The 130,911-nt window shown below is 35.2% G+C and overlaps 9 protein-coding genes, 2 long non-coding RNA genes and 5 pseudogenes across 12 annotated transcripts; 12 read left to right on the top strand and 4 right to left on the bottom strand.

The window, feature by feature from the left end:
- The first annotated feature begins 2,534 nt into the window (after window positions 1-2,534).
- Window positions 2,535-6,620, top strand: LOC111500239 (subtilisin-like protease SBT5.3). The gene is made up of 11 exons (XM_023151940.1): window positions 2,535-2,629; window positions 2,715-2,824; window positions 2,914-3,011; window positions 3,222-3,386; window positions 3,481-3,583; window positions 3,768-4,308; window positions 4,503-4,600; window positions 4,998-5,240; window positions 5,425-5,539; window positions 5,645-5,858; window positions 6,002-6,620. Exons 1-11 carry the CDS (start codon window positions 2,546-2,548, stop codon window positions 6,547-6,549), a joined length of 2,319 nt encoding a protein of 772 aa, XP_023007708.1. The 5' UTR covers window positions 2,535-2,545; the 3' UTR covers window positions 6,550-6,620.
- A 1,674-nt stretch (window positions 6,621-8,294) lies between these two features.
- LOC111500176 lies at window positions 8,295-21,352 on the top strand (annotated as a pseudogene).
- A 5,048-nt stretch (window positions 21,353-26,400) lies between these two features.
- On the top strand, window positions 26,401-30,320 carry LOC111500243 (subtilisin-like protease SBT5.3). Its single transcript, XM_023151944.1, has 10 exons — window positions 26,401-26,491; window positions 26,567-26,676; window positions 26,749-26,846; window positions 26,921-27,085; window positions 27,804-28,441; window positions 28,515-28,612; window positions 28,783-29,028; window positions 29,163-29,277; window positions 29,383-29,596; window positions 29,772-30,320. Exons 1-10 carry the CDS (start codon window positions 26,408-26,410, stop codon window positions 30,308-30,310), a joined length of 2,307 nt encoding a protein of 768 aa, XP_023007712.1. The 5' UTR covers window positions 26,401-26,407; the 3' UTR covers window positions 30,311-30,320.
- Window positions 30,321-31,974: 1,654 nt separating this feature from the next.
- On the top strand, window positions 31,975-36,448 carry LOC111500175 (annotated as a pseudogene).
- Window positions 36,449-38,507: 2,059 nt separating this feature from the next.
- LOC111465059 lies at window positions 38,508-41,385 on the top strand (annotated as a pseudogene).
- Window positions 41,386-46,139: 4,754 nt separating this feature from the next.
- On the top strand, window positions 46,140-50,239 carry LOC111500241 (subtilisin-like protease SBT5.4). Its single transcript, XM_023151942.1, has 11 exons — window positions 46,140-46,229; window positions 46,321-46,430; window positions 46,520-46,617; window positions 46,768-46,932; window positions 47,027-47,129; window positions 47,422-47,956; window positions 48,207-48,304; window positions 48,403-48,648; window positions 48,994-49,108; window positions 49,217-49,430; window positions 49,584-50,239. Exons 1-11 carry the CDS (start codon window positions 46,146-46,148, stop codon window positions 50,123-50,125), a joined length of 2,310 nt encoding a protein of 769 aa, XP_023007710.1. The 5' UTR covers window positions 46,140-46,145; the 3' UTR covers window positions 50,126-50,239.
- Window positions 50,240-54,575: 4,336 nt separating this feature from the next.
- On the top strand, window positions 54,576-63,645 carry LOC111465153 (annotated as a pseudogene).
- Window positions 56,041-56,719, bottom strand: LOC111465155. Its single transcript, XR_002714153.1, has 3 exons — window positions 56,544-56,719; window positions 56,288-56,402; window positions 56,041-56,195 (listed from the first exon to the last, which is right to left on the bottom strand). It is a non-coding gene; the product is annotated as an uncharacterized LOC111465155 (long non-coding RNA).
- LOC111465156 lies at window positions 57,262-57,660 on the bottom strand. The gene is made up of 2 exons (XR_002714154.1): window positions 57,521-57,660; window positions 57,262-57,307 (listed from the first exon to the last, which is right to left on the bottom strand). It is a non-coding gene; the product is annotated as an uncharacterized LOC111465156 (long non-coding RNA).
- An 870-nt stretch (window positions 63,646-64,515) lies between the features above and the next one.
- Window positions 64,516-67,112, bottom strand: LOC111500174 (annotated as a pseudogene).
- Window positions 67,113-69,071: 1,959 nt separating this feature from the next.
- Window positions 69,072-81,206, top strand: LOC111500276 (gamma-tubulin complex component 2-like). Its single transcript, XM_023151991.1, has 21 exons — window positions 69,072-69,399; window positions 69,715-69,764; window positions 69,879-69,927; window positions 70,007-70,141; window positions 70,398-70,529; window positions 73,593-73,676; window positions 73,752-73,850; window positions 75,721-75,812; window positions 76,662-76,734; window positions 76,808-76,960; window positions 77,079-77,198; window positions 77,331-77,384; window positions 77,823-77,906; window positions 78,005-78,079; window positions 78,165-78,296; window positions 79,141-79,276; window positions 79,349-79,461; window positions 79,686-79,748; window positions 79,850-79,924; window positions 80,602-80,801; window positions 80,885-81,206. The coding sequence occupies exons 1-21, from the start codon at window positions 69,331-69,333 to the stop codon at window positions 81,015-81,017; spliced, it is 2,121 nt and encodes a 706-aa protein (XP_023007759.1). The 5' UTR covers window positions 69,072-69,330; the 3' UTR covers window positions 81,018-81,206.
- Window positions 81,207-81,866: 660 nt separating this feature from the next.
- LOC111465109 (RNA-binding protein pno1-like) lies at window positions 81,867-83,279 on the top strand. The gene is made up of 2 exons (XM_023109406.1): window positions 81,867-82,017; window positions 82,340-83,279. The coding sequence occupies exon 2, from the start codon at window positions 82,365-82,367 to the stop codon at window positions 83,037-83,039; it is 675 nt and encodes a 224-aa protein (XP_022965174.1). The 5' UTR covers window positions 81,867-82,017; window positions 82,340-82,364; the 3' UTR covers window positions 83,040-83,279.
- A 925-nt stretch (window positions 83,280-84,204) lies between these two features.
- LOC111465152 (subtilisin-like protease SBT5.3) lies at window positions 84,205-87,603 on the top strand. The gene is made up of 11 exons (XM_023109472.1): window positions 84,205-84,288; window positions 84,364-84,473; window positions 84,557-84,654; window positions 84,740-84,904; window positions 85,065-85,173; window positions 85,260-85,779; window positions 85,871-85,968; window positions 86,071-86,316; window positions 86,394-86,508; window positions 86,615-86,828; window positions 86,928-87,603. The coding sequence occupies exons 1-11, from the start codon at window positions 84,205-84,207 to the stop codon at window positions 87,467-87,469; spliced, it is 2,301 nt and encodes a 766-aa protein (XP_022965240.1). The 3' UTR covers window positions 87,470-87,603.
- Window positions 87,604-95,347: 7,744 nt separating this feature from the next.
- LOC111500222 (enhancer of mRNA-decapping protein 4) lies at window positions 95,348-104,231 on the top strand. Its single transcript, XM_023151902.1, has 12 exons — window positions 95,348-96,431; window positions 98,282-98,331; window positions 98,507-98,666; window positions 98,797-99,015; window positions 99,438-99,566; window positions 99,679-101,283; window positions 101,528-101,887; window positions 101,966-102,085; window positions 102,194-102,364; window positions 102,955-103,119; window positions 103,195-103,320; window positions 103,720-104,231. Exons 1-12 carry the CDS (start codon window positions 95,601-95,603, stop codon window positions 104,023-104,025), a joined length of 4,242 nt encoding a protein of 1,413 aa, XP_023007670.1. The 5' UTR covers window positions 95,348-95,600; the 3' UTR covers window positions 104,026-104,231.
- A 687-nt stretch (window positions 104,232-104,918) lies between these two features.
- On the top strand, window positions 104,919-113,218 carry LOC111465072 (transcription factor MYB80-like). Of its 2 annotated transcripts, XM_023109341.1 has the most exons (8): window positions 104,919-105,211; window positions 106,453-106,655; window positions 106,727-106,815; window positions 109,930-110,289; window positions 110,356-110,409; window positions 110,738-111,765; window positions 111,839-111,968; window positions 112,494-113,218. In XM_023109341.1, the coding sequence occupies exons 6-8, from the start codon at window positions 111,633-111,635 to the stop codon at window positions 113,185-113,187; spliced, it is 957 nt and encodes a 318-aa protein (XP_022965109.1). In that variant the 5' UTR covers window positions 104,919-105,211; window positions 106,453-106,655; window positions 106,727-106,815; window positions 109,930-110,289; window positions 110,356-110,409; window positions 110,738-111,632; the 3' UTR covers window positions 113,188-113,218. The 2 variants fall into 2 exon arrangements, with proteins under 2 accessions (XP_022965109.1, XP_022965110.1); XM_023109342.1 differs by lacking the exon at window positions 109,930-110,289.
- A 648-nt stretch (window positions 113,219-113,866) lies between these two features.
- On the bottom strand, window positions 113,867-127,875 carry LOC111500220 (proteasome activator subunit 4). Its single transcript, XM_023151898.1, has 35 exons — window positions 127,444-127,875; window positions 126,670-126,772; window positions 126,486-126,598; window positions 126,074-126,196; window positions 125,489-125,590; window positions 125,235-125,400; window positions 124,840-124,956; window positions 124,691-124,758; window positions 124,492-124,590; window positions 124,198-124,414; window positions 123,534-123,767; window positions 123,323-123,450; window positions 123,116-123,233; window positions 122,528-122,728; window positions 122,299-122,454; window positions 122,142-122,218; window positions 121,828-122,039; window positions 121,381-121,594; window positions 121,221-121,300; window positions 121,001-121,118; window positions 120,735-120,905; window positions 120,001-120,169; window positions 119,878-119,921; window positions 119,758-119,800; window positions 119,520-119,665; window positions 119,303-119,394; window positions 118,324-119,222; window positions 117,276-117,542; window positions 117,108-117,203; window positions 116,691-116,869; window positions 115,798-115,879; window positions 115,474-115,598; window positions 115,172-115,264; window positions 114,234-114,387; window positions 113,867-114,158 (listed from the first exon to the last, which is right to left on the bottom strand). Exons 1-35 carry the CDS (start codon window positions 127,602-127,604, stop codon window positions 114,117-114,119), a joined length of 5,409 nt encoding a protein of 1,802 aa, XP_023007666.1. The 5' UTR covers window positions 127,605-127,875; the 3' UTR covers window positions 113,867-114,116.
- Between the last annotated feature and the right edge of the window lie 3,036 nt (window positions 127,876-130,911).

The following is a 130,911-nucleotide window of genomic DNA, read 5'->3' as shown; positions in this document are numbered from 1 at the left end:
TTTAATTTTGGTCTGGTATGACTTTATTTCAATTTAAATTTTATCTTTTATTTAATTTTACCTTTTATTTTTTTTATTTATTTATTTCATCTTTTAAGTCACATCAAGTCTCCAAAAATTACTATTTTATCCTTGTAAAATAATTCCCTTACTAATTTTCCAATACAATATTAATTTTATCATAATCCTTCCCCAGCATGAAAAAACCTTATTTAGTCGACAAATTTCCTCTTCAATTTTTTTTTAACATACAACTATGTTTGTACTTTTTTTAGAAAGTTCATTATAAGCAAAAAAATCAAATTTCTATTTTTTAATACATGATAATTAAAATCCAAAATTATCGAAAAATTTCCATTCACGAAGTTGTTTTTTATTTTATTTTATTATTATTATTATTTTCACACTTGGAGATCGTACACAAAAATTTCATAAATTTTGGAGCTCCTAACATGTAAAAAGGCTAGCTCGAGAAAGTATTCGTCATCTAAGTAAGTAACCATATGAATTTTAGAAAGTAATATTTCTAAGAATCGCTGGGTAACACATACATGCTACTAAAACCAAATTTTAGGTAGATAGATTTGGTATGACCTAAGTCTACAACGATTGGATAAGCATGAGAATATTCACTCTGGTTAGTCTGAGAATATTCACTCTGGTTAGTCGCATAACTAAACTGTTTTTCTATTGCTGGTACATAATTGTACTAAACCAGAGGATGAAAATTTGTATATCTTCCCTTCGAGTAATTGATAGATGTTTTCATCCTATAGAGCATCTGTGACTATATGCATGCTTTACAGTACAATAACTACAAGTGATTGAATGTGTGATTCTGTGATTCTCCCTATCGTAAATAGCGGAAATAGAATAAGAATAAGGTGTGAGGGTTAGTTTGGTTAGACAATACTTTGGATGGAATGCCTCCGGTAGTCCAAGCACATTAGAGAACCATGAGAGACGATCATAGGGTGTAGCCCTCGTGCTCTTGACATGCTTCCGACCGAACAAGACTCAAGTAGTCAGAAATGAGAAACCTAGAGACATGAATCCATGTCAAGCCCTCTAAACTACTCTAGGAGACCTAAAAGACCATCATGACAATCTCGAAACAAATGTAGCCACCTAGGCCCATAGAAGTTGGTACAATGTCTGTAGAACTTCTACTTCCCATTTCACTTTGGTACGATATTGTTGAGTTAGGCGTAAGGTTGGTAAGAGTCGTGTAACTGGATAGTTCGCTTGGATTAGCTTGCATGATGGATTTTTCCTATGGGTAGGCATTGATCATGCGGGTCGTTAGTGACCTAACACGTATTGGGGGTCGCTCCCCCTAACCTTGAGCGACTACATGACCAGACAGGTTTGCCAGCTAACCTCCCATGGATGACGAGTAGGCTAGCACTCACCATGTTGTCCCCACCTAATAGAGAGAGTTATTTAAGGTAGCACCTAAACCACAGATACAGAGTACTGCGTAGGCTAAACTAGTTATGCAAGTCTGTGAACAACAAGAGCTCTTCATCTAGAGCTAAGAGTAAAGCTTGTGGTCCCCTATTAGGTCAAGGATGCGAAGAGCCTATGAATAAGTTGCTTATTGGGTATATTTTTATACACACCCTCTTTCTCCTTCCTTTTCCAAGTGTTCGCAACTTACAAATCAATGGAAGAGTATTCGAGAGCTATGCAGTCACAGAGAGGAACATTTCAGTGCGTCAGTCCATCTTTGTGTTTGAGTTTTTTGTTTTTTTTTAAGTGTATCTCAATCTCATTTTCCTCATTTGTCATAAATTTGAATACTACCTTCTTATACTATATAATTTAGTATTTTAATGGAGTGCTCTTTTTCTTAATTTGATTTTAATTTTATTGTTTTAATTTAATTTTATTATATTCTTATTTATTTTCGCTTTCATCATTTTAGTCTAGATTTGGGTTTCATAACCTTAAAATTCGAGTTAAAATTCGAGTTGTGACAAGTATTCGAGTTGTAGGAAGATCATTTTGGAAAGGAAGTTCCTTCAAACAATTTAAAAACCCTTTAAGGATTTATCAAGCCAAGATGCCTAGAGCCGCACAATAAATTGTTTCTAACCGCACAAGAGGCTCGACTAAGAATCTCATTACGGTGGTGTATCTTGCTTGCACGGGTCAAATTGAAGGTATGGGAAATTGAGTATCCATAGAAGGTCGAGAAGAGTTTCGACCTCCTAGGTTAATTGAATTGGTATAACAACTATATCATCTTAATTTTCTAAAGTCTAATATATTTCTTACTTGGATTCTACCTTTTTGGTGCAGGGTGTGTTATTAAATCATTTTCATTTCCTTACCAAACTAATTTCTTTAAAGTACCATGAATTTCTCCCATTTTGAGTTATAATCTTCTCTGTTATCTTCAAATGGAAGATTTCTTCATCACTTTCTATACATAAAAATGAAACCCAATCATAAAACATCGATCAACATTATAAAAAGGCACTAAGGAAGTGAGAGTATAACATAACATTTTAACAAAACAATTATTTTGAGAGAAAAAGAAATGGAGGCCTTCAATCTTCCTCCTTTACTTCTCCCCTTCTTTCTTTTTGCTCTCTTACAAACATCTACCATTGCAGCCAAGAAGGTTACTCAATCATCACTTATAAATGTTTTTTAATGTTTATATCACTGGGATTTAGACGTTGAAATGTTTTGTTTATGTTGTGCAGTCTTATATTGTTTACTTGGGATCACATTCACATGGCTTCAATCCTTCTGCTCTTGATCTCCAACTTGCAACACAAACTCACTATAATCTACTTGGATCCGTGTTAGGAAGGTGAAGCTTTTACTTTCAAATAATGTAGTTCGGATTTGTTGAACTCTCACTCTTCATTTACACTCTTATGTTTTTGTTTCCAAGTACAGCAATGAAGCAGCTAAAGAAGCAATCTTTTACTCATACAATAGAAATATCAATGGCTTTGCCGCTGTTCTTGATCAAAAAGTTGCAGAAGTTGTAGCAAGTAAAATGATTCATCCATATCTTTGACGATGGCTATCATATTATTTGATAATGATTATCTTTCTTAATAAATCATACTAGATATTTAGTTTCCAAAACTTTGTCAGTGGAAAGTAAGCAGTAATCCCAAGCTTAATTTTGAGAAGTCAAATTGTTATAAAGCCAGCCTAGTTTAATAATATAGTGTTTTCTCCTTTTTTTTTTTTTTTAGAGCATCCTGATGTGATATCAGTATATGAAAACAAAGGACTAAAACTGCACACAACACGATCATGGAACTTTCTTGGAGTTGAGAATGATGGTGGAGTTCCTTCAAACTCACTTTGGAACCTTTCAAGTTTTGGTGAATCTACAATCATTGGCAACATTGATACAGGTTGGACTTCTTTCCCTCTCATAAGTTCTTGGACATTTGGCAACTTTTGTAATAATTTGGGTACCTCTTCTTATTGTAATTGGAATCAATACAGGCGTTTGGCCAGAATCAAAGAGTTTTAGTGATGAAGGATATGGACCTATCCCAAAAAGATGGAAGGGAAGTTGTGAAGGTGGCTCCAACTTTCGTTGCAACAGGTCCCACCATCAAATCTCTTATTTCCAAGCATACAAATGCATAAACTCGTCTACTTCTAAATTTTCTTATATAAAAATGATAATAGATCTGTCCTTGTCCTGTTTGCGTTCTAGCTATTCATTGAATCAAATGCTTGTATTGATACTTGTAACATAGATGTAAAATTGAAGATTTGAAATGCAGGAAGCTGATTGGAGCACGATATTTCAACAAAGGATATATATCCGTGGTGGAACCTAAACCTCTCAACTCAAGCTATGAAACAACAAGGGACGATGATGGGCATGGAACACACACCTTATCCACAGCTGGAGGCAATTTCGTTGATGGAGTAAGCTTTTTTGGGAATGGTAATGGCACTGCAAAAGGGGGTTCCCCTAAAGCCCGTGTTGCTGCCTATAAAGTATGTTGGCCTCCAGCGTTGTATGGTTCGTGTTTTATGGCTGATATTGTAGCTGGCTTTGAAGCTGCCATTAGTGACGGAGTTGATGTTCTATCGGTTTCACTCGGTGGACTTCCTATGGAATTTTCTGACGATCTAATGGCTGTAGTGTCCTTCCATGCCGTGAAGAATGGCATCACTGTTGTTTGTTCTGGTGGAAATTTTGGACCAGTTGAAAAAAGTGTCTCAAATATCGCACCATGGATGATAACTGTGGGAGCTAGCACAATTGACAGGCTTTTTACTACTTACGTGGTGTTGGGAAACAAGATGCGCTTAAAGGTACTTTATCCACACTTGTTAGTACTATATAATCATGTTCTCGATCCTATTTATACAAATATTGAGGTAAGAATCAAACCATTTTTAAACATAGTTAATTGCATTGGGCATACGAGTCTCTATATTTGTTGATTGAGTTTATTTCTATGTACTACGTTTATGTTGTCTTAAATAATTTTTCATTGTCAATACAGGGTGAAAGTCTTTCTAATCAAATATTGCCAGCTAAGAAGTTCTATCCGCTTATCCGTTCTTTAGATGCAAAATTCAACAATACCCTTCCTAACGACGCGTGAGTTTATTTTTATTTAAATTATACAAAATAAATTGTGGATATATTTCAATCATTTCCTAATTTTTAAAATTAACACTTAGATTTTTGAGAAATTTTCTATTCAAACCATCTATTGTAAATTTGTAAATTATGTTAGCAATATGTTTTGAGTTGAAATAAACCATAAAAATTAATTATGTTTTTTTAAGTTAAAAATGATGTTATGTTATATTCTCCAATTTTTACATTGACAATTTTTTAGGAAGGTTAAAATAAAACTTTTAAAGATGTAAGAACATTATTTAAATATATTTTAAAATTTAAGATTGTTTTATATAATTTAATCCGTACATTTCTGCCCAACAAATTAACCGTCGCCATATAATATTAACAAAAATTTATTGTGATCTTGTAGCCAAACATGTGCAAAAGGGTCTCTCGATCCTAAAAAGGTCAAAGGAAAAATTGTAATCTGCGTTAATTTGGGCGACGCTATGGAGAAAAGTCATGTGGTTGCTCAAGCAGGTGCTGTTGGGATAATTCTTGTTAATTATGAGGATATTGGGGATGGACTTTTGCCAGCTGCACACTTAATTCCTGCGGCACATATAAGCTACACCGATAGAAAATCAATCGACCAATACATCCAGTCTACTAAGTAATTACTCCATCTTATTCTATATACTTCCACGTTTATTCTCGAACTCTTTTAAACTTTATGATCTTATAAACATAAACTTAGAAACTTTTGAATTAGGAATCTATTAAACGTATTTTTTAAGTTAAAAATTTATTATACTTAAAAGTTGTAACTTATATGTCAAGTTTTGTGGTGGAATCAGAAGTCCAATGGCTTACATGACTCGTGTGAAGACTGAATTGGGAATCAAACCAGCACCAATTATGGCTTCATTCTCATCAAGAGGTCCCAGCCTAATTGAGCCCTTAATACTCAAGGTTCGTTAGAATATGTGTTGAGTAATTTTATAGTATAAAGTTCAATGTGTCTACTGCTAATGGTCGCAAAATTTGAAGTATTGCATTTTTCTTTTTAATTTTCAGCCTGATATAACAGCACCAGGTGTGAATATACTAGCGGCTTTCTCTGATGAAGTATCACCAACGGGTTCACCTTTTGATAAACGTCGGGTTCAATATAATGTATTATCAGGCACTTCTATGTCATGCCCCCATATTTCTGGCATCGTTGGCCAACTCAAAACCCTTTATCCAAAATGGAGTCCAGCAGCTCTTAGATCTGCAATCATGACCACAGGTTCGTTATGCAAAATTCTTCAATCATTTTAAAAGTTCAAGGACTAATTAAACTAGTAATTTCTCAAATGAATAGTAAGATATATTATTTATGAGATTTTCATTTTGACTTAAATCTCGTAAGCTAATTGTTTTGTTTTGCAGCTGAAACCAAAGCCAATGACTTAAATCCAATACTAAACCCAGAAAAGGAGAAAGTAGACCCCTTGGCATATGGTGCCGGCCATGTCCAACCAAACAAAGCAGCAGATCCTGGCCTTGTTTACGACCTCTCCACCCAAGACTATTTGAACTTCCTATGTGCCCGTGGCTACAATAAAACACTAATGAAACTATTCACTAATGATACTTCATTCGTTTGTTTAAAGTCATTCAAAGTAACAGATTTAAACTATCCATCAATCTCGATGAATTATCTGAAATCAGAGGCGGTAGAGGTCAAAAGAAGAGTAACAAATGTGGGAAGTCCAGGTACGTATGTTGCCCAAATCGAAGCACCGCCAGAAGTTTCGATTTCGGTAGACCCAAGTACTTTGAAGTTCACCAAAACTGGTGAAGAGAAGGATTTCAAAGTTGTGTTGAAGAAGGTGTCAAATAATCAAACTGATGGGTATGTGTTTGGAAAACTTGTGTGGTCTGACGGGAAGCATAGTGTTAGCAGTCCAATTTTTGTGTCATTAACCAAGAAGTGAAAGAAGCACATGAGTTGGATTGAGTTTAGCTTGTTTTAGCTCAATAATTGAAATTTTATTTTCGTGTTCACAGTTAAATGATAATAGAGCTTAATTTTGATGACTTTTTATTGGGGAGAAAATACTAACAAATTTTCTAAACTTTCTAAGTTAAAACGGCTAACAATTCTCTTGAATAAATTACTAACGGTTGTCCAAAACTTGTTCTACTAACAATTCTCAATAACCACGAATCATTTTCTTAAACTTGCTCAGATTAATAACTATTTTTACTAAGTCAAACTTATTGACTCATATTATTCATCGTAAGCTTGATTTTACTCGAGGTTCTTCACTTAGAACGACTCCTGTATATCTGCAAAATTTAAAAATTATTGAGACCTAATAAAATAAATGCATTATACTTCAAAACTTATAAAAAATAACTTTGTATGTTTGAAAATATAATTTTTAACTTTTAAAAGTTTCATAAACGATCATATTGTTTATGCAATAAATTTCGAAACTAATAAAACAACTTCATCTTCATGATCTTACATGTTCTACACATAATAACACATAATAATGAAATGTAAATAAAATTGAAATTGAAATAATTTAAAATTATGAAATGCAAGACAACCTATTCTAACTTAAATCTAGAAATTTAAATATGTTTCTATTACGTGTCATGATATCTACTTTGCGATGCCGCATGTCAACGGTACATGAACGGCTTGCCTTTACCTGAAAAATGATGTAGCACACCGCCTAAGTATTTAGAGGAATACTCTAAGTGACCCTAATATAGGGGTCATGCAAAAATGCAAACACATGGAACAATGCTCAAGGGACCTATCATTATCTTATCCTAGGGGTGGCCTCCCGTCTGAACTAACTTGGATGTGTAGTACTTCCCTACACACGACCCACACGTGCAAGTGTGAATCTCCAGGCGGTTCGCACCCCTCCTGAACCCATCATCGTCAAGCTAGTTGTCTGTAGCGACATTTGGAGGTCAGCGGACCCCCCGAGTGTCATGCTCTACATGATCACCGTCATCATCGTAACGTGCTCTTCTACACTCATCATCATAAAAGGGGAAGTATCTCAATACTTATGTACACACAAACATGCATGAGGTCCCTCTATTTTTCGTCTTTAAAATGTCTTCCTGACACAACTCTAGTCTCATCTCTATGTTAATATTAGTAATACATGCGCATTAGTTATTCATCTTAACATCATTATTCATGCTCTGTAGGGTTGTGTCCTCGGCGATTTCTCAACATGATACAACATGACATTCACAACATACAACGTGCTTAATATGGAAAAAATCGTCATATTAAAGTAGCAACATCATGCATCATAATCATCATACATCGTCATCATAATGCCATCAAATACATAATAGTCATCATACCACGTCATCAAGCATCATCATATAACTCATATACGACATCATAAGTCATAACTCATACGTTATACGTCATACAACAAACAAGTCTCTAGCCTATCCTATAGTAAGGTCACTTACTTGGTTGGCCTTAGCCAGCGTTCTTCTTAATTCAATAAATGTTAACTTCTGTTCCTCAAAAACTGCTCCAAACGTTGTCGAAGTTCGTTTCTATTAGATTGTTCGTCACCTTTCATTAGTATTTCACAATTAATAGTAATTCCAATTGACATAAGTGAAATGTGACATTAAAACAATCTCGATTACCTTAATTAGGGAAAAAAACAGGTTCGAGAGGATCGGAACGATGGGATTTAGGCTAAAACTAGGGTACTTGAGCCGAGCCTCGAAGCCGAGGGCTTCTTTTTGCTGTAGGTCGATAGGACTGGGCCATATTTTTGTTTACCACTTGGTTTGAGGCAGGGGTCGAGGCAGGGGTCGAGGCGCGGGTCACGGGTCACGGCCTGCAATCACAGGTTGCAAGCTGGGTTGCAATTTGGACCTCAGGTTCTCAGATTGCTGCAGGCACAACTACATATGGACTGGGTTGAGGCTTTCGAGTCATGGGTCGCATCCATTGGACACGACGCATTAATTTTATTGTTTAAAAAGTATCCATAAACTTTCAAAATTTTTAATAATACTCTAAGTCTAATAAACCAGAGTATTATTAGATTTTTTTTTTAAATTTAAGAATATTTTTCAAACTTTTATGGATATTTTTTTATTAATTTATATTTTCCATCAAATGTCTAGATATTTTTTTTTCATCTCATTAAAAACAGTAACTTCCATGTTTTAAGCAAAAAAATAAATAATAATAAATGGAAATAAATACTTCCTAAAATACACAACAGTTGAGAAATTAAAATGGGGAAGATTAATGGGAAGGGCAAAAGAGGAAAAGAATCCATTTTCCTTTTATGATTCATATAAAAAATAAACAAAATATAGCCCTAAAGTTGCTGCTGTTCTTGACCACAAAGTTGCACAAGATCTAACAAGTAAACCATTCGATCCAATTCTTAATATGAATCAATACTCATTTTGTTGCATAATCGGCTACCTATCATGGTAGGACATCCCACTGTGATATCGGTTCATGAGAACAAGATGAGAAAGCTGCACACAACAAGTTCATGGGAATTTCTTGAACTAGAGAATGGTGAAGGAACTCTTCCAAATTCCATTTGGAATGGTGCAAATTTTGGTGAATCTACCATTATTGCCAACCTTGACATGTTTGTCGTTATTACCACTACAAAAAATAATGAATACGATAGTTTATGAAAAATGCTATTATAGATTTTTTACAGTATTTTTCGTATGTCGTGACAACCTATGTTATTAAAAGTCTAGGACTTTTTATAGCATTTTTTTATAGCTATAATGGATGTTGTAATAGAGTATGAAACTATAGCTTATATATGTTTCTATGAAAACATTCATGTTATTAAAAGTCTGGAATTTTTTGTAGCGTTTTTTTTTATAGCTATAATGGATGCTATAATAGAGTATGAAACTACATTTTGTTGCTAAGAAAACATTCCTGTTATTAAAAGTCTGAGATTTTTTTAGTGTATTTTTATAGCTATAATAGATTATGAAACTATAGCTTATATATGTTGGTGTGAAAACATTCATGTTATTAAAAGTCTGGAATTGTTTATAGCATTATTTTATAGCTGTAATCGAAGCTATAATAGAGTATGAAACTATAGCTTATTTATATGTTGCTATGAAAACATTCATGTTATTAAAAGTATGGAATTTTTTGTAGCATTTTTTATAGCCATAATCGATGCTATACTCTATAAAACTATAACTTATATATATGTTGCTACGAAAACATTCATGTTATAGGATTTTTTATAGCACTTTTTTTTATAGATATGAATGCTAATAAAATATGAAACTATAACTTACCTACATTGCTACGAAAACATTCATGTTATTAAAAGTCTGAGATTTTTTATAGCGTTTTTTTTATAGCTATAATAGAGGATTAAATTATAGCTGATATATGTTGTTATGAAAACATTTTATAGTATTGTATTTCTAAGTTTTTGACCATTCTAAAATTTCTAGATTTTTCTTCTCAAATTCAGATTGGTATAGGCATTTGGCCAGAATCAAAGAGTTTCAGTGACGAATGATATGAAGCTATTCCGTCGAGGTGAGGGAAGTTGTGAGGGTGGCTCTAATTTTCATTGCAACAGGAAGCTAATTGGAGTACGGTACTTCAATAAAGGTTACACCGCCCTTGCGGGATCTCTTGATGGCAGCTTTGACACGGTAAGGGACCATGATGGGCATGGAACACACACTTTATCCACGGTGGGAGGCAATTTTGTTTCGGGAGCCAACGTTTTTGGGAATAGTAATGGCACTGCAAAAGGGGTTCGCCTAAAGCCTTTGTTGCTGCCTATAAAGTATGCTCGCCTACATTTCATGGTGGTTAGTGTTCGGATGCAGACATCCTAGCCGCCATAGAAGCTGCTATTACTGATGCTGTTGACGTTCTTTCACTTTCACTCGGTCGAAGTTCCATGGAGTTTTTCGATGATGTAACGGCGATTGAATCCTTCCATGCGGTTCAACAAGGGATAGTCGTCGTTTGCTCGAGTGGAAACTCAGGACCCGATCCACAGAGCGTAGAAAATGTGGCGCCTTGGCTTTTCACTGTGGCTGCTAGCACAATCACCGGACAATTTACTAGTTATGTGGCCCTTGGAAACAAGAAGCATATCACGGTACTCAATTTAGTCCTCTATTTTCTCATGTTTTTTTTCATCTTTAATGATCTTTAAACAATCAACACTAGGGAGCAAGTATTTCAGACAAAATATTGCCAGCTCGCAATTCTATCCATTGATCACTTCCGTAGATGTGAAAGCTATTAATATCTCTGTTGAAACTGCATGAGTATAGGTTTAAATATTATTTTGATCCATATACTGTTAACTTGGTTCATTTTCGTCTCGCTGTATTTAAAACGTCCATTTTAGTCCATGTACTTTAAAGTTCGACTAAAAAGGTCCCTTTTTAGGTAAGAACAATGATACTAGTCACACTCTAATGAGGAAATAGTGATGCATCCTTGCAGTAAATTATATGTGGAGGGGTCTGTTGATCCGAGAAAGGTGAAAGGGAAGATTATAGTTTGCGTTAGAGGAGGGGATAGTGCAAGAGTGGACAAGGGTTACGTGGCTGCTCAAGCAGGTGCTGTTGGGATGACTCTAGCCAATAGCGAGGAAGATGGGAATGAACTTATAGCCGATGCACACCTGCTTTCTGTCTCCCACATAAGCTATATCGATGGTGAAACAGTCTATGAATACATCAACTCCACTGTGTAATTACTTCATCTACTAAAATTGAATGACTTTTTAAGTGTTTAAAAAAGTGTTTTAATACAAGAAGAATTAAGAACTTAGAAAGTCCTTCCTAATAAACTCTTAGTCACGAAACTTATTGTTATACTTTAACCAGAACTCTATGGCTTACATGACTCATGTAAGGACAGAGATGGGAATCAAACCGGCACCCGTTATGGCTTCATTCTCATCTAGAGGTCCCAATTCAATCGAGGAGTCGATACTCAAGGTTTCCATGTTTACTCTCCTTTTCGTATACACTGTGTTTCTACTTTAGAATATTCAATGTTCAACTCAAAATATTAAGTGTGTGTATCTCTTTTTTTTTTTTTTTTTTTTTTNTGTTCAACTCAAAATATTAAGTGTGTGTATTTTTTTTTTTTTTTTTTTTTTACTTCTTCAGCCTGATATAACAGCACCAGGTGTTAATATAATTGCAGCCTATTTAGAAGATGCATCACCAAGTGGTTCACCATTTGATAGTCGAATTCCATTTAATGGAGTATCTGACACTTCCATGTCGCGTCCGCATATTTCTGGTATTGTTGCCCTTCTCAAGACCATTTATCCAAAATGGAGTCCAGCAGCTATCAAATCTGCAATCATGACTACAGGTACATTCAAATTATCAAATTATTACGTAAATATTTGGGGCTAAGATATAAAGGATTGACTGCATTAAAGTGTTCGATATAACCAAATTTAGTGTAACCAATTAGAGCTCCACAGTGATTCGAGAAGTTATTTGTGCTCATACCCATTGTAATAACATTTCCTTCACTTCTTCAGCTGAAACTAGAGCCAATGACTTGCATCCAATACTAGATTTCACCAAGCTTGTAGCCAACCCATTGGCGTACGGTGCGGGACATGTGCAACCCAACCGAGCAGCAAATCCTGGCCTTGTTTATGACCTTACCACCAATGACTATTTAAATTTTTTATGTGCTCGAGGCTACAATAAAGCACAACTCAGTAAATTCTCCAATACGTCATTCGTTTGTTCAAAGTCATTCAAACTAACAGATTTCAACTACCCATCAATCTCGATACCCAATATGAAATCAGGACCTGTGACAATCAAAAGAACAGTTAAGAATGTGGGAAGCCCAAGTACATATGTAGCTCGGGTGGAGGTACCCCCAGGAGTTTTAGTTTCAATTAAGCCAAGTACGTTGAAGTTTACTCGAACTGATGAAGAGAAGACTTTCGAAGTTGTATTCCAAAGTGTGGCAAACAACAAGCATCGAGGCTATGTATTTGGGTCTTTGAAATGGTTAGATGGTAAGCATCATGTAAGAAGCTCAATTGTAGTGAATTTGGGATGATTTAGGAGAAGAAACAACATGTGGTGGTGGTGGTGGATGAAAAAGTGTTCTCCTATCAAATTCTATGCTTTCTAAGCCATTACCCAATAAAATGCAAATAATTGGATCCACTAGTTCTCTTGTTTGCTATAGTTTGCTATAGCTTGAATCTATGATTGACTTCAAATCGATACTATTTAATTGGATCGTCTAATTGTCTTGTTTGCTATAGCCTAAATCCGCTATCAAAATATTTGAGATAAATATTAAAATCAAATAAATAGAAACAATGGGTGTTTTCAACTCATTTGAATCTATTTTAAATTTTAAACACATATTTTTCTTTAATATATCTAATATGGATTAATTTGGTTAATATTTGACTTAAAATATAGTAAAGTTAAAAGGATATTTTTTTTTTAGGCCGTTTAAATGTAAAATTCAAAAATATTTTTATTAAAGTGTATTTTGTATTTTATAGAGAGACTATAAATACCTATATAATTAGAATGTAAAAGATCATTATGTATAAAACAAATTGAGCTTTCAACTTGAAACTTTTGCCCTTACAAATTTGAGCATCATTTTTGTCATTTATGCACTTTATAAGATAGATTATATTCGAGCTATTCAATAAGTCTTGATCAAGTTTGATGATGGAGTGACTCAATTTAAGATAAAGTTCTAAATTTTACTTCTCGATCTATATCTGAAGATCAGTAATTTTACTAATCATGTGGAATTGAAGAATGTTGAGTAGTAAACTTAGAAATCAATTACAAACTTCTAAAAACTTATTTTGAAAAGGATTTTGTTGAGAAATTGGGGTCGCTGTTTTTTGGGCAAAACATCGTGGAGGAAGAAGGGGTAGAAGTAGCATATGGTAAAGATGATGAGGTCGAGTTATTGGAGAAGTTGTTATTGCAGGTGGATCGAACACGACAGATGCATAATTATTGATGAAAAGTTTGAGATTTCAACCACGATACAGAAGAAGAAATTTTGAAAATTTGAGAGCCACACAAGGCCTCGAAAGAAAAAGGGAAGTTTGAACACGTAGGGGGACTTCGTTCAAAATGCTATATTCAAAAGCTATTAAATTTTATAGGTTCGAAATTATATTTCTAACATTTTAAAATTTTTTTTTATAGAAAATTTATAAATATATTTGAAACTCCGTTAAATAGTAAATGATTCCCACACATGAAATTTGAAAAATAAAAAGAAAAGAAAATAATTATAATAATTAAGATCAAAATATAATTAATAAATTACAAAATAAACTTTTTATTTTTTTAATAACTCTTTAACTTATTTTCTTTTTTCAATTATATTATTTTATAATATATCTTATTTAATATAATTTATTCTACCATATACATATTTTATTTTCAACATAATTCATTTATTTAACAATAAATGTTAAGATTTATTACCAATTAAATTGAAAATCCTAAAATTTAAGGTACAAGAACAAAAATTAAATTAAATTTTAATGAATTAAAATTATTTTAATAATATGACTTTAAAAAAAATAAAATAGTCAATCAATTAATTATTTAAAATTAAATAATATAATAAAATAGTTGAAAACAGTTTATTTATATGAAATTTAGATAATATTTGTTGTGCAAAATCAATCACGATTCATTTTTTACTAGACATCATAAACAAAATTTTAAACGGCCAAACGGAGAAAGGTAAAATAATAATAATAATAATAATAATTAATAATAATTAGAGGTAAGAATAAATATGGTAATTTTACAAATTCATAAATATTTACCAAAAAATGTTAAAAAAATTAATAAATTATTAATGACTTTTTATTTGTCTATGATTTTTAAAAAAATTATTATTTATAAAATATTTGATAATCACAGTTTTAAATATCTCTCATTTTTTATAAATTTTATTTTAAAGTATTAATTTTGAATTGATTAGATGAAAATAAAGTATATTATGTAGGTAAGAAAAAATAAATATTATGAACTAAAAAAATGAAAATGATATTGTCAAAGCTTATATAGAAAAAGAAAAAAAAAATGTTATTTTAGGTTATGAAACATATTTCTTCTATTATTATTTTAATTCAAATAAAATAAAATGAAATTAATAATAAAATCAGATTATATATTGCACATCATTATTCTAAAATTTCAATTTTTAATTAATTAATTGAAAATAAATGAATTTGTGGAGTTGTAGCGTACCTAAATTTCTCTACTTAGCGTAAGGTCTTTACTATACATTTAATCTTATATTTAATGTGGAGTTGTATATTATTAATGCAAATACCATTCAACCTATTCTAACCTATGCATATGCTACATCATGGGATTTGCGATGCTTCCGCTTCTGTTGGCCTCATAAGAGCACCTTGCCTTTATCTTGAAAAATGTAATAGCAAGAGGCTTGAGTATTTTAAGAATGATGAGTAAATGACCCTACTATTGGGGTTAAATGTAAGAACATGTGAATGTTATTCTATGGTACTCTTCTAATGGGCAACTTGGATGTGTACCATATACTCTACACACAACCCATACGTGCGAGTATGGACTCACCAATTCGCACACTACTGGCCCCTTTCCTTGTCCGGCAAGCATATTTTGGGAGCTCCTTATGCCGGACACCCATTAAAAGTAGTAGCCGTCATGACAGCATTAGGCTAAATATAGTGATTTTTTTCTCGCCTCTCCGTCACAGCATTATGATAAATATAATGATCGATTTCTTACTTGATCATGGCAATATTGTGATAACTATAATGATCGTTTTCCTGCCTCGTAACGTACAGGTTCGTACTATCGTGAAGGATGAGTGGTCAGGAGAAAGAAGTGGGGAAGATTTTTTTTAATTATTTTTTTTATTTTCTCTAATATTTCAGCATTTCGGATTTAAACACGTACTACCATGACTGTGTTTTCAAGAGATAGAAGATGTTTTAAATGTTTTCGACATTTGTTTTCCGAAAGCATTTTGTATTTAACTGGGAGTAGAATTAAACTGCTCAAAAGAACTGGGAGTAGAATTAAACGACTCAAAAGAACTGAACTGCTTAAAAGAATTAGAATTAAAAAAAAAAAAAAAAACCTAGAAGAAGATTTCACGAAAGAAAAGAAAATTAGAATCCGTTGAAAATGGCTTCAAGTAATTTTCCATTAATTGCATAGACATTCTTGAGAAAAGAAAATTAGATTTGATTAAAAATGGCAAGTAGGATAGACAGTAGGATAGACCGAATTAAAATATACCCGAAAAGAGAAATAAAGTGAGAAGGAAAATGAAAGATATGAGAAATTATTATATTTTATAATATTAAATGTTGAATTGCAGCTCATGTAAGTTTTATTATCCAATACAATTTAGAAATAATGAAAAACATGGAATTTGATTTTTATTGAGGCTGTTTAGAGTCGTATTTCACATTGCTAGTTGGATTATTAATTAAGATGTGAAATATTAACAAAAGGTGACGAACGGTGCGATAGGAAGTAAACCTTGGCAACATTTGGAGTAGTTCTCGAAGAACGGGAGCTTACGTTAATTAAATTAGGGAATAATCTGGCTAAGGCCAACCATGCAAGTGACCTTACTATAGGATAGACTAAAAATTGTATGAATTATAATGATGTATGAGTTGTATTATATGATGCCATATGAGTATATGATGATGCATGAGTATATGAAGATGTATGAGTTATGATGCTATATGAATTATGATGCTTGATGATGTGCGTAGTATATATATATTTTGATAACTGACATACTTGATATGCTTGATGCACTTTATGACAATATGATGAGTATGATGATTGCGTGACGTTTACCTAATATGATGATGTTTTCCATATTGAGCAAGCTATATGATGATGAGTCATATTGCATCATGTCGTTAGATCGACATAGGACACAACCCTAAGAACATGAAAATGATATTAATATAAATATCTACGAGTATGTGTTACCCAGAGTAACAAAGAGATGAGACTAGAGGGTTGTGTCTGAAGAGATATTATGATGGATTTAGAGGGACCTCGTGCATATTGTATGTTCATAAGCATAGGGTTACTTCCCCCAGAGATGATGAGTGCGGACGCGCACAATATGATGATGAGTGCGAATGCACACAGATGAGAGTGTTCATGAGGCGCATGACACTATGGGGTTCCACGGGCCTCCAGACTTCGCTATAGATTAGCTTGACCAGAGGGTCCAGGGGGTGTGCGAGTGCCCTGGGGATTCACACTTGCACGTGTGAATCGTGTGTATGGAAGTACTACACATCCAATTTTTCCGAGGCTGGAGGCCACCCTTATGATGAATAGAGATAGGTCCCTAAATCATGATTGCATGTGTTTGCATTTGCATGGCCCCTTATAGTGAGGCCACTTACTGAGTATTCCTCGAAATACTCAGGCCGTGTGCCACATTTTTTTAGGTAAAGGCAAGGCGCACTTGTATGGAGGGTGGCGGCATCGCGAGCAGATACTGTGACACGTGCATAGGGTAGACTCATATGTAAATTTCTAGTATTAAGTTAGAATAGGTTCTTTTGCCTTTCATTGTTTTAAATTATTTTTTATTTTCAATAAATTTAAGTATTTCATATTTAAACATGTAATATCATGACTGTGTTTTCCAGTGAAGAAGTTGTTTTAAACATTTTTTGAAGTTTACATTATAGTTGATGTTCATGTTATTTCCGCATTATAGATGAGCATGAGACGTTAGTAGTGACTCTGAGTATGTGAAAATTTAGAGTCGTTACAATATCGTTTTTCATATCATTTCTCATATCGTTTATCATATCATTTCACATATCATTTATCATATCTTTCATGCATACGATGGGGTTGTATTTCATGCTAGTTCGTCGTTTTGTATGTCAATCATATTATATCATTCAAATTACATAAATATATCATATCATAACATTCCATACTTCCAGACATAATAATTTTTATCATATGCATATCATACCATAACTTCGTATCACAATATATTATATATATAAAAATACAAAGAAAAAAAATTATGAACTAAACTTTTCTAAGCATAATGCACAAACTCATCAAATTTTAAATTTTCTTATAAAAATGAAAATAGATCTATCCTTGTCATGTTTGTGTTCTAGCTAGTAATTATATCAAATGCTTATAAAAATGATCGATTTTATGTTTGTGTTCCAGACGTAACAATTTTTATCATAGACATATCATACCATAACATCGTATCACAATAATATTATATATATAAAAATACAAAAAAAAAAAAAAAATTATGAACTAAACTTATCATTTAACTTATGTTTCTAAGCTTACAAATTCATAAACTCATCAAGTTTTAGATTTTCTTATAAAAATGATAATAGATTTATCCTTGTCGGGTTTGTGTTCTAGCTAGTCATTTATCAAATGCTTGTATTGAAACGTGTGACGTAGATGTAAAATAGAAGATTTTAAATGCAGGAAGCTGATTGGAGCACGATATTTCAACAAAGGATATATATCTATTGTAGAACCTAAACCTCTCAACTCAAGCTATGAACCAGCAAGGGACGATGGTGGGCATGGAACACACACCTTATCCACATCTGGAGGCAATTTCGTTGAAGGAGTAAGCATTTTTGGGAATGGTTATGGCACTACAAAAGGGGTTCCCTTAAAGCCCTTGTTGCCACCTGTAGAGTATGTTAGCCTCAAACGTTGGATGGTGCGTGTTTTATCGCCGATATTGTAGCTGGCTTTGAAGCTGCCATTAGTGACGGAGTTGATGTTCTATCGGTTTCACTCGGTGGAGATGCTAATGAATTTTCTAACGATCTAATGGCTATAATGTCCTTCCATGCCGTGAAGAATGACATCACTGTTGTTTGTTCGGCTGGAAATTCAGGACCAACTGGAAGCATGGTCTCAAATGTCGCACCATGGATGATAAATGTGGGAGTTAGCACAATTGACAGGCTTTTTACCACTTATGTGGTGTTGGGAGACAAGAGGCGCTTGAAGATACTCTATCCGACACTTATTAGTACTATATAGTCATGTTCTCGATCCTATTTATACAAATATTTAGGTAAGTATCGAACCATTTTTAAACATAGTTAATTGCATTGGACATATAAAAAAATTTCGTATACGTGTTCTTATATTTGTCGATTGAGTTTCTTTCTATATAATACATTTATGTTGTCTTAAATAATTTTTCATTGTCAATATCAGAGTGAAAGTCTTTCTAATCAAATATGGCTAGCTAAGATGTTCTATCCGTTGATCCATGCTATAGATGCAAAATCCAACGTCTCTGGTCAAGATGCGTGAGTATATTTTTATTTAAATTATACAAAATATCTTTAAATTTTGGATACATTTCAATTATGCCGTCTTTAAAATTAACACTTGAATTTGGGCACTGATGATCTTGTAGCCAAACATGTATGGAAGGGTCTCTTGATCCTAAAAAGGTTAAAGGAAAAATTGTAGTTTTGAGTTAATTTGGGCGCGGATGTGAACAAAGGTTAAGTGGCTTCTCAAGCAAGTGCTATTGGGATAATTCTTCTTCATTACAAGAAAATTGGGGGTGGACTTTTGCCTACTGCACACTTCCTGTTGCACATATAAGCTAAGGGAATCAATCAACCAATACGTCTAGTCTACTAATTAATTACTCCATCTTATTCCATAAACTTCCATGTTTATTCTCGAACTCTTTTAAACTTTATGATCTAATAAACAACGTTATGTGGTTGAATTAGACGTCCAATAGCTAAAATAACTCACGTGAAGACTGAGTTTGTGAATCAAACCAGCATCAATTATGGCTTCATTTTCGTCAAGAGGTCCAACGCAGTTGAGCCCTCAATACTCAAGGTTGGTGAGATATATGTGTGGAGTAATTTTGTAGTATAAAGTTTAATGTGTCAACGGCTAACCATCACAAAATTTGAAATATTGCATTTTTCTTTTTAATTTCCAGCCTGATATAACAGCACCAGGTGTGAAGATACTAGCGGTTTTCTCTGACGAAGCATCATCAACTAGTTCATCTTTTGATAAACGTCGAGTTCCATATAACGTATTATAGGCACTTCTATGTCATGCCCCCATCTCAAAACCCTTTATCCAGAATGGAGTCCAACAGCTATCAGTTCTGCAATCATGATCACAGGTTCATTATGAAAAAAAAATTCAATCTAGTAATTTTTGAAATGTATTTCCAAACAATAAATAGTATAATACATTATTTATGAGATTTTCATTTTGACTTAAATCTCGCAAGCTAATGGTTTTGTTTTGGAAACCAAAAGCCAAAGACTTAAATTTCATACTAAGCTCAAAAAAGGAGAAATCAAACCCATTGGCATATGGTGCCGGCCATGTCCAACCAAACAAAGTGGTAAATCCTAGGCTTGCTTACGACCTCTCCACCCAAGACTACTTGAACTTCCTATGTGTTCATGGCTACAATAAAACACAAATGAAACTATTCTTAAATAAAGTATCATTTGTTTGTTCAAACTCATTCAAACTAACTTATTTGAACTACCCATCAATCTCGATAAATAATTTGAAATCAGAGACAGTAGGGATCAAAAGAAGAGTAAAAAATGTTGGAAGTCCAGGTATGTATGTTTCCTAAGTCGAGGCACCGCCAGGAGTTTCGGTTTCGGTAGACCCAAATACTTCGAAGTTCACCAAAACTAATGAAGAGAAGGATTTCAAAGTTGTATTGAGGAAAGTGTCAAATAATCAAACTAATGGGTATGTGTTTGGAAAACTTGTGTGGTTTGATGGGAAGCATCGTGTTAGCAGTCTAATTTTTGTGACATTAAGGAGGCCGTGAAAGAAACACATGAGTTGAGTTGAGTCGAGTTTGTTTTAGCTCAATAATTGAAATTTTATTTTCGTGTTCACATTTCTATGATAATAGATTTTTTTTTGTTGCTTTTTCTAAAAAGAATTAATTTATTAAAGTTTCCTATGTTGAATGGTTTCAAAAGAGTAAGGTTGGTTTTGACCCATGATCGAGATATACTAAAAAAATGAATCAGAAATAACAACATGAGGGGAGAGTTTCGTGGACTCTCACGGTCTTAACCGTGGTGAATATAGCATAAATCTGATGAGTATTTATTGGGGAGAAAACCCGAACAAATTTTCTAAACTTTCTCTTCTCCTCGTTAAAACAGCTAACAATTCTCCTAAATAAATTACTAACTATTGTCCAAAACTTATTACAAGGTTGGGTGGTGGCTTATCAACTTTGCCTTCTAGGTAAGAAATTTTAATTTCGTATAATTTCTTTAGCTTCTATCTTCTACATTGGAATTTCATCATGTTGTAAGATACTCCCCTGTCTTTCAACCTTGTTAGTGTTGGATTCTTGTTTCTTTTTAAGTTTTCCTCCAGGCCTCTTTGGTTGAGATTGTAAGTCCGATGAAGCACAATGACTTGTAGCTTATTTTTTCTTAACTGAAGTGGTCTCCGATTTATTCTTAGCTTTGTTCTTAGGTTCCTTCTTCTCCTGACTCACTGATTCTTCTTCTCTTTCTTGCTTCCAATGCTAAGGTCGGGAAGATACTGAAGGTCTTTCATTAGTACCTTATACTGGCGGTTTTGTGACCATTTTACCTTTATCGACAGGGCTCCATTTCTATCGAATATCTTGATAAATGAGCATAATAATATTGCTCTGCAAACTCAGGATGTAATATACATTGGTCACATTGATCGTTGTTCTTACACTTGAACAAAATAGAACATTTGCCTTGGATCGGTACAATTGTTGGTTTTGACCCACGATCGGAATATATCGAAACAAATAAATGAAGTAGAAATAACAGCTTTAGGGGAGAGTTTCTCGGACTCAGAGCCTTAAGCACTATGTTTTTTAATTCTATAATATTGTTATGAATAGAATATACATCTAATGAGCAATTATTCTGTAACGACCCTAAAATTTACCTATTTAATCTAAAGTCATTACTATACATTGGAATGCGGAATTACATTAAATGGGTCCTGATTATAAATGCGACTTACACTCGTCTTTTATTACCTTGCGAAAGAGAAAGCGAATACAAGGGAAAGAAAGGAAAAAAAAAAACAATATTGAAAAAAAAAATGAACAAAATTGAAATGAATGTCTTATACTACCCTATGGTTTATTATGCAAATACAATTCAACCTATACTAATCTATACTAATGATACAAACCGAATTCAACCTAGACTATGAAATGGAAAAACAACTACCCTATGCATGTGCCACAGTCCCGGGGTGTACGATGCCGCCATCGATGTCACATGGGTGCCTTGCCCTTATCTGAAAAAGTAAAGTAGCACGAGGCTTGAGTATTTCTAGAATTCTCAGTAAGTGACCCCCTATCGGGGTTATGCAACAATCACATGCAATGAAATGATGAGACCTATCTTTCCTTTCATTTTGTTTCGTTTTTTCTACGGTGCTATCCTAACGGGTAATTTTGGACGTGTACCATATACTTTACACACAGCCCATACGTGTGAGTATGGGCTCACCAGCTAGTTCGCACACCGCTGGGCCACTTTCCTTATTCGTTGGGCATACTCTGGGAGCCCCTTATGCCGGGACCCGTTAGAATTAGTAGCCGTTACGGCAACTCTATGCAAAGCATAACGATCGTTGTCCTGCCATTGGATGTACGCGTCCGTACCCTCGTGATGGGATAGAGGTATCCCCCAAATGCATGAACACACATAATGCATGAGGTCCCCACTATTTCTACATTTATCATTAATGAACATAACCCCCTTGTCACGTTCCATGCTTCAAGTCATTCTCATTTTCAATTTACGTTTCATACATATTCCTATCGGGGTTATGATTCCAGGCAGTTTACCATATTTCATGTCATACAATTCATGCTGTTTACATTCAAACATTCCATACAATCATGTCATAACCATTCAAGAACAACATATCGTTACATGCATTACATATCACATCAGACTAAACAACATACATAGTATAAATTCTCACATGATGACGTACTTAAGCATAATAATCTAGCATACAATTTAATGACACGTGTAAATCCACGGGCACGTGCCAACATACAACAAATAACGCGTAACCTACGACGGGTGAGCCACTTACTTGGTAGGCCTTAGCCGAAGTACTCCCTAAAATATGAGCGTAAGCTCATGGCTCCTCGTGAACGTTCTACGCTTCCATTAGTGGTTGGTTCCTATTAGATCATTCGTCACCTTCGGTAGTATTTCACAAACATAATTAATTACCAACTTGAATTTGTGAAATACGACCTTAAAATGATTTATTTTACATTAAACGGGACCGAAACTAAGTCCAGGAGGGTCGGAACGGTGTTGTAGGGTGGATTTGTTGAACTCTAACTCTTGATTTACACTCTTATATTTCTGTTTCTAATTACAACAATGAAGTAGTTAAGGAAGTAATATTTTAATCATACAATAGAAATATCAATTGTTCTTGATCAATAAGTTAGAACAAGATATAGCTAGTAAAATAATTCATCCCTTTCTAGGCTAGAGCTATCATTTTGTTGGAAAATGATTTCCTTTCTTAATAAAATAAAATCATACTAGTTTGTTCATAATTTATTGGGTTTATATTTTTATAGAAACATTGGAATTCTCGCAGGAAAATTTTCAAAAATAAAATCTATTTTTTTAAGTTTCCAAAAGAAGGTAGATTGAAAGTAATATTCACCAGCTTAATTTTCGAAGGTCAAATAATTATCCAACCAACCTCGTTTTTCTAATTTAATAATATGGTGTCTTTCTCCTTGTCTTTTTTTAGAGCGTCATGATGTGATGTGATATCAATATATACAAACAACTTGACCATGGAACCTTTCAAAATTTGGTTAATCTACAACATTGGCAACTTTGACACAGGTTAGTCTTGTTTTGCTCTAATAAATTCTTGGACATTGTACCGCTTTTGTAATAATTTGGGGTGTGCGAGTGTTCTCTTTTATGTGATCTATGTATCCCGACAATAGAGGAGCTAAGGAAAGAGAGATTAATAGAGGCACACAACTCGAAATTTTCCATGCACTCAGGAGGTGCTAAGATGTACCAAGGTTTAAAACAACACCTCTGGTGGAGGAGCATGAAGAGAGACGTAGCCGAGCTTGTGACCTAAACAAATGAACAAACAGAGTGTCTAAACCAAATCTTAGAGGACCATGCTACGCACTTGCAATGTTAGACTTGGGAAGTTGGGATTCCAAACCATTATTGGAATGACACCATTTGAGGCCCCGTATGGGAAACGGTGCAAGTCCCTGCTAGGTTGGGACAAAGTAGGCGAGAGAGAGCTAGTAAGACCCGAGCTTGTTCGAGTCACCAATGAGGTTGTCCAGAAAATATGAGCAAGGATGTGTACCACTCAAAGTAGACATAAGAACTACGCCGATGTAAGACGTAGAAGCTTAGAGGTTGAGATAAGGGACCTAGTATTACTAAAGGTGGCACCCATGGATGATGTCTTGAGGTTTGAACGTAAGGGCAAGCTAAGTCCCAGATTCAGTAGACCATTCGAGATTCTCGAGCGAATCGATCTAGTAGCATATAGTTAGCCCTACCTCCCTCCCTCTTAGGAGTACGCGATGTATTTCACGTGTCGATACTGAGGAAATACATAATGGACCGTATCCATGTAGTAGACTATGAACCCCTCCAAGTCAACGAAGATTTGAGTTACAAGAAAAAAAAAAACTATAAGAATCTTAGCTTGGGAAGTGAAAGCGCTAAGCAACACGGACATTGTTTTCGTTAAGGTGCTGTGGCGAAATGATAGATTTTGGGAAGATAAAAATAGGAAAAAGAAACAAAGAAAAAATGGAAGATTTTTGGGGAGAGAAAAATATGGAAATGGCCTTCATGCAGATTGGAAAGATGAGAGAGATAGAAAAATTATGGGTAACTTGGATCTTTTATCTTTTGCAAATGGATAGAAAAGTTTATATCTTTTGTCTATAGGGTCGTGCAAACACATGCAACAATGCTTTAGGGACTTATCACTATTTCATCCTAAGGCTGACCTCTGGTCTGAACTAATTTGGATGTATAGTACTTCCTTACACACGACCCACACGTACGAGTGTGAATCCCCAGACGGTTCGCACCCCTCCTAGACCCATCATTATTGAGCTAGCTGTCCGTAGCGACATTTGGAGGTCAGCAAACCTCCGAGTGTCATGCTCTACATGATCACTATCATCATCGTAATGTGTGCGTCCGTACTCATCATCATAAAAATGGAAGTATCCCAATGCTTATGTACACACAAACATGCATGTGGTTCCTCTATTTTTCGTCTTTAAAATGTCTTCCTGACACAACCCTAGTTTCATACATGCGCTTTAGCTATTCATCTTAACATCGTTATTCATACTCTGTAGGGTTGTGTCATAGGCCAATTTTTAGACATGATGCAACATGGTATTCACAACATACATCATGCTTAATATGAAAAACATCGTCATATTAAAGTAGCAACATCATGCATCATAATCATCATACATCGTCATCATAATGTCATCAAATACATAATAGTCATCATAGCATGTCATCAAGCATCATCATACATCATACGTCGTACAACAAACAAGTCTCTAGCCTATACTATAGTAAGGTCACTTATTTAGTTGACCTTTGCCAGCGTTCTCCTTAATTCAATAAACGTTAACTTCCGTTCCTCAAAAGATGCTCCAAACGTTTCTGAAGTTGTTTTTCATATTATTCCTTAAAAAAAAAAAGTTTTTAAAATACTTACTAATTAGTTTTTGATAAAACCATTAATAATTTATAATTACTTTTAAACCATTAATAAAACCATTAATAATTACTTTTTTAAATTCTCAAAAATACACTGACCATTAGTATCACATCTACATGAACCTCAACATCTCTCCAATGAAGCACTTACATGGAAATATATACTTCCTAAAATACACATAACAGTTAGAGAAATTAAAATGGGGGAAGATTAATGGAAAGGGCAAAAGAGGAAAAAAAAAATCTATTTTCCTTAATTAATTTGTGGTTAAATATATCCTTAATTCAATGCCACCGTTTAAATTAGGGTAATTATAAATTATATAAACTTATTAACTTTCCTTCCTATAAATACACAATCCCTTCATTTTTTTTCCTTTTTTGTTTCATATAAAAAACAAACAAAATACAGCTAGGATAAAAGTAATCATTATAAAATAATAATAATAATTTTCATTTCGGAAGAAAAAAAATTCAATAAGATTAATAGAGGTCATGGACTGTACCCGAGGTATTCAAGATTATTGGTCGGGTTAACATTTTCTTGGTCGGGCCAACCTGACCCGCCCAAAAATAAGGTTGCAACTCAATCTTAGTTTTAAGATTAAGATTAAAGTGTTAGCGGAATTTTAATTATTAATATACCACCAACAACAGGAGGAAAATAGAAGAAAATAGAGAGTTGCAGTGAGGTCTGATCTTTATTCAAATTGTTTAAGTTACTGACTAAACCAACCTAAAATTTAGAGTTGGTCCAAAAAATTTTAAGTTGTTTTTCATTTCCTTTCGAAAATTGCACCAATTCATTTAAAAACTTTCTTTAAATAAAAAGAAAGTCAAATGAACATAGGCCATTTAGGTTTGTTATTATAAAGCTGAAAAGAATGGGAGGAGTTGCTCATTCATAAGCTTCAAGAACAAAGCTATGGAGGGTTTCAATCTATCTTCATTGATTCTTCTCTTCTTTTTTTTCCCTCTGTTGCAAACATCCACCATTGCCACCCAAAAGGCAAGCCAATGATCAACCATTATTTTGATTTTTTTCTTTCTTCGATCCTATTTCTCATTTGTTCACCTCGTGCAGTCTTACATTGTTTACTTGGGATCACATTCGCACGGCTTGAATCCGTCATCAGCCGATCTCCAAGTCGCAACGGAATCTCATTACAGTTTGCTCGGGTCATTGTTAGGAAGGTGAAACTTCTAGTCTATATCATTAAATTATATTTTTCAATTTGCTTAATCTTCTTATGTTTTCAAGTATAGCAATGAGATGGCCAAGGAAGCAATCTTCTACTCCTACAACAAATATATCAATGGCTTTGCTGCCGTTCTTGACCATAAAGTTATGCAAGATCTAGCAAGTAAACCATTCGATCCAATACATAATATGAATCGAAACTCATTTTGCTGCCTAATTGGCTACATATCATGGTAGGACATCCCGCTGTCGTATCGATTCATGAGAACAAGCTGAGAAAGCTGCACACAACAAATTCATGGGAATTTCTTGAGCTAGAGAATGGTGAAGGAACTCCTCCAAATTCCATTTGGAATGCTTCAAATTTTGGTGAATCTACCATCATTGCCAACCTTGACACAGGTTAGTCCTGATTATCACTATAAGAAATAATGAATACGATAGCTTACGAAAAATACTATTATAGACTTTTTATAGCATTTTTTGTACGTCGTGACAACCCATGTTATTAAAAGTCTTGAATTTCTTAAAGCAATTTTTTATACCTATAATAGACGGTAATAGAGTATGAAATTATAGCTTATATATGTTGCTATGAAAACATTCATGTAATTAAAAGTCTAGAATTTTTATAGCGTGTTTTTTATAGCTATAACGGATGTTATAATAGAGTATGAAGCTATAACTTATTTATGTTGCTAGGAAAACATTCATGCTATTAAAAGTCTGAGATTTTTATAGTGTTTTCTTATAGTTATAACAGAATATGAAACTATAAATAAATGAAATATTTATATTATTAAAAGTCTGGAAATTTTTAAAGTATTTTTTTTATAGCTATAATAGAGTATGAAACTATAACTTATATATGTTGCTATGTTATTAAAAGTTTGAAATTTTTTAGAGCTATAATAAAGTATGAAACTATAACTTATATATGTTGTTATGAAAAGATTTATGTCTGAGATTTTTTATAACATTTTTTAATAGCTATAATGGATAGGAAACTATAACTTATATATGTTTCTATGAAAACATTACTTATACAGGTTGCTATGAAAACATTTTATAGGGTTTTATTTCTAAGTTTTTGACCATTCTAAAATTTGGATTGGTATAGGCGTTTGGCCAGAATCAAAGAGTTTCAGTGACGAAGGATATGAGGCTATTCCCTCGAGGTGGAGGGGAAGTTGCGAGGGTGGCTCTAATTTTCATTGCAACAAGAAGCTAATTGGAGCACGGTATTTCAATAAAGGTTATGTCGCCCTTGCGGGATCCCTTGATGTTAGCTTTGACACAGCAAGGGACCAAGAAGGGCATGGAACACACACTTTATCCACGGCTGGAGGCAGTTTTGTTTCGGGAGCTAACGTTTTTGGTTATGGTAATGGTACTGCAAAAGGGGGTTCGCCTAAAGCCCGTGTTGCTGCCTATAAAGTATGTTGGCTTACATTTCGTGGTGGTCAGTGTTCGGATGCAGACATCCTAGCCGCCATAGAAGCTGCTATTACTGATGGTGTTGATGTTCTCTCACTTTCACTCGGTCGAGGTTCCATGGAGTTTTTCGACGACGTAATAGCGATTGGAGCCTTCCATGCGGTTCAACAAGGGATGGTCGTCGTCTGCGCAGGTGGAAACTCAGGACCCGATCTACAGAGCGTAGAAAACGTGGCGCCTTGGCTTTTCACTGTGGCTGCTAGCACAATCAACAGACAATTTACTAGTTATGTGGCCCTTGGAAACGAGAAGAATATCTCGGTACTCATTTTAATCCTCTATTTTCTCATGTTTTTTTTGCCATCTTTAATGATCTTCAAACTATCAACCCTAGGGAGCAAGTCTTTCGGACAAAATATTGTCAGCTCAACAATTCTATCCATTGATCACTTCCGCAGATGCGAAAGCTATCAATGTCTCCGTTGAAATCGCGTAAGTATAGGTTTAAACATTATTTTGATCCATATACTATTTATATTGGTTCATTTTCATCCGTATATATTTGAAACGTCCATTTTGGTCCATATACTTTTAAAGTTGGACTAAAATGGTCACTTTTTAGGTAAAAACACTAATGCGGAAATTGTGATGCATCCTTGCAGTAAACTATGTGTGGAGGGGTCTCTTGATCCGAGAAAGGTGAAAGGGAAGATTATAGTTTGCGTTAGAGGGGACGATGCAAGAGTGAACAAGGGTTTTGTGGCTGCTAAAGCAGGTGCTGTTGGAATGATTCTAGCCAACAACGAGGAATATGGGAATGATGTTGTAGCCGATGCACACATCCTTCCTGTCTCCCACATAAGTTATGTCGATGGCGAAACCGTCTACGAATACATCAACTCCACCAAGTAATTACTTCATCTATTGAAATTGAACGACTTTTTAAGTGTTTGAAAAAGTGTTTTTAATAAATTAAGCACTTAGAAAGTCTTTCCTAACAAACTCTTAGTCACAAAACTTATCGTTATACTTTAACAACTAGAACTCCAGTGGCTTACATGACTCATGTAAGGACAGAGATGGGAATCAAACCTGCACCTGTTATGGCTTCATTCTCATCTAGAGGTCCCAGTTCAATTGAGGAGTCGATACTCAAGGTTTCCATGTCTGCTCTCCTTTTTTTTACATTGTGTTTCTACCGTAGAATATTCAATGCTCAACTCGAAATCTTAAGTGTGTATCTCACTTTTTCTTTTCTTCAGCCTGATATAACAGCACCGGGCATCAATATAATTGCAGCCTATTCAAAAGATGCATCACCAAGTGGTTCACCATTTGATAACCGTCGAATTCCATTTAATCTAGTATCTGGCACTTCCATGTCATGTCCGCATATTTCTGGTATTGTTGCCCTTCTCAAGACCATTTATCCAAAATGGAGTCCAGCAGCTATCAAATCTGCAATCATGACCACAGGTACATTCAAATTATCAAATTATTACGTAAATAGTTGGGGCTAAGATATAAAGGATTGGCTGCATTAAAGTGTTCGATATAATCAAATTTAGTGTAACCAATTAGAGCTCCATAGTGATTCGAGAAGTTATTTGTGCTCATACCCATTGTAATAACATTTCCTTCACTTCTTCAGCTGAAACTAGAGCCAATGACTTGCATCCAATACTAGATTTCACCAAGCTTGTAGCCAACCCATTGGCGTACGGTGCGGGACATGTGCAACCCAACCGAGCAGCAAATCCTGGCCTTGTTTATGACCTTACCACCAATGACTATTTAAATTTTTTATGTGCTCGAGGCTACAATAAAGCACAACTCAGTAAATTCTCCAATACGTCATTCGTTTGTTCAAAGTCATTCAAACTAACAGATTTCAACTACCCATCAATCTCGATACCCAATATGAAATCAGGACCTGTGACAATCAAAAGAACAGTTAAGAATGTGGGAAGCCCAAGTACATATGTAGCTCGGGTGGAGGTACCCCCAGGAGTTTTAGTTTCAATTAAGCCAAGTACGTTGAAGTTTACTCGAACTGATGAAGAGAAGACTTTCGAAGTTGTATTCCAAAGTGTGGCAAACAACAAGCATCGAGGCTATGTATTTGGGTCTTTGAAATGGTTAGATGGTAAGCATCATGTAAGAAGCTCAATTGTAGTGAATTTGGGATGATTTAGGAGAAGAAAAAACATTTGGTGGTGGTGGTGGTTGAAAAAGTGTTTTCGTATCAAATTCTATGGTTTCTCTTTCCCTCTTTTAGATCCACTAGTTTTCTTGCTTGCTATAGCTTCAATATGTGATTGACTTGGGACCGACACTGTTCAACTGGATCGACTCATTGTCTCGTTTGCTATAGCTTGAATCCATTATCAATTTATTTGAAATAACAATGAATCTCGGGATGTTTTCAACTCATTTGAATCTATTTTAAACATATTTTTCATTAATACATCTAATAATATTTGATTTCAAATATAATAGAGTTAAAAGGATTTTTTTTAATTGTTGAATATTATTAAAAAAAAAATTAACTATGTAAAATTCAAAGATGGACTAACTTAATTTAGAACCAGGTTCCAAATCTTGGTTAGAGATCTTTTCTTTCTTTTTTTATTCCCTATCCTTTGTTCGTTTGTTTATTTATTTATTTATTTTTAAATTTTATTGTTATTTTTTATTTTGTATCATTTATTCCTAAAATATGATTTTTAAAATTTTGTCTATTATCGTTTCCCTTTTGTTTTTTTTATTATTTATTTATTTTACTCTTTAACCTATTTTCTTTTTTCAATTATATTATTTTATAATATATCTCATTTAATTTAATATAATTTACTCTGATTTAGACTTAAATTCATTTATTTGAAAATAAATGTTAAGATTTATTACCAAATAAATTGAAAATCAATTAAATTAAATTGGAAAGAATTAAAATTATTTTAATAATCTAACTTAATAAAAATAAAATAGTCAAACCATAATTAATTATTTAAAATTAAATAATATAATAAAATTATTGATACTCTTTTTTCAAGTATTTTTTACCCGACATTATAAACAAAACTAATGACTTTTTATTTGTCTATGATTTAAAAAGTATAGACTCACCTATCAGTTCGCACACCGCTGGTCCTCTTTTCTTGTCTGAAAAACATATTATGGGTGCTTCTTATGCCGGACACCCATTAGAAGTAATAGTCGTCATGACAGCACTAGGTTAATTATAATGATCGTTTTTGTGTGTGACCGTCACAACATTATGATAAATATAATGATCGGTTTCCTGCTTGATCATGGCAATATTATGATAACCATAGCGATTGTTTTCCTCCCTCGTAATGTACAAGTCCATACTATCATGAAGGATGAATTGTCGTTTATCATATCATTTATCATATCTTTCATGCATATGGTGGGGTTGTATTCCATGCTAGTTTGTTCTTTTTGCATGTCAGTCATATCATATCGTTCAAATTACACAAATATATCATATCATAACATTTCATGCTTTCAGACATAACAATTTTCATCATATACATATCATACCATAACATCGTATCATAATATATCATATCATAAACATGTTAATTTTATCACATATATCGTACCGTAACATATTTTATATCATATCACTATATATATATATGTATATGTATAATATATATATATATATATATATATATATCCGTCATTCACATATTGTATCATAATCATATCGTAAACACTTCGTAGTCATATCATTCCCTAACGTGTCATAGCGTTAACATTCTTATACCTATCACAGTCATATCGTTACATGAATGTACCTTAGTCATATCGTTACATGAACTATAACCATGTCGATAGTAAAGCCAGGTTAATAAAAGTTTGAATCTATCCTTTGGAATCTAAGTTAACCTATGAATCATGACATCAGTTTGTTTAAACTAAACTCCGATAAAATTATTTCTTTCAAAAAAAATATATACATATATAATTTTATTTTTTATTAAAAATGTCTTTTTCTATGGCTGCTCGTTAAAAGTATTTAGTTGAATTCACTAATTTTTTTTTCCAATATATTTGAATAAATATATTCCAAATTTCTAGTGGATCCTTATTTATTTATTTATTTTTCTGTTTACGGATGATTTTTATACATTTTCTTGGCCAATTTTAGCTACTTATATAAATTTTACTAATCTAATACTAGACGTGATTTATTAGAGTTCATAGACATTTAGTTTCTAAATCAAAGCTAAACAATTGCAATGATTTAGTGAAGAGATCTAATATATAATTGATTAGTTAAGAATATATAATTGGGTGTGATTTATAAAAAAATGAATTATGATAAAAGAAAATAATACTTTTATCTTCAAAATTTGATAAAATTTTGATCCACCATGTTAATTTTTCCTTAACTAACAAAGAATTAAAGATACCATCAACCGTACATTAGCTTATTAAAAAAAAAAAAAAAAAAAAAAAAAAAAAAAAAAAAAAAAAAAAAAAAAAAAAAAAAAAAAAAAAAAAAAAAAAAAAAACTTGACTAATACTTTACCAAATTCAAACCTAAGACGTTGGCCTAATATCAAGCTTACAAACAAAATATATATATATATATTATTTGTTGAACTCTCGCTCTTCATTTACACTTATGTTTATGTTTTCAAGTACAACAATGAAGCAGCTAAGGAAGCAATCTTTTACTCTACAATAGACATATCAATACCTTTGCAGCCGTTCTTGAACATAAAGTTGCAAAGAACTAGCAAATAAAATAATTCATCTGATTCTAATGAAGCATTGAAATTCCCAATCAATTATGAAAACATTTAAAAAGCAAATAACAAATTAACAAAGGAAAGAAACTCATAATTTGAAAGTATTGTTTATGAGCTTACTTTTAAAAAACGAAATGAAACCGTTATTAAACAAGACTTGTTTTTCTATTTAATAATGATAAGTATTTTTCTCCTTTTCTTTTTAGAACATCTGAATGTGATTCAGTATTACATACAACAAATTTGTGGAGTTTTCTTGGAGTTGAGAATCATGATGGAATTCATTCAAACCCAATTTGGAATATTGCAAGATTTGGTGAATCTACAATCATAGGCAACCTTGACACAGGTTGGTCTTGTTTTCCTCTTGTAAGTTCTTGGACATTCGACAGCTTTGATAATAATTTGGATACCTCTTCTTCTTGTAATTGGGATCCATACAGGTGTTTGGCCAGAATCAACGAGTTTTAGTGATGATGGATATGGATCTATCCCAAAAAGATGGAAAGAAAGTTGTGAAGGTGACTCCAATTTTCGTTGTAACAGGTCCCTTGAATCAAATCTCTTATTGTTACTTCACTTCTATTTAATTCTTTTACGCTAAGAAACATTGACTAATATGTTAAGCACAAATTAGAAACTCTTGTGAGCAGATATACACTCAACATTAGTGTTATAAAGTAAAGATTAATCTAACATATAAATGCATAAATTCATCATATTTTGAATTTTCTTCTTATATAAAATTGATAATAGAACTGTCTTGATTGTGTTTGTGTTGTGTTCAAGCAAATTTGATATCGATGTAAAATTGAAGCTTTTAAATGCAGAAAATTGATTGGGGCACGGTATTTCAACAAAGGGTATGCATCGATGGTGGGGCCTCTCAACTTAATGGCAAGGGACGATCAAGGGCATAGAACACACACTTTATTCACAGTTGCAGGCAATTTCGTTTCAAAAGCAAATATTTTTGGGAATGGTAATGGTACTCCAATTTTCGTTTCAAAAGCAAATATTTTTGGGAATGGTAATGTTGGCCTCCTGTGGCACTTGGTGAGTGCTTTGATTCCGACATTCTGGTTGGCTTTGAAGCTGCCATTAGTGATGCCATTAGTGATGGAGTTGACGTTCTGTCTATTTCACTCGGTGGAAGTCCTCTAGAATTTCATGATGATCCAATAGCTATAGCATCCTGCCATGCAGTGAAGAACGACATCACTGTCGTTTGTTCTGCTGGAAACTCGGGACCATCTCCAGGCACTGTCAAATGTCGCACCATGGTTGATAACCGTGGGAGCTAGCAAAACTGACAGGCTTTTTACCACTTACGTGGCGCTCGGAGACAAGAGACACATTAAGGTACTCTTTTATATGAAACACAAACACTTTAATTTAACAAACATATTAGTGTTTGACATTTGTTAACTGTTTATATAAATTCTAATGGTGTATTGATCCATAAATATATAAATTCATTTTGAATTTCTTTATGGTATTAAATGATATATATATATATATGTATCATATTTTTGTTGTTTTGAATGATCTTCAATTGTCAAACCAGGTTGGAAGTCTTTTTAATAAAATATTGCCAGTTCAGAAGTTTTATCCATTGATACGTGCTTTAGATGTAAAAAACAACAATAGCTCTAATATGGACGCATGAGTATATTTTTTACGGTGTATGTTTCAAGATTCAAGGCAAACAAAATTACAGTAACCACATGATATTAAGAAAATTTTATTTTGATCTTGTAGCGTACTATGTCTGGGAGGGTCTCTTGATCCAAAAAGGGTAAAAGGGAAAATTGTAGTTTGCCTTAGAGGGAACAATGGAAGAGTGGACAAAAGTAATGTGGCTGCTCAAGCAGGTGCTGTTAGGATGATTCTTGCTGATGACGAGGTAGATGGGGATGGACTTATGGCTGATGCACACTTACTTCCTGCATCACATATAAGCTACGAGATGAATTAGTCTACCAATACATAAACTCTACCAAGTAATTATTCCATCATACTCCATCAGCTTCCCCATTTATTCATGAACTTTGGTTGGAAAATTACATGTGTTTTATTTGAAATTTTTTAGGTATGTGTCGATTTCGTCACTCAATTCATAAAATAGTTCGACTCTTTGGATTTTCAATTTTTTACTAATAGGTCTTTAAACTTTAATAAATATCTTATGAGCTATTAGACATCTTATAAAGTTTTACAGATATTTTAGACACAGTGGCTATAACGAGTCTTATACCTTGCTGGAGTTGAAACACTTCTCGACGAATTAAAAGTTTTCAGGACTTTTTCAACACTTTTAAAGGTATGACATATTAAACACAAATTTTGAAGTTTAAGAAAGTTGAAGTAGAACTCATAGGACTCATATGCAAGTTTTGTGGTTGAATTAGAACTCCAATGACTTATATGACTTATATGACTCGTGTGAGGACGGAATCGGGAGTCAAACCAGCACCAATTAAGGCTACATTTTCATCTAGAGGTCCCAACACAATTCAACTATTTAGTACAAAGTTTAATGTACCAATTGCCAACCATAAATTTTTTTTGAGTTTTTCATTTATCATTTTTGATTTTCAGCCTGATATAACAACACCAGGTGTAAATATATTAGCCGCTTATTCGGAAGCAACATCACCAACTGGTGCACCTTTTGATAAACGACAAGTTCCATTTATTATATTATCTGGTACTTCTATGCCATGCCCTCATATTTCTGGTATCGTTGGCCTTCTCAAAACCCTTTATCCAAAATGGAGCCCAGCAATTATGAGATCTGCAATCATGACTACAGGTTCGTTACTTGAACTTCTTCCATCATTATAAAGTTCAAAGACTAATTAAACTACTGTATTTTCAAACGATGAATAGTAAGAGATATTATTTATCGTATTTACATTATTTTGCATTAAAAAATATTTGACTTAAATCTTGAAAAACTAATGGTTTTGTTTGGCAGCTCGAACGAAAGCCAATAACTCAAATCCAATACAAAGCTCAAGAAAGGAGAAAGCAAACTCATTTGCATATGGTGCAGGCCATGTCACTCCAAACAAATAGCAGCAAATCCAAGCCTTGTTTACGACCTCTCCATTGAAGACTATTTGAACTATCTATGGGCTCGAGGCTACGACAAAATATAGACAAAATATAAATGAAGCTATTCTCGAATGATACTTCATTTGTTTGTTCAAAGAAATTCAAAGTAACAGATTTGAACTATCCATCAATCATGATAAATAATATGACATCAAAAGTAGTGAAGATCAAAAGAAGAGTAAAGAATGTGGAAAATCTAACCACGTATGTTGGTGCTTCATATCTACAAATCAAGTTATTAGAGCCTATTTGGGCATGGCCTCGGCTTCCTCTAGTTTTGGATTTAGAACTCAAGCTCATGTTTGGTGTAATGAAGCTGGGTGGAGGCTTCCTCCTTCAAGCCGCTATCCTCTCAAACTTAATTGAACAAGCCATTGAAATATTTTGTATGATAATTATAAACGATTCTTATTATCAGTTGTGAGGAAGGTTTAAATTCGAGGAATGTGACACAAATGTTCGGTAAAAAAACATCCTAAAAATTTTGTTTCATGACCATTTTGTTATGTTTTTTTTAAAGGTATCATTGACGATTTTTTTTCATTTTTTAAATGAATGTTGTTAACAGGTTAGGAACTTTTTTCCCTAGAGATGGTAGGAAAACTAAAATTCAAAAGATACAAAATCTTGAGTGTCCAAGACATTAAGTTTCTTTGATGAATTAACGTATATGTCCGGTAAAAAAACATGTTTTAAGAAACCATCATGATAACCTTGAAACCATTCTACCCACCTAAGCTGATAGTAGCCGGTACAATGTCTGTAGTACTTCTACTTCCCATTTTACTTTGGTATGAGCTAGGCATAAGGTTGGCTAGGGTTGTGTAACTTGATAGTTTGCTTGGATTGCATGATGGATTCGTCCTGTGGGTAGGCATTGATCATGCGAGTAGTCAATAGAGCTGGCATGTATAGGGGGTCGCTCCCCCTAACCTTGAACGACTACATGATCGGACAGGTTTGTCAACTAACCTCCCATGGATGACAAGTAGGCTAGCAATCATCGTGTTGTCCCCGCCTAATAGAGAAAGTTCTTTAAGATAGCACCTAAACCACATATATAGAGTACTGTTGCATAGGCTAAATTAGTTACTTAATTTTGTGAACAACAAGAGCCCTTCACCTAGAGCTGAGAGTAAAGTTTGTGTAAAGTTTGTGGTCTCCTATTAGGTCAAGGATGCTATGAGAGTCTACAAGAAAGTTGCTTCTTGAGTATATTTTGATACACACCTTCTTTCTCCTTCTTTTTTAAGGTGTTCGTATCTTGTAGATCGAGGTGGATGAGTATTTGAGAGCTACGCAGTTACAAAGGGGATTGTTTCGGAGCGCCAGTTCATCTTTGTGTGAGTTTTTTGTACTTTGTTTTGTAATTGTATCTCAAACTCATTTACCTCATTTGTCATAAATTTGAACAGTATCATCTTATAATTAGAGGTAATTTTGTATTTTAATGAAATGTTCTTTTTCTAAATTTGATTTTAATTTTATCGTATTTTCTTATTTTATTTTCTTTTTTCTTTCATCATTTTAATTTCATTCTAAGTTTCGTAACTTTGAAATTCGAGTCGTGACTAACATTTATATTATAGAGGTAGGAACATCATTTTAGGATTAAGTTCTTTCAAACAATTTCAAAACCCTTCAAAGTTTCATCAAGCCAAAATGCCTAAAGTTGCACAATAATTGATTTCTAACCACACAAAAGTCTTGACTAAGAGTCTCCTTAGAGTGGTGTATCTTGCTTGAACGGGTCAAATTGAAGGTATGGGAAATTGAGTACGCCACAGAAGGTCCAGAAGTGTTTCGATCTCCTAGGATGAATTGGATTGTTCTAATCAATTAGACTCCTACAACCGACACATGTCCCATGCCAAGTTTCGTGAAGAAACTATGCCTCATTAGTTCTTTTGACTTTCCAAAGATAGTGGTAGCAAGGGAAGTGAAGTTCAAATTATATCAATAATCATCTTATAAGGTGACCAATTTTAAATTTTGGATGTCACAAAACTAAGAATAATAAAATTTACTTTTATAAAGTAATATGCATGTATATTAAATCTTAAAAATTTCAAATCATTTGGAAAATAATTCGTTTTTACTCTACACTAGCCTATTCAATCAAATCTAGGCTTAAAATCTTGATTTCATTAAATTAAATTCAAATCTAGATTTTTTTGAATTGTGTAGTTATAATTAATTTGGTCCTTTGGGTCCATTCTTAATTAGCTAACATGGAGTTGAGATAGATTAGTTTCCTTTAGCTAATTCTAAAAAAAGTTTTTGGTGGAGTGTGTTATTAAATCATTTTCATTTTCTTACCATAATAATTTCTTCCCCCATTTTTGGGTTTTGATCTTATCTGTTCTCTTTAAATGGAAGATTTCATCATCACTTTCTATACATAAAAGTCTAAATTTGAGTCCAATCATAAAACATTGACCACCATTATAGAAGGCACCAAGGAACAGAGAGTATACCATTCTAACAAACACAATTATTTTGAGAGAACAAGAAATGGAGGGCTTCAATCTTTCTCCTTTACTTCTGCCGTTCTTCCTTTTTGCTCTTTTGCAAACACCTACCATGGCAGACAAGAAGGTTACTCAATCATAACTTATAAATGCTTTTTAATGTTTGTATCAAGTGGGTTTTAGACATTTGAAAGGTTTTGTTTTTGTTGTGCAGTCTTATATTATTTACTTGGGATCACGTTTATATGGGTTGAATCCTTCTGCTCTCCATCTTGCAACACAAACCCACTATGGTCTACTTGGATCCATGTTAGGAAGGTGAAGCTTTTAGTTTCAAATAATGTAGTTCATTTTTGTTGAACTCTCACTCTTGATTTACATCCTTATGTTTTTGTTTTCAAGTACCGAAGCAGCTAAGGAAGCAATCTTTTACTCATACAATAGAAGTATCAATGGCTTTGCAGCTATTTTTGATAAAAAAAAAGTTGTAGAAGATATAGCAAGTAAAATGATTCATCCATTTCAATCATTTGATAATGATTTTCTTTCTTAGTAAAATCATTCTAGGTTCATTCCTAATTTTTTGGGTTTCAAATTTTTAATGATTTTCTTTTTGAGTAAATTCATACCACTTTTTTTTAGTTTTCAAAAGTTGGTAGGTTGGTAGTAGTTTTCCGACTTAATTTTTAAAAGTCAAATAGTTATGAAGGGAGCTCATTTTTCTAAATTAATAATGATGGTATTTTTGTCATTTTAGAGCATCCTGATGTGATATCAATTTTTGAAAACAAAGAACTAGAATTACACACAACACGATCATGGAACTTTCTTGGAGTTGAAAAAGATGGTGGAATTCCTTCCGACTCACTTTGGAACCTTTCAAGATTTGGTGAATCTACAATCATTGGCAACATTGACACATGTCAGACTTTTTTCCCTCTCAATAGTTCTTAGAATTTTGACTACTTTTGCAATAATTTGGGTACCTTCTTGTAATTGGGATCAATACAGGTGTTTGGCCAGAATCAAAGAGCTTTAGTGATGAAGGTCCTGTTTGGCCAGAATCAAAGAGCTTTAGTGATGAAGGATATGGACCTATTCCAACAAAATGGAAGGGAAGTTGTGAAGGTGGCTCCAACTTTTATTGCAACGGGTCCCTAAAATCAAATCTCTTATTGTTACTTCACCTCTATTTAATACTTCTACATTAATAAATACACCCACCTTCATTTGACTAATGTGTTAAGCACGTATTTGACACTTTTGATAGTATAATAGATAAAAAAAACCGAACACTAGTTATTCAAAGTGAATATTAATTTAATATTTATTAAATGCATATGGAATCATTGTTACCCATACTAAATAGCCACATAAATGCATATATTTTTAGAGCAAAATTACATCCAATTCACTTTCTTGGTTAAATTGGAAGAATAGTTCCTAAACTTTACAATATATGTTTAAGATATCTTAACTTTAAAAAGTATGGTATTTGAACTTTAATTCATATGTTTAAAAAACTTTTAAGATCTGTAATAGGTCAGGAGCATTCAATTTTATGTCCGATAGGTTTTAGACATGTTCAGATATTTAAAAACGGATTGATCTGTTAGATATAAAATTAAATTTTATGTCAAATAGAATGCTAAATATTCAATTTATTGTTGAGTAGGTTCGTGAATTTTAAATAAACGTCAAATGAGTTAATGATCTATTAGACAAAAAATTGAAATTTTAAAATTTATTGTTTGTCAAAATATTGTAAGTTTAAGGACTTTAAGATACTTTTTAAGGTTTAAGAATAAAATTGATATAAAACTAAAACCTATTAACCATTATTTTAGTTCATATATATATATATATATATATATATATATATATATATATGTGTATACAAAAAAAAATTTAAGCACTAAACTTATCATTTAATTTTATGAAGAACTTATATAAAAATGATAACAGATCCGTCCTTCTCATGTTTGTGTTCTAGCTATTCATTGTACCAAACGCTTGTATCGATACGTGTGATGTAGATATAAAATTGTAGATTTTAAATGAAGGAAGTTAATTGGAGCACGATATTTCAACAAAGGACATATATTCATTAGGAAACCTAGACCTCTACACTCAAGCTATGAAACAGCAAGGGACCATATTGGGCATGGAACACACCCCTTATCTACAGTTGGAGGCAATTTCGTTCAAGGAGTACGCATTTTGGAATGGTTATGGCACTACAAAAGGGGTTCCCCTAAAGCCCATGTTGCCGCCTGTAGAGTATGTTGGCTTCCAATGGGGGTAGTGGTTGTTTTATGGCCGATATTCTAGCTGGCTTTGAAGCTTCCATTATTGATGGAGTTGACGTTTTGTCGGTTTCACTGGAAGGAGATATTCAAGAATTTTCTAACGATCTAATAGCTATAGGGTCCTTCAAGAATTTTCTGGCTGTCTCAAATGTCGCACCCTGGATGATAACTTTGAGCTAGCACAGTTGATAGGCTTTTTACAAGTTACGTGGAGTTGGAAGACAAGAGGCACTTCAAAGTACTTTATCGGACACTTGTTAGTACTATATAATTATGTTCTTGACTCTATTTATACAAATATTTAGGTAAGTATCAAACCATGTTTTAACATAATAAATTACATTGGGCATATAAAATTGTTCATATCAATTGAATTATGATTTTGTACTATGTTTACATTGTCTTCAATAATTTTTTATTGTCAATACCACGGTGAAAGTCTTACTAGTAAAATATTGTCAACTAAGAAGTTCTATCGGTTGGTCCGTGCTTTAGATCCAAAATCCAACAATGTCTCTAGTAATAAAGCGTGAATATATTTTTATTTAAATTATATGAAATATATTTAAATTTTGGATACATTCAATCGTGGACTAGTCTTTAAAATTAACACTTAAATTTTGAAATAGATTAAAAAAATAAATAAATAATAAAAATAAAACTAGCCTTAAGGAATTTTCTATTGTAAATGTGTAAATAATGTTAGCCAATAAAACTTTTAAAAATGTAAGAACATAGTATTTCTAACAAAACTTTTGAAAATGTAAGAACATAGTTGAAATAAGTATTTTGTATAATTTAATCGACATATTTCCACCATAATAATAAGAACAAAGTAACAATAGTCATAGTAAAATTTATTGTAGGATGGGATATCTTAGATTCTAAAACGGTAAAAGGAAAAATTGTAGTTTGTCGTAATTAGTACGATTTAGAAGTGGATAAAGGTTATGAGACAGCTCAAGCCGGTACTGTTGGGATGATTCTTGTTAATGACATAGAAAGTGGTGATGAACTTTTTCCTACTCCACACATACTTCCTGCTTCACATATAAGTTATACCGATGGTAAATTAATCAACCAATACATCCAGTCTACTATGCAAGTGCTTCATCTTATTCTCGAACTCTTTTAAACTTTATGGCTTATTAAAGATATTTTTTAAGTTCAAAATTTATTAGACTCAAAAGTTGTAACTTATAAATCATGTTTTGTGGTTGAATTAGAACTCCAATGGCTTAGATAACTCAAGTGAAGACTGAGTTGGGAATCAAACCAGCACCAATTATGGCTTCATTCTCGTCAAGAGGTCCCAACTGAGTTGAGCCCTCAATATTTAAAGTTGGTTAAGATCCGTGTGTTGATTAATTTTTTAGTATAAACTTCAATGTGTCAACTACTAACCATCACAAAATTTGAAGTATAGTTTTTTTTTTTTTTTTTCCAATTTCTAGCCTGATATAACAGCACCACCAGGTGTGTATATACTAGCGGCTTTCTCTGACGAAGCATCACCAACTGGTTCACCTTTTGATAAACGTCAGGTTCTATATAATGTATTATCGAGCACTTCCATGTCATGTCCCCACATTTCTAGTATCGTTGGCCTTCTAAAAACTATCAGATTTGCAATCATGACAACAGGTTCATTATGCAAAATTCTTCAATCATTTTAATAGTAAGATGCATTTTTTATGGGATTTGCATTATGACTTAAATCTCGAAAGCTAATGGTTGTCTTTGGCAGCGGAAACCGAAGCCAATGACTTAAATCCAATACTAAGCTCAGAAAAGGAGAAAGCAAACCCATTGGCATATGGTGTCAGCCATGTCCAACCAAACAAAGCAGCAAATCCTGACCTTATTTACGACCTCTCAACCCAAGACTACTTGAACTTCCTACGTGCCCGTGGCTACAATAAAACACAAATGAAACTATTCCCTAATAATTCATTTGTTTGTTCAAAGTCATTCAAAGTAACAGATTTGAACTACCCATTAATCTCGATGAATCATTTGAAATCAGAGCCAATAGAGATTAAAAGAAGTGTAAAAAATGTGGAAAGTCCAAGCACGTATATTGCTCAAATCGAGTCACCGATAGAAGTTTCGATTTCGGTAGACTTAAGTAGTTTGAAATTCAGGAAAAGAATTTTTATTTTTTATTTTTGTTCAGAAATTCTTCTTTCCCATGATAATGAATTTTTTTTTTGGTTGTTTCTTTTAAAAAATTAATTTATCAAAGTTTTCTAGGTTGGATGGCCTAAAAAAAGCCATTTAAAATGTAGAAAGAACATATCAGTATTTATACAGAAAAAAACACTTCATTAAAACAGCCAAAAGTTGTTCCACAATATGTCAACTACTAACATTTCTCTTAATATAGCACTAACCAATTTCCAAACATGGCTCTAAATTAATAAATGTCTCAACTGATTCACTCATATTCCTCTAAACTTAACCTTATTAGAAACTTAACTTTATTAGAGATTCTTCACTTCGACCTACTCGTGCTTATTTGTAATGTTTTAACCCTGGCTTCGTGCAAAACTTGGTGAACGAACAAATAGGTGGTCTTTTCGAAAATGTTAAACAAAAGTTTTTCCCTCGCATCTCCATCACTTTTACTTTTTCATTATTTCGTAATCCTCAGGGTATGATACCTTGTAGCTTCACAGTTACAAGTCATTTTCTCATTCCTTTAGGTCTCTCATTTTCTCTTTTTATTGGTATTACTATAGTGGGATTTCAAAGAAATGGACTTCAGTTTTTAAGTTTCTCATTATCCGCGGGAGTCCCACTATCATTAGCACCTTTTTTTTTAGTACTCCTTGAGCTAATCTCTCATTGTTTTTGCGCATCAAGCTCAAAAATACGTTTACTTAGACCTAACTCCGGCATATCTGCAATGTTTAACCCTGGCTACGCCCTTGGTTAGTATATCTGCACTTTTCTTTGTAATGTCAACTTTGTTAGGTCTCTTATCAACTCTATTTTCTTCCGGTTCTAAGTTACTTCTATGTCTTTCAACCTTGTTATTATTGGATTCTTGTTTCTTTTTAGGTCTGCTTCTAGGCCTCTTTGGTTAAGATGGTAAGTTTGAAGTGACCTCTGATTTCTTCTTAGCTCTGTTCGTTGGTTTCTTCGTAGCTCTATTCTTTGGTTCCTTCTTCTCTCGACTCAATGATTTTTTCTTATCTTTGTTGAAGATGTTAAATGAGTTCGTGAACGTATTTTCAGAAGACCTACCAAGAATACCCCGTCCCCAAAGCCTTTATAGCATGACATCAATATGATTAAAGGAACTTGAGACGTAATTACAAGACTTATTGGGTAAGGGTTTTATCCGTCATATCCTTGAGTTGCGCCAATATTAATGGTCAAGTAGAAAGATAACTAGAAGCGTCTAGACATCGATCATAGGAAACATAATATAAGGATCCTAGTTTAAATAACAATTTGAAGACAAATTAGTGGAAAGTTCGATGGCATATAGACTACTACTACTTGACAGACTTCATTCACGTAAATGAACTATGAACCTTGTCAAATTAACAAGGACTTAAAGTTACGAAGGGAAGCCTAGAAAAATCTTAGAAAAACACGACACAAGGTAAGAGAAAAGTACCCAAATTTAGGATAAAAAATTTTAGAAGAGAATTTTGTTAAGCTTCCTTCTTGGTATTAGAAAGGAGTTGAAAAAAAAAAAAAAAAAGTTGCCTTAATGAGACTTTGAGGATGTATTGGCAAAGATGTAGGTAAGTTTGAATTTGACTTGAAGAACAATGTAATGCAGTAAACCAGTAGAAATATTGATCTAGTTGATGGAAGAAGACAATCATCATGAAAAAATGCAGTATCCCCGTGAACATTGATTTCAATGAAGCGCTTGAACCACACACCTACTAAATGAGTTCTGTTGTTCATGAAATTTTAGGAGAAGAATGAATGTGACACGATAAGGTTATTTATGAAATTTTGGTGGCCCATAGACTATGATAATGTGCTGAACTAAAGGTAGGTGTAAAATGACTAAAATGTCCTTATTAATTATGTACCGCTTATGACCAAAATGACCTCTAAATGACATGAAAGTTTATAGGTCTATAATTAAAAAAAAAAATACATTGTTTTTTTAATAAAATATTTGATAACCACAATTTTAAATGCCTCTTGTATTTTATTTTAAAGAATTAATTTTCTCATATATATTTTTTTGAAGTATTAATTTTCAATTGATTAGTTGAAAATAAAGGATTATGTAGGCAAGAAAAAAGAAATACTATGAAATAAAAAAATGAAATTGATATTATCAAAGCTTATATTAGAAAAAAGAAAAAAAAAATGTTATTTTAGGTAATGAAATATATTCCTTCTATTATTATTTTAACTCTCATTTTTTAATTAATTAGTTAATTTTCAATTAAGTAGTTGAAAATAAATAGTATTGTATAGATGAGAAAAAAATAAAATAAAAATGAAATTGTTTACAAATCAGATTATGAAATGTATTTTCACATTATTATTCTAAAATTTCAATTTTTAATTAATTAATTGAAAATAAATAAAATTGTGTAGTTGTGAAAAGAAAATAAAAATTATAAAATAAAAACGGAATTAATAATATCAAGGAGTTGGAAAAATAACAAAAAATAAAAAATAAAAAATAAAAACCCTATACCGTAAACCCTAAACAACAAGGACGACAACAACAACGACAACTACAAAGATGACATCAAGGACAACAAGGAATGAACTAACATTTTACCAAATTCAAACCTAAGATCTTAATAATATCGAGCTTGAAAACTCATGAAAAAAAAATGTACTTTTTTTCATTAACTTTCTAAGTCATTTAAGATAGTTTAAAACTGTATGATCCAACATCAGTTAGAGATGGGAACGAAACATTTCTTAAAAGGGTGTGAAAATCTCTACTAGTGACGAGCATATGTAAAAAGCCAAAACAGACAATATGTACTAGTGATTGGCTTGAGTTGTTACAAATGGTTTCAGAATTATATCCCAAATAGTATGCTAGCGAAAATGTTAACCTCGAACAAATGGATTGGTGAGATCCCACACCAATAAGAGACTCGAACCGAACAAAAGGACTTATAAAGATTCCATTACTTAAAAAGCTTTATCTAATTTGGAAGGTGTTGTCAAATTGGACATAACCATATACCATACTTATTCCCCGCTCAAATTTGATAACATTCTTTCTTGATTCCATCAAAATTTTCCTTACCATACTTATCCTAATAAGTTTTTGAACATACCATGAACTTCAAAACACTGATCAGCATTGGAAGGAACATTATTTTGAGACGAAAAGGAAATGGAAGCTTTTAATCTTCCTCCTTTACTTCTCTCTTTCTTTCTTTTTGCTCTTTTGCAAACATCCACCATTGCAGTCAAGAAGGTTAGTCGTTGATCACTTATAAATGCTTTTTAATGTTTATATCAAATGCGTTTTTAGACCCTCAAATTTTTTGTTTTTTAATTTTGTGCAGTCTTATATTGTTTATTTGGGATCACATTCTCATGGGTTGAATCCATCTGCGGTTGATCTTCAACTTGCAACCCAAACCCACTACAATCTACTTGGATCTGTGATAGGAAGGTGAAGCTTTTAGTTTTAAGTCATTTTGTGTAGATTTGATGAACTCTCGCTCTTCAATTACACTCTTATGTTTATGTTTTCAAGTACAGCAATGAAGCAGCTAAAGAAGCTATCTTTTACTCATACAATAGACATATCAATGGTTTTGCAGCGGTTCTTGATTACAAAGTTGCAGAAGATGTAGCAAGTAAAAGAATTTATCTAATTCTAACAAAGCTATGATACTATTTGATAATGATTTTGTTTTTGAAAGCTGTACTTCTAAATAGTTATCAAACTAGACTCTTTTTTCCATTTAATAATGATCGTGTTTTTCTCATTTTTTTTTTTTTTTTAGAACATCCAAGTGTGGTATCAGTACATGAAAACAAAGGAAGAGAACTGCATACAACAAATTCATGGAGTTTTCTTGGAGTTGAGAATAATGGTGGACTTCCTCCCAACTCTCTTTGGAATCTTGCAAATTTTGGTGAATCTACAATCATTGGCAACCTTGACACAGGTTCGTCTTGTTTTCTTCTTATAAGTTCTTGAACATTCGACTGCTTTTGTAATAATTTGGGTACCTCTTCTTCTTGTAATTGGTATCAATACAGGCATTTGGCCCGAATCAAAGAGCTTCAATGATGAAGGATATGGACCTATACCAAAAAGATGGAAGGGAAGCTGTGAAGGTGGCTCCAACTTTAATTGCAACAGGTCTCTAACCTAAAATCTCTTATTGTTACTCCACCTCTATTTAATTCTTTTCTGTAAGAAATACAAGCACTTTCATTTGACTAATAAGTTAACCACAAATCAAGACACTTTTATTAGCATAATAAACACCTTCAATACTAGTGTAGTTATAAAGTGAATATTAATCCAACATTTATTCAGAAATATAAATGCATAAACTCATCCTTATAGTATTTGTGTTGTAGCAAGTTGTTGTATCAAATGCTTGTATTCTTACGTGACCTCGACGTGAAATTAAAGCTTTTAAATTCAGAAAGTTGATTGGAGCAAGGTATTTCAACAAAGGGTATGCATCCATCGTCGGGCCTCTCAACTCAAGCTACTTAACAGCAAGGGACGATCAAGGGCATGGAACACACACTTTATCCACGGCTGGAGGCCATTTTGTTTCAAGAGCAAACATATTTGGGAATGGTAATGGTACTGCAAAAGGGGGCTCCCCTAAAGCCCTTGTCGCCGCCTATAAAGTATGTTGGCCTCGTGTGAACATTGGTGGGTGCTTTGACTCTGACATTCTGGCTGGCTTCGAAGCTGCCATTAGCGATGGAGTTGACGTTCTGTCTATTTCACTCGGTGGAAGTCCTTTAGAATTTCATGATGATCCAATAGCTATAGCATCCTTCCATGCAGTGAAGAACGGCATCACTGTCGTTTGTTCTGCTGGAAACTCAGGACCGTCTCCAGGCACTGTTGCAAATGTCGCACCATGGTTGATAACCGTGGGAGCTAGCACAATTGACAGGCTTTTTACCACTTACTTGGCGCTCGGAGACAAGAGACACATTAAGGTACTCTTTTATGAAACACAAACACTTTAATTTAACTAACATGTTTGTGCCTGACCTTTATTGGATACGTATTAACACTTGTTGTTAACACTAGATAGTTATGTGCTTAATGTTGTTTATATAAATTCATGCCTCGAACACATAAATATATAAATTAATTTGATATCAAATTTTGAATTTTCTTACGATATTAAATGATATATATACCATGATTTTGTTATCTTTAACGATCTTCCCTTGTCAATACCAGGGTGAAAGTATTTCTAATAAAATATTGCCAGTGCAGAAGTTTTATCCATTAATACGTGCTTTAGATGCAAAAAACAACAATGTCTCTAATATCGAAGCGTGAGTATATTTCTTACTGTGTATGTTTCAAGATTCAAGGAAAAAAAACACCCACAATAACCACATAATATTAAGAAAATTTTATTGTGATCTTGTAGTATATTATGTCTTGAAGGGTCTCTTGATCCTAAAAAGGTAGAAGGTAAAATTGTGGTTTGCCTTAGTGGGGACATTGCAAATGTGGACAAAGGTTATGTGGCTGCTCAAGCAGGTGCTGTCGGGATGATTCTTACTAATGACAAGGAAGATGGGGATAGACTTGAGGTTGAGGCACACTTACTTCCTACTTCCCATATAAACTACATTGACGGTGAATTAGTCTACCAATTTATCAACTCTACCAAGTAAATACTCCATCTTATTCGACTTCCCTATTTATTTATGAACTTTCATTGTGTTTTGTTTTAAATTTTTCAGTATGGGTCGATTTCATCACTCAATTTAAAAAATGACGGGAGGAGTCTCTCTATTTTTCAATTTTGTACAATTTTTTTTAAACTTTAAAAAATATTTGAAGGGTCATTTTGACATCTTATAAAATTTTATGTATATAATAGACAACAAAATTAAAAGTTTTATAGACTTTTTAAACACTTAAAGTTATGACCTATTAAACACAAATTTAAAAGTTTAAGGAAGTTAATGACTAAAGTTATAACTCATATGTCTGAGTTTTGTGGTTGAATTAGAACTCCAATAGCTTACATGACTCACGTGAGGACAGAATTAGGAGTCAAACCAGCACCAATTATGGCTAGATTTTCTTCGAGAGGCCCCAATATAATTGAGCCCTCAATACTCAAGGTTGGTGAAAGACGGTGTGTTGAGTAACTTTTTAGTACAAAGTTTAATGTGTCAATTGCCCATCATTACAAATTGTTGTGTTTTTTCGTTTTTCTTTTTCATTTTCAGCCTGATATAACTGCACCAGGTGTGAATATATTAGCAGCTTTTACGGAAGAAACGTCACCAACTGGTTCGTCTTTTGATAAACGGCGGGTTCCATTTAATATATTATCTGGCACTTCTATGTCATGCCCTCATATTTCTGGTATCGTTGGCCTTCTCAAAACCCTTTATCCAAAATGGAGTCCAGCGGTTATGAAATCTACAATCATGACTACAGGTACGGTACTTAAAATTCTTCCATCGTTATAAAACTCAAGAACTAATTAAACTAGTTTATTTTCAAACCATGAATAGTAAGAGATTATTTATTGTATTTACACCAGGAATATTTGACTTAAATCTTGAAACACTCATGGTTTTTGTTTGGCAGCTAGAATCAAAGCCAATGACTTAAATTCAATACTAAGCTCAGGAAAGGAGAAAGCAAACTCATTTGCATATGGTGCAGGGCATGTCAATCCAAACAAAGCAGCAAATCCAGGCCTTGTTTACGACCTCTCCACCGAAGACTATTTGAACTTCTTATGTGCTCGAGGCTACAACAAAACACAAATGAAGCTATTTTCCAATGATACTTCATTTGTTTGTTCAAAGAAATTCAAAGTAGCAGATTTGAACTACCCATCAATCACAATAGATAATCTGGCATCAGAAGTAGTAAAGATCAAAAGAAGAGTGAAGAATGTGGGAAGTCCAGCCACGTATGTTGCTAACGTCAAGGCACCACCAAGAGTTTCGGTTTCAGTAGAGCCAAATACTTTGAAGTTCACTAGAACCGGTGAAGAGAAGAGCTTCACAGTTGTGTTGAAGAGGGTTCCAAATGATTATCATCGAGGGTCTGTGTTTGGGAGACTTGCATGGTCTAATGGGAAGCACCATGTTAGGAGTCCGATTTTGGTGGTATTAGGATGATACACCATGTTAGTCCGATTTTGGTGGTATTAGGATGATACACCATGTTAGGAGTTCGATTTTGGTGGTATTAGGATGATACAGTAAAAGAAGCATATGGGCTGTGTTGGGTTTTGCTTGTTTTAGCACATTCTTTTGAAAATTTCGTCTACAAATCAGGTTATTAGAGACGATTTTGGACGTGGCCGATTGCGAGGAAGGTTCAAATTCATCAAATTTTGAACCTTCCTCAAATTTCGTTTACAAAACATGTAGGCTAGTCTATAGAATTTATAACTTAGAGTTCTGATACCAACTATAACGACTCTAGTTTTCTACTAACCTAAAGTCACTACCATATGCATGATATAACTTTTTTATGCAGAAAACCTTCATTTAAAATGACTTCGTAAAACGATGTCATGGACTTGTACGTTCAAGAAAGGATCCTATAACAATATAAAAGAAATATTTAAATAAACAAAAAAGAAACTAACAAAAATGTTAAATTAACAATGCCCTATGTTAAGATATGTTCTACTAAAAGAAATGCAATTACACTATGCAAGTTTCATGGTCTTTAAATGTGATGTCGTCGTCAACTGTACATGAGTGTCTTTCCTTTACCTTAAATATAAAAGTACTACTTGAGTTGAGTATTTTAAGAAATACTCATAAGTGACCCCACTATTGGCGTTAAGGAAAATACAAACACATGCAATAATGATCAAGAACCTATCATTGAAAACAATCATACGCTAAGGTGTAATACTTCCTTATACACGCGACCCACATGTGCGAGTGTGGGCTCATCGAAGTTTGCTCGCACACCCCCTGGGCCTGCATGGTCGAGCTAGTTGGCTATAGTTGGACGTCTAGAGGTACAACAAACCCTTAAATATCATGCAAGGCTATGATGATGATAATCATCATCATAGTGTACACGTATATACTCATCATAAAAAATGAAGTATCCCGATGTAAATGAACATACAATATACATGAAGTCCCTTATAGTTTTCATCTTAAACCATTCGATCAGCACAACCCCACATATTCTTTACATTTAACTCTAGGTAACATGCATGCATAAACATTCGTACATTTTATCATCATAACATTACTCGGAGGTCGTGCCTCGTAAAACTCTTCATAATAATACATGTTGTGACATGTCACATCATACATGTAATATAATGTCTCACACATGAACATCATCGTAACATGAGATGACATCATATTATATTAATCATCATACATCTCATGTCATCATATCATAATATGTCATCATCATAACATAGAGTAACATCATCACATCATATAACATCATCATAACACATCATATCAACTTACATGACATGTGCATGGACAACTTGACACGTGCTACAAGACATAAGAAATGTCTTTCGACCGAGCTGATAGTAAGATCACTTACTTGGATGGTTTTAGCCGACGTTCTCTTTTCAACTTAGTTTTCTTTCGTCCTTCGAGTTCTTTTCACTTATGCGAGCCTTCATCTATTTGCATATTTGCTCAATAGCCTTAGTAAAAGTCACTCTTAATTAATTTAATTTAAAACTAAGAAAAATGGCTCATACTAACCTTAAATGCCTTAAATAAAGATCAAAGTTAGCAGCTCTAGGAGAGTCCAAAACATAGAAAATGGTGTCCAAATATAAGACCCGAGCTGGATAAGCTGAATTTGAGTCATGGAGCCGTTGAGCCACAACTGGAGCCTTGCGATGCTGAATGAGCTAGATAAGTCGAGGAGTGCCACTCGTCACGTGCGTGTAAGGGCTAAAGGTCGCATGGGTTAGGTCATACACCCGGGTATATGCGAGTCATGTTTTTGGGCATGCGTCAGGTGGCCCGTGGATGTGGGTTGGTTGAAGATGCAAGATTTCCAGTGCCTTGCTGTTAATCTCACGTATTCCGATGACTGTGAATTTCTTTGTACCGTTATGGTAACGGAGCTTCAGTCCATTTGTACATTTTAAAGTATTTTGTATTTTTTATAATGGTATCTCAATCCCATTTTCTCTTTGGTAATATTTTAAATAACATTGTCTTATTATTGAATTTTATTTTATATTTATTTTTGTACTGTCATTTTATTTTGATTTAAATTTTATCTAATTTTCATTTTTTATTTCATTTTACTTTTACTTTTTATTTGTTTTTTATTTCCTCTTTTTAAGTCACATTAAAGATTTGAAGTCTCCAAAATTCTCTTATATATACCATTCCCTTACAAATTATTTTTTTTAACATACTACTATGGTACTTTTTTTTTATTATAAGCAAGAAATCAAATTTCTATGGTACTAAACAAGTTTCTTAAATTTTTCAGCCAAAAGACTAGCTCAAAAAAGTATTTACCATTTAAGTACTCAGACTAATTTTAGGAAGCAATACTTGTAAGGATAGCTTGTTAATAGGTATGCTAGTAAAAACAAATCCAGAGCTTGGGACAATTGGATAAGCATGAAATTAGTCACTCTGGTTAGTAGCATAACTAAATTACTCCTCACATGATGTAACAAACTATTTTTGACTAAGAGTCTCATTAGGGTAGGGTGGTGTATCTTGCTTGCAAGGGTCAAATTGAAGGTATGAGAAATTGAGTACGCCATAGAAAGTTGAGAAGGGTTTCGACCTCTTAGAATGAATTCTATTGGTCTAATCTCTTGCTTGGATGTTAGACTCCCACCACCAACACATATCTCATGCCATATGCCAACATATCTCATGTCATATGCCATGTTTAGTGAATAACTATGTAAAAAAAACGACACAACTTACGTGTTTTGAAAAATACCTTTAAAACGACACGACAAAAGACTAAAGAAAATAAATAAACCTTTGAATTAAAACCATCATATTCTAGCCTAAGTCTAAGAAAATAAATACAAATACCTTATACATGTGTCATGGTCTCAAGTTGTGACGTCACCGTCAGCCATACAGGGACGCCTTACCTTTACGTGAAAAAGAGTAGCACATGACTTGAGTATTTTAAGAAATACTTAGTGAGTGATCCCACTGCTGGGTAAGGGAATGCAAACACATGCAACTCATGATCAAGGGACCTATCATTTAAAACCATCGTAGGGGTGGCCTCCAGCCTCATACAAATTGGATGTATAGTATTTTCCTACACACAACCAACACGTGCGAGTGTGAATCCCCAGGGGGATTTGCACACCCCCTAGACCCTCTTTGGTCAAGCTAATCTGTAGCAACGTCCGGAGGTCAGTGGAACTCTATAGTGTCATGCTCCCCATGAACACCCTCATCATCATACTGTGCACGTCTGCACTCATCATCATAAAAGGGGAAGTATCCTGATGCATATGAACACACAAAATGCATGAGGTTCCTATAGTTTTCATCTTTAAATCATCTTTAAGACACAACCCTATACACCGTTCACACATTACTCTAAGTAACATGCACGCATCGGCCTTCATATATACATCATCATTTGGTTAACTAGGGTTGTGTCTTTAAAACCTTGTCATCATAATGCATCGCAACATTTAATACATGCACAACATCTTAATATGAAACATCGTCATATGGAGTCGTTTCATCTTATTATTATGCATCATCATCATCATGTTGACATCATGTACAACATAACATCATCACATCATTATCTAACATCATTAAGTCATCATATAACATCACATCATCATCTAACGTCATCACGTCATCATGTCATCACATAACATTATCACATCATCATATAACATCATCACATCATCACATCATCATCTAGCGTCATCACGCCATCACATAACATTATCAATCATCATATAACATCATCAATCATCATAACATCATTGTGTCAATATCTAACGTCATCAAGTCATCATATTACATCATCACATCATCATACAACATCAACAATCATCATCTAACGTCATCACATCATTATATAATATCATCACATCATTATATAACATAAAACATAAATGACACGTGCAAGTGTCACTGGGCACGTATCATCATACATAAGATAAGTCTTCCGATCGAGTCGATAGTAAGGTCACTTATTTGATTAGCTTAGGTAGTATAACCAATTTGTCCTTAGTGAGAGTTCGATTTTTGTCTTTTGTATCTAAGTCAACCTATGCAGACCTATGACATCAATTTCAAGTTCAATTCTCTATATTATACAATACTTCGCGTGTTAGACTTAATGCGAATATCAGATACTTTGTATATATATATGAGACAATACTTCGCGTATTAGACTTAATGTGAGACAAATTAGCAAAACTAACAACCATGTGAGGGCATATCATTAAATAATTTTTATTTCCTTACTATTTTTGGTTCTCTTCAAATGGAAGATTTCTTCATCACTCCCTATACATAAAAATAAAAGTCGAATCATAAAACACTGATAAGCGTTATAAAAAGGCACTAAGGAAGTGAGAATATAACATTTTGACAAAACAATTATTCGGAGAAAAAAAGAAATGGAGGCCTTCAATCTTCCTCCTTTACTTCTCTCATTCTTTCTTTTTGCTATTTTGCAAACACCCACGGCAGCCAAGAAGGTTACTCGATAGTCACTTATAAATACTTTTTAATGTTCATATCAATTGGGTTTTAGACACTTTGGACGTTTTTTATTTTATTTTGTGCAGTCTTATATTGTTTACTTGGAATCACATTCACATGGCTTGGAATCCTTCTGCTCTTGATCTCCAACTTGCAACACAAACCCACTATAATCTACTTGGATCGGTGTTAGGAAGGTGAAGCTTTTAGTTTCAAATCATGTAGTGTAGATTTGTTGAATTTTCACTCTTCATTTGCACTCTTATGTTTATGTTTCTAAGTACAGCAATGAAACAGCTAAGGAATCGATTTTTTACTCATATAATAGAAATATCAATGGCTTTGCAGTTGTTCTTGAGCAGAAAGTTGAAGAAGATATAGCAAGTAAAATGATTCATCTATATGTTTGACGATGACTATCATATTATTTGATAATGATTATCTTTCTTAATAAATCATAATCGATATTTAGTTTCCAAAACTTTGACATCACAAGCTTGATTTTGAGAAGTTAAATAGTTATCAATCCGACCTAGTTTTTCTATTTTAATAATATGGTGTTACTTTTTTTTTAGAGCACCATGATGTGATATTAGTATATGAAAACAAAGGACTAAAACTGCACACAACACAGTCATAGAACTTTCTTGGAGTTGGGGATGATGGTAAAATTCCTTCGGACTCACTTTGGAACCTTTCAAGATTTGGTGAATCTACCATTATTGGCAACATTGACACATGTCGAACTTGTTTTCCTCTCATAAGTTTCTGGACATTCGGCAACTTTTGTACTAATTTGAGTACCTCTTCTTATTGTAATTGGGATCAAGATAGGTGTTTGGCCAGAATCAAAGAGCTTTAGTGATGAAGGATATGGACCTATCCCTACAAGATGGAAGGGAGGCTGTGAAGGTGTCTCCAACTTTCGTTGCAACAGGTCCCTAACATCAAATCGATCTTAAAATCAAATCTCTTCAGTTACCCTTATATTTAAGATATCTTTGAACTTTAAAAGTATCATATCATAACTTTAACTTTTTGTGTCTAAAAACCTTTTAAGATGTGTAATACATTGAGAACATTTGTGTCTAATAGGTCTTATAGTTTGCTTTCTTCTTTTTTGAGTTTAGTATTGGATTTAAGTCATTTGCTTCGGGTTTAGCTCCGTTTTAGCTGCCAAACAAAACCCTTAGCTTGCAAGATGAAAATCTCATTAATAATGTATCTTACTATTCATGGTTTGGAAATACTAGTTTAACTAGTCACTGAACTTTTAAAATGATGAAAGAATTTTGAATAATGAACCTGTCGTCATGATTGCAGATCTGATAGTTGCTGAACTTCATTTTGGATAAAGGGTTTTGAGAAGGCCAACTATACCAGAAATATGGGAGCATGACATGGAAGTGCCTGATAATACATTATATAGAACCCGACGTTTATCAAAAGGTGAACCAGTTGGTGATAGTTCGTCAGAGAAAGCCGCTAGTATATTCACACCTGGTGCTGTTATATCAGGCTTGAAATTGAAAAAAAAAAAAATACTTCATATTTTGTTGACACGTTGAAGTTTATACTATAAAATTAATCCACACATAAATCTTAACCAACCTTGAGTATTGAAGGCTCAACTATGCTGGGACCTCTTGACGAGAACGAAACCATAATTGGTGCTGGTTTGATTCCCAACTCAATCTTCACACGAGTCATGTAAGCCATTGGACTTCTGATTCAACCACAAAATGTGACATATAAGTTACCACTTTTGAGTCTAAATAAAATATTGAACTAATTTTATGTTTATTCATTTCATTTCAAAGAGTTTGAGCATAAATGTGGAAGTTGACCGAATAAGATGGAGTAATACTTAGTAGACTAGATGTATTGGTTGAGTGATTCACCATCGGTATAGCTTATATGTGAAGTAGGAAGTAAGTGTGCGTAAGGCAAAAGTTCATCTCCACTTTCTTTGTTATTAACAAGAATCATCCCGACAGCACCAGCTTGAGCAACTACATAACCTTTGTCCACTCTTGAATGGCCCCAATTAAGGCAAGTTACAATTTTTCCTTTTTACCTTTTTAGGATCAAGAGATCCTTCAAAACATATTAAAAGCAAAATGTTCAATTTGTTCTTATAATTATGTTGGAAATATGTGGATTAAATTAAACAAAATATTGTTAAATTTTAAAATATATTTCAATTATGTTCTTACAACTTGAAAATTTTGCAAAAATTATCAAATGATACAAATCTATTTAAGCTAAATTTAAGCTAAAAATTGTAAAAATTGGAGAATATACCTAACATCATTTAAACTAAAAAATATGATAAATTTTTATTGTTTATTTCAACCCAAAAATATTGCTAACATAATTTACAAATTTACATTAGATGGTTTCAATAGAAAATTCCTCAAAGGCTAGTTTTTGGATGTATTTCAAAATTCAACTGATAATTTTAAATACTCATGCATGATAGAAATGTATCCATAATTTAAAGATATTATGTATAATTTGAATAAAAATATACTCGAGGTCATCAGAGACATTGTTGAATTTTGCATCTAAAGCACGGATTAACGGATAGAACTTCTTAGCTGGCAATATTTTACTAGAAAGACGTTCACCCTGGTGTTGACAATGAAAAATCATTAAAGACAACATAAACGTAGTACAAAATTATAAACTCAATCAATAGGAATATAGAAACACGCATACAATACAATTTTATATGTTAAATGCAATTAACTGTGTGAAAATGGTTCGATACTTACCTAAATATTTGTATAAATTGTGTAAAAAACATAGCTTTATAATACTAACTAGTGTCGGATAGAGTACCTTAAAGTGCCTTTTGTCTCCCAATGCCATGTAAGTGGTAAAAAGCCTATCAATTGTGCTAGCTCCCACAATTATCATCCATGGTGCTGCATTTGAGACCTTGCCTTAGATGGTCCTGAATTTCCAGCATAACAAACAATAGTGATGTCGTTCTTCACTGCATGGAAGGATAGTATAGCCACTAGATTGTCAGAAAATTCTTGATCCTTTCCACCGAGTGAAACCGATAGAACGTCAACTCCGTCACTAATGGCAACTTCAAAGCCAGCTACAATATCGGCCATAAAACACTCACCAACAAACGTTGGAGGCCAACATACTTTATAGGCAGCAACAAATGCTTTAGGGGAACCCCCTTTTGCAGCGCCATAACCATTCCCTAAAATGCTTACTCCTTTAACGAATTGTGGATATCATAATGCTGCAACAACCAGGCAAAGAAACATTATATTTATCATAATGTTGTGATGTTTAAGCAGGAAAAAAAATTATTATGTTTATCCTCATGCTACGACGGCCACTATTCCTAAATAGGTGTCCAACATCAACAGCTACTAGAGAATACTTGCCCTTCAAGAAAGGGGCCTAGGAGGTGTGCGAACCGACTGTTGGGTCCATACTTGCACGTGTGAATCATGTGTAAAACAGTAAATACACATCCAATTTTCTAGTTTAGGATACCCGCCATAGGAAAATAGACTGATATGATAGGTATCATTAATGAAATTGTATGTGTTTTCATTTAACCCTAATAGTGGGGTCACTTGCTTAGTATTTCTTTAAATACTCAAACCACGTGTTATTTCTATTTTAGGTAAAGGCAAGACATTCTTGTACTACTGACGACGACATCTAACTCGAGACCATGACACATGCATAAGGTAGTCACATTTATTTTTCTTAGACATAGGCTAGAATAGGGTGTTTTTAATTTAATCATTCATTTATTTTATTTAGTCATTTTTTGTGTTGTTTTAAAGATATTTTCAAACACATAAATCCATGACTGTGTTTTAAGATAAAGTTACGTAAAGTTTGATGAGGTAATTCTGCATTCAATGTTCATGATATGTATACGGTAGCGACTTTAGATTAAGTAGAAAATTTAGGATCGTTACATTAAAGAACTCTCTTTGTTAGGTGGGAACAGCATGGTGAGTGCTAACCAACTCGTCATCCATGGGAGGTTAGCTGGCGAACCTGTTCGATCATGTAGTCGCTCAAGGCTGGGGGAGCAACCCCCTATACGTGTGAGCTCTATTGATTACTTGCATGATCAATGTCTACCCACAGGATGAATCCATCGTATAGGGCCATCCAAGCGAACTATCAAGTTACACGAACTTAACAAACCTTACGCCTAGCTCAATGATACCGTACCGAAGTTAAAAGGGAAGTAGAAGTTCTACATACACTATAGCAACTTGAGTTATTTATGTTAAACCTTATGCCTAGTGGCTCTTGCATGGGTTATTTATGCTTTATGTTATATGATAATGTCATGATGTTGACATGATGATGATGCATGATAACAAGATAATGTGAGACATATAATGATGAAATGACTTAATATGATGATGTTTCATATTAAGATAATGTGCATGTATTAAATGTCACGATAAATTATGACGATGAGTTTTCAATTTCTTCCATTTTTGCTCTGTTTTCTTCAAATGGAAGATTTCATCGTCACTTTCTATACATAAAAATGAAACTCCAAATAGTCAAAACATAAAACACTGTAATAAAACAATTATAAAAGCCACGGAGTAAAGAGAGTATACCATTCTAATAAAACAATTATTCTGAGAGATATAGAAATGGTGGCCTTCAATCTTCCTCCTTTACATCTCTCATTCTTTCTTTTTGCTCTTTTACAAACATCCACCATTCCTGCCAAGAAGGTTACTCAATCATTACTTATAAATGCTTTGATGGGTTTTGGACATTGAAACGTTTTGTTTATGTTGTACAGTCTTATATTGTTTACTTGGGATCACATTTACATGGGTTGAATCATTCTGCTCTTGATCTCCATCTTGCAACACAAACCCACTACAATCTACTTGGATCCGTGTTAGGAAGGTGAAGCTTTTACTTTCAAATTATGTAGGGTAGATTTGTTGAACTCTCACTCTTGATTTACCTCTTACGTTTATGTTGCCAAGTATAACAATGTAGCTAAGAAAGCAATCTTTTACTCATACAATAGATATATCAATGACTTTGCAGCGGCTCTTGATCAGAAAGTTGCAGAAGATATAGCAAGTAAAATGATTCATCCATTTTTATGGCTATAGATATCATTTTATTTGATAATGATTTTCTTTCTGACTAAAATCATACTAGTTTGTTCCTAATTTATTGACTTTCATATTTTTATGAAAATGTTCGGATTTTCACACAAAAATTCCAAAAACAAAAACGAACCTTTTTTTAGTTTTCAAAACTTTGTAGGTTGGAAGTAGTATTAACCAGCTTAATTTTGAAAAGTCAAATAGTTAACTAGCCAGTCTAGATTTTCTAATTTAATAATGATGGTGTTTTTGTCCTTTTCTTTTATAAAGCATCCTGATGTGATATACATCAGTACAGGAAAACAAAGGATTGAAATTGCATACAACACGATCATGAAACTTTCTTAGAGTTGTAAATGATGGTGGAGTTCCTTCAAACCCACTTTAGAACCTTTCAAGTTTTGGTGAATCTACAATCATTAGCAACATTGACACAGGTTGGACTTGTTTTCCTCTCATAAGTTCCTAGACATTTGGCAGCTTTTGACTAATTTGAGTACCTCTTCTTATGGTAATTGGGATCAATACATGTGTTTGGACAGAATCAAAGAGCATCGGTGATGAAGGATATGGACCTATCCCAACCAAATGGAAGGGAAGTTGTGAAGGTGGCTTCAACTTTAGTTGCAACCGGTCCTAACATCAAATGTCTTATGTTACTTGGCCTCTATTTAATTATTTTATGCTAAAAACATGGACACTTTCATTTGATTAATATATTAAGCATAGATTAGACACTTTTATTAGCACAATAAACAAACACTAGATAATAGTTGCTTAAAATGAATAATAATCTAACATCGATTCATTGCTAACGATACTAAATAGACACATAAATACACAACTTTTTAGAGAAAAATTACTTCATATTCATTTTCTTGGTTTATTATTATTATTATTATTATTTATTTATTTATTTATTAATTAGAAACCATTAAAATTTCAAGAATTATTAGCTATCACAAAAATTTAAGTTAAAAGAGGAATAAAATTGATACAAAGCTAAAAGTTTAAGACTTATTAAATATTTCAAAAAAAAAAAAAAAAACTACAAACGAAAAAAGATTTGTCCTTGTCGTGTTTGTGTTCTAGCTAGTTATTGTATCAAATGCTTATATTGATACATGTGACGTAGATGTAAAATTGAAGATTTTAAATGTAGGAAGCTGATTGGAGCAACAAATGATATAATCTGTCGTGGAACCTAAACCTCTCCACTCAAGCTATGAAACTGCAAAGGAACATAATGGGCATGGAACACACAAGCTATGAAACTGCAAAGGAACATAATGGGCATGGAACACACACCTTATCCACAGCAGGAGGAAATTTCGTTGAAGGAGTAAACTTTTTTGGGAATGGTAATGGCACTACAAAAGGGGATTCCCTAAAGCCCTTGTGGCTGCCTATAGAGTATGTTGGTCTTCAATGGGGTGTGGTGGATGTTTTATGGCCGATATTCTAGCTGGCATTGAAGTTTCCATTAGTGATGGAGTTGACATTCTGTCGATTTCACTCGGTGGACATATCGAAGAATTTTCTGACAATCTAATAGCTATAGGGTCCTTCCATGCAGTGAAGAACGGCATCACTGTTGTTTGTTTGGCTGGAAATTCAGGACCATTTGAAGGCAGTGTCAGAAAATGTTGCACCATGGATAATAACTGTAGGAGCTAGCACAATTGATAAGCTTTTTACCACTAACGTGACATTGGGAGACAAGAGGCACTTCAAGGTACACTATCCGACACTAGGTAGTACTATATTTTTATGTTCTTGACACTATTAATACAAATATTTAGGTAATTATCTATTTTCAAAAATAGTAAAGTGCATTAGGCATATAAAGTTGTATAATATACCTGTCTCTATATTCGTATTGATTGAGTTTATGACTCTATACTATGTTTATGTTGTCTTTAATGATTTTTCATTGTCACTACCAGAGTATAAGTCTTTCTAGTAAAACATTGCCAGCTGAGAAGTTTTATCCGATAATTCGTGCTTTAGATGCAAAATTCAACAATAGTCATGATATCGACGACACGTGAGTATATTTTAATTTAAATTATGCACAATATCTCTAATTTTTTTATGCATAATTGAAATATGTTTTTAATTCGAGAGTATTTTGTAAAATTTAGTCCGCATATTTTTACCATAATAATAAGAACAAATTGACGGAAACCTATGATATTAATTATTTATTGTGATCTTTTAGCGCACTTTGTCTAAAAGGGTCTTTTGAGGAGGGTCTCTTGATCCTCAAAAAGTAAAAAGGGAAAATTGTAGTTTGCCTTAATTGGGATGATATAAGATTGGAGAAAGGTTATGTGGGTGCTGAAGCAGGTGCGGTTGGGATGATTCTAATTAATAATAAGATAAGTGGGGAAGGACTTATGGCTGATGCACACTTACTTCCTGCTTCAATATAAGCTATATTGATGGTGAATTAGTCGACCAATACATCCGGTCTAATAAGTAATTACTCCATCTTATTCACAAACTCTTTTAAACTTTATGATCTATTAAATATAAACTAACTTATATGTCACGTTTTTGTGGTTGAATCAGAAATCCAATAGCTTACATCACTCCCGTGAAGACTTAGTTGGGAATCAAACCTACACTAATTATGGCTTCATTCTCATCGAGAGGACCCAACCCAGTTGAGCCCTCAATACTCAAGGTTGGTTAAGATATATGTGTTCAGTAATTTTATATTATAAAGTTCAATATGTCAACGGCTAACGGTCACAAAATTTGAAGTATTTTATTTTTCTTTTTAATTTTTAGTCTGATATAACATACCAGGTCTCAATATATTAGTATCTTTCTCTTGAGGAAAATTCAATAACTGGTTTACTTTATGATAAACGTCGAGTTCTTTTTAATGTATTATCTGGCATTTCCATGGCATGTCCTCATATTGCTGGCATTGTCAGCCTTCTCAAAATCCTTTATTCAAAATGGAGTCTAGCAGCTATCAGATCTGTAATCATGACCACAGGTTCACTATTCTCTTCCATCATTTTAAAAGTTAACTGCACTAATTAAACAATAATTTATGAATAGTGAGAGATGTTATTTATGGTATTTGCATTATTTTATTTGGTAGCTAAAACCGAATCTAAGCTCAGAAAAGGAGAAAGCAAATCCATTGGCATATGGTGCAGGCCATGTCCAACCAAACAAAGCAGTAGATCCTAGCCTTGTTTACGACCTCTCCACCCATGACTACTTGAACTTCCTATGTGCCCATGGCTTCAAGTACAAATGAAACTATTCTCCAATGATACTTCACTTGTCTGTTCAGAATCATTCAAAGTAATAGACTTGAACTATCCTTCAATCTCGATATATAATCTAACATCTGATGTAGTGAACATCAAAAGAAGAGTGAAGAATATGGGAAGTCTAGGCACGTATGTTGCTCAAGTCGAGTCACTGCTAGGAGTTTCAGTTTCTATAGATCCAAATACTTTGAAATTCACTAATACCGATGAAAGAGAAGGATTTCAAAGTTGTGTTGAGGTGGGTGCCAAATAATCAAACTAAAGAGCCTGTGTTTGGAAAACTTGTGTGGTCTGATGGGAAACATCGTGTTAGCCGTCCAATTTTTGTGACATTACAGATGCAGTGAGAGAAGTTGTAGTTTTTCTTCGGGGACCATGCAAGATTGGACCAATGTTATGTGGTTGCTCAAGAAGGTTTTGTTGTGATGATTCTTTCTAATGACAAGGAAGATGGGGATGTACTTGTGGCTGATGCACACTTACTTTCTGCTTCGAATATAAAGTACACTGATGGTGAATCAGTTTACCAATATATCAACTCTACCTAGTAATTACTCATCTTATTCCATCAACTCCGGTTAAGGATATAGTTTACCATATATAATATTTGTCTTATTACCATAGGTATCTTTCCATTTATTACTATTTTCATATTCTTGTAATTTATTTGATTATAAATAAGATAACTTTCACACCATTTAGGTGTGGTAGATTAATCAAACATTTTAACTCTCATGTTTATTCACAAACTAGATCCATTATACACATTTTTTAAGTTAAAATTTTTATTAAACGACAAAAGTTGTAACTCGTATGACATATTTGTGGTCGAGTCAAGATTTTAATGGCTTACATGAATGACATGACGACAGAGTTCGAAGTCAAACTAGCACCAATGATAGCTTCATTCTCATCAAGAGGTCCCAACATAGTTAAGCGCTCAATACTCATGGTTGGTTAAGAACGGATATGTAAACTACCAACAACTATCACAAAAATTTTGAATATTGCAATTTGCTTTCTAATTTCCAACCTGATATAAAAAAAACATGTGAATATACTAGCAGCTTACTCAGAAGAAACATCACTAATTGACTTGCTAGATCCATTCTTATATTATCGTGAGTAATATATGTGCATTAAGTTTTCATCTTATCACCATTAACATTAGCTAGGGTTATGTCCTAGGCATAACTATCATCCAAATGCAGTATGACATTCATAATATGCTTCCCAACTTAACATGGAAATAACATCATATTAAGAAAATAACATCATGCATCGTCATCAACAATATAACGTCATCATAATACATCATAATCATCATAGAACATCATTAACCATCATTATATAACTCATATACATCATCAACACAAATCTTAACCAAATAAAGCAGCAAATCTTAACCAAACAAGCTAATGGTTTGTTTAAAGTCATTCAAAGCAAACCATGCACTATATGCCAATGAGTCTGCCTTCTCCCTTTTTGAGCTTAGTATTGGATTTAAGTCTGTTTCAGCTGCCAAACAAAACCATTAGCTTGCAAGATTTATGTCAATCTTACTATTCATGGTTTGGAAATACCCTTAACAAATTACTAGTTTAACTATTCCTTTGAATTTTTAACATGATCACAGAATTTTGAATAATGAACCTGTCGTCATGATGGCAGATCTGATAGCCGCTGGACTCCATTTTGGATAAAGGGTTTTGAAAAGACCAACGATGCCAGAAATATGGGGGCATGACATAGAAGTGCCCGATAATACATTATATAGAATCCGGCGTTTATCAAAAGGTGAATCAGTTGGTGATGCTTCGTCAGAGAAAGCCGCTAGTATATTCACACCTGGTGCTGTTATATCAGGCTAGAAATTGAAAAAAATAAAATAAAATAAAGATATATTTCAAATTTTGTGACTGTTATTAGTTGACACGTTGAACTTTATACTACAAAATTACTCAACACAAATCTTAACCAACCTTGAGTATTGAGGGCTCAACTATGCTCGGACCTCTTGACGAGAATGAAGCCATAATTGGTGCTGGTTTGATTCCAACTCATCTTCACGCGAGTCATGTAAGTCATTGGAATTCTTATTCAACATAAAATGTGACATATAAGTTATAACTTTTGGGTCTAATAAATTTTTGAACTTACAAAATACGTCTAATAGATTCCTAAGCTTCTAAATTTATGTTAAGTTTATATTCAAAAGAGTTCGGGAATAGACGTGGAAGTTGATGGAATAAGATAGAGTAATAACTTAGTAGATCGGATGTATTGGTTGACTAATTCACCATCGGTATAGCTTAGATGTGAAGCAGGAAGTAAGTGCGCATCAGCCAAAAGTCCATCCCCACTTCCCACGTTATTAACAAGAATCATCCCTACAGCACCTGCACCTGCTTAAGCAACTACATTACCTTTGTCCACTCTTGCATCGAATTAAGGCAAACTACAATTTAATCTTTTACCTTTTTAGAATCCAAAGACCCTTTAAAACATAGTACACTACAAAATCACAATGGTCAAAGATATACATTGTATTGTCGCATATATATAGAAAAAACTTATGCAACTAAACATTATAAAAATGAGAGAATATATATAGCATAATTTAGTTCAAAATATACACACGGTGACATTGTTAAATTTTGCATCAAAAGAATTGATCAATGGATAAAACTTCTCACTTGAAAGACTTTCACGACTTTCACCCTGGTATTGATAATGAAAAATCATCGAAGACAAAATAAATGTAGTATAGAGCCATAAACTGAATCGATACGAATATAGAAACACGTATACGATACAATTTTATATGTCCAATGCAATTTACTATGTTTGAAAATGGTTCGATACTTACCTAAATACTTATATAAATAGTGTCAAGAACATAACTATATAGGACTAACTAGTGTCGGATAGAGTACCTTGAAGTGCCTCTTGTCTCCCAACACCATGTAAGTGGTAAAAAACCTGTCAATTGTGCTAGCTCCCACGGTTATCATACATGGTGCGACATTTTCGACCGTGCCTTTAGATGGTCCTGAATTTCTAGCAGAACAAACGACAGTGATTCCGTTCTTCATTGCATGGAAGGACCCTAAAGCTATTGGATCATCATAAAATTCTTCAGCACCTCTACCGAGTGAAACCGACAGAACATCAACTCCATCACTAATGGCAGCTTCAAAGGCAGCTAGAATATCGGCCATAAAACACTCACCGCCCCCCACTGGAGGCCAACATACTTTATAGGCAGCAACAAGGGCTTTAGGGGAACCCCCTTTTGCAGTACCATAACCATGCCCAAAAATGCTTACTCCTTTAACGAAATTTCCTCCCGCTGTGGATAAGGTGTGTGTTCCATGCCCATCATAATCCCTTGTTGTTTCATAGCTTGAGTTGAGAGGTCCCACGAAGGATGCATACCCTTTGTTGAAATATCGTGCTCCAATCAGCTTCCTGCATTTAAAATCATCAATTTTACATCTACATCACACGTATCGATACAAGCATTTGAAACAACGACTAACTAGAATACAAACACGACTAGGACATATCTATTATCATTTTTATATAAGAAGAAAATTCAAAAGTCGATGAGTTTATGCATTAGTATGCTTAAAAACATAAGATAAACGACAAGTTTAGTTCCTAATTTTTTTTTTTGTTTGTATTATATATATATATATATATATGAATTAAAAAAAATGTCTAATACGTCTCTAACTCTTATCTTTTTTTTTTATTAAGTTCAAACTTACAAGATAGCCAATAAATCTTGAAATTTTAATTTTGTGTCGGATAGATCAATGAACCATATGACGTTTATTTAAAATTTACAAGCCTACTAGAAAATAAATTGAATATTCACAGTCCTATTAAACATAAATTTTAATTTTATATCTAATAGATCAATTAATTTTTAAATATTTAAATATGTCAAAAAAAGAAAAAAACACAATGGAATGTTTCAAACCTATTACACATCATAATGCTACATGCGTCTAACAAATATTAGATTAATATTCACTTTGAACAACTAGTGTCTCGTGTTTTTCTATTATTCTAACAAAAGTGTCAAGAATACGTGCTTAACACATTAGTCGGATAAAATTGTCCATGTTTCTTAGCATAAAATAATTAAATAGAGGTGTGGTAACTTTAAGGGATTTGAGGTAAGGGACCTGAAATTTTGAACCGCCTTTGCAACTTCCCTTCCATCTTGTTGGGATAGGTCTATATCCTTCATCACTAAAGCTCTTTGATTCAGGCCAAACACCTATATTAATCCCAATTACAAGAAGAAGAAGTCCGACTTGTGTCAAGGTTGTCAATGATTGTAGATTCACCAAATCTTGAAAGGTTCCAAAGTGAGTCCGGAAGGAATTCTACCATCATTCTCAACTCCAAGAAAGTTCCATGATCGTGTTGTGTGCAGTTTTAGTCCTTTGTTTTCATATAATGATACCACGTCAGAATGCTCTACACAAAGAAAAGGATAAAATCATCATATTATTAAATTAAAAAAGTGAGACTCACTTGATAAGTATTAGACTTTTGAAAATTAAGCGGGTGAACACTTCCGACCTACAAAATTTTAAAAACTAAAATATGTCCGTTTTTGTTTTTGGAATTTTTCAGTGAGAATTCGAATGTTTCTATAAAAGTATGAAACCACATAAATTAGGAACAAATGAATCTGATTTTACAAGAAAGAAAATCAACAGATGAAACATTTTATCGGCTATATCTTCTGCAACTTTTTGATCAAGAACCGCTGCAAAGCCATTGATATGTCTATTGTATGAGTAAAAGATTGCTTCCTTAGTTGCTAAGACGATAAATCAAGAGGGAGAGTTAAACAAATCTACGTTACATCATTTAGACCTAAAAGCTTCACCCTGTTCCTAACACGGATCCAAGTAGAGTGTAGTGGGTTTGTGTTGCAAGTTGGAGATCAACAGCAGAAGGATTCAAGCCATGTGAATGTGATCCCAAGTAAACAATATAAGACTGCACAATATAAACAAAACGTTTCAATGTCTAAAACTCAGTTGATATAAACATTAAAAAGCATTTATAAGTGACGATTGACTAACCTTCTTGGCTGCAATGGTGGATATCTGCAACAGAGCAACGAGAAAGAATGAGAGAAGCAATGGAGGAAGATTAAAAGCCTCCATTTCTTTTTCTCTCCGGTTATACTCTCACATCCTTAGTGCCATTTTATAACGTTGATCAATGTTTTAGGTCCGGAATATAGGTATCTAATTCTTATAGATTAACCGGAAGGGTACAAGTGGTAAATCCGACGAGTTTCGACTCATATTTAGAGTTTTATTTTTAAGTATAGAAAGTGACGAAGAACAGAGAAGAGAAGATTTATGGTAAGGAAATAAAATACCTTCTTGTTTTATTGATATGTTTTAATTCTCAGTTAATCACCAAATGCTATCAAATTTAACTTCTCGAAATTAAAAAATGTGATTTTGTTAAGTTAATTTTAATATGAGCACACAATTAAAAAGGAAAAAAAAGCGAGAGATCATACCATTCCAATTCATATTGGTAGGTGGAAACTTGGCTCAATCTTCACAATCTGTTCCACCACCATGAGCTACACCACCTCCAGTGGCACTAGCCGCTGGAATAGATCCCACTACTTAGTTGATGTGGGATTCATTCCAGACGAGAATGCACGTCATGATGGTTACCCAACAAGCTAACATTTTGCAATTTGTCGAATGAGCGAATTGGCTATGGGATTTCAAGCGGTTCGATCTACGTCTATCTACCGGTTCTAAAAGAAATCCAATAGAAACCCAAATGGATCTTGTCTATGGAGACCATCTTCTTGTTAATAGAATATCTAGACAACCATAAAGTACCCCACCGGTCATAAATGCTGTAAAAATCTTGTGTAAAAATCGAACAGAAGAGCTCAAAGATGACCTATGCAAATCACACACACCCAAAGAGCTCGTTCCTTCTTTCCCTCTCTGTTTCACTCTGATCATCCGATGTTGGAGCTGTACCATTGAGAATTTGAAACTTGCGTCTTTCGGGTGAAGGGAGGGCCTTCGTTGCTAACTTTTTTGAAATGGGTTCTTGGAATGTTCATTGGAAAACGCCATTTTAAGTCACTTCAGGAGCCACCATCGGCCTGCATCCTTCTCAGAATTCACTGGATTGCAGTTGAGAAACTATGGAAAATCCAGCATCAACACCCCGTTGGAACCTCGAGAGGCCCTTTCTCACTGGGCGTTTCCACCAGGTTTCTATTTCTCCTCCCTTGTTTTTTATTCACGTTTATTATCTTCCGAATCGAACAGAAATGTATTTTTCTAAAGATCAATAGCGTCTATGCTATAGCATTACGTTATCTTCCGAGTTATAGAGGCTTAAATGGAACTTCTGCGATCGAATTACTATCAATTTCCACTTCTGGCATCATTTTAATTGTTCCTGAATTCCCTGTTCTGTAATGAGTTATGGTCATTGTAGTTTTAATTCTTCGTTTGGTCTGTTTTACAGAAATTGAGTTCTCATTTTGCGGTTTTCTCTTTTTGTTTCGAAAATTATACCCCAGGAAGCAAAAACTACTTCTCTTTTTTCTGAATTAAAGTTGGATTCCTTCAGGTAAGAACAATCTTAATAATTGCATTTTTAGCTTATCTAGTTACTCCTTGAGTCCGAGTATCATTCCTACATGAAACAATACTTATGGTACACTTTAAAATTCGAATGTCTCAGCAATGGGGGGCTGGAAAAGGCCATAGGCTGTTATGATACTGCAATTCAGGTATGATATAGTTCGTCAATTTGTTGTTCCTGAATTACTTGTTCTCTTACAAATTTGGTCGCCACGCTTCTATATGTAGGAACTTATTGTAATTGATGATCTCCTCTCTGCCCTGCTTGGAATTGAGGGACGCTATATTTCAATTAAAAGAGTTCATGGAAAAGAGAATGAAATTTCTTTCCAGGTTGATGCATCTATGGATTTGACTCTTCAGGTAGAAATTTTGGAGGCCTGAAGTTACTACAACTGTTGATTAATATGTTAATGAATAAAAATTTGATCTCGAGTCTCTAACTATCTTGCTAATTTTCTCCGAGTGATAATTAACTTATTTTTAGCTGGTGCAGAGTAAGAAAAAGAAAAAGTTGAATGAGACATCAATCAATTGTGTATAGTGGATTACGAACATTTTATCTGATTATGATGTTTGCACTAAACTCTTCTTGTGCTAATTAAGGCTACTATTGCAGGAATTGGCAAAAAGAATATTTCCTCTGTGTGAGAGCTTTCTGTTCATTAATCAGTTTGTTGAATCAAGATCTCAGTTCAAAAAGGGCTTGGTTAATCATGCCTTTGCTGCGGCGCTTAGAGCTCTCCTTCTGGTAAGTGCTTTGTTTTTGTTTTTATTTTTTAGCCCTGATGTAGAAATTGTATTCATCTGAGTAAAATTGGACAAATGTCTTTGTATTCTTTCCATTCTGTCAGCAAATCCTTACAATGAAAAAAACATAACAATCCATACAAAGTAATGGGAAATAATTTGTGGAAACAATACATTAGAATCACACAATTCCTTCCTTTTTCTATTTCTTGTTTTCTGTTTTTTTTTTTTTTTTTTTTGGATGAAAAAAACGACTAGCATTAAGAGGGACTGAGAGAATATACAAGAGCAATACAAAAAAGGAAAGCCTAGTCCAAAGGAGTCAGAAGGACTACCAAAAGCAGAAAAGCAGAAGAGAATTAGAAAAAGGGCTCCAATTTACAAGATAGGTAACATGTGTAGTGTTAAACCCTTGCCATCCCTCACTTCTATCACACTCCAATCTTTCAAAGACGGGATTAAGTATGATGTACTCAACCCTACCTCAGGTGGCTTAAGCAGCCCTTGTAAGAATAAGCATCTCCTAAACACACACGGTACTACCTAGTACACACACACAAATAATCACTCAAGGAGAAGAAGAATGGACTAACCTTGGTGGTCCATGTTTGATGACCAATCAAGGTTGAATGTTTTCTAAGGAACGTGCAACCTAAGCTAGGATGCAACGTGTTCTCGGTTTGGAGAAAAGAGAGGAACCCTTTCTGTTTTCATTTCACCATAATGTCCAACTCCTCAAATTTACAAATGAAGGCTTAACCTCATATGATTGGTCATCTAAAGAAACTAATAGCAACTCAACAAAACCCTAAGCTACTCTAATTAAAATAGAGTTTAGTTACGAGTTGAAACCTTCTCAAATGGGCTAATTAACACTTGGCTCCACTCCTAAGCCTAATAACTATTAAATACATTTACACATGAAGTAGAAAAGAAGATTGCATGAGAACTACGTGGAAAACACTACTTCAGGGTTTTAAACCCTCAGTGGCGCTAATTATCCTTAAATGAAGCTTTTGGGTTGGTGTCTTCATGTTGTCTTAATGTTATTTTCTTCAACTTTCCTTCTCATGAAGCTTGATACTTTGAATTTTGGAATGGAAATCTCCTTGTTTTGCTTAGCCTCATGATATGATGTGCTTTGCTAGTTGCATATGAAAGTGCTTTTGGTGGAGCCAACCATTTTCAAACTTAAAGGTGACAGGACCTTATAGAAAGACATCCTTCACTAAGAGAGTAGGAAAACGATTTAGGGTTGTGAAATTCCACATTGGTTGGAGAGAGGAACGAAGCATTGCTTATAAGAGTGTGGAAACCTCTCTCTAGTGGACGCATTTTAAAGCCTGGAGGGGAAGCTTGGAAGGGAAAGCCTAAAGAGAACAATATTTGCTGGTGGGTAGGCTTGGGCTGTTCAAATGGTATCAAAGCCAGTCACTGGACGGTGCGAAGCGCTAGTCAGAGTAAGACTAGACCCCCTCTCCATAGCAGACACGTTTTAAAACCTTGAAAGGAAACTCGGAAGGGAAGCCCAAAGAGGATAATATCTACTAGCGGTGGGCTTGGACTGCTTCAAGGGTTCTTTCTTATAACGTTCTTGGAGACCCTTCATTCCTGGAATCTAGAGGAAGACTTAATATTGGAGCTAACAGCTTTTAACTTGTTAGACACCCGTTAATAAGGCGTGTGTGAAAAAGGAGGAAGAAACATAGGGACTGAAAATAGGGTGTAGTTCCTAAGTAGTTATTTACTTATGCTTCTTGTTTGGAACTCTTGTCTTGTCTATCTTTGTTAGTTGTTCTCAATCATAGTTTATATTGCAAAGATTAGTATCAGAACTTAAAAGGAGCTATGACCCAGGGAAGGCACCCTTGACTAAGAGAATAGGAGGATGATCTAAGGTGCTTCCAACTTTCCTGAAAACCTGGAGTTCTGAATGAAGAAATCCATCTTTATGAAACCAAAAGTCTATTGGTGAGTGTTTTAATAGGTTATCTACAGCCAGATTAGGTCTAGAGGTCAATAGACAAGGGGATTTCTATCACAACAGGTCATTTATGCGTTTATTAACGTTCTTCTGGTAAAATGGCCCCCATTAGACTTTTCAGAGGGCCATCTACATGACATTGAAGTCTCCCTATAGACTCCATCAATCTAAGCACAACCCCAGCACGATCCAGAAATCAGTCCTGTTAAGATTCAGGTCAATATGTTACTTGTAGTCCACCCTACTGAATCATCAAACGAAGGCAGGTTAAGAGAATTTTTTTATGCATGCACCATGCACTACCTCGGTAATACATCACAACAATCCTCTCTACACACCATAGTCTTTAGTGTAGGTCTAGCCAATGCTTCCAGCTTGAACCCATCAGACTTAGTAAGCCCCCTTAACTGCCTCTTTCCGTTTTGATTACTAGAGGAAGACGATATCTGGATTTAAGGTTCTAACTTCTAAGAAAGTTTTTAAATCAGATGCTGGATAAATGGTTCACTTTTAAATTTATAAGTTTCTCTAACACATTCTCTTTATGGTAATTGTAAAAAAATTGCATATGTTTCTTCTAAACCACAGTTTTTGACTAGGTTAGGCATTGTTATGGTGAAGATTTTGCTGACTTGCTAATTGAATGATCAACAAGGAATTGCGTGTAATACAAGTGTCTCTCTTGTATCCTCATTAAGTCATTCCTGTGTATGTTCCTGTATGATAATGTCTGAGCTCTTGAGGATCAAATTGGATTTTACGAACAAATGTGTACTCTTATTCCATAAAAAAAAAAATTACAGTGTATGATTACGAAAAAGGGACCTAATTTTGTCTTATGATTAACATGTTTGTCAACAAGAAACAGACTTATCGTTTGAAAAGTTACAAGTAACAGTAACAGCTTATAACAACAGAATTATTGCTCAAGGGAGGAGATCCAATACACCTCGGAGTAGATTGAACACTGTCCTATAGGATTATGTTTAGAATCTGATAATAATGTGTTAGGTTTAGAGTTTCAAACTATGTTGAATTGAACACTGCATGTTCTAATTTAGTTCTGCTGTTATTCCTTAGGATTATCAAGCAATGGTAGCCCAGCTTGAGCACCAGTTTCGACTTGGTAGACTTTCCACCCAAGGATTGTGGTTTTACTGTCAGGTTTGAGCTTATCTTAATTTCTTCAAATTCATTTCAAGCATACCATCTCACGTTTTATGCTATGACACATTGCAGCCTGTGATGGGTTCCATGCAAGCATTATCTGCTGTGACACGAAAGGTCTCGGCTAGTGATATTGCAGGTTCTGCGGTTCTTAACCTCTTGCAGAGCCAGGTACAAACTTGTACTTATAGTGAATGTATTTTGTAATCATCAGAATTTCTCAACAAGTTTTGTATCTTTAAGGGACTTGCCTTGTTTCTAGTAAAACCCTTGGACATTGATATTTGAGCTACTGTATTATGCGATTAGATGTAGGTTGTTGGCACTTGCTCTTTTACTGCCTCTCCTTTTAGTTTTCCTTTTCCTTTTCCTTTTCCCCCATTTTTCTTTCTTGAAGACATGTTTTATAATGAAAAAGGATTTTAAAGGGGAATACATGATCAGAATTCAAAACTGTTGTTTTATGCTTCAATATATACTATGTTAAATTTATTTTTTTCTGTATATAGAGTGTGATTATATGTGTAAGATTCTTTTCTTTTTATCCGTCTTTCTTCTACTCAAGATAGGCCCTTGTAATCGTTGTGAATGAAAAAGAATTATTCTATTTAATTCCTACTCTATCTTGATATTTAGCGTGTTTCAGACGAAAATAAAATCCTAAAAGTACCTCTAACCTAATTCTAACCCAAGCTACCATCACCCTTCTGCCGTCGCTGCTGTTCATCACCCTGGTTATACTGTCAGTCATCCAAGTCAGAGCAAGATGTTTCTTGATCCCAACCACACTTACCCTGATGAATCAGAGAAGGTAGGAAAGAAAGAAAGGCCATTGAGAGTAAGAAGATCCTCAGGCTATTCTCGATACAATGCCCATTAATCAGTTCCCAGTCCCAGACCAAACAAACAAAACCTATCAAAAATGGAGCCTAGTTTAAGCTGTCAAACAAATAAATGAGAGAATGGAAAATGATGAATATTTAAAACCACTTGTCTAGGGCGGCCTTGAGAATTGGGGGGCCAACGAGGCTGGGGACAGTTGGTAAGGGATAATGAGTGGTTGTGGTACAGGCAGGGTGAGGGGTTGAGTCGGGATTTGAATCAAAACTCTATAAAACGTCGAGAATCTAAGAGTTTTCCCTACCTAGGCGACCGTATAAAGAAGAGGTGGAAAAAAGTTACATAACATAGTTTATTTATTATTTTTTCTTTTTTCTTTTTTTATTTTGTCTTTCTAATTATTTAGAATCTATTTAATAGATTTATATGTTAAATTAATTATTGTTTATAATAAGAATATTAGTTTTTACAACTCTTGCGTTGTCCAATGAATCCGTTTATTCCGAATCGCGGGATAGAGAGACAGATGACGACGGCAAGAGTGGCTTTTTCAGCCATCTCATTCATGGACAGAAGTTTTGGGTAAAATCAAATGCACCTGGACGACGAAGAGCTTGGAATACAATCTAGAGGATCTGGTAGAAGAATGTATGGGTTTGTTAGGAATAGATAGTTGTTGTCTGGACATACGAGTCACAGCCGGCCGGGAACCGGGAAGAGGAGAGATTGTTCTGCTTCGTTCCTAACCATTCAACCTGCTCCATGGTCCGCAAATCCAATCCAACCACTAGTTAGAAAAGATGTTTTTCTTCTATTGCAGCTTGCGAGGAGTCACATTCATGAGAACATGAGCTTTTTCTAGTTCAAATAATCAATTTTGATAACCCAAGCCATAATCTTGAAGCTTTACCATCAATATAACAGAATCAATAGTTTGTTTAACATTTATTAGAGCTAACTGGAATTTGAAAACTCTAGGACATTTTCTTATTCCATTTGCTGAAACTTAATCCAGATTTTTATTTATGATCTTGACCTAGTGAATGACAATTCACTCATATTGGAAGCCTTGGATTTTTTAGGAATTAGACAAATGAGGTGTCTTCTTGAGACATGCGTTGGAACATTCAGGAAATAGAGTCTTAGAACATCATGAGTATATCGTCTTTAATGATGCTAAGTCTTTACTTTTATTGTTTAGGCCAAGGCTATGGCTGGTGATAATGCAGTGAGGTCTTTGCTGGAAAAGATGACACAGTGTGCAAGCAATGCTTACCTTGGTATATTAGAAAGGTTGGTTCTGGCAACTGCTACAAATTTTTGTGCTATTCGAAGAATTGAGCTAATTGTTTTTAATAATAGTTCGCCAAATTTCTTCCCTTCTCGCCAACAAACACTGTCATGCCCAATCCCAAAAAAGGGAAGAGAAAGAATCCATTTAGTTACTTTATCAAGTATCTATTAATGAACTTGGACTTAACTTTTTCTTGTTGATGGTTTTATATGACTTATGGGACTAAAATAATTAAACAACTTACTCGAGAATTTTTAAGGTGGAGACATCTTGATGAGGTTTAGTATGCATTTTGTATAGATTGAGAAAAAAGTTGGGATGTTTCATAAATTACTGCGTAGTATGCATCCAACAAGGCGCCAACCTATTAGCATCCAAAGTTGAAAGTTCTCCTGCTATTTTTATGACATTGCTTTCTGAAGGGGTAGGGGAAAATATCAGTTGCTTTTTTATTAAGAACTTTTGCCCAAGGTCCTTGCTGAATCTCATTAGAACTTACCATCCTTAATTCTCCAATTTCTATCGCAACATGGTTGCTTATTCCCACAAATTATTATGAACCGCAATCCACTTACCCAACACGTAAGAGTTCGAGAATTCACTTTTTCTGAAAATTTGTTGTCAAAATGGCCAATTACCCCCCCCCCCCCCCCCCCCCCCCCCCCCCCCCCCCCCCCCCCCCCCCCCCCCCCCCCCCCCCCCCCCCCCCCCCCCCCCCCCCCCCCCCCCCCCCCCCCCCCCCCCCCCCCCCCCCCCCCCCCCCCCNCCCCCCCCCAGTTTTGTGACCATGTTTTTCCATTTTGTTATTAATTGATCAGATTGCTAAGTATGCATAAATTTTAATTCAGATGGGTTTATGAGGGAGTAATCGATGATCCTTATGGTGAATTTTTCATTGTGGAAAACAAATCTCTAAGGAAGGTATGGAGCTTTCTATCATATTTTAGTGTATTTGGAATTGTGGTTCTCATGGGTATGAAGTATGTTTTTCTAGGAGAGCCTCTATCAAGATTATGATACAAAGTACTGGAGGTGTCGCTATAGTCTCAAGGAGGGAATTCCTACATTTCTTGCAAATATAGCAGGAATGATATTGACGACAGGAAAATATCTAAATGTCATGAGAGAGTGTGGCCATAATGTTCAGGTTTATTTATAACGTTTCTTAAAAAAAAAATTATGATTGCAATTATTATATTATTTGGGTACTTTATAAAGTAATAAAAATATATTTATTTTAATATCTGATTTTGTTGCCTTTTCAGCTACCTGTTTCAGAAAATTCAAAGTTAATGAGTTTTGGCTCAAATCATCAATATTTGGAGTGTATAAAAGCTGCTTATGATTTTTCCAGCAGTGAACTATTGAAACTTATTAAAGAAAAGGTAGCATTCTATGAATCCCCTCTTTGCTGGTTCTTTTCCTTATTTTCATCCATATTTTCTTTAAATATTTTTCTAGCTTTCATCCATGCCAATTTCTTTACAATAGTGGAAAAATTTGGTATTTCCCTGTAGTATGACCTGGTGGTGAAGCTGAGGTCAATTAAGCATTACCTTCTGCTTGATCAGGTATATGATCTTTGATTTGTAAACTTACGCTGTACTCTACGAACCTAGGAACTGATATGTGCTTTAGATTTCATTCCATTTTGGTTATTTTATTCCTTATAGATAGTAGTATTGAATGCTTTGAAGTATTGTATGCTTATAAATCCATAAGAAATATCCTTCTCTAGTTTAATGAATTTCATTAGTGAACAAATTGAAGCAGTAGATTCAATTTTCCTGTTGGTCTGTCTTCCTGAAGAACTAGCATAATGTAGCATGAATCAAGTCAAGGAATTCAATTCTTTCCTTTTTGGATAGGTGGACTCATTATTGAAAAAGGCAAAATTTTCTCATGAAGGCTAATCACAGGGTTCTCCTGATTAACCTGTATCTAAGCTTTCCCATATGTGGTTTTTTCTTATTTATGTTTTGTTAGAAACTCATATTACATGATTGCAGGGTGATTTCTTGGTTCATTTTATGGACATTGCTCGAGATGAACTTTCAAAAAAGCTTGATGATATTTCTGTAGAAAAGTTGCAGGTTTGATCCTAACCTCTCGAGCTAACTTTTACCGATTATTACCTAATGAAAAATGTTTGTGTATCAATATCAAATGATATGCCTTCATGGCTATCTAGTCTCTGCTGGATGTTGCCTTACGCTCCACAGCAGCTGCAGCAGATCCTTGTCATGAGGACTTAACGTGTTGTGTGGTAAGCTGATTGCAGTTTATTCTTTGTATGATGCAGAAAATACCAAAAAGCTGCATGTTTCCTTCATTTCTAAACATATTTTCAGGAAAGAATGTCGTTGCCTAAAAGCTTGCGTGCACTTAAGGATCTAGTTGACAGTAGGACTCTTCCAGGCATCAATGATGAGGAAGAACCCATGGGCATTACTGGCCTTGAGACATTTTCTTTGAGTTATAAGGTAATTTTATCAATTCATGTTTTTCCTTCAGTGTTGCTTCAAGCCTAATTTCCTTAGCAAGAAGTACGAGTTGTATTTTTAAACCAAATTAGCTACTATTTCATTTCTGAAATAATAATATTGGTCAGCGTTTTGGATGGTTCAAACATTCGCCTGGGCATCCCAGCCTGCTAATATTTATCCTAGGCATAGTTCACGTTATCAAGCCTGAAGGCCTGTGGCCTTATCCAAGGGCCAGTCCCTTTGGATAATATCTGGATTGAAGTTTCCGATCAGCTTTCTTTATCAAACTAGGTTGAGCATTAGTTTGCTAAAGACAATTTAAAGAAAGCAATGTTATAAAATAAAAGCGAGTAGGCACCAACGGCTTTGATAGCATATAACTTGGGTAAGAAGAATTGATAACTAGTTACATCCCCCTATAGTACACTTTGGGGCATTTTAGCCCTGGCGGGTGTAGACATGATTTTAGTGATCGGTCATATATCGTATTGACACAATAATAATAGTAAAGGTTTATCTAACATAGAAGCAAGAAAAAGGGGTTTAGAATGGACATGCGGCCATGGACAACACATCTTGAACAAGCATGATCGGTACATCCGACATGCGGCCATAGGCAACACGCCTTGGACAAGCATGACCTTGACATAGCGCATACAAAATTATAATATATAAAAGGTATTGTATGATTAGAAATATGCAACTAGATTTTTTATTCTGAACCACTAGGCATTCGTAAACTAATATTTGGCATGAACTAGTATCGATTTTTTTTATTTTCATTTTATCTATATTTTTTGTTTGTGTTTATTTTGACTATTTAATGGGGGCTAAATTTCAGGTCAGATGGCCCTTGTCTATAGTTATATCATGGAAATCTCTATCAAAGTACCAGCTGATTTTCCGCTTTCTTTTCCACTGCAAGCATGTGGAGCGCCAGCTTTGTTGGGCATGGCAAGTACATCAAGTAGGGCTTGGTTTTCTCTTTTCCTGGTTAGATTCTCATTTAGCTTATACATTTTTCACACATAAATAATGGTCTTTGGCAGGGTGTTCTGTTCGTTCCCTTAATATCAGTGGTACATCCATCTCAAGATCATCGTTACTCTGTCGTTCAATGCTTAAATTTATTAATAGCCTTCTACACTATTTGACATTTGAGGTAAGTTTTATCTTTCATTAAATATTTTTCATTGTTCAAAAACAATGCTCGCTTTGAGTACCTAAGTGCTGGTTTTTCTTTGAATTTGTAGTTACTTTCTTCTCCCTCCTACTTAAGCATGCTGCTGAGATAAAATCCTATTCTATATGTTTGTAGCCATTATGTTTTTCCCTGACCGTAACCTTAGTTCCCATAACCTATCATCACGAGTTTTTTGGTTTTAGGTTCTTGAACCCAATTGGCATGTAATGCACAACCGGATTCAGACTGCAAAGAGCATTGATGAGGTACATTCCCTTCTGTTGCTTATATTGGAGGGATAAGTCTTTTATCATGTGTTACTGAAGTGGCTATTGTAAGTATATATTTGATAAGCTCCTTTGATCAGGTTATCCGGCATCATGATTTCTTCCTTGACAAATGTCTCCGAGAATGTTTGCTTTTGTTGCCACAGTTGCTTAAGGTCAGTTAATGAAATATGTTTTTCCCTTCAATGTAAGTAGATTGGTGATAACTACGTGATCACTCTTTTAAAAATCGTAGATATGAACACCCCTGGGTCTTGTTGATATGCAGCAAGTGACTTCATTCACATCCTCCCCTTTGTACTTAAGTTTATCATGATCTTGGAGAAATCTGTTAGGGATTTTCATTTGAAAAAGGTAGCCTCCTTGTGAATTGTAAGTTCTCCTCCCTTTCCGTCTTGTTCGGAGGGCTATACATTGGCTCCCTTAGAGCGAAAAACTCCCTCCAGTAATGGTTGTTGAGGTTGTTTCTGTTAAAAACCACGAACCTCCACGATGGTAGGATGTTGTCCACATCGAGTATAAGCTCTCGTGGCTTTGCTTTTGATTTCTCCAAATGGCCTCGTACTAATGAAGATAATATTATTTACTTATAAACCTATGATCTTCCCCATAATTAGCCAACGTGGGACTCCCTCCCAACAATCCTCAACCGTTTCCAAACGGAGAGCATTTTATTAGCAGTAAATATGGGCCAAAGACTCCGGTTGTCTGTCTTTAAGTCCATGAACAAATAGAGGCAATTGTCTTTGGTCTTAAATTATAAATCACAAATTGTTTATTCTGTTCATTTGTTGTTGGGATCTTCTTCTTCTAATATTTTCTGTGTGTGCAGAAAGTGGAGAGGTTGAAATTACTATGCCTGCAGTATGCAGCAGCTACACAGTGCTTGATTTCATCCTCCATTGATGTCTGCAAGTCAGAGGAATCGTCCAATAGCTTGACCCGTTCCGAAACATCCAAGCAATGGAATGGAAGAACTCCCAAGGGAGCGATACTAAGCGCCTCCAACTCGACAGTCACCGAGTCTATCCTGTAAGTTCGTAACGAGCAGCTAGTTACAGTTATAACTCGACTCAAAATTTCTTGTACTCACATTTGTGTTGCACATGTTGCAGTAAATTTGAGAAGGAATTCAACTCTGAGCTTCAGAGTTTGGGACCACTTCTGAGTAAAAGCTCCCAGGCTGAGCCATATTTAACTCACCTTGCTCAGTGGATTCTTGGCATGGAAATAACAAATAGGTTCTAAATTTCTTCCCTAACTGCAACTTTACAGAATTGATTTCATAGAGGTCTAGAAAGCATAATGTTTTGATTGCTACCGTTCGCTCGGTATGTCTTACACTTTCTAGGAGTCGGGTTTTTTTACATGTCGATGTGCTTTATTTTTACTTGTGAGTTGTTAGAAAGTTAACAAAATTCTCCCCTACCCACGTAATCTTCCCTCTAGAACGGTACTCTCGTGTTCCTCCCTTTTGGTGATCTTTATTAAGACGGTGAAGACTTTTCTTCTGATGTTGACAAATTCTTCTTAGATGCTCTTTCAACCGAAAACAATGCAGTCGAACCTTAAAATCATTGATTTCGAGATTTTTTTTCAATGATTACTACTTGCTACATGTTTTCATCGTGAATCTTGAACTTGTTTACCATGGTGAGTGATCAAGCAAAGTACACATCAACACTCTCACCCTCTTTATTTTTTTCTTTTTGACATTAATAAAAAAAATTATTAGGGATGAATAAATTTGGGTCGTATTTTAATTTAATAATATTAACCAGAGAATTGTTATTATTTTTAATTTACAATTATTATATACTAAAATTTAATGAGTGAAAATAAAATTTTATTTTTACATATTTTAAAAAGAAAAGCCACGTATTTGAGATATTTGAAAATTTTTGTATTTTTCAAATTTCTTTTAAAAAAAATCATTTTTATAAATAATCAAGGCCCATCTTCAACCAATCCAGCCCAAAGGCCCAATTTTTTTTAAAAAATTATTTTCATAAATTATCAAGGCCCATTATTCAACCCATCCAGCTCAAAGGCCCAATCCCATTTTATTTTGTTTTCAAAGAAAAAATATGAAATTGTTAAGCCCTAGGACGCCTTGTTCTTCCACCTTCCGTCTTCACAACCTCGTTTTCTCCTCTTTTTCTTAGCAGTTCAGTTTGCATTATCCCACAGCCTCCGCCGCCGCCGCAGCACACTTCTTCACGGACGTTACACCCTCTCTTGATCTCAGGTATTCTCTTTATTTTTCTTTCTTTCAGTTTCAACTTTTATTGCTTACAAATGGATGAACCTCTGCAAGCTTTGATCATCGGTTTTGAGTTTTTCCTGATTTGAAATTGGATTATAGTATTTTAGAATCCGGTACTGTTCTGGATCAATGTTACTTATATTATAGTATTCTAGAACCAATTCATCGTTTACATGAAAATTTTTTGACATTCTGAGGAGCGCGCCACTGAAGTTTCTTCAGATTATTTACGCCTAAAATTGTGCTGAACTACATCGTATCTGGATTTTGTTGTTTAATTGTAGTTTTTGGGTGTGGTTTTCAGTGTGGTAACTCAGCACAATTCGATAATGCAGCCGACCGAAGCCTCCACTTCTATGGAAGTAGAAACGGTCTCAACCGAAACAAAGAATGTGGTTAGCACATTGCCACCGAAACCACAGTTTGATCCCCTAAAGCCACATGAGATGAATGATGGACGAATTCAGTTCCGAAAGGTCTCTGTTCCTCCGCATCGCTATACGCCTCTCAAGAAAGCATGGATGGAGATTTACACCCCAATTTATGAACAGATGAAAATCGACATCCGAATGAATCTCAAGGCGCGTAAAGTCGAGTTGAAAACCAGAGCAGACACACCTGACATCAGTAACTTGCAGAAGTGTGCAGATTTTGTTCATGCTTTCATTCTTGGGTTCGATGTTATCGATGCCATTGCCCTCCTAAGGGTGGATGAACTCTATGTTGAATCTTTTGAGATTAAGGATGTTAAAACGCTACGAGGCGAGCACTTGTCGCGTGCCATAGGCAGATTGTCTGGTAAAGCTGGTAAGACCAAATTTGCCATTGAAAACGCCACGAAGACGAGGATCGTTATTGCAGACACCAAGATTCACATATTAGGATCCTTTGCAAATATCAAGATTGCAAGGGATTCTCTTTGCAGCCTGATTTTAGGGTCCCCTGCAGGTAAAGTTTATTCAAAACTAAGGGCGGTTACAGCCAGATTAGCAGAAAGGTTTTGATCTTTCATGATCATAATGAGATTCATGCTGAGTTTGTCTTGATTAATGAATTTTGCATACACTAGTTGTCTGAGGAACAGAGTGTATCTTTGTCGAAAAGATTGCACATTGAAGAAGTTGTCTCATTAAGTAGCCTATGTTCACAACAATAGGCATCAGGTGATTGGCCTTTTTCTGGGTTTGTTTTTTCTTGTCGATCGAGGTTTTTGTATGTAGTCGATGTGTTGATTGATTGATTGATTGATTGATTGAAAGCCTCATTAGATGAACGAGTTCTTTTTTAATAATTTGGAACATCGAGGTTAGAAGAATATCTCTTGACCTTATTCTAATAAAAGTTAAACCTTGCACAAAATTGTAACGGCTTGATCATGTTCTTATTAACAGCAGAGGCAGAAATTTGAAATAAAGTGAACATGAAAAATGAAATAAACATACTATCATACTATCTACTACTAAATGAAAATTAATGCATACTATATAGGAGCGATTTAAAGATAGTATGTGGAAATATAAAGGTAACCATCGACTTAATAAATCCAAATATTAATAAGTCACTCAATTATTGGAGTTAGTAAATGATCGAATCAAATATTAAAAACTTAAATTAAAAAATATGTCATTGCTTGGATTATAATCCAAATATTATTTATTTTGGTACAACTTTAAAAAAAAAAAAAATCGACTTATTACAACGACCTCTTCTTAGGCAATCCTTCCGACCCGAGAGTTGGGATGAGAATTTAGTGGAAAAAGGTTTGAGATTGTTTTTCTTGTTTAAAAAAAAAAAAACTTAATTTTATATTATTTGAGATATTACATTTTTATGTATGAACAATGTTCGGGTTAAATTATAATAACGTATTTAAGTATTAATTTTTATTCTAATAAGATAGAATAAATTCAATAAATTTAAAAACTAATTGATTTATTAAATTAAAAGGCTAAATTTTATGTGTAATCCTACTTTGAATAATTTGAAATGAATTATGAGCATTGCAACAACACAAATTGGCATTACCTTAACAATAAGTTCAGTTCTCTTCTCTTCTCTGTAATTTCTTAAATTGGGACAATCACACACTCCAATATAACGGACAAAACAACAATACCTTATTATAAAATGCAAAAAAAATTCAAACAAACAATTCATCAAACAAAAGCCATGGACGTCTCAAATTTTGCTTCATTTCTTTTGATTCTCTTTCTTTTTTCTTTTCTCCAAACATCTACCATTGCCACCAAAAAGGCAAATTCTTTCGTTTTATTTCCCATTTCCAAAACTCAATCTTTGTTCCATCTAATTCTCTTTTTTCTCATGCAGCCATACATCGTATACCTCGGATCGCACTCTCACGGATTGAGTCCTTCCTCGTTGGATCTCCAACTTGTAACAAAATCCCATTATGATTTACTGGGATCGGTGTTGGGAAGGTGAAGCTCTTTCGATTCATCGGCCTTGGTTTCTTACAATGGTTATTCTCACTATTCGTTGTCCTTCTCCATTCATTGTGCAGCAAAGAGATAGCCAAGGAAGCTATTTTATACTCATACAACAGATACATCAATGGCTTTGCCGCAATGCTCAATGAAAAACAAGCAACAGATCTTGCAAGTAAATTGTTCATATGTTTTTGAGTCAATGGGCTATCAACTTTGTCAAATAAGCTTGAAACTGACGTTAAACAAATATATGGTAGGAATTCCAAACGTGATTTCTGTTTTTGAAAGTAAGGAAAGACAATTGCACACAACAAGATCATGGGATTTTCTTGGACTAGAAACACAAGAAGCAGTTCCTTCAGACTCTATTTGGAATGTCACGAGGTTTGGTGAAGATGCAATTATAGCTAACATTGACACAGGTTCTGTTTTTTTTTTTTTTTTTTTTTTTTTTTTTTTTTTTTTTTTTTTTTTTTTTTTTTTTTTTTTTTTTTTTTTTTTTTTTTGGTTCTCTGTTATTGTTTTTTGTTAGGACTATGTTGGTGTTTTGTTTTTCTATAACCTCATCCAATTGGAACATAGGTGTTTGGCCAGAATCTAGGAGCTTCAGTGATGAAGGATATGGACCTATCCCTTCAAGGTGGCTGGGCAGTTGTCAAAGTGGCGCTGACCCCAACTTCCATTGCAACAGGTCAAGAGCTTCAATTCATCCAATATATATCTCGTTTTCTTTCATTATGGTGTAGGAGATTTGAAATGGATACCTTAAATATGCAGGAAGCTAATTGGAGCAAGATCCTTTAACTTAGCCAATGGTCCACTCAATGGCAGCTTCAATTCTCCAAGGGACCATCAAGGCCACGGAACCCACACTCTATCCACAGCTGGGGGCAACTTTGTCTCTGGAGCTAATGTTTTTGGCTACGCAAATGGAACTTCCAAAGGTGGCTCACCTCGAGCCCGTGTCGCGTCCTACAAGGTCTGTTGGGAAGCAGAAGGTGGAGGGTGTTTTGACGTGGATATCTTAGCTGCCTTCGAAGCTGCCATTGGTGATGGGGTTGACGTTATCTCAGCTTCTCTTGGTGCAATTCCCTCAGACTTCCTAGACGATGGGCTATCTATAGGGGCCTTTCATGCAGTTCAGCATGGCATCGTTGTTGTTTGTTCGGCTGGGAACTCAGGACCAGCTCCTAGAACTGTATCAAACGTGTCGCCATGGATGTTAACCGTTGGAGCTGGTACCATTGATAGGGAGTTCACAAATTTCGTAGTCCTTGGGAACAAGAAGAAACTCAAGGTACTTACTTATATCAAACACAACCTAAACTTAGAAAACTTGAATGAGTTCTACTTTCTATCTTAACTATGTCCCAACTATCAAAAACCAGGGTGCAAGCCTTTCTTCTAAGGCATTGAAAGTTGACAAGTTCTACCCTTTAATCAATGCTGTGGATGCAAAAGCAAACAATGTCTCCGAACTTGATGCGTGAGTATTTTACTCCATTTTTGCAGAAGATCAGAAGAAAATGAATGAACTAAGAACAGACTCAGCAGAATTTCCAAATAAACTTATACTGAATTCTTACAGGGAAATTTGTGAGGAGGGAACACTTGATTCCTCCAAATTGAATGGGAAGATTGTGGTTTGCCTTGTTGGTGTTAATGCAAGAGTGGCCAAAGGTTATGTGGCTGCTCAGGCAGGGGCTATTGGGATGATCTTGGTTAACGATGAAGAAAGTGGGAATGAGATTAAAGCTGATCCACACATCATTCCAGCATCCCATGTAACCTATAATGACAGTATAACCATCTCCCAATATATTAGCTCTACAAGGTAACTCCCAATGTTTCCATTTTTTTTCTCTTCCAAAGATTGTTATTTCCCCTGCATATTAACATATACTTGATCAGGACACCCATGGCTTACATCAGTTCGGTAACGGCAAAGCTCGGTGTCACGCCAGCCCCAACCATCGCTAGGTTCTCAGGAAGAGGCCCAAGTATAATCGAGGAGTCAATCCTCAAGGTTTCTTTTTCTCATGCTTTAAAACGTTTCAATTCAAATGCATGCTAATGTTGTAAAGATAAGGAAGATCATTTATACTAACAAGTTATGTTATGTTTGAGATCAGCCAGATATAACAGCACCAGGTGTAAATATAATTGCGGCTTACCCCGATGGAATACCATTGGCAAATCTACCTGTTGACGATCGTCGAGTTCCTTTTATGGTATACTCTGGCACATCCATGTCTTGCCCCCATGTTTCTGGCATTGTAGGCCTTCTCAAAACCCTAAATCCCAAATGGAGTCCAGCAGCCATTAAATCAGCAATTATGACCACAGGTTAAATCATATACAATCAAATAAAAGCATCAAATCGAAACAAATGTTGATGCAATTGAAATAAATTGAAACAAATTTCCATGAATTTCATCTCTACAGCCAAAACAAGAGACAGCACCTTACATCCAATTGTCGACCTCGACGGAGTGATAGCAACTCCATTAGCATACGGCGCCGGACATGTTCATCCAAACAGCGCCATGGACCCTGGCCTCGTTTACGACATTACAATCGACGAATACCTAAATTTCTTGTGCGCTCGAGGCTACAATGCAACGCAAATCAAACAATTCTCAAACAATACATTCGTTTGCAATAGATCATTCAAAGTGACTGACCTTAATTATCCATCCATCTCAGTCGCGGATTTGAAAACAGGCCCTGTGACGATCAATCGAAAGGTGAAGAACGTGGGAAGTCCAGGGAAGTATGTTGCTCGAGTAACGTCGCCCTTGGAAGCTTCAATCGTGGTTGAGCCGAGTACATTGCAATTTACCGCCATGGATGAAGAGAAGAGCTTCAGGGTTGTGTTGCAGAGAAGTGGAAAGGGAAATCAACAGGGTTATGTGTTCGGAACATTGGAATGGTCAGATGGGAAACACAGTGTTGGAAGCCCCATTGCTATCAATTTGGGGAAATAGTTTCAAATGCTAAAGGATTTAGAACAATCTCTTATGAATTTGATTGTTCATGGAAAATCACAAATTATAACTAATAATAATCATTACTAATTATAAGTTTTGAGTAAATTTTCTAAAAGTTTTCATTTAATTCTTTTAAATACCTATAAATATTTTCATTAGAAACCACTCACTGGCGTGTATACATTGGTACATTCCTTTCCATCTCTATGATCATAACACTGAATATGTTAACTATGGTCATAGCACGTTCATCTTAAATCATGCCTTCGTTTTTGAAATATTCTATCGATCGTGGTTTCCTAATGTCCACTTTTATTTATCTGGTTGAACGTGCTAAGCCTACTTCGTAAGCTAGTCTATGGAATCTATAACCTAAGTAATGATACCAACTATAACGACCCTATTTTTCTAATGAAATAGAGTCGTTACTATATGCATGACACGACGGTTAACTGTGGAAACATTGTTTTAAAATATTTCGAAAACGAAGGCATGGACTTACATGTTAAAAATCAAATCCTTAAATCGATACGAAAACATATAAGAAACGAGAATAGACAATATATTCAAAAACTAGAAAATAACACATTGTCTTGCTCTAACCTAAGAGTATAAGATGAAATGCAACTACCCTAACACCGGTTTCATGGTCTTCACGCATCACCTTCATCATTCGTATAGAGGTGTTTTGCCTTTACCTAAAATGTAAGAGTAGCACATGACTTGAGTATTTCTTAACTGACTCTAATATTGGGGACGTGAAACACAAACACATACAACATGGTGAGACTTATCATGGAAAACAACAAAGTATGGCCTTGAGCTCTTTCCAATCTGGACAGGGTTGGATGTGTGGTACCTCCCCACACACGGTCCATACGTTGCACATGGACCCACCATGTGGGCTCCTATACATACCCCTAGGCCTAGTTTAGTCAGGCTAAACGTGCTAACGCATCGCCGGACACCACAGCGAACATAAATATCGAAAGTACGCATCCATACTAACTTAACATAATGGGGGAAAGTATCTCGATGCACGTGACCACACAGTTATGCATGAGATCCCCATACTTTCCATCATGACATAATAAAATTATGCAAGATAACCTTGATTCTTTCATAACATATTAAATTTGGTAATTACGCGTACATAATTCTTATATACCATTTCATGCATAACATAACTTCCTTATTTAAAAACATATCATGACATGTTGTAGCATATCATGACATTTCATAATATAAAATAGCTATCGTTACATAACATGGCATTTTGTTTATACCATAATATCATTTGGCATATGATATAACATAATATAATATAATATTACATATCAAATCATATCACACATTATGATACATGCACGGGCCACTAGGAACATGTCATCCTACATAAAAAAAAATTATTCTAACCGAATCGACAATAGAGTCACTTACTTTCTTGACCTAGGCTCGAGTTACTAATTATTCTTGGTACTAGCTTGAATCTACTCCTCAAAATCCAATTCAACCTTAGATCCATGTTACGGGGATAAAAATCCAATTAATACAAAATGACCGAAAGGATCCGCCACCTTATAGTCCAATTATTGAGGATAAAATATACCTGAACATATATTATTTCGTATTTAAAATTCTTGAAATTAAAAATTATGTAATTGGTTGGCATAATTTTGAGTATTCTAGAAATTAATAAGTTTATATTTATAATTAACTTAAATAATTTATTCTAGACTTAAAAGTTCCTTAATTTTATTAAATATTTAACAAATTTTTTATAATTTAATATTTCATTACCGATAAAATGCCAACGAATATACCATTTATTACATTTATTAGATACTATACTTTCGTAGTATATTTGAGAATTATTTACTATTATACCTTTAGGTTATAGATTTATCTTTATCCTTAATTAAAATAATATATAGATATATATATATATATATATATATATATATATATGAAAAATGCAATCCTCCCCGCTCTTACAAATTTTTAAAGATCTTAGTAGAATCATTGAGAATGATTAAACTTGATACTGATAAGAGAAAATAATATACTTTTAGTGTAAATATGTTTACGATATCATATTTGGTTCTATTGTTCTTCTTTTTTGGACTTCGAATAGGTTCGTGATATCCCGTTTAAATTGAGTACTATGCCGTTGCTAATTATTGTTACTCAAATTTTTTAGATGATAAAAATTATATTCACATCTTAATATTATGTATCACTTTATCAGAGATGAAGCGCATAAGGTACATCTTAATCTTGATTTTATAAGATCTAATAATCAATTAACCAATATAAACCAATATTTTCAAGTTTGTTAGAATCAATAATTTTAGAAAATTAAGAAAAAATATGCTGTGTTTATTACTCTTTTTTTTAATATTTAATTTGTCATTCTAATTACAATATAATATGCATTAATTATAATATATATATATATATATAGAAATTATAATATGAAAAATACTGTGCAATAGCTTTCAATCAAAACAACTGACCACTCGTAGTATGAGTTCAAGAGTAAACTCCCAATACAAGAAATTTTAAAACATTTATTTGCATCCTATAATAAAAAAAAATAAAATAAAAAATAAAAAATCTTCAGATCAATCTCATCCTAAAACCTATTTTTCAATAATTTTATTTAAACCAGTATTTATCGTAAAAAAGGAGTAAAAATCGTGTAAACCGTAATTAAAACATAATATCCCTAAATTAAAAAAATCGAAACGAAGATCCACAGAAGAGGAGAAAACCTAGAAACGAGGAGGCGGCGCAGCAGCGAAGAAAGGCCTTCCGCCGCCGCAGATACCTACGTCGCAGAAATCGGCCTTATCTTTAATCTTATGAAATCCGTCTTTGAAAACTCCGAATCCGAAGAGGAATCCGACGGCCACGACCACCAGAATCAGGCACGTGCACAGCATGCACACCTTTCCGAAGCAGAACATCGTGGCTTCGCCGGCCGGATCACAATTACAGTAGTTGAGAATTAGCGATTCAGAGGAAGGAGGAAGACGGAGGATCGGAGTCTTTTGAACGGACTTTGGATTTGGATTTGGTTTGGAAAAGTGAGGTTTTGTATTTCAAAAGGAGTTTTGCTTTTAGACTACGGCTGAGGAAGACGTGACAGTTTTGATTACGTGAGGGTTTCAAGTTTGAAACATTCTTACACGCAACAATTTTGGGCTTAATAGATTAGTCTAAGCCTACGGCTAAGTAAATATGGTTAGCTTTGGTTCTTATTACTGTTGGCACATTTTAAGGAGTGTTTACTAGCAAAAGGTTTCCACTTTTGTAAATGATATTTAGTTTCCTTCATCACTCCATGTGAAATCTCACCATCCACCCTCCTTTAGGCCTAGCGTCTTCACTGGTGTCACGGTCCTACATTTTTTACCGTGCAACGTCGTGATCTTGACACACTCACGACTAGCCTTAAGGGAAAGTAAGCCCCTTATATATTTTTTGCCTCGACCTTGTGGCTTCGTCAGACCTTAGGCGAGGTTTGTCTTCGCCAATCGAACATCGCTTGTGCGGAATCCAAACTTGTTCAACCACACACGTCGCCTACGTGTGCATGTTCAATCATCTACAACACATCTGACTTGTCTCTACGCTAGGCCAAATCATTCGGCTCAACCTTTCCTTTACTCGAGCCAAGGTCTCTTAATACAACGCTGCATCTCATCTTGTCATCTTAATCCACATTGACAGGTCCATATGTCTTAACGCCATCCCGAGTCTTGAGATGTCGTCGGCCATCATAACTCGCTCGGTCATGTCATTGAGAATGGGCCCGCGTGTCTTTCATCTCATCGGGACTTCCCGAACATCCATCCATCCGAGTTCTATCAAAGCATTGGCCCTCCTGTGCCTATGCTGAGTCATTTATGAATATCGTACCGGATAACGGGTGTATGTAGCAACCTCCAACACACGGGCTAGGGCACAATACTGGCACACCCGTGTCGTCCGGTACTGTCCTTCAAAAACTCATTTCAAAGGAAGTCGCCTGAGACACTCGTCTCGGCACGCTTGCCCACACTATGACACACGTATGTGGCACAGAGTAGCTCACTTAGGCCACAGGGCCCAAGAGTGGTGGAGAGCTAACACCATGGTACCGTATAGTACATTTTGAGCCATTTTCAATATTTCTGGCATAGATATGATCTTGTTGAACGGTCATACAGTGTCGTGCATTGTCTGTCTGGTGTTCGATTGACACAAAACTTGGCGAGCATTCATATTACATATGGACGAACTTAACTCCCAAATTGCATGCCCAAATTCCTTCTGAAACCCCGACTTTTGAGGTTAAGACCCGGGGCCCTATTCGGCCCTTCAACAAACCTATCTTTGTCCTTCATGTTCATTCTGATGTCTCTATCTTGCTTATGTCTCAACTTGTCTTCAATGCCCACTTCCCGTGGTGGTGTGTTGGATGATGCATCGTCCTTCTCGATCGCATCATGACACTCTTTTATATTGGGCCGCATGTGGTCGGATGGGAGTCTCTTGAGGGACGCCGCTTGGCATGTCATGACGTGAGGGCCACAACCTACTCTCTTCATAGTATGATTGTGACATTCTCCCCCACTTAACTTACTCATCGTCCTCGATAACTTACTCGGGGTACAATCATATTGCAGATTGGGACAGCTGGCACATCGCTCAATGTCCGACTCTGGTACCATTTGTAACCACTCAAGCCAATTTATCCAAACTTATAATCTTTTGATCGATAATAGAAGCTCAAAAATCAAATCTTCAATCTCTTTATTATGAAGACGAAATTTGAGCCACCTAATATACATTAGGTCGGTATGAGTATATGACTAGGTTATATATTTAAAAAATGTTATTATTTTATTTAAAAAATAAAATTAGGACGATAGTACCCAAATATATATATATATATTAGTTTTAAATCTCATCTGATTCATACTTCAAATATATATTTTCTTTTATTTATTTAATATACTCTAATTCTTTTACTCTTTAATATATCAAATTTCAAATATATATTTTTCTTTAATATATTTAATATTAAATATAAAAGAGATGGGGTGACAAAAGTTCTTGCCTTAGGCCCAAAAATATAAATGAGTCGAAAGAGACTTCGGAATGTGATCTATTATATGTCAAAGCGTAGGTCGACTAGAGGCATACGAAAAGTCATTACCTGTACCCAACTTTGTTGTAGAGATAAAAGTTCTTTTCGAATACAAAGTCATTTCTATATCCCTAGAAAAACGCTTAGTGATTATAGGGTTCAATCCCGGTATCGTTCACAATAACATCAAGCAACTAGACGGGGTGAAGATGATGCATGCTCTACACTTGAAATGGATTATCACCCATGATGAACACTTTTATGATCATTCCCATGGTTAAAGATGAAGCCTCGAAAGAGCTAGTTCCCATATAGATCCAGCTTCTTTTAGAAAACTATTACGATATAATGTTCGACAATCTAAGTTTTGTCCCAACGCATCAGGATAGACCATGAAATTAAGTTATCAACAGGGATAAGACCTTCCACAAAAAATGCCTATCATGGTTAGATAAGTTGTTCACCGCTCTCTTTCTCGTATTAAACTTAGAAGTTAAGAAATAAACTGCTAATGGGCTTTGAGATGGGCCTGTATTATGTTATGGTCTCCTCACAAATGGGCCTTGTAAGGCTTTTTGTGCAAGCCCATTGAAGCCCAATGGATTGCAAAGACAAGGATATCACAAGTGAATGAGTTGTAAATATGGTTAAATGTTATTTTTTTAGTAAATTCTTTAAATTACCTTTGGACGAAAATACCCCTATTTTAGATTTTTACTTTTTATTCAAATAAAAAAAAAATTAAGGGGATGACTGCGAACTTAACCTAATTACAATTTATATTTTTTATTTTTAATAATTTTTATTTTCAACCTTATGCAACTTAATTTCAATATATATTTTGTAAAATTAGCTTTATGTTGAAGAGCCTATGGGCCCACCTCGACCACGGCAAACCAAGGTGGGGCTAAGGTGTGCAATCCGCGCACCCACAATCCACAGAAGAGCCATTGAACCTAGTTTAACCCTTCTCATCCTAATCCTAATCCTAATCGGAAGAGAAAATGAAAAAACCCTAAATCATTTCACATATAAATACATTTCAACTCCAAATGAGGAAATTTAATGTCACTGTGTTTTTACATTCTCATAACTCTGATCTAACTTAAGTATTGAAGACAATAATAAAGTTTCAAATTCCATTTTTTATAATTTATTCATTATTATCGAGAACGAGACCTTCAAAGTAGACGAGTTGAACAAGTAACAAAAGCTAGTAGCAATTTATATAATCATAGTTTTTTGCTACACGTCAAACGCCCACCCACCTCTAGTAAGAGCCCAAGTCGATCAAGCCGATACCATTTGAAAATCGATAAAACCGGAGACACATAATAAAATCACCCACCGTGGAGTTCAATCCCACAAGCCCAAGGTTAAGAGCCTTGTGCTTTACCTGAGCTAGATGTCACAATCTGCAATATGATTGTGACTCGAGTGTGACACTAGACGGGCTTTTGGTCTCTTTGGAACTCAAGTCTAGCAGTCCACACGAGGCCTGGGAGGCCGATTGGAGCAAAATAAAATTTGAAACACAAACACCCACGGTGGGGTTTGAACTCACAACCATATGTAGTTAAGAGCCTTGTGCAATACCAACTAAACTAGACAAGCCTTTGGTCTCTTTGAAACTCAATTCTATGAATTCATACCAGGAAACACAAACAAGAAGGAGGTTCAAACTTACGACCACAAGGTTAAGAGCCTTGTGCTCTACCAACTAAGATAAACGGGCTTTTAGTCTTTTTGAAACTCAAGTCTACAAGTTCACACTAGGGGGCCGATTGGAGCAAAAATAAAATCTAAAACACAAACAAGATAATCACCCACCGGTTCAAACCACAACCACAAGGTTAAGAGCCTTGCTATCTACCAACTGAGCTAGACGCAACTTGTCTCTTTAGAACTCAAGATCAGTAATTTTACTTTAAGAGCTTTAAAGAGATTTGTAAGTACTTTGATAGTTATAAAAGTCTCGAGAACTCATTATAAAAATGAATTTGTGAGACTTTGTTATAATATTCAAAATATGAATATTAAAATAGAACATATAATTGTCGAAAACTGGCATAGTAAGCAAACTAGTATAGACCGTCGTTATCTTGTGAAATAAGAATTTTTTAGAGTGATAAGCAAACTAGTATAGGCCGTTGTTCTAGCTAGTTTGATAAACAAAAATTCTTCATTTTTAGAGTGATTGCTTGAATTAAGCTTTCTTGACACGTTTTTAAAATAGATAACAAATTTTAATTAAAGGTTATTTTATTAGAAATAAAAAATTCAAATAATGGAAACTAATTTAATCTAAAAAAAATTAAAGTCAGACTATTTTAAATTTATTATTTAATAAAAATTATTTGATTAAAAAAATTTAGATTTGTTTTTGAAAATATGTGTTCGAAAAAGAAAATAAAAAATTGATAGGTTTATTTATTTGGATAAAATAATTAAGTATTGACGGACCCTTTGGTCTGATTTTTTAATATTATTGGCGGCCAAAATCAAATAATTTGCAAAAAAAAAAAAAAAAAAAAAAAAAAAAAAAAAAAAAAAAAAAAAAAAAAAAAAAAAAAAAAAAAAAAAAAAAAAAAAAAAAAAAAAAAAAAAAAAAAAAAAAAAAAAAAAAAAAAAAAAAAAAAAAAAAAAAAAAAAAAAAAAAAAAAAAAAAAAAAAAAAAAAAAAAAAAAAAAAAAATTACTTATTTTCCATTTTCTCTTTCCATCTTCATCGGGTATATAATTCTGGTCTCTCCGGTCTTTGGCTCTTCACTTCTTCTGGTCTTCTGGGTTTCTCAAGATACCGATTTCGATACCCCTCGTTTCTCTTTCTCTCTCCCTNTCTTCATTTCTCTGTTGTTTCTCTTTCTCAGATCGCGCGCCATTTCTGTTCTCCAGATTCATCACACTCCAAAAATTGATCCCAAAATCATCCGGATTCGTCTGATATCGGAGAGTTGCAGATCTGGGTTTTGCGCAATTCAGCTGATTCTTCATGGCTTCCACTGGGAATCCAAATCCAAATCCACCGAATCCACCCTTTGATGTCCAGAAATTCTTTAAACCCACCATTTCAAACCCTCCGCCGACCTCCCAAAACCCTACCCTTTTGAATTCATCGCCATTTCCGCCTCCTTCTTCCTCTTACCCTCCTCCCACTGGTCCTTTCTCTTATCCACTTCAGAACGCCCCATTTCATCATCCCTACCATTCTCCTCATCTTCCCAATCAAGTTCCGTACTCTCAGGACCAGTTCTCTAACCTTCACCATCAGCGCTCTCTTTCTTATCCCACGCCGCCGCTTCAGCCTTCTGCGCCTCCGGTCAACGTCGGCGTCCCGCAGAACAATCCGGCGCAGAGCTCTGGTGCTCGGATAATGGCGATGATTAGAGCCCCTGGTTCTAATCTCGAACAACTCCCTCTTCCCCCTGCTCCATTGGGTTCGATGCCGTCTCCTTCTTCGGGCATTCCTGAATCTTCAGCGCCTCCTAATATTCCCATCATGACTACCATTCCCATGATACAGGGGGTTAATCCTGGCATTTCTCCTACCGGGCCGGTTCGAATGCCGAGTAGTAAGCTTCCTAAAGGCCGGCATTTGATCGGTGATTATGTGGTGTATGATGTGAATGTTAGGTTGCAAGGAGAGATCCAGCCACAGCTCGAAGTGACGCCTATTACCAAATATGGTTCAGATCCTCAGCTTGTGCTGGGCCGTCAAATTGCGGTCAACAAGACATATATATGCTATGGTTTGAAACAGGGGAATATTCGAGTTCTTAATATCAATACAGCGCTAAGATCATTGTTTCGAGGCCATGAAAAGGTTTGGCTTACAATTTTTGTTTCTTTGTTCTTCTAATTTGAATGAATTGCTTCGTTGCTTGCTTGGGGATCTATCATTTTGCTTGTTTTGCATTAATCATTGTTTTACATTCTAATACTTGGAATATTGCAATAGTTACTTTTTAATATTTACGTCGTGAACTAGTAACCCCATTTGATGTATGGAGATTTACCAAGAGCTACGAGAAGGTGCTCCAACTAGAGTTAATATAGGAGGATAAATAGATGCAAAATGGTTTGAGCAAGAGCTCCAAGAGAAGCGGCAGAAGTTATGTCAGAAAAGATTCCTGAAGGTTCCAACTTCCAGATTATTTTGTCTTCATCACTAAACATAGCCTTTTCTCATCATTTCTCGAGGATCTGTTTGCTGTAAAATCCTTGATCTCCTCTTCCATCAAGTTTTGACAATATTAGGCACCAAAAGTTTGTTTTAGGTCCCAATCCTGCCAAATAAATGTGAGTATATCTTCTGTTATAGGTTTATAATAGGGCACTTCCTTGGGAAAGTTCAACTAGAGACCTTGCCACGGTAAAAAAATTGGCCATAAACTAACTCATTAAACTTCTAGGACTTCAAAGTGTTGATAAAAAAATTGCATAAAAGTGTCTCCATCACTTTGTCATCGCTGTGTAGAATTTTTTTCCATTGAAATTGACGCAGGTATAAGAGATATGCTAGGGTAAAGAACATGGGCATGACGTTATCTAATCTTTTTCCCACCAGTGGGGTTCCCTTGCTTGTTAGTTGACAGCTTCAAGAACTTGATTGGCTGTTCTTACCTTCAAACACTTGTGTTATATGATGGAAATTGAAGTCATGGTTCCGTCTAGTGATAACCAGAAAGGTTAGTCCTACATTCTAGGTTGCTTTCTATCCCTAGTCTCTTTTGACCACTTGAAAGGAGCAAACATTGAATACTTCAGAAGCAGCTTGTGCAAAGCTTGACTATACGGTGCCTTGGGGCTGTTATTCGTATGCAAGATACTTTCTCTATGTAATCTGCTAATTTGGGCGCACCCTTATTATGTTTATGGTATCCCATCACTAGCTTCACTTGCCTAAAACAAATCCATTCCACAGATCATAGACTCTCCAGTGTTTTCATTTGGACCTATCCGTAATCCCTCTTCCTCCGAGGAAAAAAAAAAAACCAAAATTTTGGTTCACTTAATGTGAGTGTATCCATTTGAAGTTTTTGTTTATTAGCAGGTTAGAACTCTCCACCTGCTGTAGTTTCTTGGAACTAACTCAAGAAATTATCTCTCTAGCCCTTGATCATTGTTCCTCTCCTAGTCCTAACTCCAACCCTTACTTTGAACTAGTTTATATTACCAATTATTTTTATTTAGCTTCATACTAATGTAGTCTATTCTATAATGTACCCTATCTATGATGAAAACTTCTATCCAACATTCTCTTAGAATCAAATTCCAATGTTGAAGATATTAGGTGGCCTCGATTCCTTGATTTGGCATTTTCTGTAAAATATTGGTTTCTTTTTTTTTTTTTTTTTTTTTTTTAATATCTGTGAGTGTTTGTGTCAGCTTGCTTGCCACATTGGCTATTTTTACACATTTTGTTGGATGGAAATTTGTAGGATATTAAATTATAAGTAGATGTACAATTAATCTACTCTACCTAAGCCCTTTTTATATCTGTCCTCGATTCCATGGTGTTTTTCATATTATTGTTATTATTCTTCTATTTTACACTTGTGTTGCATTCTTATCATTCAACTGGGTTACGGTAAATTGTGCCTGGTAAAATCCTCTTCCTCACTTATCTTCATCCTTCCCTCCCAAATTCTCAATAATGTCTTATTCACGCAGAGGGTCACTGACATGGCATTCTTTGCCGAAGATGTTCATCTTTTGGCTAGGTAATTATACACTGCATCCCAAACTTAATTTTGTATCTGCTTGGATTATTGTTTTATGGGCCTCTTTTACTCTCTTTTTGGAAGGCAGTTCTCCATAATAAAACTAAAATCCTCCCACCTCCCCCCCCCCTGCCCCACCGTTTTAACTGGGTTATGGCATATTTCTTTTATTCAGTGTTGACGTAGGTGGACGAGTTTATGTTTGGAAGATTTCTGAGGGCCCTGATGAAGAAACTAAGCCACAAATCACTGGGAAAGTTGTTATCTCCCTTCATATGGAAGGAGGAGAGGGGGAAATTGTTCATCCACGAGTTTGCTGGCATTGTCACAAACAGGCAATAATTATTTTAATGCAAACACCCATATTAGCCTTGATTCATAATTAGTTTTCTTTATGGTTTATAATTAATCATCATTGTACAGTTGCTCAACCTCCATATATGAATGTTGTCTGAATTTGTATAGGAAGTTTTGGTTGTTGGATTTGGGAAGTCTGTTTTGAGAATTGACACAACCAAAGTTGGAAAGGGTGAAAGCTTTTCTGCCGAAGCTCCTATCAAATTTTCTCTTGATAAGTTGATTGATGGTGTCCAGCTTGTTGGTAAGCATGATGGAGAAGTGACTGAGTTGTCCATGTGCCAGTGGATGACTTCTCGATTGGTTTCTGCTTCTATGGATGGAACGGTTAGTACTTATCCTGTTGAAGTTCTGAACCTGTTTATTGGACAAGTTATCTGTGATTTATTCATTTTGCAAATACTTGCTGAAATTGACAAGTATTTTCTCAAAGAACTGAAGAAAATATTGTCCTTTACTTTTATGTTTACCAATTAAGTATTAATTTCCCATGTAGATGTTTTGCAGCATAGTGTTCTGTTTTCATGTAGCATAGTGTTCAGAACATGTATTTTCCATGTAAATATTTTATTTGCACAGTTCTTTTTCCCCCTTTTCTTGTTTCAAATCTTCTGATTTTTATTTGCTATCATGTTTTGGAAATTAATACATTATATTATCTATTTTCTGAAGACAATGGTCATGGATGTTTTCTTTCAGAAAACTGCTTTATGGTTTCTTTCTTTTTTGAATGTGTATGTACATTATAGATCAAAATCTGGGAAGATCGCAAGGCATCACCTTTGCTGGTTTTGAGACCACATGACGGCCAACCAGTTAATGCAGCTACTTTCTTGACTGCTCCTAATCGACCAGATCACATTATACTCATAACAGCTGTAAGTAATACAAGAACCTCTTTTTTCTTCTTTCAATTTGGTTGAATGATTGTCCGTGCCTGCACTAATTCTAGCTGGCTAAGCATTTTCTCTCATTTAAAACTCTTGATAGGGGCCTCTAAATCGGGAAGTGAAAATATGGTCATCTGCAAGTGAGGAAGGTTGGCTGCTTCCTAGTGATGCCGAATCATGGAAATGCACCCAGACCCTGGAACTGAAGAGTTCAGCTGAAAGTCAAGTTGAAGAGGCTTTCTTTAATCAAATTGTAGCATTATCTCCAGCTGGCCTTCTTTTGCTTGCTAATGCTAAGAAGAATGCTATATATGCAATTCACTTAGATTATGGTCTTAATCCAGCCTCGACACGGATGGATTATATAGCAGAGTTTACTGTCACGATGCCGATTTTAAGTTTTACTGGAACGAGTGAAATATTAGACCGTCTAACACATATTGTCCAGGTCTATTGTGTACAAACACAAGCAATACAGCAGTATGCTTTAGACTTATCTCAGTGCTTACCCCCACCATTGGACAATGTGGTGTTAGAAAAGGCAGATTCTAATGTTTCACAAGATTCTGCTGGGGTTGAAGGACTGGCTGCCTTGTTTCCGTCTGGGAGCAAGCCAACTGACACACCCTTCACTAGTTCTACACCCAGGGGTTCAGTGCTAGTCAATGGCTCTGAAAGTGCTACTGCAGAAAGATATCCTGCAAGCACCACTTCTCAGGATGCCGCATCCATTGCAAATACGGAATCTAAACCTGCTACACTGTCACCTGTAGCTAGTAACACAGACATTGTCTCTACTGCATCACCTCCTATTCCTTTGAGCCCACGCTTGTCTAGAAATCTGTCTGGTTTTAGAAGTCCAGTGGTTTCCTTTGAGCCTATTACTGCAGTTAGTGATCATGCTGGTGACCGACGTGGTAATGACTTTTCAGTCAATCGACAAATGGATGCCATTCACACAAATTTGTCGGAAGTGTCTTCCCTGGATGATGAGTCCAGAATCATCGAGGAGAAAATTGGACGGGAAGATCTGTCTAACGTCCTAAATCCTCCGATTGTGTTTAAGCATCCAACTCATCTTATTACCCCCTCTGAGATACTGATGGCTGTTTCTTCCTCTGAAACAACGAATGTCACTGAAGGTAAGAGTGAGGGAGAGACAAATATCCAGGACGTAGTGGTTAACAATGACGTTGAAGATACAGAGCTGGAGGTTAAAGAGGTAGAAATGAAGTCTCCTCAGAATGGTGAATATGGTCGTAGAGGTGAGCCTCAAAACCTTTCTCCGGAAAACAAGGAAAAAATTTTCTGCTCACAAGCTTCAGATCTTGGTATGGAAGTGGCTCGAGAGTGTAGTACACTATCATCTGAAACTTATATCATTGAGGAATCTCCACAAGTTGATGCTAATACAATAAACACAGAGGAAGACTCCCAAACTGGTGAGGGTGATAGAACATCTGCCAAAGATGTGTCGGAAAAGGTTTCAGAATCATCTATATCAACAACTCTTCAAATTCCAACTCCTAATACAAAGGGGAAAAAGAACAAGGGGAAAAATTCTCAAGCCTTAGGCTTGGTTTCCCAATCTCCCAGTGCTTTCAATTCTAATGAATCTTCCACTGAACCTTGCGGTAGTTCAAGCCTTCCTCCACCTGAAGCTGCTTTTCCTCCTTTACTGGCCATTCAAGATACGTTGAATCAGGTTAGGATTAGTAGATCTTTTAGCACAGAGTAGTCAATATCCATTTTTCTTCCATATCTAGGAAGGAAAATATTTAATTCTAATATGGACTTAATTTTAGAAATTTCATGATCCATGCCGAGTGAGTAATTCCATTATGGCCATTTTTTCACAATTTGAGTTCGTTGCCTGAGTTATTGTACTCTAGATGGTCCTTTGGCCTGTCTAATTGTATTGGTTAATAATTTCAAATACTTTTGTATAGATAATGAGCACTCAGAAAGAAATGCAAAAGCAGATGCAGACGACGCTTGCAGTTCCAGTTACTAAAGAAGGTAAAAGGCTGGAGGCAGCTCTTGGACGGAGCATGGAAAAGGCCTTGAAAGCGAATGCTGATGCATTATTGGCCCGGATTCAGGAAGAGAGTGCTAAAAATGAGAAATTATTACGTGATAATACTCAAAAGATAACTAGTCTTGTTGCAAACTTTGTCAACAAGGACTTGCCTGCCTTTTTAGAGAAAGCTCTGAAGAAGGAAATGTCAACCATAGGACCTGCTGTGGCTCGCACAATAACACCAGCTATTGAGAAAACAATTTCTTCTGCCATCACTGATTCCTTCCAGGTTTGAATTTATTCGCATACAGACTCTTCTCTTTTTCGTTCTCATCATGGGACCTTATTCATGGCTTGTGTGATGTAGAGAGGAGTAGGCGACAAGGCAGTAAGTCAACTAGAGAAAGCTGTCAACTCAAAGCTTGAAGCAACTGTTGCTAGGCAAATCCAAGCACAGTTTCAAACCTCCGGCAAGCAAGCTCTTCAGGTTTTGTTAATATTTAATAAGCCATCATCTCTATAATTCATTGATAATATTTCTTTGCAGCTCTTGGTTGTTGAGAATTTTGGTTAGAATAATAATCTTCTTATGCAGGATGCACTAAAATCTAGTTTTGAAGCATCTGTAATTCCTGCCTTCGAAATGTCGTGCAAAGCCATGTTTGAGCAAGTAGATTCTACCTTCCAGAAAGGACTGGTTGAACACTCAGCTGCAGCTCAGCAGCACTTCGACTCCTCACATTCTTCATTGGCACTTGCTTTGAGGGTACAATTGCTGAGCTGACATTCTTGATAGAATATAATTTACTCCCAGTTATAATCCCGTGTTTCACTTTTTTATTATGGTGAAGCTTATCATTCGTCTTACGGCCTTATGAGTAATGTGCTAATCAAGTTATGACATGATGTTTTTAAAACTTTGGAGCAGTATGGGAAATGGTTATCTGTCTATTATGGTTATGATCTGTAAAATTAATTGGTCTCTAAGGATGGGTGGACTTTATCCATCTGCTCTGCATGCAAAAAGGATCGGTTCTAGCTATAATTCATAGATAAAGCCTGTTTTGTAGGTCCATGCTGGACATAAACGAAGTCACATTTTGGATTTTATGTTAGATAAGTCCACACAACACTTGACATTTTCTTTGCATATCTGGATGGTGGATTTATTTGAAGTTCCTTGGATTTTCATGTATCTGGTTCAACCCAAGTTGAATTGTTAGGTACATTTGAAGGTTGAAGACGATGATATTTGATTAGCATGATTTGGCACCTTCTACAATCACCTTATTTTTATTAATTATTGTTTGTTTGCTGCTTTTTCCACCCGTGAACTAATTTAAGCATCGAATACAGGATGCAATAAATTCAGCATCAACAATGGCACAGTCCTTGAGTGGAGAATTGGCTGAAGGCCAAAGAAAACTGATAGCCCTTGCAACTGCTGGAGCAAATGCTAGTTCAATGAATCCTTTGGTTACCCAACTAAGCAATGGACCATTGGGTGCTCTCCATGAGAAGGTTTACTCTTTTTACTTTTCTTCCTTGTATTTCACCTACTGGCCTGGTCTCATGTATTCTCAACGCATGCACTAGGTTGAGGTTCCTTTGGATCCTACCAAAGAACTGTCGAGAATGTTATCTGAAAGGAAATATGAGGAAGCTTTCACCACTGCTTTACAGAGAAGTGATGTGAATATTGTCTCTTGGTTATGTTCACAGGTAATGTATGGAGTGACTGATTTTTGCATGCTTATGTTTTTAGGTTCGTGCGATGTCACCTTGTGGTTGTTTTTTCAATATTTCTTGTGTATTCCTTCTTCTAGAATCCTCTTCAAAGATTTGTTTTTCTTCCTTTGTTACCGTCATTACCATGTTGAATGCCTTCTTTCGATTACGAATGTTTGTTCTAGAAAGTATGGTCAGTTTTAGGACTGTATAGGCCATTACAAGCTTAACGAATGATGGATCCTTTTTCTGGCTATCCCATAGTTAGTGGTCTTGCATCTGTTTCTTCACTAATTTTGATCATCTTGCTATGAATGTAAACCGCAGTGGGTAAATACTGATTCTGAGCACTTCAACCACTAAACTAGGAAGATATATTGTGTTGTTTGGCAGGTTGACCTTAGGGCCATTCTGGCAAATCCCCTTGCTTTGAGTCAAGGAGTACTGCTGTCACTTCTGCAACAATTAGCCTGTGATATCAACAAGGATAGATCCCGGAAAATTGGATGGATGACAGATGTGGCTGCAGCCGTTAATCCCACAGATCCAATGATAGCAATGCACGTACGACCCATCTTTGAACAGGTGTATCAGATTTTGAACCATCAACGGACCTTGTCATCGATCTCTCCAGTTGAGCTCACTGGCATTCGTATTATAATGCATGTTGTCAACTCCATGCTGGTAACTTGTAAATGATTCTTCCCTCTCTTTTTGGTATGTAATTTTGTTCTGTGGCACTTCAATACTCTAATGTGCAGATATAGAGCATGGAGAATAGATACACATCTCCTCTTTCATGTTTGTTTCTGTAAAAGGCACCGAAACCGTGTAGTAGATCCATTGTCGAATCTGTTGTGAAGTAGGCGTAGCATAGGCTCGCTCACATTTTGTTTCTCTTCGTTTCATTTCGTTTTTACGGGTGATTTTCTGTTGTCGTGCTAGAGTAGAGATGTGGCAGATGAGAAAAGCTGTTGGAATATGTTGCATTTTCCTTCTCTTCATGATTCCCACAAAGGTTGTGGGAAAGAGATTTTGTAGGTGGTTGGAACTAAAAAAGAATAGAAGAGTTCCACCTCCCTTATTTTTTGTCCAAATTTTATAACTTTCAAAAACCTAATCTTTCTACTACTTTATCCTTTTTGGTTTTGTGTCAAATATTTCTTGGCCTTGTGGTCACTGTTCAAGGTTATAATTGTCATTCCCTATCGTTGCCGCACCTTCCGTATGGAGACGGGTCAGTAGACATGAGATACTCGAATAAAAGAGGAGCAATTGAGATCACATTCAAATTTCTATTATAACATCCATAATAATCTTTGATTATCAACGATTTTAGTTTCAAATATATCATTTTCATGATCCGTAGGGGATGTGATCTTAAGTTGGCTTATGTACCATTTGCTGTCCTTAAAAATTATCTCGTTGAAAAGTAATTCTCACTGAATTTTGTTGATTTAAAAATCTTAAATTCATGACTTTCATGAACCAAACGTAATATTTGAATTAAAATTTTTTGTCTAATCCATTCAACTTAAATAAATAAATAAACGAACGTTAGTGGTTGAAAGACAGACGTGAAAATCACAGAGACGACAGTCATCGAAGCAATTCGTTGTTCCATCGCTCCTCCTCTTTTGAATGAATGTGGCTCATCATCCTAAACCTTCTTCGAATTCCATTGCACGCCATTCCAATTCTGTGTTCAGAAAGCGTACAAATTTTGTTCCTGTCCTGTTGGTGTCGGGGTAGCCGATCGATGACAACCGAAGCTTGTTTTTTGGTTTCTTCGGTGTTCAGGATTTTTCTTCGCCAAATTTTTGCTCACCTGAGTTGGCTTCAAGTCTCTTCAACCTCTTTTGTTTTGCTTTCACTGCCAATTAGGGTAAGACACAAGTTGTCTAGAAGATGTATTGTATTTAGTTCATAATCTTTAACACTAAATATTAACTCTCGTTTATTTTGTTTCTCTTTTGGTTCATATTCTCATTTATTTAGTTCATATTCTCATTTATTTAGTTCAGAGTTATGTCTACGTATTTTCCTAGAGGTAATTGGGAGGAATTTTGTTGTGAGACATTGTAGTGTGAGAGCATAAGAGGTACACTTGTAAACACTTTGGTTGTAGTGATTGACTATCACCCGTGGATGTAGAGGAATTTCTTCTCTTCAAATCACGTAAATCTTTGTGTCTTTTTGTTTAATTTCGGTTTGTGGGATTGCAAGTGTGAGCTTCTGCTTCCGTTACAACTATTGGGTATCAAAACATCGAAGGTTGTGGCATTTAAGAGTACAACAAGTGGTATCAAAGCACCATGTGGTGTTTGGGGTATTCTGAAATGCTTAACATCATTGATCACAAGACGTGATACAACAATTATGTTCTTGATTGTGGCATTACATTTAAGAGTACAACAAGTGTTGAAGGTGTGGTAAAATTTTCTGTCTTCTTATTGGCGACCTTCATACTTTATGCTAGAAGTAGATTCTTTGCATATAATCTATTCCTTTCTTCGGCCTCGAATTACGCTTCGTATTTGTTCTCTTTTGCTTTGATTCTCTTGTACACTTTTGAATTTGAACAAATATGGTTCTTCATTGGCTGATACATCAATTTGAGGTTTCCCCGGATTTGTATTAATAGGATATTCAAACTAACCAGCTGCGTTAATGCTCTAATATCTGGACATCTGAATTAATCTCAACACAAAGATATGCACAAACCACGTTCTGTTCTCCCACCTCTTGGCAGATTGGTTAAAATTAATTGGATACTGATTTTGAACTGAAGGATTCTTGTTGTTACATGTGGCTTCCATATATGATAATTGAGTAGAAGGTTTGGAGGTGAACCTTTTCAACTGGTTTAGTAACTGAGGTTTCAAAGAACATGAATTACTTTCTTGAAGGTTTCAAGATTGTAATAGAATGTTGGAGAGTTCTGCTTACAAGAGCGTGAAGATTGTACTCTTCTTAAATACACTCAACTTCCTTTGGCCTTTTGGGCCTCTACCAATTCTTTTGGATAAGTTGGCTGCGCTTATTAATGTACACGACTGTCCCATGTATGTCCTGTTTTCTTTTGATTTGGTTATATAATGAATTCATTATTTGTTCAATTTTCAGTGCTGACATAAAGAATGAATCTGCAGCAGGGGGTCTACTAATGCTACTTTTAGAAATGCAACAGAACTGATTATATCAATTTTGGCATTGAAGTCAAATGATACGTGCTGTTCAGCTATAATTACTATCCTTAATTATGTCGAACATGTTCCTGGTGCTTGGTTGTGCATTCTTCTTTGGTGGGATTGTTTTCTATGACAAAGGTACAATTTCTTAAGCTACTTTTAGTACTAAAACTGAAATCTTATCCAGGCACCTGCTGTTGTCAACTTAGGATTGTTGTTAATGGCTGTCATGTGCCTGCTCTACATCCACAATGAATCCCATTTTGGGAAGTCGAAATTGGCACTCGAGATTCAGCAGGTGCATTATGCTTCTGGCTTATGTACTTATCTTTTCTTCCCATTGAAAAGTTAGACGAATCTTTATTCTTCCATTTATGAGGCTGAGAATGATCCATCAATTTTTTCTTTTTATGTTATCCATTCTTATCATGGTAGATATAAATTTTAATTTGCGCTTTCTTTTGCATAATATTTAACCTTATGGGGCTTAATGGGGCTATCTTTGAGCTGTCTTGTGCATAATATTTGGAAGTGTTGCACATGCAAAGATTCAGGAGGAGAAACGCATGAAAATTGAAGATAAAAGCCAAAGATGCATATTATTGGGTTGTGGTGGGAACTGCAACGGATATAAACGGTATAATTTTGTGACTCGCGAACTTGTGATGTCGAGAGATGTTAAGTTTGATGAAAATCAGAGTGAGGAGTGGAAGACAACTGACGAAGGAGTACCATCGTCTAGTACTCTTGATGATGACTCATATCATGACGAGTTTAGTAGTCCAGGACACGACAAGAAACATCCAAGAGATCTATGACTCTGATTGAAAGTAAGGAGGAGTTCAACCATTTTTGTGTCTTTACCGGTTTTGATCCCTTGAGGTTTGAGGAGAAAAATAAGAAGACAAAGTGGAAGAAAGCTATGGAGGAGGAGATTCACTCCATAAAGGAAAATATCATCATTTCCACAAGGCTAAAAAATCATTGGTGTTAAAGGGGTTATAAGGCTAAGAGAGATGCAAAAGGTGCAATAGAGCACCACAAAACAAGGTTGGTCGTGAAGGGCTATAAGCAAAAGCATGGGATTGACTACGATGAGGTCTTTGCCCCAGTTGCAAGACTAAATACAGTGAGATCGTGATCTCACTCACGACCCAATGAAGGTGGAAGATGCATCAAATGGACGAGAAGTTTGCATTCTTGAATGAAAAACTTAAGATTAGAATACATCTCTTCCTCCAACAAAACAGATTTGAGTACGGAGAGAATTTTGCCCCTTTTCCATAAAAACTTTACATTGCTCCAATACAACTCACATGGAGAAGTGTTTGTCTGTTTGTATGTTGATGACCTGATGTTTATAGGAAACAACAACTCTATGATCCAAGAACTCAAGCACTCAATGGAGAAGGAGTTCAAGATGACAGACTAAGGTTTGAATGAACTACTTCCTAGGCATTTGGATTTTTCTTTTCCAGTCTAAGTATGCCAAGGAGATCTTTGAGAAATTTGTTGTTGAAGACTGTCAGCCGATAGACACATCTATTGAGTGTGGTCTCAGATTAACAAAGGTGAAGGGAAGTTGGTTACCCGATTTATTTCAAAAGTCTAATGGATTGTCGAAGGTACTCGACTTGTACTCATCCTAACATTCTATTTGGAGTAGGATTTGTAAAGTAGATTTATGGAGACACCAAGAACCTCATATTTGAAAGCAGCAAAGAGGATTCTCAATTACCTAAAGGGGACCGTTGAATATGGATTTACTTGCGAAATTGCAATCTTGAGTTGGTTGGTTGCTGCGATAGTCATTGGATCGAAAGTCATGAATATCAAAGAAGTACAACTGGGTTCTTATTTTATCTGGGCGACATTGGTCATCGAAGAAGCAATCTATGTAGCTTTTTAACTTGTGGGGTTGAATATATAACAACATGGTTGAGAAGATTATTGGAGAAACTGGAGCTAAAACAAGAAGAAGCAACCAAGATTTGCATTAATTACAAGTCAGAAGTCAGCCATATGAATATCTCTAGCCAAGAACTTGTTTCATCATGAGAGATCAAAGTATATTGACACTCAGTTTCACTTCATGAGAGAACATGTGAAGACAAGAGAAGTAGAATTGCACCATGTAAGTTCGAGTGATCAAATTTTTGACATATTTACAAAAGCATTAAGGTCGGATGCCTTTCAACATATGAAGAAGAAGCTTGACGTCCAAGTTCATGATGAAACAAGTTTAAAAGGGGAGAATGTTAGATATTAAACTTGTTTCATGCATTTACAGATACATGAATGTGTATGATACATGTACATGATTATTAATTGAAGAGTCATGAGAATTAAATTCATTCGTAGATAATATATTGGATTGTTCATGTACCACCGTAATGATAGTACATGTATGAGGTAGATTTGTTATTTAATATTTGGTACATGTATGGTCATGAGGATGTTCCAAAAGGCCTATATAAGGATCATCTATGCAGAGATTTATTATCAACTTTGAAATAGAATACATCTCTTCCTCCACATAGAAAAACTGGCACCAAATACATTGTTTTTGTTATTTTTGATAATAAATCTCTACATAGATCGTTCTTAATAGGCCTTTTGGAACATCTTCCATGACACCGTACATATACGAACTATTAAATAATGAATTTACCTAATTCATGTGCTATCATTATGGTGATACAAGTGATACATGAATAATCTAATACATGTATCTACCAAATGAATCTAACTCTCATGTGTTGAGGATTATTGGGAGTGAGTCCCACATTGGTTAATTTAGTGGAAGATCATGGGTTTATAAGTGGGGAATACTATCTCCATTGGTATGAGGTCTTTTGGGGAAGCCCAAAACAAAGCCACGAGAGCTTATGCTTAAAGTGGACAATACCATACCAATGTGGAGAGTCGTGTTCGTCTAACATGGTATCAGAGTCATGCCCTAAACTTAGCCATGTCGATAAAATCCTCAAATGTCGAACAAAAAATTGTGGGCCTCAAAGGTGTTAAGGGGAGGCTATTCAATAAGCCTCAGGGAAGGTTTATAGTGTACTTTGTTCGAGGGGGGATGATTGTTGAAGATTATTGGGAGTGAAGTCCCACACTGGTTAAAGCCATTAGTGACTTTAATTCTCTAACATCATGACTCTTCAATTCTCTCATGTGCATGTATCTCATAGATTCATGTATCTATAAATGTATGAAACAAGTTTAATATCTAACACTCGGTAGTTGGTTGATCTAATTATCCTATACACCCCCTTATAGAAGTTCGGGGCGGGTGCACCACCCCCTTATAGAAGTTCGAGAGGTAGTATAGTTACCATGAGTCGAATTGAGGCTATATAAAGTCATGTTGGTTGACTAACTTTATTTGTAATTCTATGCCGTTTAGATTGCATGCTTAGAATCATTCATGCTTGACATAATGGACCTTGCTTGTGAAGTGATTTGAATCTCAATCAAGTGTACTTCCCTTGAGATATTTGATCAACAAGGTAATCCGAATTTAATTTTCCCTTGTAATATCAATTTTGACTGCCTCGGATCTCTGTTCTATCAGAATATTTGGTAGATGCAATTGAAGTATTACTTTGTTTAATCACCTTCTGGTTATCTGAGAAAGGCTTCAACTTTTCTTTTACATATTGCATCTGAATCACTGAAAATTCCAGTGTCGTATATTAGTGTTATACTGACTTCCGATCACGGGGAATGCTGCTGAATGCAAGCGCTATTATATTGGCCAAGGAAGGTAAGCTTGTCAGCTTTAGAACATATTGTCCATCCAGGACGGATGCGATGTCAACTTTCTTGGCAGGATATTTCTCTGGGCGTAGCTATCAGATCATCAACCCAGATATCTATGTTCGGGGTAAGTGATTATTTCCATTAGAACACAATGGCTCAGAGTCCTTACTTCTTCTACTTGCTGTACTCTAAAAATTTTAACTTTTATTGACCTTCTGTCACTTCGTCATTGTATGAAGGCATGTGATGTTTCTCTGAATTTGAATCTGCATTGCGATGTCCTGAAACTGTTTTATTGTTCCTTGTGTCATGTGGCTAATGCTGCACTTTCATCGACGGATCTAGAATCAGCTATGTCAGAATAGGCCGTTAGGGGTACGGATTTGCTATACATTTTCTTGTTCCCTTCTCAACTTATGAATCAAGTCATCTTGTAGGGAAAATTATTGTAGATTCCTTCCTGTGTCGTAACTGGGTGGATTATGAGACAACCAATGAACTCGAACTTTGAAATCTTGTAATCGGCGACACTTATAACTGTAATTGTCGTAGCTTTCTTGCTCTAGGTTTGTAATCAAACCCCCTTATTTGTGAACTTGATTTAATAGAATAAGTCACTAACTTGTCGAAGAAGTTTAGGAGAATTGTTAGTAGACTTGGAAGAATAAGTTACTAACTTATGGAGTAATAACTATAGGAGAATTGGTAGTAGTTGTCAAATTGTGGACTAAGTTTTATAGTTTGATTAGGAAGATCGTTAGTGGTTCTTTAACTTGAGGAGAAAGTTTAAGAAGTTAGTTAGTGCATTCTCTCTGTAAATCCTCCCGAGATGTATGCTTTTTCACCACAACAAAGAGAATCAATAAGCATAAGTGGTTAAGGTTCTTCTATTCAAAAGCTTCTCTCCCCTCACGTTGTCCTTTTTTGGTTATTTCATTTGTTTGGACATATTTCGATTCATATCGATCTGTTTTATTATGAGTCTCGAAAAGAGTCAGAAAAGAGTCAACGAGTGGAGGAGAGAGAAAGATGGGGAGAGGGAGAGAGAGGGTTGACCAGGTGTCTGAAGAGTGAGCTACCCACCATCTCACACGCTCAATGGCGTTGAATTTTTTAATAAAATCATGCACCTTTGATGCCTCTCTCTCTCTCTCTCTTTTTCCATATAACCAAACCCCATGCACTCACTTCTCATTTCCCACTCTCCATTATATATAACAATCCCAATCTAATCTCTTCCCATAATACAAAAAAACACCATCTTTTTCTTTTTCTTTGTCTGAACAAAAAAACAAAACAAAAAAAAAAAAAAAAACACTGAGAAAGACAGACAAAAAGGAAAGAAAAATGGGCAGAATTCCATGTTGTGAGAAGGAAAATGTTAAGAGAGGACAGTGGACTCCTGAAGAAGATAACAAGCTGTCGTCCTACATCGTCCAGCACGGCACTCGAAACTGGCGCCTTATCCCCAAGAATGCCGGTATCACTTTCTCTCTTTACAAACATTTCACACCATTACCTTACTCAATGTCTAATGCTGCTATCACATTCAGGTCTCCAAAGATGTGGGAAGAGCTGTCGGCTACGTTGGACTAATTACCTTCGCCCTGACCTGAAGCACGGCCAGTTTTCTGATATGGAAGAACAAACTATTGTCAAGCTACATTCTGTTGTTGGCAACAGGTACACTGTCTTCTTAATGTCAACATTGTTAGGAATCACGGATCTCCGCTATGGTGTATGATATTGCCTGATTTGCTTTTGGGATTTTAAAAGAAATTGTTAAGTCTTTTGTTGAGGGAAATGGTTAGTAGTTGCTTAACTTGAGGAGAAAGTTTAACAAACTAGTTGTGCTTTCTCCCGTGTAAATACTCATGAGATGTATGCTATATTCACAACCGCAGAGAGAATTGAAAAGCATAAGTGCTTAAGTTTCCTTCTTCAAAAGCTCTCTCCTGCTTCAGTTATTATGTTGGTTGGGGAGGAGAACGAAAAACTTTTTTATAAGGGGGTGGAAACCTCTCTTTAGCAGACGTGTTTTAAAGCCTTGAGGGGAACCCAAAAGAGAAAGCCCAAATAGGACAATATAGGCTAGCGGTGGGCTAGGCCGTTACATATTTCGATCGTGGGTCATTTCCAACAAACATTGTTTATGAATTGTGTATTATGACTTTGTTGTATAAAAGAGGATCGATTTCGACTCTGCAGGTGGTCATTGATTGCAGCTCAGTTACCTGGTCGAACCGATAATGATGTCAAGAATCACTGGAACACTAAGTTGAAGAAGAAGCTATCAGGAATGGGCATTGATCCAGTCACTCACAAGCCATTCTCCCATCTCATGGCTGAAATCGCCACCACTCTGGCTCCTCCACAAGTTTCCCATCTTGCCGAAGCAGCGCTCGGCTGCTTCAAAGACGAAATGCTTCACCTTCTTACAAAGAAGCGCGTCGATTTCCAGCTTCAACAAGCTAACGTACCGCCTGGAAGCACAACAGGAATGTACATTCATGGCAAACAAAATGAGAAAGATGGTACTGTTGAGAATATCAAACTTGGTTTGTCAAGAGCCATTCAACAGCCTGATCTCATCTCCCCTTATAAGCCTTGGAATTCTACTGATGCAGTAGGGACAAGCAATTGTTTTCCTGCATCAACGTCGGAGTTCCAATACGGTCCGCTGTCGTTCGGGACCGAGGGGGACGGATCGTCATGGAGCCAGAGCTTATGTACGGGAAGTACGTGCACGGCAGAACAGGGGCAACTGCATGAAATTCTTGAAGAAACAGAAGAAGAGCTATCAGAGAATGGAAAAGAGATGAGAAATAGGACAAGTATTTTCAGTTCAAACTCAGTGTTGTGGGATTTACCATGTGATGATCTGATGAATCCAATAGTCTGAGGAAGATGAAAATAAAACAGAATTTCTAAATAATAATTTCAACCACATCAAATGATGGAACTGTAAATAGAGGTTACTTTATGGGCTTCAATAAACTTCATCACAACTCTTTTTTTCTCTTCCATTTTATATATGAGTGAGACAAAGAAATATGATAAATTATGGAACAAAAATACATTTTTTGTCCCAAACGTTCGAGTTTCGTTGCTTTCGAGTTTTTGAGTTCTTAAACTTGGCACTAAAATCCGCTAAATTAATAAAATTACTCTCGAATTTCATATTTGTTCTAAAAATATTCTTTTTTAATAATATTTTAAACTTTTTTTAAAAAATACTAATTAACTTTCTAATGTGATATTAGTATAGTATTCCAAATTCCGATTGTAAAATTAATCATCAAATATAAAAAGATCACCATAATAGACACAAATTAAAAAAAAAAAAAAAACTAATTTAATTAACAATTATCAAAATATTATAAAATAAAATTTGTACCTCATTATTTCAATTATTTTACTTAGTTTTATTGGAAATAAGGTAATAAAATAACAGAAGTGAGAAGCAAAAAAATAAATTAATAATTCATTATTCAATTTTTTTCGTCCAGAATATAATATTTCAATTATATATTCTAATTAGTTGAGTTGTGTAATTATATAAGAGCAAATAATAATAGAAAGCAATGAGATGCGGCTAAGAACATTCATTTTAGATAGTCCGAATGTACCAGAAGATGAAGGCAGTAGGGACAGTGGCGCTTCATCTCCTTACTAAATTCTACGAGCCTCGAACAATGCAATGCAACTTTGAACCGAGACAGCTCGATAACGAAGGCTGCAATAGAATATGATCAATAATGTTTATACAAGAATATCAACTCACTACATTCTTTTAACTATATCTTTTCCACCCAATTGTACACTGTTTGATCAAGCAAAGTATGATGATGATGAGGACGTATCTGCCAGAATCTGCAGAACACAAGGATAATAAGCTTCCATCGATCTCGAAATATCAAATATATCATGCTGAAAGAATCATCCCACCTCTAGTTGTTCTTCATTAAATGAATCTTTCTGAATGTTCCAAGTATCGGCATGTGTCCTTCGAAACTCCGCAATGGCTTTTGTTACAGTAACTTTCACAGGTGATGGCTCCACGCTGAACCGAGCGAGCAGAGTGACGCACTCGGGCAGCCAACTGAAATAGTAGTAGATACAATAAATTGTATGAATTTATATGTCTATATAGTTCAGATGGTTCAACTAGCAAAACTCCCCAAACCAGTCCAAGAGAAGATCCCAAGCGGGAAACCTAAACTTGAACCGTTCGGGTTGTCACATGGATGTGTTAAGTATGTTGAATGATCATACACCCTAGCTAACTTGGAATCAGCCAACATATTTAGCATGGGTAGGAATTGAACTAATGAGGAAAACCACCGTTGAGGAATGTTCGGAGGAATTTAAGTAAGCAATACATTTCCATTGGTACAAGTTCTTAAGCCATAAAAGCTTATGCTCAAAGTAGACAATATCATACCACTGTGGAGGTTCGCGATTCCTAACATGGTATCAGAGTCATACCCTTAACTTAGTCATGTCAATAGAATCCTCGAACAAAGAAGTTGTATTCCAAAGTGACTCAAGTGTCGAATAAAGGGTATACTTTGTTCGAGTACTCCATTTGGATAAGGAGTCGAACCTCGATTAAGGGGAGATTGTTCGAAGGCTCCATACTTTGTTCGAGGGAAGGATTGTTGAGGAATGTTGGGAGGAGTCCACATTGGCTAATTAAGGGGATAATCATGGGTTTTATAAGTAAAGTCATGAGAGCTTACGCTCAAAGTGGACGATATCGTACCATTGTGGCCGTCCGTGATTCCTAACAACCCTATACGAGTAAAATGCTTACTATATCGATTAACAAGCTTGGCTGTCCCAAGTATATTACAAAGCAAGCTTTCAAGAATAAGCAGACATACCTCGGCATATCGTAAGGAGCTGACAAGACAGAAGCTGTCAAAGCAAGTACCGCACCGTGAACCGTAGCTAGAGACTGACCCGAACTTAAATTTCTGAAATCGACAACATAAAATTCTTTGAGACGATAGTACGTGCAAGTGCGGAATACATACCAATATAGCATTAAAGCCATGCTAAAATATCAAACATACAAGACATTGATTATCATTTCACATTCCTAAGGATAAAAACATGCCCATGAAAGTAATCAATGACGTTCTTTTAGAAGGTAGATGACATTTATATGGGACTTGAAATTGACCTCTTTCTTCTCTTTGCTTGGAGATTATTTGCTTCCCTGCATGCTCGCTCACGGAAATCTCTAGCCAGATCTTCGTCCCCGCCCTTCATAAGGCCTGCTAGAACCGCTGCAGCATGCTCTCGTATCTGATTCAAATATTAGGTACGTTATCAAAAGACGATACGAATCGAGTCCTCGGCCAAGGGGCTTATGTAGTAACAAAATCGCTATCAGCGAAGCTGAGTGCATTGATATAACCGAGTCGGACTACATTTGAACTACAGAAGATCATGGTTTTCTTAACATACTTGCATAATTGTTAATAAATACGAATCAGGAACATACCTCGACTTGGCTGTCTATAAGAAGCTTCTCAACAGTTCTCCAAATTTGTTGTTTCTCTGAACTTGTGAGAATGTACGTGTGCCTGTGTTAATTACCAAAAAAAGGGTAAAAAATATACTAAAAGTAATGCAATATGGAATAAAATTGAGAGGTTAAGAGAATGGCATCACAGAACAAGGACTTAATTCGAAAGTCTTATGTAACAACATAGGCCCACCGCTAGCAAATATGTCCGCTTTGGCCCGTTCCGTATCACTGTCAGCTTCCCAGTTTTAAAACGTGTCTACTAGGGAGAGGTTTCCACACTCTTATAAGGAATGGCTTCGTTTTCCTCTTCAACCGATATGAGATCTCACAATCCACCCTCTTGGAGGCCCAGCGTTCTCGTTGGCACATCGCCTGATACCTACTTCTGATACTATTTGTAACAACCCAAGTCCACCACTAGCAGATATTTGTCCTCTTTGGGCTTTCTCTTTCAGGCTTCCCCTCAAGGTTTTTAAAACACGTCTACTAGGGAGAGGTTTCCACACACTTATAAGGAATGCTTCGTTTTCCTCTCCAACCGACGTGGGATCTCACAGTCCACCCCCCTTGGAGGCCTAGCGTCCTCGCTGGCACTACGCCCAATGTGTCTGGCTTTGATACCATTTGTAACAGCCCAAGCCCAAGCCCAAGCCCACCGCTAGTAAATATTGTCCTCTTTGGGCTTTCTCTTTCGGACTTTCCCTCAAGGTTTTTAAAATGCGTCTGCTAAAGAGAGGTTTCCACACCCTTATAAAGAATGCTTCGTTCTCTTCCCCAACCGACGTCTTATTTCCTAGTAAAACTAATTTGAAGAACAGAGGCATTGGTTCGAAGTAGAGTTATCGGACAGCCAACTAACAGTCTACCTGTACATAAATGACCGAAGATATGTCAAGGTAGCAGATCTTGTTCTCCAGTTAGAATCACCAGCTGAAGAGAGAATTACAGATATAACCTTCTGCAAATGGGGTTCCCAGAAGACCCTCCATTTAAGCAATTCAAAAGCTGCCTTTGCAAATGTTGACAAATCTTTATTTGATGTTTCCTTCATAACCAAAGAATAATGATTATAAGTAACCATACATAGTATTTGAATAAGATCTGTTCTATAAGTTGTACAATGGTGTTCTTGAGTTCTAAGGAGACAAAACGACACAAGAAACAAAATGCACAAGTTTCTTTATCGATCTAAGTCCATCGAAGCTCTCTAAATGTTCGAAAATTTTGCAACTTGCAATTAAATCAATCAAGTATGCACAATAGTAAAGTTCGGTTTTACATACCTGCAACGAAATTACAGGATATAGAAGACCCACAATAACATCTAACAAATGAGATGACCTTCCGGACTTCATTGATGATATGAGAAAATGGAATAGCTGCAGAAGTGGAAGAGAGTTCAATAAATGATAGATTCTTGAAAGTTCAAAATAAATAGCTATCATATTTACCGTTTCCATCCATTTGACATCATCTTCTGAATCAACATTTGAGTGTCCATTTTGAACTTCATTGTCCTGTGATGCGTCTAAGTTAGACGAATGGCTCGAATTGTGAATATTCTTTACTGCCTGAGTTGCGCGTTCAATAAATAGCTTAACCCATCTTTCTTCCTTAAGTTCAACACGAACATCTTCATGTTGATCATGAGGATGAGATGCAAGAAGTCTAATGTTTGAGCAAACAACAGAGAGAGTCACACCTATTGCTTCCCTTACCTATTCAAGAAAACCAACACCAAGATTAAAGAAGAATTACATACACCTTTAGGAATCCCACACAATTCTTTAAGACATCTGTGTTTAGAAGCCCTATCTCTTAATTAACTAAACAAAATAACGTCCTGAGCTTATAATGTTTGTTGGGAATCACAACTCTCCATAATTATATGATATTGTTCACTTTGAGCATAAGCTCTCATGGCTTTACATTGGGCTTCCCCAAAAAGCCTCATTCCAATGGAGATGTATTTTTTACTTATAAACTCACGATCATTCCCTTGGGACTCCCTCCCAACAACCCTCAACAATCCTCCTCTCGAACAAAGTACACTATAAAGCCTCCTCCTAAGGTCTATAGAGCCCTCAAACAGCCTTCCCTTAATCGAGGCTCGACTCCTTCTCTGGAGTCCTCGAACAAAGTACACCCTTTATTCAACACTTGAGTCACTTTTGACTACACCTTCGAGGCTCACAACTTCTTTGTTCGACATTTGAGGATTCTATTGACATGGCTAAATTAAGGGGGCTCTGATACCATGTTAGGAATCATGACTCTCCACAATGATATGATATTGTCCACTCTGAACATTAAGCTCTTATGGCTTTACTATGACTTCCCAAGGAGACCTCTTCCAATGAAGATGTATTCTTTACAAACCCATGATCATTCCCTAAATTAGCCAACGTGGGACTTCCAATTAACACTTTAGGCTTTAGAAGACATGCAAGCAGAATGAAACTGTCAAAATATAATTGAATAGAACAGATGCACGCTTACTTGGGCAGAAGAATGACACATATTGCCAAGTAGCTCCTCGAGAAGTGTAATATGTAGGCGTATCTCCGCTGATGGCATTTTCGAAGGGGATAACTCTATAAGCGATGCTGATAGAAAAGCGTAGCGCTTGGCTACAACAGTGGTAGTTGCTGCTGCAGGCAAAGGTCTAGCCAAACATTCCAGAATCTGTTGTCTTAAGAAAGGAACTTTTGTTCCATATTTCCCTTTTCCCGTGACCGCATAGCGTATACAAGCTGCCCACTCGGGTACGGATTCTACCGACTGTGCCAGAATAATATTCTGCAACTGGACCATAATCCAGCTTTCCCAAGCATCGAAAAGGCCATCAACATCAGAATGCAATATGCCAGCCAATGCTTCAGCAGCAACACATTGCTTAGACCTCTCACTCGAATTTGCAAATTCTTCCAATGTACTTTTTAGTGATGATAGAACAGTCATGCCACATTCCTGTATCAACCGTTTGAAAATCCGGGCAAAATTCGAGTAAAAGGTATCACTTCCTATCAATGATATCCAACTAGGAGTGCGAGGCCATGAAGCCGAGAAGTCGAAATAAAAACGGGTGATTGATTTGTCAGCTTGACTCTGGAAAGAAGAGTTTCTATGGTTTCCACCAGAGGCTGCAGCATCAGCATCAGTTATGTGAACATGAGAGAGACTATTAAAAGTCTCGTTGAAAAATCCGTCTTCTTGAAAAATTTGTGTCAAAGCTTTTTCGAGGGATGACTTTGAATCTAATTGCATTTCCATAGGCGAGCCATGTTCCTCCTGAACTGAAACTTTGTAAGGTGATTCTTTCAATAAAGTATTCAAGGCTGAGATTGCAAGAATCCTTGTTTGAGGGAGATGACTTTTCAAATTCATCAAGAAGTGACCTGGAAAAGCATTGGCATACGAAATTCAAGAAATAGAAAACAAAAGTAAATTGATTCATCACAAAAATCACTCATCAAACCTGCAGTTTCACCAAGGATCTTCGAGGAGCTCGGATTATTCCGAGATGCCATCGCCAATAAAAGCAAAACTCTGTTCGCCATCAAATTGTACCTACATAAAATGAAGGAAACATTTAACTTGATTTAAAAATCCCACAAGTAAAAGCCATCATAGTGTGCAATGGTCCCTCAAAGTCGGGCGATGAACATAACCGATCTTCCAAATAAGAAATTTACCGCCAGTGTAAGCTGGTAGAATCGAAACTCATCGAACTAAGCTGAGAAACCAGATCAGCAAAATCCATTTCACCCATTTGTTTCTCGGATGCTAAGAAAATACTCTTAGATACTCCAGAAAAATGAATGTTAAATTTGACAAATAGCTGCAGAAAATCACATGAGGTATTATTACTGAAGGTTCTTCATTAATGATAATATCGAAATTGCCATCGAATTATTTTGGAGGTTGCTTTACCTCATTGATTGCTTTCTGGGCTTTCAGTGATTCATGATGGGAGCTTCAGGAGAAAACGAGAATAAGCGAACACGACAGATATTTAAATGATATGGATTCAAGGCAGGAAAAAGAAGTTACCTTGAAAGAATTCCAAAAATAAATGAAGAAAACGACTTTGAATCCTGGTAGAGAAAAGAAAATATATCATGAACATTTCATTACTAATATAATCTGTTCAAATACTTGTATTATGATAGTTACCACTGTCATATGCTTAAGAACTGTTTGGGTGGCAAGAATTGCACAGGAACCTAGTACTGCATATTCAGGCGAGTCAGGGTTCTTTAAATTCTCAGAAAGAGAAAGAACACACTTTGAAATCATAGATGGCCATCTCTTTAGCAACTTCATAAGAGATTTTCCAGCAAGTCTGAGCAGTAAGTCAAAATTTTAAATTAAAGCACTTATAATACAGAGTTAGAGATCATATATGAAATAGACAAATCAGAACTATGCAGAATTGATATCAATGTATTAGGATCATGTAGGGATTGATATCAATGTACTTAAGCCCAATACCTAATGGGAAAATGTAGCCGACCGTGTTACTAGAACATAGTCTAAGGCGAGAAATAATTAATCAGTGGTTGGGGGATAGACCTCTCTATTCTTTCTTTCCTAATTATTCTAGTTATCCTTGATAAGGAATCAATCGGAGATAGAGATAGGTCCCAAGAAGAATTATTCTAGTTCCTAATTATTGATCCTATCCCTTAAGCGTTAATCTTGTTCCTTATAATAGTAAATTCCATAGAAGAATTATGAAAACATCAGACAAGTCTGACCAATTCAGTTCGTTAAGTCGGTTCTGATGTCCACCACTATCTTCAAAAGGTTCACTTCTTTATAATGCACAGAGCAAGATTAAATGTTTGCAATAATATTCAGTAGATAGTACCATGTCTACAGGGTAATTAATGCCTTAGAAGACTTACACTCGAACAGTTTCGTAACTGTGCAAGGAGAGATTCAAAAGATCATCCACCAAAAGAATCACATGCTCTGATGGACAGAAATTTCCAGCAACTCTGTATAAATGGTATGATGATTGTGACGATCTCCACGTACTGTGCATGTATGCTTTGTCAATAAGTGCCCACCTCGGCCTGATGAAAAAATTAAGAAAAATACTTATACCGAGTAAAGCACAATAATATTACCAAGTGAAGTCTTTAAAAACGAAAGGAATAGAAAATGCTACCTTTTTTTGCCTTTCGAGCGAGTGGACATGATGAAATTTGTAGGAGGCTCAATAATAGCAGCAGATTCCAACTTCCAAGCATGCCTATGGTTGGACCATTCATCATATTCCAAACTACCTATACGAAAGAAAAAACATTAGTTGTTTTACAAAGAGATACGAATAGGAGTTGGGCCAAAGATAAAAACACGAAGTGTAGCCAAGACAATGAGTACTTTACCATAATTTCCTAAAGCATCCATTATGCGAATAATGAGTATCAATAAAACACTGTCATCAGCTTTCTTTTCCAGCAAATACCTGCTCACGACACGATAAAAGTAGCGATCAGCATATTAGACCATGACAAATTGAAAACAAAAATAAGATTCAAGATGAACCTGCAGGCTGCATGTATTATATCTGCGGCTTTTTCCCTTAATTTAGTGGAGCCAACACTTGGACCTGATGCCCCAGCTATAAAGAAAGAAGGAACTGGACTTCCAACCTTCCCATTCTTGAAGGATGGAAGGAAATCAGGCATGCAAGACAAAACACCTTGCAATGAAGAATCAATCTGCAATAGAATCACTTTCAAGTGATCTTTCTCGTCTCCTGCATGATCAAATAGCGTAGTGTTATTACTTCGTTTCTTGCATAACGATAATCTTCAGGCAAAAGACAACAATCGAACATAATAATGTAGTGAGCTACTGATCGGGATCTTTGAAATCACTGAGCTCTTTATTTCTTGTTAAAAAAACGCCCAAAAAAATGTAGGTGAACTCCGAAAACTACTCATATCCTTCCTGACAAAATCTACCTAAAGGAACAATAATGTACAGCACCTGGATCAGCATGAGTTTTGCTTTCACAAATTTTTAACAGATCATCCAAAGCTGATTGAAAATGAAGATCCAACAATTCATTTGCAAACTGAATTTCTGCATCATTTGGAATGTGCCACTTGGGGATCAATAATGGTGACGCGTCATTTGAATAATCTTTAGTACTGATCCATTCCTCTAATGCTGGAGCATCAGGATGACGTATCGTGCACCTGGAAACCAGAAATTTAAACTTACAAATGAATTAGGAAAAAGAGTAAAGAGACGGATATAGGAAGATCGACTAGAATGGTAATGGAAAGAGATGGGCATACATGTACTGATCAATAGGATAATAGAGAATCAAACTCCCTAGGAGAGACCGGAGAAGATGATCGGCAGCCCCATTTACCTGTCGTACGACCATAAGAAAAAATTTCAAAACGGATGAAACAAACCACAAGCATAAAGATAAAGTAAGCAGACATTGACCTTCCAAGATGGTGAATCAAAACCACAAGCAATAGTTTCCTTGAATTGGTCTTTATAAGGAAGTAGTGCTGGGCCTCCATAACTGACGGCTACAGATAACATCTTCAAGTGATAGTCAATTGCAGTTTCAAGAGCTGGAGAAAGTGCTGGTTTTCCCTGAAAAGAAAATTGTTATAATTCTTCACATGTTATCAAATTATTGACACAAAATTTGTAAAGTTAAATGAACCTTGGATTTTCCTTCCCCTCCCAATCCTGTACTAGGCATTGTTTTCATATTGGATATAGCAGATAACAAAACTGGCGCAACAAGTTGAGCAACGGCCTCTTCTGGGTCGGAATGAACACATGCACAACAAAGAAGTCCAACCTCTGCCACTGCACCTGGAAGAATATTTGTCTTGACAAATTTCGAAATTTTCTTTAAAGCCTGCAAGTGGTGTAAAAGATGATAAAATTATGCCCTGTGGGAAATTACAAAAAGAAAGTGCAAATAAGGGAAATTACAAAAAGAAAGTGCAAATAAGGGACAAGCCCTTTGCCAAAGGGAGTATGAGAGCGGCAGACTACGGGTATGAACACCAAGTAAGAGCCAAATAAGAAAGATGATAAATGGAAAAACTGTAAGATCCCACATCGGTTGGGGAGGAGAACGAAACACCCTTTATAAGGGTGTGGAAACCTCTACTTAGCAGATGCGTTTTAAAAACCTTGAGGGGAAACCCGAAAGGAAAAACCTAAAGAGGACAATATCTGCTAATGGTGGGCTTGGGCTGTTACAAAAACAAAGCTGAAGCAGTGTTGAAGTCTATGAAACCTGAGCAAATAATGGTTTTGAAAGCCTTCCAAGCAATATCTCAAGCATACAGTAGTAGTAAGGTCCATCATCAACCAGAAAAGTTCCTGAAGTTGATGAAGAAAGTAGACCTTCATTCCTGCCAAAGCAATTAGTAACGTCTGAATATCGATTTAGCAATTGAAAATGGATTAAAAGAATGATTAGGCCAAAAGTTCCATTACTTACAGAACGCTGCTAGGTTCCAGGTGCAGAAGTAAGGAGAATAAGCGACATAAGAACTCATCCAACCATTCAGAAAATCGGATCATTGGAATAATAGACAGCTCGTCTAAGTTATCATTCAAAGAAGCTAACTGCAAATTATGTTTTGATCATCAAAGGCAGAGTTAAGAAGAAATCAGACCAAAATGAATGTCGTTGTAACTTGTGTACTCACATTGGAGAATAGAGAACCAATTAATTGCATGGTGGCCAGAGTTTTAGGAGGATCATTGGCATCCATACCAAGTAAGGCATTGGATAGTGAAACCATGAGAAGATTAACGAACTCGTCATCAGCAACAAGATCAACTGACTGTACAGCTGAAGCTGATAAAGCTGTCAGAAACAACGGACGCCCAACAAATGCAACCGACATAACAGCAGTTTTCAACTGGTGGGTAGCAGTCATCTGGATAAACAAAATGGAGAAGCAAACTAATCAGAAGCAACGACGAAACACTTCCAACCAAATAAAAGAGCATATGGAATTTATTTTGCAATGGGAAACCCTCAAACGACCCGTAGGCTCAAGTAAAGGTTAAAATAAAGCCTGCACACACCACCGAAACAGGATCTAACTTGTTTGTTTAGATGAACTTTTCATTTTCATCTAAAAAACCTAATAAAAACATTTCACCTGGTATTCAATCGACCAAAAAGACCATAATAGATCAGTTTCAGTCAGCTTCATAAAATAGATTTTTGTCAGATTCCGCTATAAGGAAACCAACGTACTTGGTTTGGTGTCAATTACGAGTCAAAACTACACAGCCCACGTACAAATAACATATCCTAATTTTAGGGATATTAGCGTCTTAAGAAAAGGCAATATGACTAACCGTCTCCAAGGCCATATGAAATCGTGAGGCCACGAAGGGAAGAACCAAAGAAGGCTCTACATAAGATAAAATAGAGGTCGCGGCTGCAACGGTTTCAGATAGATGTTCATTTTTGCTATACTGACCACGATCGATTAACTTCAGGATTGTATTGACAAAAGATTTTCTTTCTGATGGTCCTAAATACAGCTTGTTCTGATTATTCTCATCTGCTTTCCTGGAATAACAGTACTTTATTAGAAAGCCATAATGAGTAACAATACGTTTTGCTAACCAAATAAGGGAAATTCTCACTGCTCAGCTTGAAGCCGTTTCCGGAAGGTAATAACCAAATGAAGCAAAAACCTCTCTAACACATAAGTCCAACGCCCACCATTAGAAGGATGATAATATCTGTTACAATTTTTTTTTCTGTGAGATTTAATTGAAAATAATAGAAAGAGAAGTTTTGTAGACATAAAAATAGCAAGCTTTAAAATGACAATGAACTCACTGTTCGAGAAGGTTGACCAATTTCTCAAGGTGAAACTGTGCTGAACTACCAGGTTTTAGTAGATATACCTGTAATTTAAACATTAACGCACATTTTTATAATATCTCCCATGAATATCAGATAATAGAAGCTCGATAAAATCAACTTACGATTGATTTTGCAATGGCTTTAGATGGGGTGCCCATCTTATTGGAAAACAAGAACCTCGTGTTTCGGGGAACATCCACAGAGAATGGATATGATCCACTACCATTTGCCACTGGAACCTACAATTTTTTCACATGAAGGATAATTATAACAAAAATGAACCACAAAAAAGGTCTATATCATAATTGGCATATTAAACTTTATGAATGACATCATAGGACAAGGTTCGTGCTCAACTACAACCAAGTAACTAACAAACAGAATTCACCCGTCAATTATTTAAGATGATCCTAAAATTTGCAGTTCATGAAGCTCAACTACCGCGTAGCAACCAGCAAGGTACTTCTAACCAATATCTATCATAATTAAAAATAACTTGCAAAGTTCACATACTCACCTCAAACATGTTCAAGAACCTAGTGAAAAGCGTAGACAAGAAACGCTCCCAGTCTATGAAACTGTAATTCTTGACGACACGAGCTATAATGGCAGCCCACTGACTGTTCCAAAATTGGCAATTTGGAATCGAGTCCCAGTACTGCATACACTCTTCAATCCAATTGCTACCATACAGTGGCAGGAAGTTATAATCTGATAATTGAGCTAAAAAAATACTACAAATGAAATTTCACATAGAAAAAAACTCCTTACTGTGTGAAGAAGTCTTGGTTGTCTAAATTGGTAGGAAGAAACAGTCTGACAAAACCAGAACCTTCAAAGGATGAATTATGCCAAGGATTTTCCAACATAGATCTGCAAAATTGACCAAGTTAAGTCGAGAATTAATTGGAAAAAAAATGTGGGTGACCGGTCCGTAGATGACCTTTTATGCATCGACGATAGAAATGAGAACACGAATTTTTTAAAAACCAAAAGTTTAGGAACAATTTTCTTATTTGCATAACCGAGAGTATACGAAAAATTTATCGTAATCGAGGGTTTCGAAGCAAATTTTCACACACCTTCAACTATTCCTAGCTAGTGTCTGATACTACAACTTATCGAGTTAACACGAGTAAATTATTAATATTTAGAGAGTAGCTACTAACCCAATATTACCACCTAAGAGCATTTGGATTTACAGCTCATCTTTTTCGCCACTACGTCACTCCGTGGTACTTTATATATTTTAGAATATATGCATAAAAAAACTAAACAAAACAAAAATAAGAAAGCGAAGAAAATTTGGAATTAGAGTGAACTTATTGACTACAACGTATAGCGTCATAGCACCACCTAAACTCTGTCCATATATCGGCAGCAGAACCGGCTGGGAAAAATCTTCGGCAAGACCTTACAAGAGAGGTAATCGCTTCAAAATGCCGCTGTCTTAATCTCCAACCTTCTGGACCAGTGTTCCTGATAGAAAGAACAAAAAAAAGCTCTCAGAACAGATTATGAAGCAAATTAGCGAACAAATACAAGCAATCATGGATATTTTACAGTTCATAGACCAGGATCCGAACATTAGCTATTAAAACAATCGGTCTGAAAGTGATGATGAAACCCACACGTAACAATTTAGAAACAAATGAACTTAATACCAACAACACAATGAGTTTTAAGTGACATGAAAAACCCTTCGCAAGACAATTTAACATATTCCGTGTTCTAATAACCATCTCAGTTTCTTGTTCGGATGACTAACCTAGTAAAATGCGTATGAACCAGAGTGTCGTACAACGGTCGCCACTGAACTTTCAAGGAAAGCCTCTTCGAATACTTATTTAGTATCCTGACTAGAATATTTCCCCATCTGACCTATAAAAATAAATACAATCTTCCTTTAGCAACAATAATTATATAACCTTTCAAACGAAAAAAATCCGTACCTGAGCATACAGCTTGCCTTGTGACATATGAAACAACTCTAACCCAATATCTACAACAGCAGCCACATCTTCCAACGATACTTCACTTTTCGCTTTGATAAAACTGCACGATAAGCATCTAAGTCGTTACATTCATGACTAACACTCTCTCGAAAATCAGAGAGGAAGCGTAGCTACAAAATACTAAAGCACGACCAACATAGCAAATGAAATCCAAACAATCAATAATATCCTGGATAGTTCTTCCTAGTCTCCCCCTCATTTCAGCTCAAATTTTAACAAATCATTAAGCTCCATTAAGTCGACATTTCTTATAGTATTTGCAGCAAAGTTCTGCCACTCAAGCTAATTAGCGCACCTTTTCCTGAACTAACAACTTCCACCAGAAGTCCAGATATCCAAAAACACAGAAATAAAGATTTTTGTATGATCCGGGTAGCAGGACAGCTCCACATGCTTAGTAAATAAATAGAATTCCTAGATTTCCGGAGACATACTAATCCCTAGTAGGAGTGTTATAGGCGAAGGGAAACATGTTTTTTTAGGGAAACGACTGACCCAATTCAGATTAACTGAGTTTAAAGATGGTTAAAGCCCTTAAACCTCAATTAATTGCTAAATCCTCATAGTATTCAAGAAGCTAATCCCAAAAAAAAGAGAAAAAAGCAAACAAAGTTAAAGAAGTAAGAGACAGAAGAAGAGGAAGTAACAGTGATTGAAAAGCAAAAGAAATTAAGAGGCGAATCAGAATCAAGGAAAAGGGGAAATACTGACAGGTCAATAACGGAGACCCATTTGAGAGTGGAATAAACAGAATCAAGATCATCAGGGCGATAAGAATCGTTGAGGGAATTGACGACGAGAGCGAAAGATTCCTTCTCCTTGTGGGTATCAAGAGCAACAGGGGGAGGAAGCCAAGCATTGTAGAGATGCATTTTGGGAATCCAAAACGAAGATTCAAAAGCTGAGAGCAGTGCAGATTGGGAAGAATCGAATTAGTGAAAGAGGGGATTGAAGGTTTTTGTGGGTTCTTGAGGGGGAAGAACAGAAGGTAATCGAACAGAGCGAGGAAAAGGGGAAATGTAAAAATGGAAATTTGGAAATTTGGAAATGGGTTTTAGCAATTTCGATCCTCTCGTTTTCTTTTTCAACAAGAAAGTTATGACTTGCTTAGCCTTGGCTTTGGCGTTGCGTAGGAACACACACGTTGACGCACAGTCACACCCATGAGCTTAGAGAGAGAACGACGAGGAGAGATAAACGAAATAACATTTACTTTTCTCCGTTCATAATATCTTCGTTTTTTTAGGTCATTTTAATTTTCATAATAATCTTAGAGTTGGGTTATAATGGTATGGAAACAACCTTCTCTAACAAATGTGTTTTAAAGCCTCGAGGAGAAGTCGAAAGAGGATAATATTTTGGACTTCAAAAATACAGACCAAATTTTTGGATAGTTCTGTCAAATTCTCATATAATATGAATTGAAAAATCAAGTTTCGTGCGAGTCGAAACTTACCCGACAAGGAATATCGCTACCTTAGGACCGTTATAGTTACGACTGTCGTTCATCGGAGCTTCGGTCGCCGACTCCCCTGTCATTAGGTCACCAACTTCCTTGACCTTCCGGCACTGAGCAGGCGTCAGCCTCCATACATGGTCTTACGACTTTGCGAAGACCTGCGTTTTTGGTAAATAGTCGCCCGGGCCTAGTCACTGCGACCCACTTGTGAGGAGGCACCCCGTCTCCCGAAGTTACGGGGCAATTTTGCTGAGTACATTTAAGAGAGAGTTGTCTCGCACACCTAGATATTCTCTACCTACCCACCTGTGTCAGTTTCAAGTACAGGCACCTTTCGTTGAAGGTGATTCAAGCTTTTCCCGAAAATATGACATGGATTATTTAAAATTCTTTTCAATTTAATCTTGAAATAATTTTATATTATTTTTCTTTTAACACATAATGTTAGGCCAAATAAATAATATCTTTTAAGTAATTAACTATATAATTTACAAAATGGTAACTTTTACGACATTCTACGTTGTCACTATACAAAATTTTAATGAACTATTTTTCCTATACGATTATTAAACATTTTTGGGAGAAATTACCGGAGAGGATTAGGGGATCGAGATATTTAACGAGGGTCAAAATTTTTTCTTATTTTTTTAACTGCTATCATATGAGATAATGAATGCGCGCATGACCAGTGTCACAGTTATGTTTGTCCAACGCGTGTTGCTTTTTGCCTATAGTTATATAACGTTGCTTCCAAATCTTCTTTTATTCTTACGTTCAAACTTGCTTTCGAAAATTTATCATCTCCCATTTTCTAAAATTTTCTTCTCAAAACAAGGCCAGAGGCTCGAACACACGTTGTCTGTCCGTAGATAACGCGAATCCAAATTGGCTTGACTCACTCAGTATTGGGAGTACGTGTTGCACAATCACAAAGTCCACTATTAAGAAAAGTGTGATTGTGACAGCCAGCAACGTAAGAAACTTGAGTTCATCCACACCATCCAATGACTATCTCGAGTCAGTTGTTCGTTTTCCGAACTCGGAAGTATAAACTTTTTGGTAATTTTGGGGTGTGACTAGGCAAATAACAAAAGATGGTGGCCTTGATGACGTGGCTTCCAAATTTTCTATTGGTTCTTAAATTTAATAAATCATTTAACTTTTTGGCAAAAAGAAAAAAAGAAAAAAAAAATCTTTATTTATTTTATTTATTTATTTTTCCGAGTCAAGTAAGACTCAGCAAAGTCTTTTTATACCTCAATTTTCTCCTTTTTGGGAACTACCTCAAATGGCCCACTCTTTTTAGATTATGAACCAAAAATAAAAGTAATATTTATATAATATTTTAATATTTTTTGGTTCAGTCTCATACAAACTTATTATACATGATATCTTACTATCTTGGTAGGTAACGATTTGGATCAAATCATTTATAATAATTACAAAGTGAATTGTACATCAACAATGTTACTAAGATAGGGCACATACTACTCAAGTTTACGTGTGGGATCCCACGTCTGTTGAGGATGAGAACGAAATATTCTTTAAAGGGCGTAGAAACCTCTCCTCAACATACTACGTTTTAAAAACTTCGAGGGAAAGCCCAAAAGGGAAAGTCCAAATAAAACAATATCTGTTAAGTTTGAGTTTGAGCTATTACAAATGGTATCCAAGCTAGACACCCCAGTGGGAGGCTGAGCCTCGAAGGGAGGTGGACATCAGGTGATGTGCCAACAAGGACGCTGGACACGAAGGGGGTGGGTTGTTAGATTCTTTAAAGGGTGTGGAAACCTCTCTGTTAAGAAATAGAAATAGAAAATAGAATTGGAAAAATGTATATACTTCATTCAGGTTTACCACGTTTAAATAGATACAAACTATTAACTAATACCTAAAAATAGACTAAATCTCGTAAATAAATAAAATACACTATTAATCAAATTTATACTAACAACTCTCTAAATATCTGAGATATATTCTAACTAATATATCTCCAAAATATCCTCTTAATACTCTCCAACGAAGGAACTAAGTAACTTGTTGGAGACATTCTTAAGTCCTAATATGAATGTTGATCAAGAACGAGATGGTATAGCACGACACGGGTTTTTCTAAATAGGATTAAAGGTTCAATTATCTATGACAATTAATGGTTATTCCTTACATTGGTTTCTTCATCCGATTATTTACATTATAATTATTTTGAAATTGGAGACATGATTTCATAAATTTGAGTTCAAATAATAAATAAATAAAGCGTATTTTAATTTATTTTCATAAAATAAATAATAATTAAAGATTAAAATAAAGTTAATAGAATATCACAAAAGTCTTTTTTTAGTGGAAGATATACATGGCAAAACACAACTTCATAAAAGTTGGATTTCCGTGCAAAATCGACTTTTTAATTATTTTTAATTATTTTTTGAGTTCAGTTTTGGTCGACTTTTTGTCGTTTTCTTTTTACTTTTTCTTTTTTATTTTTCAATTAATTAATTGATTATATACATACATATACATATATATATATATATATATATATATATATATATATATATATATATATATATATAATATATATATATATCCTTTGGACAGATAGAATATATATATATACCAATTTGAACATATTTGAGTTCAACCAGACAGGAGCGGGAGAACTAGAACCTTTAATCCTTTGGTTTTTATATATATTAACGAGTTGAAATATGTTCAAATTG

The sequence above is a fragment of the Cucurbita maxima genome, unplaced genomic scaffold (assembly GCF_002738345.1).
Source record: "Cucurbita maxima cultivar Rimu unplaced genomic scaffold, Cmax_1.0 Cma_Scf00028, whole genome shotgun sequence".
Taxonomy (NCBI): domain Eukaryota; kingdom Viridiplantae; phylum Streptophyta; class Magnoliopsida; order Cucurbitales; family Cucurbitaceae; genus Cucurbita; species Cucurbita maxima.
The sequence above is the reverse complement of the archived record's forward strand: the minus strand, read 5'-3'. Positions and strand labels throughout refer to the sequence as shown.

What these genes read in the sequence shown, in the direction of transcription:
- LOC111500239 (XM_023151940.1), top strand. Translation starts at nt 2,546, where the DNA reads ATGGAGGCCTTCAATCTTCCTCCTTTACTTCTCCCCTTCTTTCTTTTT. An exon ending in TCCAACTTTCGTTGCAACAG is followed by an intron (nt 3,584 to 3,767) that starts GTCCCACCATCA and finishes TTTGAAATGCAG; the next exon opens with GAAGCTGATTGGAGCACGAT. An exon ending in ATCTGCAATCATGACCACAG is followed by an intron (nt 5,859 to 6,001) that starts GTTCGTTATGCA and finishes TTTGTTTTGCAG; the next exon opens with CTGAAACCAAAGCCAATGAC.
- LOC111500243 (XM_023151944.1), top strand. Translation starts at nt 26,408, where the DNA reads ATGGAGGGTTTCAATCTATCTTCATTGATTCTTCTCTTCTTTTTTTTC. An exon ending in CATTGCCAACCTTGACACAG is followed by an intron (nt 27,086 to 27,803) that starts GTTAGTCCTGAT and finishes GGATTGGTATAG; the next exon opens with GCGTTTGGCCAGAATCAAAG. An exon ending in GAAACGAGAAGAATATCTCG is followed by an intron (nt 28,442 to 28,514) that starts GTACTCATTTTA and finishes TATCAACCCTAG; the next exon opens with GGAGCAAGTCTTTCGGACAA.
- LOC111500241 (XM_023151942.1), top strand. Translation starts at nt 46,146, where the DNA reads ATGGAAGCTTTTAATCTTCCTCCTTTACTTCTCTCTTTCTTTCTTTTT. An exon ending in CCACCATTGCAGTCAAGAAG is followed by an intron (nt 46,230 to 46,320) that starts GTTAGTCGTTGA and finishes AATTTTGTGCAG; the next exon opens with TCTTATATTGTTTATTTGGG. An exon ending in TCCAACTTTAATTGCAACAG is followed by an intron (nt 47,130 to 47,421) that starts GTCTCTAACCTA and finishes TTTTAAATTCAG; the next exon opens with AAAGTTGATTGGAGCAAGGT.
- LOC111500276 (XM_023151991.1), top strand. Translation starts at nt 69,331, where the DNA reads ATGGAAAATCCAGCATCAACACCCCGTTGGAACCTCGAGAGGCCCTTT. An exon ending in AGTGTGGCCATAATGTTCAG is followed by an intron (nt 76,961 to 77,078) that starts GTTTATTTATAA and finishes TTGCCTTTTCAG; the next exon opens with CTACCTGTTTCAGAAAATTC. An exon ending in TGTTGCCACAGTTGCTTAAG is followed by an intron (nt 79,925 to 80,601) that starts GTCAGTTAATGA and finishes CTGTGTGTGCAG; the next exon opens with AAAGTGGAGAGGTTGAAATT.
- LOC111465109 (XM_023109406.1), top strand. Translation starts at nt 82,365, where the DNA reads ATGCAGCCGACCGAAGCCTCCACTTCTATGGAAGTAGAAACGGTCTCA.
- LOC111465152 (XM_023109472.1), top strand. Translation starts at nt 84,205, where the DNA reads ATGGACGTCTCAAATTTTGCTTCATTTCTTTTGATTCTCTTTCTTTTT. An exon ending in CTGGGATCGGTGTTGGGAAG is followed by an intron (nt 84,474 to 84,556) that starts GTGAAGCTCTTT and finishes TTCATTGTGCAG; the next exon opens with CAAAGAGATAGCCAAGGAAG. An exon ending in CCCAACTTCCATTGCAACAG is followed by an intron (nt 85,174 to 85,259) that starts GTCAAGAGCTTC and finishes TTAAATATGCAG; the next exon opens with GAAGCTAATTGGAGCAAGAT.
- LOC111500222 (XM_023151902.1), top strand. Translation starts at nt 95,601, where the DNA reads ATGGCTTCCACTGGGAATCCAAATCCAAATCCACCGAATCCACCCTTT. An exon ending in TTCAAGATACGTTGAATCAG is followed by an intron (nt 101,284 to 101,527) that starts GTTAGGATTAGT and finishes ACTTTTGTATAG; the next exon opens with ATAATGAGCACTCAGAAAGA. An exon ending in TCTCTTGGTTATGTTCACAG is followed by an intron (nt 103,321 to 103,719) that starts GTAATGTATGGA and finishes GTTGTTTGGCAG; the next exon opens with GTTGACCTTAGGGCCATTCT.
- LOC111465072 (XM_023109342.1), top strand. Translation starts at nt 111,633, where the DNA reads ATGGGCAGAATTCCATGTTGTGAGAAGGAAAATGTTAAGAGAGGACAG. An exon ending in CCTTATCCCCAAGAATGCCG is followed by an intron (nt 111,766 to 111,838) that starts GTATCACTTTCT and finishes TATCACATTCAG; the next exon opens with GTCTCCAAAGATGTGGGAAG. An exon ending in CATTCTGTTGTTGGCAACAG is followed by an intron (nt 111,969 to 112,493) that starts GTACACTGTCTT and finishes TCGACTCTGCAG; the next exon opens with GTGGTCATTGATTGCAGCTC.
- LOC111500220 (XM_023151898.1), bottom strand. Translation starts at nt 127,604, where the DNA reads ATGCATCTCTACAATGCTTGGCTTCCTCCCCCTGTTGCTCTTGATACC. An exon ending in GGATGCTTTAGGAAATTATG is followed by an intron (nt 121,119 to 121,220) that starts GTAAAGTACTCA and finishes TCTTTCGTATAG; the next exon opens with GTAGTTTGGAATATGATGAA. An exon ending in GATCCTTGGTGAAACTGCAG is followed by an intron (nt 119,223 to 119,302) that starts GTTTGATGAGTG and finishes ATGCTTTTCCAG; the next exon opens with GTCACTTCTTGATGAATTTG.